Source organism: Dermacentor silvarum, chromosome 6 (genome assembly GCF_013339745.2).
Source record: "Dermacentor silvarum isolate Dsil-2018 chromosome 6, BIME_Dsil_1.4, whole genome shotgun sequence".
Classification (NCBI taxonomy): domain Eukaryota; kingdom Metazoa; phylum Arthropoda; class Arachnida; order Ixodida; family Ixodidae; genus Dermacentor; species Dermacentor silvarum.
Window position 1 is genome coordinate 141,642,147 of NC_051159.1, and position 144,179 is coordinate 141,786,325.

General features: G+C 45.0%; 1 protein-coding gene across 1 annotated transcript; it reads left to right on the top strand.

Moving 5' to 3' along the window:
• The first annotated feature begins 28,994 nt into the window (after positions 1-28,994).
• LOC119456110 (uncharacterized) lies at positions 28,995-112,390 on the top strand. Its single transcript, XM_037717712.2, has 6 exons — positions 28,995-30,001; positions 91,126-91,491; positions 103,499-103,924; positions 105,975-105,992; positions 110,788-110,892; positions 111,803-112,390. The coding sequence occupies exons 1-5, from the start codon at positions 29,938-29,940 to the stop codon at positions 110,877-110,879; spliced, it is 966 nt and encodes a 321-aa protein (XP_037573640.1). The 5' UTR covers positions 28,995-29,937; the 3' UTR covers positions 110,880-110,892; positions 111,803-112,390.
• Positions 112,391-144,179: the final 31,789 nt, after the last annotated feature.

Below are 144,179 nucleotides of genomic sequence, written 5' to 3' on the forward strand. Positions count from 1 at the left end.
TCTACAACTAACGCCTCTACTGTATGTCTGTATGACCTGTATATATAAGACAAAGGATTGATTACGTCTCAGCCGAAGTCCTATATTTAATATGTATTGTGAATGCCTCTACAAAGAAGACCATGGCAACAAATTTGCCTTAACAACGGAAAAATTTAGGCGTCCCTGACAGATGATTTCTGGCGGTAACTGTCTTCCGCAAACGCCACATAGCTTCCCTCTGCACTAGCGCTAACGACAGCGCTCGCGATACCCTTTACGAGCGTGCCGATGTCAGTGAATGTTACAGTTCTGCTGCTCTGCTCCAGGAATCGCTCAACCTGTATGCTGCTTGTAACACAGCAGCAGCTGCGACAGTTGACAAATACGTAGCAGTTGATGGGTTACGTAATGAGATAATTGAAACTGACCACCAACGACGTCTTCAGCGGCCTCTAGGGCGAACAGGACTCGAATTTCGAAGAAGGAAACAGCGATGCAGAGCCTATAAACGAGCCAAAAGTTTTCATGGCAACGGAGGAGCATGCGGGATTTCACGATGCGCAGCATTATCTTGCATGAATGACTCCCGCATTGCATCGTGGAGCATGCGACGTACCTCGGTGCAATAAGATCGGTTGCAGCCCCCCATTCCGTCACATAAAGTGTACGAAAAAAAATGAGACATTTCTCTAGTGTATGTCTTAAATTCATGTGAAGTAAATGTTCTTTCTCGCTGAACGTTCACAGTCGAGCCTGCTCTATTGTGAATGGTAGGGTGCGCAGCCTTTATAACGAATTGACCTGCTTCACAAAGGATTCTGTAGTTCCGAAGCAATTCGTTACGAAGGTGTTTGGTTGTATAAGCTAACTAGTGGGTATCGAAAATGTTGCAATTTATTGCTTCAATTAGTCCCTTAGGTGTGCATGTTTAAAATGTGGGAATAAATCTCATAGTGCTTGAGGCATGAAGATTCAGTAATACTCCTGCTGCTTGAGCCAGTTTGAAGATTATCTTCATGTATTCTACGGAATTAATTGCCGTCCTGAGTAATATATTAAAAAACAACATTATATGCCAAGTTAACTTCTGTTATCTTATGCAATACCTCTTTAATCTACTTAAATAGAGTGTTCGTTTAAATGACAGTGTCAGCTTTCTCCGAGTAATTATTCGTATCTTTCCCATTCTTTAATTCGTCATTTCATGCCAGCGGAAAATAAAGTCTTTCTTTTTGAAGCTTGAAACTGTCAACAGTTTCTTATTATTCTTGCTGAAAAAAACTTACGAGATATAATCATCATTACAAATTGAAGCCATCAATTATAGCTTCCCTCCCGTGCGGTACGTAAAAATGGCGTGCAATGGTGTGCAATGTTTCAGAAAGGGGTTTCAGTTTCTGGAACGAACGCGTGGCAATGCATGAGATGCCCTCATTGGCAAAACTCAAGAAAACATTTTGATCATGGTCATGCCACCGGGTTTCGGCTAAAGCATATGCTAACAGACGAAGCATATCCGAAATGTGCGCTCTTGTTATATAAAAAAAAAATTCTGGGAACGTAACAGAAAACGCGATCTAATTTTGAGGCACGCAATAGTGGGGGACTCCGGATTAATTTTACCTACCTGCGGTTCTTTAACGTGCACCCAATGCATATTGCACGGGTGTTATTGCATTGCGCACCCATCTAAATGCATGTAGCGGGGCCGGGATTTGATCCCGGGACCTAGTACTTTTAAATTGTAGTGCAACGCCAAAGCCACTAGGCCTCCATGGCTGGTCAAATGACATAGTACACCACTGTGATGACGTAACGTACGTAGAATCATTTCCCCACGAGAACGACAACGTTTTCGTAATACCGAGCAAGGAAATTTTTTTTCGGGGGATTTGGCAAACAAAGTAAATTGGAAAGCTGTTTACCCAGGAGATACACCATCGTACATTTGTAAACGAAAACTAGATATGTTTATTTGCTTGAAGATAACTCAAAATAAAAATAAAATATGAAATTGCACCCACTTTCGACAGCACGGAACATCGGCACGGGAACTTATGCTGCAGCAAAAAGCAAGCAGGCCTGCGTGGGCAGACAAACGCTCTTATAAACAAACAATGAACGGTGTATAACCAACATCAAATGCACATGCGCGCAGATGAGGCAAGCGCTGATGTGGCACGAATACGTTCCGCGCATACGCAATTCTGTTCGGACGGGTCGCATTACACCCCTTTCTTGTCGCTTTCTCCACATCACATTGTGAACTAGAGGATTTTCGGATGAATGTGGAAATGGGCGGTCGAAGACAGACGCTGGGCAAGGCAACGCGTCATTTTCCATAGTGTCGCAATGCAATCGCCGGTGTGCTCATACAGCGTAAGTATAGAACAAAGCGATGCCGTGGGCATCACGGTAGGTAAAAAAAAAGAAATGACGAGAAAAAGAACACCAACTTTCGTTATGCGTTGCTGTGTCAGAATACACGTCTGTAGAGGAGTCACCATTCTTGCGTTACTGCTCTCTGGTAGTTACCTCTTACGCAGCTGTTTTCATCCATGTTCGCCAGTAATGCGATGCTTAGGCAAATAGACTGCGGCAGCAGTCGTGTGAAAGCACCACATCTTGCAAAGCGAAGTAAGGAAAGACAAAGCTCCGCGAGAATTGAGAAAGTAAGAACAGCAGTGCTAGCCATCTTCACCCAAAGGAAAAAAAAGTAATAAACAATCTAAGGTACACAAAAAATACAGAATCAATTAAAGAAAAGCACTCGGAGGAAGGATCTCCCACGTCACGTGCTCCTCCTGCTGCGCGATGTCGCTCAAGCTCGTGTATAAGTAAAACGTGCCTCGAAAGGACGCTGTAGGAGTAAAAGATACGACAGAGCGACGTAAGTGCATTCCTAGACTCTCGTAGAGGGGTCTTACAGACTCGGTGACATCTGCCCAGTGGACATTAGGCGCGATAGGAGGAGACATTTGATTCGCCACTTTCCCCGAGTTTTCCGTTTGGCACTTTTCTTCCTCACCGTCTATGCTGTTTCATCTTTCCAGCTTCTAAGTCTCGCGCGTCCGGTTTTGCTAAGAGGCATATGACCGGTGACAGGCCGTCTCACAGCTCGTGCGTCGAGTTACTGACGATGTCCAGTCGACGTACGTCATGGAGGCCAGTTTATTTTTTGCTAGCTCTGAGTACTTTTTCCAAATGGCCCATGCATGTTTTGCGTTGTTTTTTTTTTCCGTCGCATGGGCATCTTAGATATCTGCTACAGCGACTTCTCGGGTGTTGCGTAATCACGGTAGCGAAGAAGACCAAATAAGAAAACGGTTACGGTGTCTCGTGGCGGTGTCGCGGAGCATGCCAGCAATGATAATGCAGCGGTGTAAACGAAGACTGACGTATGCGGTTAGCCGAGCAGGGCACATCGTATGACGATCATGCATTTAGAGTGTGGCACGTAGCAAGTGATATCTGACAGAGTTCTTCGGCCTGCTCTAGCTTGAGATAAAATGTAGCGAGGAGACTTAAGCACGCAGAAAACGAGCACCGGCGCCTTAGATCTATGGTTACTCTGTGTCTGAGAGCCGCTGTCGTAAACACGTCGGTCCTGCAAATACCAAGGAGTCTGCTTTGTAAGTCTCCAGGTATACAGTCAGTGAGATTTACTTCAACTTTTAATGTTTTCTTCCGGAACGTGGAATTGCACCAAATGTCAGGCTGCGATGGTAAATAAGCGTTTAGGTAAGAAAAAGAAGCAAACATAGGCAAACATAAAACAACAGAGAGCAACGCTGTAATCCCGTCAAGTAAACAAGGTTCAATTTTTACCGAATGGGTTCAAATGAAAATGGGAAACTACGCTTCAAAGACTGCAGATCGTGAAAACAATTGGATTTGTTTGTGTTAGAAGATATATTGCAACACATAACAGGAAAACAGCCACAATGCGTCGCACTGCAATGCTATAGAGAAAACAAAGTGATGTCTAAAGGACCAGCATAGTCTGCGCCTTACTGCGATGAAAAAGATGGCAACGAATTCACAAAGTGGTTGTTACGCTAGATGGACTCGTTCGACGAGGCACCTTACATTGTGAGAATGGTTCTAACGTTGGCTGACGCAGATAGACTATAGCCTAGAGTTCTTAGAAACGAAATTGATTGTTAAGTATCCGGCTTAATGCATTGTTCTGGTATTTGCATTTAAAGCTGACCACATAACATTGTACAGGATGGCCGGAACAGGAAATGCCTTAGCTTTAAGAGCGGAGAACCTTTATTTAGACAATGAATGAATGAACTTTTCTTTCCCTTTTTAAGAAAGGGGAGGGGCCGGGGGGGGAGAGAGGGAGGCCTGTGTGCACCAGTCTTAGCACCTTGTGCTGCCAGACGTGCGCCTACCAGTCGTGGTAGGCCTCCGCTACCTCCTCAGCCCACCTCAGGACTCGGTCCTGCAGGGTGGGATCGGAGCTGCGCAGGGCAGTCTCCCACAGCTCCTCGCTACTAATTAATGGTTTGAGGTTGCGGGGGGGATATTTGATGGGGCATTTAAACATTATATGGGAGAGATCTGCTGTTTGGACAGGGCAGAAGCGACACTTGGGTGTCGGGTATGTGTCGGGAAAGAATAAGTACAAAGTGCGTGGGGTAAGAAAAGTGCGAGTTTGTAGTTGGCGCCACAATATTTCTCTCTGGCGCGTGCTCGACACAGAGAGAGGTGGATACGTTAGGCGTTGGTGTTTGTAATGTCTGCAAATTTCATGGAATGTGATGAGTGCGTCTTTATTGGTCTGTTGTTGGGAGTCATTGGCTTCTGGGGTAAGGCCCACATTTCCGTCCACTCGGTCCGTGAATCCTCGAGCAGCGGCATGAGCCATTTCGTTGCCTGGTAGTCCTTGATGCGCTGGAGTCCAGATGAGAGCGATGTAGTTTTTCGGCGGGTGAGCGACTAGTAGTGAGTGCGCGAGGTTTGTAATGTAGCCGCTACTGAAGTTCCGGATAGCAGTCTTCGAGTCACTGATGATGACATCACAATCAGGTAGCCCCGATGTGAGTGCAATGGCGGCCTCTTCTGCGTCGCCCGCTGAGGTGGTCCTGACTGATGCTGAACGAACAGTGTTGCCCTGCTTGTCTACGACCGCTAAAGCATAACGATGTTTAGTCTTATAGGCTGCGGCGTCCACGTAGTAAACTCCTTCCGCCTGTCCATAGCTGCGTTGTAGCGCCTTGGCTCGAAGTTTCCGGCGTTCGACGTGAAATTCGGGGTGCATGTTTCTGGGTAGGGGTTGGGTGTGGTATTGGCCGTGTATGTTCGGAGGAAGTTGATGTCGCTTGTTCTCGTTGAGTGGTGGGGCGTAGTGAAGTTGTCTCAGGATCTCACGCCCAGCTTCAGTGGTGGAGAGTCTGTGATATTGCGATGATAGATGTGCTTCGGTTAATTCTTCAAAGGTATTAATTGTAGCTGTGGCCATCACCCTCTGTGTGGATGCTCTAATCGGAACACCAAGAGCGACTTGTGCATCTTGCGGATCAAGCAGTTTACAGACAAAATTTGTATCAAGGTGGAGCACATACTCTTTTCAACTGACCGGAATGCAAACCGTGAAGTCATTGCATGGGCTCTGACAAATAATTACATAAACAAAGGGTTCACATCCAGGCTTAGTAATCAGTGAGGCCTTCCGTTGGGAAACTACTTGTAGCGCCATGCAAAAAATACCACGCGCAAGATTTTCTGATTTTGTTACCGATTGCCACGTACTCGCGAAAGACGTGTATCGCGATGAGCAGTAGGGCAAGAATTTTCAAGGCAGGATACTGACTTTACAAAATCTATAAGTATCAATTTGAGGATTGCTCCGAAACGCCACACAGAAACAAATACACACAAAAGTGTTTCTTGTTGCTCTTGCCAACCTTGAAACCTTTGCACTGGCATTTATATTTGCATTGCATTACGGTGAGTTTGATGTGAGGTTGAGTTTTTGATATGAGCTGCTCATAAGACACATCGGAAGGTTTGACTCTACGCATTCATTTTATTCAGGATTACCAAAAGCCGCTTGCAAATGTAGCGTTTCCTCCTACCACGCTGTGCATCACTGCTGTATTCTTTGTTTAAAAAGCTGCCGTAAAAGTAGAGAAGAAAAAAAAAACGGAAAGTATACCCAACAATAGGTGACCTTCTCATTGGTAAAAACATTTAAAGCTGCTCTTAACTTCCAGCAGTGCGCCTACTTGTAGATTTTTCTACATGCACTTGTTCGCATTTGTGCCTCCATATGCCTCCTTAGACTGTTGGCTTTTGTTGTTTTGCTGTCTGAAAAATTTCTAAGTCTACATTACCATGAAAGCGTTCACGGAACAGCACATAACACTCTGATCAAGCCAAGTGCGCAAACCGGACCAGCGGGTAGCACAAGGATGGAGAAACATGCCCTCACAGATCTTTGCGTTATGTGGAAAATAATTTAGACAGCAAAGCTATTTAACTGGAAGCGGTAGAAGAAGATTTCTGCAAGCTTGCAGTGTCTTACAAAAACTGCTGGAGTTGATTTATCAACGCTTAAATACACCAAGAACATACAAACCTCGAACACACACTAAATACGGAGACCAACAATTAATTCCTGAAATACCAACCAAGGCTCGTCTAAGTTACATCAACTTGAATATGGAACTTCATCAAGATCACATAAAAATATTTTGAAAACTTGGTTGCTGAGGAATCCGAAATTTATCATGTTATGTATAAAAATATAGTGTTTCCCTTATATTACTGTCGAACAAAAGTTTGTATAGTTGTATAGTCAGTTTGCATAGTCAAACAGTTTGCATAGTTCTGCCAATTGTTTCATGATTTACCTGATTGTACGCATTGCTAAAAATCGCTTTTCGGTTCTGGTTTCTAACTTGTATAGCAGAATGATTGGCTTGCAGTATTGTGTTTTGCATTTCTTAGTTTTTTTTTCTTTCTGGCTTCCTATTGAACTTTAGATGGCACGGTCAAGTCAAGCATTACTTCAGTTTTTCGCCATGTTTTCGAATTACATTTTGCACTGACCTTGAATAAACAAGAAGTAGTTAGGTTAATTGCGATTAGTGGCGCAAGAGCGACTAAGGCTATGCTAAACAAAAAGTAAAAAAGCCAAAGAAAAAAAGAAAGAATGGAAAAAAAGAAAGAAAGAAAGAGAAAGAAAGAAAGAGAAAGAAAGATACAAAAGGAAATAAAAAATTAAAGAATGAAAGAAAGAATAAGATACATTAAGAAGAGGATTAGAAGAAGCGCCAGGAGCTAAACGCAGTTAGGGAGGTCATGCGAAGATTTATTTATTTATTTATTCATTTATTTATTTATACGTACTGCAGCCCTATGGGGCTATTGCAGGAGTGGGTGTGAAAAGCAGAGCAATGATAAATAATAAATAATAAAGGCAATATGAACAATACAAACCAAAAGTATTCAATGGCTGATAAGATTAAGTTTAAAGGAAGAGACCGAGTAGGACCAGGGAAACAATTACAGTATTCAATTACACAGGGAAATAAACTGTATTTAAAAGTGTCCGTACGGGCAAAATACCGCGCGATGTTTAGGTGAACGCAAGTTGTAGCATTGGAGGGTTTTGTAGTAGTTAGGTAATTATCTGAAGATATACGGCAAGAGGAGTTAATAATGCAGTGCAAAAACTTCAGTGATTCCGTGCGTCGGCGATCTGAGAGGGGTTGTAAGCCTAGGGATGAACGCGCTGCAGAAGGTCAAAAATCCCTACAGCATATATGAAGCGCATCGCTTTCTTTTGGATGGCCTCAATTTTATTAATGTCGCATTGTTTGTGCAAATTCCAGACAGGAGAGGCATACTCTAGTACAGGCCGGATTAGCGATTTATACATCAGTAGTTTAGTATTCCTTGGGGCTGTGGTCAATGTTTGGCGCAGATAGCCTAACTTTTTCAATGCCTTTGAGGATATTAAATGCATGTGCTTCGACCAAGACATACTTGGTGTGAAAACAAGACCAAGGTATTTATATTCACTAACGCTCTGAATTGGAGTATTATTAACTTTGTAGGTGAAAACGGAAGGCGTTGTTTTAATAGGGAAAGTCATAACAACGGTTTTACGGATGTTAATTGTCATTTGCCAGGTAGTTCACCAAGAGCTAAAATTAGAAAATGATTTTTGAAGCTGTAAACGGTCCTGAAAGCAGGAAATTTTATCGTACAATACACAGTCATCACCATACAAACGTATATTTGAGGTTATGTGATGAGGCGAATCATTTATAAAGATCAAGAAAAGCAACATACCCAGCACGGAACCTTGTGGCACTCCTGAGGGCACCTCTGTCACCCTGGAATTAGCTTTGTTAAAGGACACAAGTTTAGATTGATCGGAAAGAAAACTAGAAATCCAGCTGAGAAGGCAGGGATTATTAAGGATGGCGTCAAGATTATACATCAATTTCGAATGAATCACTGAATCAAATGCCCTTGAAAAATCAATAAAGATTGCGTCAATTTTGGTGCCCGTGTCGAGGTTAATACAAATGTCATATGTAAATTCACTTAGCTGTTGCAATGTGCTGAACCCGCGTCTGAAGCCGTGCTGGACATTAGTTAGTAATTTATGTGACTCAAGGTATTCCATAACTGCGTTTGTAAATAATGTGCTCTAATACTTAACACCAATTAGAGGTTATAGAAATTGGTCTATAATTAGATAAAACGTGTTTGTCACCGGTCTTGAATACAGGAAGAACTTGAGCCATTTTCCAGGATGAGGGTACTCTAGAAGATGCCAGAGACTTGCGAAATATGACAGTGAGGTAGCGACAGGTCCATAATGAGTACCGTACCAAAAAAAAGTTAGGAATGCCATCTGGCCCAGCAGACTTCTTAATATCGAGTTTCAATATTAAGTTCAACCCACCTTCCTCGGTAATGTTAATATCATTGATGGATACGTCACGACGAGCAATGGTGTCTGCTTGGATGACGTAGTTGACACGAGTGAAAACTGACTGGAAATACCCATTAACTGCGTTTGATATATGAAATGGATCATTGGTAGAAACATTGTTAATCACCTTAGAAGTAGCCATCGTATCACGTGGCAAGACAGACGACCAAAATTTACGCGGGTTAGTTTTTAATAGGTCCTGCAGCTGCACACGGAAGAAGAAATCCTTAGCGCAGTTAATTTTCAGTCTAAGGTCCTCTTTTGCTTTAATGAACTACATCATGGCTGCCTGATTGTTTGAGTGCCTCTTACACCATAGTTTATTTACATGACGTGTCAGATGTAATATATCTCGCGTCATCCAGGGAATTTTCACATTTTTCTTCTTTGTTTTGAAAGGGATAAAACACTGAATACTTTTTTTAACCAAGTATTCGAAATAAGTTACCATTGCGTTAACATCAGAAGTAAAACTTAGTGCATCAAATTCTTCAAAACCATCAGGTTTATCTATTATTGAAACATCAGTGCGATTAAAATCTGGAAATGTAGAGAAAACAAAATTCCGCTTAGTAACCGAGCAATTTAAGGAGACAAGAACGGCCTGGTGATCAGAAACTCCCTGAATGACATCTTTCCTGTAGCCCTTTGCAACAATGTTAGAACTAACGAAAACCAAATCGAGCAGAGCGCCGCTTCGTGCAAGTTTATCGGTAATCTGGACAAGGTCGAATAAAAAGGGAAAAGGCAACTTGTTTTTTATTTATGGAAGTCTCTTTCACAAGTGTTAAAGTAGGCCAATGAATGCCGTGGGCGTTAAAATCACCCATGCAAATGAGGTTACCCGTATTTAGCTGCTGCTCGTTAATACAGCAACTAAGAGTTAGAACGTGGTCTACACAGGAACTTGGTGGACGGTAAACGGCGCCTATCACGACATGTCCTTTGTCTAGATAAAGTGTACACCAGACTGATTCTATGTCACCTGGTGGTGACAATCGTGAAAACTTGAGATCCAATCGAAAAAGCAACGCAACGCCGCCACCTTTAGAATGACGCCGATCTGCGCGACCCGCAACGTAGCCAGGAGGAGTGAACTAAGAGTCTAGTATATCATCATGCAGCCAAGTCTCTGTGATACCAACCACATGAGGCGAGTGCGCAGAAGGTAAAGACAAAAAGTACCTGAACTTGTTAGTTTTGCTCCTGGCATTGAGGTTTAAAATTGAAAGGCTACAATTGGAATCACGAGGCAGCCATTCAGAAGAAGTGGAACGTAGTAACTCGGAAGGTTTAGCTGCAGGGGACCGAGATGTTCTGTTATTAAATGATTTCGGGTCTCTGATAAGGGCATTGGACACACCATCCCAACTGTAGCGCACTTTGTCGATAAAAACGTGATCGTAGTGTAGCTTGACAACAGAGCCTTGTCTTCGAAAAGGTGCTGAGGCGTCCCAAATTTTTTTCCGGACTGCACGAACGCTGGCTGAAAAATATTCAATGATGTAATATTGTGATTCTTTAAGCTTTAATCACCGCAGACTTTTCCCGAAAATCCAGCAGCTTAAGAATAACTCGACGTGGACGCTCTCCGCGCTTTCCGCCGATCCTGTGGCAACGCTCAATATGTGGGGGCGTAATTTGCAGTATACCAGAAAATATCTGTCCAACTCCATTTAGCAAAGTCTTCGCATTTTCATCCGGTTTTTCGTCCAAGTGGTGCATAATAATGTTTTTGCGACGGGATCGATTATCAAGGTCGTCATTCTTGGCAACCAACTGAGCCACAGTTCCAGTTAGTGTTTTAACCTCGGAGCGGAGAAGATCGGAAACATTGTCATCGACCTTCTGGCCTTTTGTAGGTGATTCAAGTACTGCTACACGGGTTTCTAGCGCATCAAAACGCGAGTTTACAGAAGATTGGAATGACTTAATTTTGGCAAGGTCCTCAGCCATCCGTTTTTGTCGTTCAAGAACCTCAGTAAGCACAGTGACAATGTCAGCATTTTCGGTCGAACATGCCGCAGTAGGCGAATGTTTAGTGGTCATTGTGGAGCGTGTAGGGCGTTCAGAAGAACTGTTACTACTATAATCATTACTTTTCGATGAATTGCCGAGCTTTTTAACACGAAAGTGTTTTATGCCGGGGTCCACCAAGACTTCACTGACGTATTTCCGTCACGGAAATACGTCAGCTTACAATGTACACGAACATAATACAAAGAAAGAAACCAGAAGAAAAAGTTCCACAAACATGGAAAATTTGGAAATCGAACCCACGACCTCTCGGTCCGCGACGATAGATCGCCGAGCGTTTAACCCATTGCGCCACAAACGCATTTGCAGAGAGCTACACAGACGCGCCTTATATATCTAACACTCCTCCGTGTACCCGCGCTCTTGCTCGGGGCGGTGCCGCCGCCTACGAGCAGAAAAGAGAAGTACTGCATTATGACACTAACGCGCACCGACAGTGAACGCTTCGGTGGTCTCAGCACTGAAGTTGATCGCGGAGGCTGCAATTACGACGCGCTGTACGCGCTGATTTGACTCGGTGACGATTCAGTTACGTGCTTTGTCTTGCGCGTTGTATTAGTGTGTCAGTTACGTGCTTCGTCTTTCGCGTTGTGCTAGCGTGTGCAGCGTAGTGCAGCTTCCATATGCACGAAGGTTGCTCATGGTCATCGACGTTGGTAGTCGTGATGGAGGAGACGTGCCACCAGGCGTCAGCGTGGGTGCATCAACGCCTAAGGGCGCTTTAGCCACAAAACACCAATAGACATTATATATCAATGTGCAATAAACATTACACTACTTCTGTGAAGACACGTTTCACTTTCGTGTTCTATACCGATTCCTATATAAGAGGGATCAACCACATTTTTTTGAGGGATCAACTTTTGGGGGGACCAGGATTCAGCTCCACGTCTCCACTCAACAAAAGGCAACAGATACAGTACAAGGCATTCAAGCATAAATCAGCCGCGTCTTGTGGGCAAAGAAAGAGCAGCAATGATCGATTGTCGGATTTCCAGCATCGAGAATTTTCGAAATAACATACCTGCACAATGAAGAAAGAGCGTTTTGACATCGTGTCGCCGCCGCTGTCACTTTGCCCACTGACGAGCGAAGCCTTGAGCGCAGCTTTTAAACCCTTGAATGGTGACGTCGAGGTATCGCTCCAGACATCGATGGTGTGCGCACAAGTACCAAAGTTCCATGAAACACGCAGGCAGGCCGTTGATTTACCGAGCATGCCAGAACTATCACACACAGGGGCGATAGGGCAGTCGGGTGATGCAATGATGAAGGTTTTCTCGTGTAACTCGTAGAATGATGAATTAACCGGGAAGCATGCGAAGATGATGTCACATGACGTACACTCCGTTAAAACAGGCTCGACGACGCATCCGAGGATCTGTACATTGAAGAAACAGCGTTTCAACATCGTGTCGCCGCCGCTGTCACTTTGCCCTTAGATAATTAGTAGATAATCTCTTAGAGTTACAGAATGACCATCAAAGGGGGAAAATTTTGGCTGTAGAGTGCAGAAAAATATACACGGTGACAAGATTAGTAAATCGGCTCGTGTATAGTGCCTTCCGTTCACGCAGCAAAGCTCTCGCTGGAATCGTTGAAACAGGCCTTCCCTGCCCAGTGAGCTTTATTATGCTGCTGATGATGACGACGACAAAATAATGAAATGTGTGGGACAAATAGAGTTCGAACATCTTTCTCTGATAACAGCGATAATTTTTTAACGTCTTAAGTGGCACATATACCACGAACACCCAATGGACATCGTGCACAAGATTGTTTCTGGGATCTAGAAGGTGTGCAAAACTTCCACTTCGAAGCATAAGGAAACCTTGCGATCGCTCATCGTCCAGGACGTCAAGAAAGCGCTGATGGAAGAGCGGTTTCAGCTCATGGCGCGGGGCTGGTTGTGATCAGATGGTATCTCATTTCTCTCGCTACATCACTTTTTATTCGCCTATTTTTGGTTTATCATGCTCGAAGCAGACACGTGCGTAATAACATCATGTATAAAGAGCTGCCAAATACTCGATTACGAAAGAAACACGCTTTGCGTTCAGATCTAACGCTCGATCACAATGACAGCCTATGGCTAATCGTGCTCATCGATCCTTAGGCGCGAAATCTTGCCATTGATAGCATAGCGAAGGCCCCTGAGCAAAGTTTTGGCTAACTGCATTGCCTCGAATTTTCTTACAGGGCTAACAAAAGGGCGATGTAAAGAAAAAGTTCCCGAGAAATTCGTGCTCAGAGTCACGAGTGCGTGTACTTCGAAATTAGAACACTCGAGTCACACTGAAGCAGTTTCCTTGTCCCAACGCTGCCGAGAACTGTTGCGCTTGCACCGCCTCTCGACAAAATGATCTTTATTGGCAGGGATAGTTATGTAAATTCCGACGCCATTGCACCCTCGAAACCAGCAAAGCTTCGAACTTTAGGTGGCAAGTGAACGCAAGTGTTGGAGAATCCTCAACGAACGCATTTAAAAAAATGGCGACAGGTTGTCCTTCCGCCTTGTAGCCAGAAATTTTATTCAGAAGAGATTTGGTTTATTAATGGAATAGTTTGGAGAAAAAAAAACACCGTAAGAACACAAGAAAGCTGAGGAGGACAACAGGTGCAAGTGTTGTGCGATATATAAAAGGAAATAAAAGTTGAAAAGAAGTGTAGACCACCCAGTGACATGTAAAAATTGTATCACGTTTGTTACGTTTCACATCTACGGCGCAATGAAGCTGCCCTAAAGAGTGAGACGGATATGTGCCGCTTTCAATCGAACGGTTAAGTGAAAAGCACACTAGCACATACTTAGCTACACTTTAGTTTCGCAGTAAATGTAAACCATGCGCCACTTGTGGCTTTGCCAGAAACGCTTACCAAAACAACATTATATATACAGTGGTAGGCTGTGCCTGAGCATGGAAAATGCGACCCAAGACAGGGCGCAGAAAAACAGCGAGTTTTGGCTCCATGATACCGAGCTGGAGTGTTAACATGAACGTGTGTGCGAGAATTCACGGAAACATGGATGGGATGATTCAAATCGGTCCTCGGCATTATTTACTTATTTATTTATGTGACACTGCTTATCCATTTTCGGAGTAATTACATGGAGAGCAATGTTTCTGAAACAAAGCCGATACATGTTGCCCCATGATTCACACAAATTCACCGACATACAATAGGCATTTAACAAAGAGAGATGCTAATAGCAGAACTCAGAATATACCATTATCAAAGTAAAATACGTATCCAAGGCTCGTCTTCCCTTGTGTTACCAGAGGTAGTTATTTACCAGATGCATTGTGTTCCCAGTTTTATTGTCATGGACTTCAGACCCTACTGGATTTGTTAAGCTGCGCTCAGGTGCAGCACTTGTCCGCCGCTTTTGCAAGGCTAGGTTCACCTGCAGCAAGAAACAATCCTTCCCTTTACCCGCTGGGCCCGCAAGAACTCGAAAAAACTTGAAGTGCCGCTTTGCAGGCGAGCATAAACTGTTCTCATGAGACCTGAAGGCAACGCACAGAGTAATTATGTATGACAATACTTTCAAGCAACATACTAACGAGGAAGACATAAAATGAATGAACGGATGAATTTGATGCACCATTTAATTATGAGGCACGCCGTAGTGGGGGGGGGGGGGGGGGATTAATTTTGACCACCAGGGGTTTTTAACGTGCCTTCAATGCACATAAAATGAATCGACACAAACCAAACTAAAAGCGCAGGGCTTCTACAGGGAGCTATAAGAAGAGATCAGTAACGTGAAGCTAACTGAGAATAATTGTATTTATTTCACACCTATGTATATATGTGTGACAGAAGCAAAACAAATTAAGCTTAAAAGGAAGCTTTATATCCGGCGCAACTCCAATGCCGCCTATTCAAATACGTGTAAAGGCAGGAATGCTTTTCCACGGCCACTGGCTTTTTTTTTTATCCAGCGGCCGTGGCTTTTCTAAGATAACCGCTTGACCGATTTTAATGAATTTTTTACAGCGAAGTTGTTAAGGCCTCATCTTTCAATCGTCGCGTCCGGCAAGAGAAAAAAAAACTCACATTGGCAGTATGCTGTATGTGCGAGTGAAAGGGAGCGAGGGCGAGGGACGCGCGCTTTCGCTGGGAGCGAACGCACGGCGGAGAGAGAGCATTTTCCACCAATAACTTTTTTGAAATAATTGTAATTGTAATCGGTTAACTTTTTTTCACGGTTTGTAACGTGTATTTTTCACGGTTTGTAACGTGGTTTGTAACGTGTATAGTCTGTCGCACTTTAATGGCGTAATTGAGAGCCACGTGCAATAAATCAGCTTCGTCCGCTTTAGATGCACTATTAGATGGAAGTTACAGAATTCTGATATCAGTTTTCTTTGCTGAAAAACAGTTCCAAACTTTGTAGTTTATTTTTCTGAAAATTTGCAATTTGGCAACAGTTATTACAAAATCCGCGACCTAAATAATAAAACTCTGTTTACATTCAGTAGCTTTTGACGCTTTTCTAAATGCAACAAACGTTATAAAACTTGGTGCAGTGGTTGCCGAGAAGAATGATTATTCCTTTCCAATAAGAGCAGATAAGAGCCACGAGCTAAAGCTTCCTCTTGAGCAAGAGCTCCATGCACAGGTTTAATACATAATAGAAGGCAGTTTTTGTGAAGGTGATTAAGTGAGTCGAATTTTCGTTTCACACATTTACCAGAGAGAAAACCGCTCAAGTTCCGCTATCGAGAGGAGAATGTTACAAATCCCGCTGTCAACATGGTATAAGACAAATAGATTAGTTCGAAGATGGTTCTACGAGATATATTAACTGACGTTCAAGCAAATTTGAGCGAAAAAGCCGAAAGCCATGCAGATTCTTTTTCCAACCCAGTCGAACTTTATATGAAACATTCGATGGCGGAGAGCATTTGAAACGTGATTGAAGAGAATAATTGATTCGTTACGAAAGAGGTGTTTTAAATGTCATACTTGACAAAAGACAGAGTAATGAACATTATGCAACGCTTGGAGAACACTTGATAAGTAGAAATTGACTTTCCGGGAGACCTGATCAGAGGGATTTGATGCATTACGTAAGGAGATGGTATCGACTTTCTTTGATTGCTTAGAGATAGAACGCTCCTTTTCTTTCAATAAGTTCATGAGTACCACAACCTGTCGCCGCTTCTTTCGTAAGCCGCTATCAGGCGAAGGTATTTCTTGCAGTTTTTTGCAACGAAGGCTTTCAACTTAGTTGTGCAGCAGAGCGTCTCAACATTAATTTTAGCTTATGCAAGAACTTGGGCGAAGCTTACGAGGGTTCATTTATTTTCAATGCTGTTTTTTTTTTCCTTCTGGAGACGTGAACTTCAGAAGAAGCATGTCCTCGGTGGTGCACGACATCCTACGTGTCTTTCAACCACATAATGAGTTAAGTGTGTTTTTGATGTTAGTCCGTGGTCGGACACAGTAATCAAACGACGTCACCTTCTTCGGTTGGTACTTTTACCGCGGTGTCTTGGGTCCTCACTGTTGAGCTTCGCGGGAGAAGCTTCCGTAGTCATGAGCCGCTCTTACCTTCTTTACCTTTCCCTAGTTCCACAAGTAGGCTTAGGAAAATCAATAAAAATGATATTATTTCTGTGTCGTTCAGCTGCGTCTGAAATCACTACTGTTGCTTTCTTGATTTCGCTTACGAAACTCACATAACGATAGCCAACAACTCATTGTACGTATATTGCGTACTTTGTACAGTCTTGTATACCGAAGCTCTCATCTTGTACGGGCTCTCACAACTAAGGCATTGCGACTAGGAGTTTCCTTCATGAACGCCTATTCACTCCTAATTTGAATGGCGGACAGTGCCAATTGTAACACATGCGGTTTAGATGAAATCATAAAACAAGCTCCTGCACGACTCGCCCAACATACGAAGACGGGAAAGTTGCCCTTTGGACAGCGTCAGAGGAATTAGACGACAGACCTTTCACAGAAGATATCTTGTGATTGTAGCTTCATGGTGTCTGCGATATGCAAAATAAGAAAAGCGCTCTTGCGATTCGTGAGATGCACCTTGTATGCACCTTGAGAGCTTGTAGGACCACTTGTGATGTATTGAACGATGAATGCTTGATTGTGCGTGTACCCGTGCAAAGTGTGAACGTCTCTCTACTTTCCCATCTTTCAGTCCACTTTCTTCCCTCAATGCAAGGCCCAGCCGCCCCCAGACACCATCATGGACACAATAAAGTCTTATCTCTCTCTACCGGGCTAAGCTTAGTTAACCTCCCGGCTTTTTTCTCAATACATCTCTCTCTCTTTCTCTCTGCCAACTATGGTGTGTAAAACACACAGAAAATACCGTGCGCGCCATGCAACATTGGAATTGATGAACTTTAGCTGGAATGCTGCTGTAGTTAGTGCAGTCTTGTGTCTAAATTTGTCGAATCGACATTGGCAGTATGATGCGTAGTGATAGCACTGTTGCCGGGAAATTAATGCTTCTTGTTGACACGTGAGAGGAAATGGTTTTCCTGCTAAGCCACGGGATCAAGTGATGTTATGCGTGAGAGGATAGAACATACTTTGTAACGTATTTCACGCAGTTACGCACATACCCCACTCCAATGCTATAAAGCATTATAATGTCCAGTTATTTGTCTTTACGTCTTCGTAGAAAAACTCCATTTTGCTTTTGTGTTGCTGAAGTTACAAGCGTTGGCTAATATATTAAGGCATCTCTTCGCAGTTATTCGAGGTAATCTTCAAACCCTGACGACTCTTCTTTAGACGTTTCACCATGACGTAGTGATTGACGCACACTCCCGGCTTTGTGCCAGATAAAAAAGATAAAAAAGCAATGAGATGACATGCCGATATGATAGACAACATGATCAATCGCGTAGTAGCTGGGGAGCTAAATGTTGGAAGTGCATGATCATTAACTAAGAACAAGACACCAGTGTGCATAAGAACACCACCACATCAACGGGTGAAAAGATAACGGTTAGATTTGATGGCTATACAAAGGTGAGCTGAGTTGTAGGCCCCTTATATAGTGCTGTCCTTTAACGTAATGTTAACGTTGAAGAATACAGTTATTTTCTTGCCTCAATAAGGAGAAGTTCTTACAATATAATACGCCAGCCCAGTGGCCTAGCAGCATGGCTTTCAGTAAACAGATAAGTTACAGTGTTCACACAGTCAAATTCAGTGTGCGTGCCTTCATTGCGGAAATGTTACGTCGTTTTTCCTTGTCGGAAAAATACCGGTTTGCTATCGTGGATAATCTTTCCCATCCTACCTTGCTGCGATGCGTTGTCAAATTATACATGTCTATGTGATAAATATAAAAATTATCTTAGCCTTGCACAATGGGATCAGGTTAGAGCCGGCTACGTTCGAAATTGTTTATTAAGACCTCTAGAGAGAGTAGTCATGCTGATTTGTAGATTACTGCTGTCCACTTTCGGTAAATGAGCACCAATTAGCATTAGTTATTGTACGTACTCAGTAATCGTCCCAGAGCGCTTAATCAATCGGTACCTCTGACTTGCTCTAATGGACAGCTTGGAGTAGTGTTAGGGTGCTCGCAATGCCCCCCATTGGCGTATAAATTGAATGGAAGAAGGCGGTAACCAGGCCAGTCTAATGCACCCGAAACCATTGTATTTAAACTACAGGATTATCACGTACCATTGGAAGTATGCATAAAAGTCTTTTGTCATAATGTTTTCGTTGTTGAGATTATCAAGAAACCAAGATACCAACCAATGCATTTGGTGCTTCCTAAGCTATGCGGTAATGAGCCATTGTGCACACGTACTTGAAGACAGTGCATGAAATAGTAGTTCTCCTTTGATACGAAGAAAATAGAAAACCACTAATCTAACATAAGAAAGAAAAAAAAGAGAGAAAAAAGAACACACTGATTCTTAAGACACTCCCTCTGAAAAAGATACACCAGATAAAAAAAAATGTACAAGGACCTTACTTTACGACGTCGATTCACACTTTTTTTTCTGTTCCGTTTCGTTCCTTATTCATAAATCCAAGTGCTTTGTACAACGAAAACAAATGTAAAAAGAAAACAAAAAATGCTCGCGAACAGGCCAGCCATTTCCGGCGCGCACGTGCGCAGTTGCATAAGAAATTCGAACATCTTCAAATCCGTTTTGCGCAAATGGCAAATTCCGCCGAAGTGAGAGCGACAGCCGGAAACATAGTGACGACGAAGAGATCGTGTTCTCGCAGCTCAGCAGCTTGGGCGGCGGCGGCGGCGGCGACGACGACGACGCTGCGACTCGCGCCAAAATTGTTCTCCCGCGCTAGCGACACGCCGAGAGAACAGTGCTCTCAGAAACGGCCTTGTCACCTCTGTCTTCTGGGATAATGCCGTAAGAAACGCTTTTCGTGTTTCGCCCGGCGAGACAGTACCGTCGTAAGGCGTTTTCTTCACCCTTACGAAACCGACTTCGTAAGAAGAAATGCAAGTGCAGAAGGGTGCTACCCTTTATAAAAAAAAAAGTAAAATAAAACATAAAGCAAGAAAGAAAGGGAGAAAGAGAGAAAGTAAGAAAGAACAAAAAAGACGTGCTAACGGAGAAATGAAGAAAGGTTAGAAAGAAGCGAAATAACTGCGGCACTGAGTTTCTCACGATGCGCATGCGAGGGGTGTACATTTTTTTTGAAGCAGAAGCGCCACCGAAAAAAAAAATGCTATTCGCGCTTCTATCGCAGCCTTAACGCGAAACTAAAAAGGCTGCTACAACCCCTCTTAACATCATATTTTTTTCTGGCTCCCCTTTCTTCCCTCGCTACTTTGTGCCCCTCTTCCGGCGTGTCGTATTGCGCTGCACCTAGAGTTGCATGGCAACGGAGGACGCCGAAAAATGACGTTCATAGCGCGACAAATAATCAGAACAAGAGACTGAAGCGAAAATACCCTCGCGCTTACGTCGAAGATAAAGAGGGTCCCAAAAACGCCGTGTTACATGCAGTCTTGATGGAAAGTCTCACCAGCGCTCTGCAAGCACGACTTGCGTTGCGCGTGCAACCAGTTTCCCATTACGAACGCTCCTCTGCTTCCTCCGTGTGAGGCGTCTCAGGTTTCGCAGCTCCCCACCTTCAGCCAAGCCGAGTGCAGTGCGCAAATTATAATAATATAATAAGGGAACGCAGTAATGGCGTCAAGGAAACTGGGAGTGCGAATGTATGTTGCTCTACTTCACAGTAACAGGAGAACGGATAAGGATGTACGTAGGTAAATAAAAAAGGAGGAGGGATGGGGTAGGAAGAGCTGGGGGAAGTAGGTTAGGGAGAAAGGGTAACGTGTAAGTAGACCAGGTGGTGTTGGGTAGACCCACTATAGTGAGAGAGCAGAGCGATGCAGCTTGTTATATATATAGATTAGCATCTCTTAAGATTGATTTGTGAAGTCTGTGCAGTGCATGAAAACTAGTCATAGAATGCTTTGCCTGCCCATATACTTGTCCTATATAGCGGAAGGGCGCGCTGTTGAGTGAAGAGAGAGTTGTGCAGGTTATTGCGTATTCACGTGTACACTCAAATTATAAACTAGGCATATGTAATCTGTAAGCTACAGAAAACCATCTCACAGACTGTTTTGCCTTTCATTGGTATCTCTCCCTTTGTAAGCCATCTGTATAGGTACGTTTTGTTATGTTACCGACAATATAGCCGCCAACAAGCACTTTCGTCTACCTCACACCTTTGTGTAGCATGTCCAAAGACAACAAGTGTAAGGCTGCAGGTCCATAGTCTGCAGACCTCATAGAAAGATGGCTACAAATTCTCTACGTTGCCACCAAAGAACCTTTTGCAACATGCAAACGTACAAATACACGAACAATGTCCGGCAAATTTGTGAGGGTATAGTGGAGAGTCGTACGATTTTTTGTCAAGACAGGAAACACGAGAACGCTTCATAATAAGCTGAAAAAAAAGAGAGAATACAACATGGGCGCTTTGAGGACACTTGGAACACTCGCAAACACGAAGGAACCAGCTAGAAGGAAGCGCGCAGCTCCCCGCTATACTTGTATCCTTACTGTATACGGTCTGCCATTGCGTCCGTCCTTTAAACAGCTACGACTTTTCCGTATCCTCGGCTGTGTATTCGTCGTCGTCCGTCGCAGCCTCCGAAGGCTTTCATTTTCCGTTTCAGAAGGCGTCCCTGGTGTACTGTTGTCCGTGTCCATCTTTTTTTCTTTTCTTTCTTGGTTGTCCGTGTGGCCGTTGCCACGCTGAAAAATTTTCCCTGTCGCGTGTTCGGCAGCGGGGGAGGATTTATCGATTCCAAAACGTACCACGAAAAAAAAAAGGAATAATGAAAGCAAGACGACAAAAGCAGCGCGAAAGAAAGGGATGAGGCTGGCGAAATGGCGAGCTGAGTCCTACGGGGAAGAGTTACGACTGCTGTGTGCCGGAAGAAATAAGCGTAAGACGAAGAAAGAGACCGTGTACGTGCAAGCGACACGAAGAAAATAAATTGGAAACGGGGGGACCAAAGTAGAGAGAAAGGAAAGTGGTCGGAAAGACGCGACGCATAACAGCAACCCTTCGCGGACGGCGACTGTCTGTGCGGCAAAGCCGAAATACGAGCACGGGTATAATAGACGGGACAAGGGCAGCTGGAGAAAAGAAAGCGTGAGCCCTACAGTTCTCGATCAATAAAAAAAAGTGAAAAATTCTGGCGTGTAATGACGTATAATGACGTATAGCATGATAGTTCGTGATTTTGAACTGAAACTTACCAATACGACCGCTGCATTGAGTGGTTGGTTCGCGAGAGCGCCGTAAACAGTCAACTACGCACGTGGCTGACTAATGACGTCGGCGGAGTAAAGCTATCGGGAAGAGAACCGTATAGGTCCGTGTTTCAGGGCTTTGAGAGTGAGAGAGAGAGGGAGAAAGGCAAATGAAAGACAGGGAGGTTAACCAGAGATTATCACCGGTTGGCTACCCTGTACCGGGGGACGGGTAACGGGATGTGATAGGTGAAAAGTAATAAAAGAAGTTATTCAGCTGCATTATGCAATGTTTGAATCTATATAGGCAAAACGTTCGTCAAGTCATAACTGCGATGAATTGCCGCCTTGATTGTCGCTATGATTGTACTTCGAGTATCTTATAAATTTCATTACACTGCAAGTCTATTGTGTTATGGTTGTCGCCATGATTGTATTTCTGAGTGTCTTACGAATGTCGTTACACTGTCTCTCTACTCTGTTATGGTTGCCGCTGTAAATCTCATCAAGAAAGCAAAGAAGCGGTAAAGGAAGCTTTGTTTTTAGTAGTCAGCGGTTGGTTGTATTAATCTCGATTGCAGTGAAGAGGAGAAGAATAGAAAAATTTCCCGAAAGAGATAAGAATGATCATACATGCACTCATGAATTATCACTGGAGTTACGCAACGAAAAACGAATGCTACCTAAATTGTTCCCAGCAACAAATATATGTCATCAAGGGCATCCTTCTTTCACTAAAGCGAAGTCTTGAAGGGTTCGGCTCTTTGCTTCCATTGACGATCGTCGTCGATGGTTTATGCACAATAGTTTCCCACATGGATTGGCAAAGGTGAGCGCGTGGTCACATGGAACTACGTTATTTCCTCGCAAACTATTCTGCAAGGAAAGAAATGTGAGTTCACTGCTGCTTCATGTGGGCGGAGCGTCCAAATTCAGATAATAAAATGAAATAAGCTGACATCATTCCTCAAGCAGAGGCATGTGTAATTTAATGTGTCTGTTGTGGCAACGCTTATTTAGAGAATTCCAATGCTGCAAACGTAAAGTGTTGGACATCCCTGGGCTGCTATAATGGAGCAGCACTACAGCTTCCGGTTGTCCTTCTTGCCTTATGAATAGAGACCGGATTTTAGGCAAGTGCCTTCTTTGTTCCTTGCACTCATTTCACCCCACTTTGATATATGAGCATGAATTAGAGGTTAATAGGAGGGCCTTTATAGTGTTCTTACAGTGCCTATAAATGCCTATTTTGGCGTTTGTGCCTAAATGCCTATAAACGCCTATAAATGCCTATTTTAAATAATGGCGCCTATATGAACACGATTTAGCCTCAAGTTTCGCTTTCGAGTGCAGTTAGAGATCGTTATTCATGTTATCGGGCAACATTCTTCGGAACTCTATGTGGTTCAACCTAGTCCTCTAGTTCAACCAACTCCCGGAAAACAACAGCCAGCAGCAGTGAAATGGGACGCGCCGGCCAGTATACGCCGCCGCGCTGACATGGCGCGAGTGGTTGGCGAATGCGATACCCTCGGAGGACCGTTAGGGGAAAGGAGAGTAAAGAGCAAACGAAGAAAGAAAAATTTCATGTGCACGCGGCTTTTGTTTCGTTTGTAATTCACTCTTTTAAGGTGTTCACCGCCATTTAACGTTCCTTCTCCGCGTACAAGATGCCAAGTGACAAGAGGCACAATTTTGAATTAAAGATCTGGAGATGGTGGTAGTTTGCCATTGTTTCCACAATCTTCACAGTGATTCTTAGACTACGTTCCGCGTGCTCTCCAAACAGATTTCTTCAAACATGTGCACTTCAATTGGGCGCAAGTGTATTTGGCAGTGTTGGGACGTGTTGTGTGTACAATTCGGATAATGTCATTGTATATGAGAAAATTGCCAGAGTTGTACCTAAGAGTCCTACGGTAAGAACATGTTAATTTCGTAATAAATCGTAGTCTCTCTTCCATTTATAATTTCTCTGTTTTTGGTGTATCTTAATTTAATTGCGTAAGGCAGATATAAAGTAGCGCTTTTTTAAGTCAGTATTTCCGGTTTTCAAGTATTCTTTTTCATACCTGTTTCGCCATATGCGACGCTCGAGTACAGCGGCCGTTGAGCATGAATATGAGCATATGAGCAGTTGAATTGAGTCAATTGATCGTTATTAGTCCAGCAGATTTATGGAACAATTACACGGATATATGTTCAACTGTTGGCGACTTTGTGCCATCGTAAACAACAACATTTCTTGTTTTCCTGGCGTAGATACAGGTCGCGCACGTCTTCGCTTGAAATTATTTGCATCTATGTAAAAATTTATTGTACCTATATTTACGACGTTGGAGGCCTAAAACGTTGTTTTGCCTGCCTAAGACGCGCTTTTTTACTGCCTAAAGGTCCAGCCTCTACTTATGAACCACTGCCACTCGACTGGCTTTTTTAAGCGAAGCTTTATAGCTCACAAGTGGCGGCGGTGGTGGTGGTGTGGCGGCGGTGTCACGTTGAATAGTGGGCCGATCCTGGCGATAGTGCAGAAAAGGTCCAAGCTCAATGGCAGATACCAGGTACAAACAAGAAAGATAGAAAGAGAAAGAGAGAGAAAAAGAAAGAAATAGAGAAAGGGAGAGAGAAAGAGTGAGGTAAGGAGAGAAAGGGAGAGAGAAATAGAGAAAGAAAGTCACCACGAAGGTCAGAGAAAGAAAGAGAGTGAGAATGGAAAAAAGAGAGAAAGAAAGACAGAAAGAAAGAGAAATAGAGAGGGAGAGAAAGAAAGAAAGAGAGAAAAAGAAGTAAGGAGAGAGAAAGAAAGATAGATTGAGACAGAGAAAGAAAGTCATCATTAAGGTCAGATACACAAACGACTAGCTTCGCTCACCCCCATTTTCTCGACAGGCGAAGGGCTGGTGATTTTTTCCCCTAAATTCCCAGCGCAAATTAACTAGTCTTCCACACTATATGCGGTTTGGTTACAGTCAAATAGATCTCAAAAGATATAATTTTAGAGCCTTTTTGGTTACATGACTCGAACGAGAATGAATTATTATGATTATTATTATTATTATTATTATTATTATTATTATTATTATTATTATTATTATTATTATTATTATTATTATTATTATTATTATTATTAAACATGTGAATATATTTACAAACTCTACGAAGCGAAAAGAAAGAAGAATTACATGTTTCAGCCTATATGCTCACAGAAATAGAGTGCGACTTCTTTATCGCACAGTATAATGTTGCGATAGCAATTATACTGCCGTCGCCTCAGTCGTCGTCCTGTCCTGCTATCGACGGTGCCTTCGCGACCTACGTGGGTAGGGTTAGAAAGTCTCCAGAGACGCTCAGTGTGCTTGGCTGCAAAAGCGACGAAGCCAAATAGTTGGCTTCATTACACTACACTACACTACACTACTCTGAGGCAGGGCAGTGTTCTTGCTCCCGCTGCTGGCATGAGCTTTGTGCGCACATACATCACCGTCTCTGCTGAGGAGCCGTGTGCATACCTCACCGTGGTGCATACGCTGGTCTGAGCAGAACGAACAGTCAGCATCTACCAAAAATCTATCTAATCCTGTCATTGCGCGTTGATAAACGCCGACGGCTTTCGGTCGTGCACCATCGACGTGCAACGCTTGTAATGCCACTGCCGGCGTTCCTCATCACGTTAGCGTTATGACACCCTCGGTTCCTGCTACGACGCTGTTCATATACTGCGCAGCAGTATAGTAGTCTCGCGTGTTCAATTGGGTCATGTCGCTTTCGCTTATTGTTAGAGCACCGTGTGAGGACCTCAAGCGCAGTGGTAAACCTTGTTATCGCTTTCAAAGCTTCGCCTTAGGGCGAAACTGCTAAATGTTTTGCCTTCCGAACCAGAGAAAAAAATAAGCTAAAACTTAAAATGTTGGCAATCGTACCCACTGGTGACCTCGTACGCCGTAGCAGACGGCCCCTCAGAGTGACGCAAACGAAGCTCAAAGACAATGCTTTTGTGTACTGCTGCAGCCGGGAGCGATTGCAGACGCCGGAAACACGCCATGGTCGCCATGATTTGAGAACCACCTATGGTAAATCTACAACTTCAGAGGAGAGAACACAATATGTCCTTAGCTTCGATCATGCTCCTTTAATCTTGTTTGGTTATGTTTTGACGTCAGAACTTGATAGGCCGCCCAGATGTATAAGAGAGAATGAGCCGAACGATATACAGCCGCACTCCTTTATAACAAAGTGCTTAAGACCTGCAAAATCCTCCGTTGTACAGCTGACTTCACTGTAAAGATCGCGCCCCGTACCACTCACAATAGACGAGGCTAAGAGCGTTAAGCAATCTGAAACCTTTATTTACCATAAATTCGAGAGAACTTGTGAAATGAGTGAATTTTTTTTTCGTGCACGCTTCGTCTGCTGAACATGCGACTACAGCCAAGTTTAATGCACCGAGATTCACGGCATGCGCAACAGCAAACCGTGGGAGCGACGCAAGGAAAAGCTGGATATTGTCGAATGCCGCTGTCGCCTTCCTTGCTGTCAAAATTCTTGGTTCGTTTACGGGCTCTTCATCACCGTTGCATTCGCTTACATTGGTGTCCATTTTGTGCTAGGTCGCTTTGAAGGCGTTGTCAGTTACAATTACATCGCCACGTCGGCATCAGCAGCGACGTATTCGTCAGCCGTCACACCCACTTGAGTGTTACAACTACCAGCGCATGAGTTGAGCGATTCCTGGAGCATCGCAACAATACTAGCACTCGCTGGCTTCAGCCCGCTCGTGAAGTGCGTCGCTAATGCTGCCGTTAGCGCTCGCGCAGAGTGCAGCGAAGTGGCGGCTGCAGAGGGCAATGACGGCGCTGCTACGTCGCGTTCGTTGTAAAGCAACAAAAATAACAGTCGGGGGACACCTAAATTCCTTCGTTGTGCAGACACATTCGTTGTAGTGGCCTTCGTTGTAGAGGTGCTCACAATGCATATAAAACATAGGAATGCGGCCGGGAAATAATCAATACTTCGTTCTACAGGTCAGTTTGGTGGAGGCGTTCGACAGTATCTTATGGAGTCTGGCATTCTGTGTTTTCAGTAAAGTAAAATGTAATGACTCAATTTCACACCGTAAATTCGTTGCGATGAAAAAAAAAATGTAGATATCGCGGAAAAACTTTCGGAGTGAAGTAACACGAGAGAGAGAGAGAGAGAAAGAAAGAGAAAAGAAAAAAAATGTGGTTGATCCCTCTTATATAGGAATCGGTATAGAACACGAAAGTGAAACGTGTCTTCACAGAAGTAGTGTAATGTTTATTGCACATTGATATATAATGTCTATTGGTGTTTTGTGGCTAAAGCGCCCTTAGGCGTTGATGCACCCACGCTGACGCCTGGTGGCACGTCTCCTCCATCACGACTACCAACGTCGATGACCATGAGCAACCGTCGTGCATATGGAAGCTGCACTACGCTGCACACGCTAGCACAACGCGAAAGACGAAGCACGTAACTGACACACTAATACAACGCGCAAGACAAAGCACGTAACTGAATCGTCACCGAGTCAAATCAGCGCGTACAGCGCGTCGTAATTGCAGCCTCCGCGATCAACTTCAGAAACATTTTCAGAGCTAATTGCGGAGGCCACGCTCCGCTGTGCTGAGTACGGTGAACGCCACCTCGGTGGCGTTGGTAGTGCTTCTTGATGCCAGCGTCCCTTCGAATGCTGGCATCGAGGCGTCGTAGTGCTGAGACCACCGAAGCGTTCACTGTCGGTGCGCGTTAGTGTCATAATGCAGTACTTCTCTTTTCTGCTCGTAGGCGGCGGCACCGCCCCGAGCAAGAGCGCGGGTACACGGAGGAGTGTTAGATATATAAGGCGCGTCTGTGTAGCTCTCTGCAAATGCGTTTGTGGCGCAATGGGTTAAACGCTCGGCGATCTATCGTCGCGGACCGAGAGGTCGTGGGTTCGATTTCCAAATTTTGTATGTTTGTGGAACTTTTTCTTCTGGTTTCTTTCTTTGTATTATGTTCGTGTCATTGTAAGCTGACGTATTTCCGTGACGGAAATACGTCAGTGAAGTCTTGGTGGACCCCGGCATAAAACACTTTCGTGTTAAAAAAAGATCCATAGAAAGGAAGGGAGGTTAACCAGTAGTTACGCGTACACTTTAGATCAGTAGCGGGCGGCGTTCTTGAAGTCTATCATGTGGGCCCGTAAACCACAGGAGCTTTAATAGCGCGAGTAAAGCCTTCTACGCGATTGGCCCAGCACTCTTCACATCATTTCCCTCTCGGCACTATACCGCAACAAGGCATAGATAATGTGTGTGAGCGTCTTCTCGCAGTTGCAAGTGCCGCACATGGGGCGGTTGGTCATTCCAATAAGGAAGGAATAAGAATTTGTAAGTATGACTCCTAGCCACAATAATACAGCATGGTTGGTCCACGTCGGGGTAACCCAGGTGGTAGATGTATCTGCATATCCGGAGACAACGAACGTAAACGCCACATGGTGAAAACGCTCGAGTCCCACAGGGGCAACGTATACATTCACAGTACATCAATCGCATCCTAGCCGCAGCGTCTATTTGTAATCCAAGCATATTGACCGCTTTCACGCGTTGAACGGGTGGCTTCATCGGCACGGTCATTCTCTTTGATGCTGCAGTGTCCTGGAAGTCGTTGAAAGATTGCCATGTTCCTTGACATGGCTGCCATGATAACTCTATCGAATTACTGAGACCAGTTGTTCATTGGGTCATATGACGGGATAGTTCAAGTATTTGGCGGTATGAGCCCACGCCCTGCCGTTTAAAGAGGCATTCGGCACTTGATTACCAGGCCTACGCAGAGGTCTTGTTAACTCCGTACTGCGCTTTGACCGCGAACTTTTCGAGCTTATAGCAGTTTATGAAATTCAAGAACTTCTGTGTGCAGGCTAACCTTCGTCGTATTACTTCTGTTCGTGCAATATTTCTTATTTATGCCTACTTTTCACAGCAAATGATATCGACTTACAATTGTACCAACTCCCATTACCATGGCTTGGTCTATTTCCCATTCATCACGCGCACTCAATAGTACTTTTTCCACCAGTGCGCAGCGGAACAGGGTCCTGGCTTCGCGAACTGCATTGGGCCTCCGGCAGATGGCGGCAGAAGCGCCGACCCAAACTCCGAGCTCGTGGTGACGTCAGTGCACTCCTCTCCCCAGACCCCACCCCTAACCACCCGCGTGGTGGCTAGCGGCGTCAACGGCCGTGTGTAGCGGATTCCGCTCGCGGCTTGCGTAGCGCGCTCCTCGGGTCGCAGCCAGTGGAGCGATAGCTTCACCCCCGGCACAAGCGCGCTGCTCGCAGCTCCCGAAAGTTATCGGCGGCGCGATGCCTTCTCGCTCCCCGGACGACGACGCCGAAGCCGCTGCCTACTGGGCCAGTCACTGTCGTCGGCTCTCCTTCGAAGCCTGAAGTTCGCCGCGGCGGCGTGGTCTCGAGAACTTCTTCCGCGAACACCCGTAGACAGCACACCCAACGCCTGGAATTGATCTTTCGTTCACTTCGCGCTCGTCCCGCCAGCATTTGCCCTCCGCTGCAGTGGGAGTGTAAAAATAAGTTGGGACAGATTACTGACAGAAGATTCTATTGTTGCCGGCATTCCTTTCGCGACGTCCGGCCTGCCGCGGTTCGCTACGCTTTGCCGGTTGCAAACTTGCACGGAAGAATCGCCCAGTGCTGCTTTTAGAGTCAAAGAAAACAACTCAACTCTCAGTGTAGTATCGTCGTATTTTGTGGCACCTTCGCGAAGACCTTCCTTGAAGTCCGGACACCAGAGCCGAAGCTTCGCCTATCGCTGCCGGACAGCTGTGTTATTGAACTGACCAACGCCCTATTTCTTCACACTTTTCCTTGTCGTCGGCGGGCGCGTGTGCGCGCGCGTTTTCTTTTCTGGTCATCGATACGGGGAAAAAATACAGACAGTTGATGTTGGCGTCGTGAAACGCCTGGTCGATTAGGACGCACGCCTACTTCTCACGGCGTTGTTGTATTCGCGCCGGCTGGCCGGGCGTGAACTGTCCTCTGAAGTGCGGCCACGCCGCTGTGCGCGGAGTTTCCGAAAGTGTCTGCTGTCACTGCGGGGTGATTGCACTTGCTGACCATAGAACAGCCGTGCTCCGTTGTGTGCGTTCGTGAAAGGCCTCTCCTGTGCACAACGGATTATGTCCGTCTCAAAAGCATTCTGGTGGCTACTGTGCTGGACTATAAGCTGCCTGTCGCTTCAAGGTAAGCGCGTTCTGGCTCTACTAAATGTAGAGGCTATGTGCTTCTAGAATACGTTGTTGACGCTTTGGGTGATGTTGAGGTGAGAAAGTATGCTACTGACCGCAGGGATACTTCAACACAATCAATATAAAACCCTCATCCTGCGAACAAAAGAAATAATAGAAAACGGGAAACGAAGAAGTGAAAAACTAAATTCTGTAAGGACGCACACTTTAGTATCTAGGCAAGAGAAATAAACCAGAATTAAATACAGGGTTACTTTTCTCTCGTGCAAGTCAAAAACTTGAGCGCCACTGCACACGAAGGACCACAGTAAATGAAAGAATTGAGTATTGATGGAACGTAAATAAAATCAATAAAAGCCAGCAGAAGATATGTAAAACGTCAACGGTAAACAGAAGCAGATCACAGACCCGTCGACTCTGAAGACCAGAACACGTAAGACGTAGTGGGCGCATGTGCAAAACACCATGAATCTTCACAGCAATGGAACTAGATCATACACGCTACATTGGCACCATTCATATATAGTAAATGAGTTAATAGGCTACATATAGAATACTTTTGATGTTTGAGAAGGTAGGTATCATTTTAAGGACTGTGATAAATGTTGGTTGAAATAGGTTTTTTTTATTTAGGTTGTAAGAAGAAAATAAGCACGATCACAAGGCTTGAACTTAGGGCATCGCAGTCAGCGACAACTTGTGGCCTATGTGTGTGTGTGTGCTTTCATGGGAGTTGTCCTGTCCACGTGGAAGAAAATAATCTTTTTCGCCGACGTCTATCATGGAGATGTACAATGAAGTAAAAGCTATTGATCAATACCGCTTTAAAGCTACCTCGTCTTGTTGTCGCATGGCAGCTATAATGGGAAATATTTTGCAAATATTTTCCGCTTATTGCTGTAACCTAACTGAAACGAGACTAAGAATGTAGTGATCAAGATATACAGCTCTGTTCCCATTTTGTTTCCTGTCGCAAAGAAAGCAAACCGGTATAATTTTTTTATGGTGGAGAAGGGTGTAGGCGAGGAGAATGAGGTCAATTTTACTTTCCAACAAGATTGCTCTAGACAAAAAAAAAAAAAAATGTTCCTTTTTATGGAGTGGCAGTGCACTTAAACGTTGTTAGCACTTTGAATGTAAAAGATAAAAGGAATCCCCAATGCCTGTCTCCCCCCTTTAACGGCGGGAACTAAATTACAAGATGGCATAGACCGTCTAGGCCCGTGTGATTCTGCAAAAAATGTTCTTTTTGCACCAAGTTCTTTTCGTGTGGATGACAATTAAAAATACATTTTGCGATGAAAATAAATGCAGCATTAGGAAAGCATCGCTTTTTATACATGTCAAAACGTAAAGAATCCTACATTCAATATAAATTTTATAAAGCCTCACGGTAAGGATATTTATCATCCAAATGGATGTACTAGGTCTTGATGAATTGGACAGCGTGTGGAAAGTCCATCTTATTTTGAGAAGTAAAGAAGCACTGTGCCTAAACGTAATTTAATTTTCATAGAAAACGTTCTGTCACCACTTTCAGAAGCCAGCTGTCAATGTTTGTAGAAGAAAACGGTCGTACGCTTCCTGGAAGTCGGGATTTGACAAAGCACAGGCCACAAACGTAAGCGCGGACGGAAGACTTCGAATTTGATTATGAGCTTAGGTAAACGAGTTTTTTTTTTCCTTCTTTCATTTTTCGTTTGCGCTGCTCGAAAAGGGCTGAGAGCCGAACAAACGTCAGCTCTAACGACAATGTAGTAAATTTTACTTCTTTGTGTTTCTTGTTAACCATCGAGCCGCTTCTGACATTGGTAATGGCCGACCCATATTTTCAATTTCCAAGGAGGGAACAAAGCCACTGGTGAGCAAGGACATGGAAGATTAAAGATTGTATGAAAACTTCTCCAGAGAATGATCAAATGAATAACTAAGTTGCGTTTAAATGCAAGCGAAGCGGAAGAGAGCGTGAGACAAGATTGAATTTGTGAACAGAATAACTTGCTGAGGCGCTATTCTGTGAACAGAATAAGCTATTCCTTGAACCGAATTCTGTGAACGAGTTGTTCGGTGAATAGAATAACTTCTCCTATGGGGGCGCTAAATTGATTTTAGCACTGCTGAAAACACATCATGTTGCGTTTCTAACAGTGATGCGGGTTGTCACCAGACAGAAAACGAAAGGAGAAAGAGGGTAAAAAGTAGAGGCGGGGAGGATAACCAGGTTGCGCTTGGTTTCCTACTCTATATATGTGGGAGGAGAGCTAAGTGTCAAGAAAAGCAAATAAACGAAAGGGATAACGCGACTTTGAATTCACTGTTAAGGGGGAAATCCTCAGAAGAGAGGTAAGAAAGAAAGGAGGATACGGTTTGCTAAAAATACGGTTTGCTACCCCACACTGCAGGATGGGGGAGGGGCAGCTAGAAGTATACGAAGGAAATAGAGAGAGACACAGAGAGCGGAGACACGTGCATGATATTAGCCGGTCACGAACAAGGCACGCAATCATAGCACGGGATAACGCGCAGTACAATGAAAACCGCTATAGGCTAAGGCCGTTTGTGCAGGATCTTGAAGACATCACACAAGGATATCCTCAGAAATACTAAACATACTGGCACGCAAAGACGCTTCGACCTATCTGCCTCCTAAACTTATGACCGTAAGATATGTTTTAGGGCGCCGATTTCATCAATGTTTTAGAAATTTCGCTCTAAGTTAATGAATAAAATTGGGTGCATATTCACTGCACTGTTCTTAGCACTTCGGTTTTGATTTTTTCTTTCTAGCAGTCCAATTACATGCGCCTTTGTTAAACGTGCAGAAAAACTGAATATCAAGAGCACAATTGTTTTGGAATCAATGCGTCACTTCTCAGTTGTCAACAAGTTTTCTAATAAAGATCTGCGCTGCTGGGTGTAAAGTTAGACTTGCGAAAGCTCTCTTCCACATTACTTAATGCCTAGAAGGTTGGATGCTACAAAGTGAATACTTCAGAAATGTGGGATAAACTACACTGTTATCTCCAGAGCAGTGGAGGTATAGATGGGGAAATGTATACAAAAATATGTTGTTAGATATTAGCCAGAGATTCAGAATAGAGAGGTTGCAAGCACGGGCTTTCTGCTAATCTATTTCGCTTGTTTCTGGGCTAGGGCGCTATGAGTGACGAAATTTACTCGAAAAAAAATTACTGAAGAATATTAAAGAGAAACAAATGTTGAACGATATGACATCGCACTGAAAATCGAGGTTGAAAAAAATGAGCAAAGGTAAAGTTCAAGCGCTTGTGTAATTAGCCAAAAGTATGAAATAAATAAATAAATAAACTAAATAAATAAATAAATAAATAAATAAATAAATAAATAAATAAATAAATAAATAAATAAAGTTAAGGCACATACAGACGCAGTACTTTGGATGTACTTTGGACAAAAAAAAAAAAAAAAAACGCTCAACACATAGTACAGCTTTCCTTGCAATGTCTAGAGAAGGTCACGGTCCAACAATAGTAAGTACCTAAAGAGAACAGATGAGCTTTTGTTGCTCTATGGTATGGTATTATAAAATTTTATTGTTTTTGTTGCTCAAACAGTTTTTCTCTCTTTTTTTAACCGACGTCTCAATTTATGCTTTAATCTTCAGTTTCAAAGGCTCTTTGAATTAACGTTCATTTTCTAGTCGTCTTTGACCTCCCCAAGAAAAGGACCCACCACGGTGGGTTACCGGCTATCGTGTTTCGCTGATAAGCACGAGGCCGAGGGATCGAATCCCGGCCGCGGCGGCCACATTTCGATGGGGGCGAAATGCGAAAACGTCCGTGTCCCGTTCACTACGGGCACGTTAAAGATCCCCCTTGTGGTCAAAATTAATCCGGAATCCGCTACTACGGCGTACCTCATAATCAAATCGTAGATTTTGCAATTAAGACCCTACCATTTTATTCAATTCAATTAAACTCATGCCAAGAAAAGGTTGCTAAGTACAGTTTGTAAAAATCTAATCTGCAGGATTAGGCAGGTAGCGACCTACTAAAGGACATCAAAAATTTTACTCCAGAACTATGTACTAGCACAAAAAAGAAAAAGAAAACACGTTTAACTTAATCTCACGCTGCGGGCTGATACCATCCACGTTGCCATTTTCTCTTATTGAACATGATAAATAATTATAAAAAATTTTGATTTCTTGTTATAAAGGTGACTGATGCCGTGTTCACTATTTCTCAAGGAGTCATGCTTCTAGTAGAGGCTGCGGGGGGAAGAACTAACCATTGCAGACTCTAAATGTTTCCTTCGGTAAAATAAAAGTTATTGGTGCATTTAGGCAGTGAACAAGAACTCACGGACTTCTGACATTCGCACGAGTGCTCCAACCTCTATGTTTCACGGGCGTCTGTCCACACTGGAAGGTCGAAAAAGCAGCGAGGCCACGGTCAGCGACGGAACTAGAATACATCCACCATCCCGTGTCACCACGTCCCCATGCTACAAGTTTGGGCGCTCGACGTGATGATTATTCAACAAGCGTTACGACCTCGGGCATTCATTATAATTCAAGCAAAACGAAAAAGAAAGCACTAAATTGGCGTGTATGCTTGGGGATGAAAGTTAATACTGTAGGACTGGAATGCTAGATGTCTTGCACAAGACTGTGATAGACAATTTACAATGCCATTGTAGGACGAATTCCGCAGTGACAACTTGCTATGAGGGTGAATAGCCAAGTCAGCAATGGAACCTGTTCTTCAGAGCGAGCTTAAACCACTGTCGTTGATTTGTCTCTTCATGTTTAGTTCTGGCCGAGTCATGTGAGCCGCTGTGTTCACATAGTGCGTCCCGTTCGCTGCCATACCATCCAAACCCCCCGGATGTAAGTTTAAGATATGAATTATGCCAACTCGTCCACATTAAAGCGCTTTTGAGTCGTCGGACTGATGGTGTATTGCCTTGGTTGGCTACTTTTTGTCTATATCATGTGACTTCTCGTGCTCATTTGCTTCACCTAGAATATACTGACTCTTGCGGGTTAGTTTTTCGAATCCACTGTTCACTAATGTTTTTTTGAGTATCTGCTACTTGTAGGCGTGATTAACATTATCATTTAACTCGGGACCACACAACCTTTATGTTTCGCTTAGCTTGCACGAAAGAAGAGGCTAACAGTGCGCACCATCCAATGCGAAAATGTTTACTGCTTTGGGGGAACAAGAACTTTTACGATTTCTTTTACTCTGATAAGCCTGCATATTACCAGCTTTGTGTCCAGGCTCTCTGCACTTTTGCGAATTCTGTAGAAATTCGAGGAAATATCAAACATATCAAAACATATTCTTGCGGTGATACAACGCCTGTCTCTTAGAAAGAAGTTGGTATAGCATAACGTGGTTACACATGTGGCTTAACCAAAATTAAATCAAGTTAATAAACCTGTATATACCCGATGTTAGGACACTGACAACAGAGAGACCGCTTACTTCGTCCGTCCATTGGGCGCAAAACTTTCAACAGTACTCGACTGCGTTTTATTGCGCTGGACGTCTTAGAACAGACACTAAGGGTCCATTTTCTCATTTACGTGCCACTGATTTCAACAGACGAATGCTTCATTTGGTGAAACGAACCATCATCTCTGAATGCCTTTTTTCATACCTAACGGCGCTTATTTTGCTGCTTATTTTCCCGCTTTTCGTTCTGCCTCAGTACTTGTTAAGCAAAATATTTATCATCCTTTCCTTAACGAGCCGTGGAAAGGCTAGAATAATAAGGAACTTCCCTCTCGGCCTGCCATTGTGCTAGTGGGTCGGAAAAACCGTCAAAAGAGGAAGCTACAGCGAGCGCGGTCTATTTAGAAAGTTTGCGTCAGCTTGCGTCAGCGCCGAGATACGGCCAGCGAAAACCCAGCTGCAAAATATGAAGCGGCCACGAACCAGATGAGTCGAGTACAGCGTGCCTATTATTTGCGCCTCATGACTTCCTCTTGGTTGCTTGAAAAGAACGGAAGTGCTACAGAACAGTAGCAACAGGAGCAACAGAAAAAAAAAAGATAACGTTGAGCAAGAAATTGCGAAGAAAGGTACGAAAAGAAATTCGATTCTTCAAAGCTAAAGTTTGCTTACTTTTCTAAAACAATATGAAAAATAAACCTGACAAAACACACACACACACACACACACACACACACACACACACACACACAAAAAAAAAAAACAAAAAAAAAGAACAGCTGGGCTGTGCTGCGAGTTCCGCTATAGCTATAACGCAGGCTGCGCAGGCAACGAAGCAAGATCTTGGAACAGGCGCGGCAGCTCTTTTGAGGCGACCGAGATGCCTTTCGCAAAAAAAAAAAAATTCCTGTGTGGCTTCCGCGCCTTCCGCCCTCATAGATACGCCAGCTCACGCTGCCAGAAGAAGCGCAAACTTCACTCGTCGTCTTGGTCGTCATGAGCGAAAATTTAAGTGATTACATTCATGCGAGGCACTCCTCCGCGCCATTACGTTCTATTCCTTTTCGTCAGCCGCCTTTGCCGGCAGAATCGCTACACCCTCTGCAACCTTTCCGAAAAGCTAAAGGGTTTCTCGCTTAAACGCCGGGCAACTTCTCCCTTCGTGCTCCTTCTTATGGTTCTCTTGGAAGCATCCACTTCTTCAGGAAGCTTCATGCTCTTCTCTCCATTCAATTGTTTCCATTATTTAAGCAAAACCTATTAAAGACTGGGACCGCGCGCTTACCTCGGTTCGCTGAAGCCAAGCGGCGCATTCAGGTAGCGCCGTTCAAGTGGAACGACCTGCTCGCGGCACGCTCGATATTGTCTTTACGCTTCCTTTTTCCCGTCCCATTTTCTTTTTTTCATGAGGATTACCTTTCAACAGCTTTTATCTTGCAGCATAATAAGGCGCTTTGAACTTATACAGCGCTGAAATATTCGGTATACACGCTCTGCTTTTGCTTATATGAGGACAAATTTAGTGATAATAAGTTTACTGTGCAAGTTCTTGGTATGCGACGTATTAAAGTGACAATTAACTACTGAAGAGACGGTCGCCGGATTGCATCGCGTCTATAAAAAAAGGTCATTGTCGTCATGTCATTGCGGAAGAATGTGGAGGCCACAGGAGTAATTGAGTGCGTTTAGGATTGTTGCGGGAGTTTCGCAATGGTATCCGGTACGCCCGAGGTGTCGCTCATAAGAGGACGAGCGTTGTACTGTCATCGTCACTATCACAATAGCTTTTAAGGAGAAAAACCCAAGAAAAATCGGCGTAGCTTGCACTAGTGGCGCAAGGCTAAAGACACAGCGGAGATGATCGGTTCCTAGCTGGTCCTCGCTATACGAAGTCATGTAAGCTATACGAAGTGTACGCCTCGTATAGGCGTTTCCTCGTGCTCCGTGGCATCGGGGAATGCCTCGCGAAGCACTTGCAGTCCGAGCACGCGTAGGGAAAGTGGGGCGAAAGCTATGCACAGTATTGACCCTTTTCGCGGCGATCCCGTGGGCGCTGTCATGTTTGATCACGTGGTGACGCGTCCATTGCTTGCCTCAACTGCCTCCGTTGCCTCCTTGTTTACAATGGAAGTGTATGACGCCGGCGCGGCTTAGAAAACCTCTGTTTTCGAAGATATCGTAGACGGTGACTAGGTGGACGACACGAAGCTTTGATCACAGCTTCAGAGAACCTGCAAAAGCGCTTTCGGAGCTGATTAAGCTATGTCCAACAGACGCAAGCAGCGTATATGGTGCTTGTTCTAAAAGCGGGGCTAAATATGTATTCCAAGCTATCCCAGCTTTCCGATTATGAATTCAGTCAGGATTGGTGTGTTTTGCTCTTTGTTCTTTATTCGGCAAATATTTTAAGCAGTGGCTTGTCCGTTTCTGACTCAGTGAAGTTCCTCGGTGCAGCCACTATCTGATTATTTTCTGCCTAATCGCTCGCGGGTGTGCTCAGTTCCAATAGATGTGTTCTTGCTGCGCACAATGCTTGAAACGTAGCTGTTTTGTACGTTGTAATACCTTGTAGCGAATATATATTACAGCTAGTAACTCGCTTACTCTTGTGGACCGTCACGAAACATTCAGCTTCGACCATTCGTGCGCCATAGGTGTAGTCCATCATTTATTGTGCGTATACAGTACGCATATATTCAAGTCTGCGCCCATTCACTTATTCTTGATACGTCGGCGATAGAGTGGGCGTAAGTGTTCCTGCCATTTGGGATAGATGTGTATAGATAGCGTGTGCGAAACTTACTATGGCAGGAAGCGGCGCTACTCCCTTTGTCATTGTTTAGCGAGTGGTACTCATTCTTGCCGACGTTCTGGGGATGAAGCCCTTTCTTTGAAGGTTAGCGATACAAGACTGGCGTATGAGCAAATATCTGTATCCTCGAGGAAAGCCGTACATCACGAAGTGCCGGTAACACGTTCGGACAGTTGCAGCAGCGGTCCGCGAACTTGGCCACACAGAATCATTCTCTTCCTTAACATGCCAGTCACTATTTTTGCATCCAACTATTGCACACGTCTTCAATTCATATGATTCAATCTAGCATGATTGAAGCACAGTGTGTTAGCGAAAACTCAGTTGCATTTCTGACAGCTGATCGCAGAGAAGCAATGTAGAAGCCGTAATAGTTTCGTGTTCGTGCGCGGTCGCTGAGGAGAGGTATGGCGCGCCGCCGTGAGCGCCATCTCGTTTCTCTAAAACAAACTGCTCCGCGAAAAGGGTCAATACGGGCGGCGCGCAGCAGACGACACGCCGGAATGACGTCACAGCGCATGCGCAGTAGCGCGCAGTTGGTGGGAGTTCAGCCGAGCCACCGCCAGAGGCGCCTGCTGCAGTCACGTACACCGCGAGCGTTCGGCGGTTATGCGGGGAAACGGAGAAGAGCGGATGGCGTCGGCAGCACGTCTGCGCGTTGCCTTATTGGTGCTGCTACAATTTGTTTCTCTCTCTCTCGCTCTCTCATTTTCTCTTTCTCTCTCCCTAGAACAGCGCGGGACGCTGCGCTAGGTGGTTGCTAGGCAACGCAGTGACAACCGGCACACATTACGGCCGGCTAGAACAGCTCGGCTGTTCAAAATATTTTATCATTGTCGATTGTGATGATCCCCGTCTTCGCTGGAAGGCGTGATAAAAGTCATGCAGTTTATTGAATTCCGAGAGTGAACTGGGGAGATTGTTAACGGCGACAATTTTTCATTTCTTGTCTAATTTTATTTCGCTTCCTAGCCACCCAGTGCTATATTACATGGATGACATTGCATCTATATAAGAATACTTAAAATGAAGTATGGTGGCATGATCAACGCCTCCTAGATACCATGCATGTGTCTGTGCACTCTGCTTTATGACGTCATACTGCCTGGACCGAAATTGTTATTGCCAATGCCGGCGTGATGAAAGAGCGGACGTCAAAATCACCGCCTCTTACTCGAGAGCATTCTCATTAGATTCTATGGCAGTCGGACAAGGTAGCATGACGTCATGAGTCGAAGTACACCGGCCTTGTGCTATTTAAGGGGCGTTGGCGTGATGCGCTCCGTGTTCCCGCTCGACGAGTGTTGTGCGCGCAAGCATGGAAGGGAGGAGGGGGCAATTGACAGCGTGTCTCCTGTACTAGCCCGGCCGTAGCTGTGCATGGCGCGGCTGAGTACGGCCCGGCGTGCCCTGTCTTGTAGGTAATCTGCAGCGGGTGCAAAATCTTGGCGAGCCGAGTTGGCTGGTGGCTTTGTGTATACGCCCAGTTCTCGCGCGCCTAGTGTTGGAGGTCACGCAATCTCCAATTTCCGAGACGCGTTGAAGCGAGAACGAAGCATTCGCTCGCCGCTGCTGCCGCTCTTCACCCCGCCAGCGTTGTGACTGCAAGTGTGCGCGGTCATCAAGTCAGATCTGCTCAAGTTCGCCTGTGCCTGCGTGACACAGTTCTTGCTAATTTAATTAATAAGCGAATGTGTACTGCAATATACACGGCCGATAAAACTACGACCCTTACTTCGTGCAGTTGCCTAATAATTTGCTAACGCATCACTGGTTGGCCTTTCAGGCGGAACTATGACTTTTTTTCTAAGCATTTAATTTCGCGATGTATTTGAAAGTCAGAAATGGCGCACGCACCTAAAGAACATTACTTATCATAGGTACCAACTAGGTCAGCTGTTGCGCTCAGATTACAGGATCTCTACTATTTCTTGCATATTACTGCAGTAGCAATTACGCGTGTATAGACACACCAGGCATATTTTCTTCGTTGCCATGATCTTCAGCATCAAGTCCAAGTGCGTTAAGATAGCGCTTCGCGCACCGATGCCGTGGTTGTGAGAGAGAGTTTGCAAGGGTGAGCCGAAAAGAATGGCGGCTTGCTGAGCATCGTGTTCCCGCATGCCCAAGGAGTGGAGAGCGTGCGTGCCCTCCTTGAGCCCGGCCGTACCCGCGTAGGCTCTCCACGCGGCTGAGTCCATGTACGCGGCCCTCGGGCCGTTTCTTGCAGATAATATGCGGTGGGTGCAAAGGCGAGCCGAGATGGCTTCATGTGCGCTGTTATCCGCCATGAGCCTCGTGTTGAAGGTCCCGTAATCTCAAGTTTCGGAGACACGGCGTAGCGCGAGGTAGCACGAAGCGATCATTACCCTATGCCGGCGCTCGTCATCACGTTAGCGTTATGACAGCGAGTGCTTGTAGTAAACGAGGGAGATGTGTTCATGTCTACCTATGCGTGCGTGACACAACGATTGTTAATTTAATCAGTAAAGAAATGCAGTCTATACGGCCAATAAAACTATGAACCTTATTACTTAGTGTGGTTGTTTAATACTTTGCTATTGCTATCAATGGTTCGCCTGTCAAGAGAAAGTTTGACTTTTTTAGACTTTCGCATCAATGATTTAAACACCGTAATGTATAGCTTCAAACTAACCTATTTTCTTACAAAGCAGACTGGACTCGGAATTGACAACGGTATAAATGAGGCACCTGCTTCATCTCATGAATTCTTATCACCTTATGAGCCCTTAAAGGCATAATTCGAAGCCTCCATTAGCATTTAGTTGTTTCTAAAAACACAGACGATTTAGGGCCACCGCTCTCATAGGAATACGCTGGAAGGAAGATTACAGGTGTCCATTTAATGGTAAAGAAAATAATGCTGACGACTAAATTGGTATAGCCTACATTTTAGATAGACGAGTGTGCAATCAATGATACGTTTAAAGCTCGTAGTCCGCAATGTGTGTAAATTGTTTGAGGAAAGAACTGTTGTGAATGTTCAATTGTAATTTATTAACGTATAGTGGAACCAGGGGAGCATTCCTTGCTCTAGTGTGGACTCGGAACATAGTTTTGAGAAAACGTTAGCGCGCGGAAAAAGCCTCACCATGCGATAGAAGACGGAAATTATTGCTAGTACTGCGCGTAGCTCGACACATAATCCAAAGTTTAAATGTAAGACAAGATTGACTAGAAGTCACGTAGGAATTCCCGTTACGTCTTTGTATACTAGCCAACGGATGAAACATTTTCTTTATGTTCAACTCGGCTAAGCTCGCAACGATGTTTGAGCGTGAAAGTCCACAAAACTTCAAATGTGTGACAAGGCAGCCTGATCGCGTCTATAATAAATGGTAAATAGCCCCTCAGCCACTACGACCTCTAAATTTCTTATATAGTGGCAGCTGTCATCAGGCATGGGACCCTGCCGGCGACATAGCGTGCGATGAAAGAACTGGAAAAGCCTGGAGAGGAGGACGGGATTGTTCTCTGAATTTGTGGCTTATCGTGGGCGCATAGGGCTGCCGTTTTTGGCAAAGATGATTGTCACGGCATTTTGTACACGATATGTATTTTGATTTATTATGCGTTGACAATGTCATAGATGGTTGAGGGGCCCTTTATATGAGTGCCCCTTTTGTCGATTTGTATGCCTGCGCACTTATAGGAACAGTCAACCGCGGAAAGCCACTCAGCAAAAACAATGCCGATCATTGTGTGGCATTGCAACCGCCAAACAAATTAAGAGAACTGCTCAAAATGCCTATGCATAAATAAAAACAGTGCCGGTAAAATCAATTTTATCCCTGCCTTTTACTGCTCACGGTTCCAGGCGGCGGTACCAAATGCTTGGGGCCATGCCAGCGGACAACAGAAAAACGGCAACCTGAAGCCATTTTGAGTGCCTTATAGTCTTTGAAAACGGTTAAGCTTGCATGCCTTTCTTTATTCATCTCTTGTGCAAGCAGTTAGAGAGTCACCAACCCTTCGCGGTCACCTCTTCTATAGCTTGCGTGCTACAATGACATTAAAGTTATCCGCCCTCCGAATACGGAATATTTTCACAGCTTACTTTATCTTTCAATGCGTGAAAAGAAGTTTGCTTTGTGCTGTCTGATAAAGACGTTGAGGGAAGCTGTTTCAAACACATTAGGACAAAAAATGAAATAAAATAAACAAAAAAGAAAAGAAAGGAAGAAAAAACAAAAACAAAAGTTGACCATGCTTATCGAAGAATGGCGTTAATGAAAGAGTTGCAAAAGACTAATTTTTTTCTGTTGCTTATTTTGCAGCTAGATTTAAAACGGCCATGTGCTACGTACCTCGCGTCCGCAAGGAAAGCGCCCAGTGTCGACAGGAAATAAGAACAAAGGGACGTAGCCTCGTGTAAGTCCGTTCTCTTCCTCGGGCGAGGCTTTAAGGGTGCGTGGGTCGAGACGCGGGACGGGGCACGCATCTGCGTGTCTCGGTTGTCACCGAAAGCTGGGGGTTACGAAGCAAGAGAAGCAAGGAAGATGGAGAGAAGACAGCCTTTACCCCCGAGCCAATATCGCAGCGCGCTCCGCCTCACCCCAGCGGTCTCGGACCCAGCGTCGCCAGTCCGGGGGTCCCGGAGAAACAAGATTAAACAGAGTCGATAGCCTCGCGGACGCGTCTTGAGGGAGGAAAGGGGAGGGAGAGCGCTAGAAGGGGCGGCACAATGCCAGCAGTAGAATGAGGGACGCGCCACTGCGGCGTTATATAGCCGGACACGGCTGGCAAGAAAGCAGTCGTGGAAGACGACAGCGGAGGGGGATTCTCGTAGTACCGTACTCCTTCCAGCATCCGCTGCACCGCGCCGGAGACAGGCGTGGTTTACTGGCGAGCGCTGTCGCGAACAGCGCAGTGGTGGAAATGGGACATAAAATGGCGCTAATTTAGAGCCCGGGGGAGAGTTAATGCGGCATAAACTTTACGGTGCCGCCGACATTTGCCCAGGACGCGACGGTGCAGTCGGACGTCGTAGCTGTAGTGAACGCAGCATTGCTTGCGGCTACGCCTTGGTCACCACTCTTTGGTTTTCTTATCGAAGTGCTGGTCAAGGAGGTCTTGTGCTGGTATGGCTGTATAAGGGAGATGTGATAATTTATGTGGAAGAATGATAGAAAAATAAGGTAATCTGATGTTGAAGGCAATGTAGTTACCATCTCGATCGCATCCAAAACTCAATGAACTGTATGATGTTATGGCAAGTAACCGTTAACCTAAGAGTTCTATAGGAAATTTGTCCTCGTAGATTTTTTGAAGTTCTGTTCGGACGCGACCTCAATGAATAGAAATGGCATGTGTTTTACTAAAGCGTTCCTTTTTTTCTTTTGGCGTAGAGCGGTACCAGTACATGGACGCCGAGAGATCTTAAGAATATTGAGGCTTCAGTGCCTCTGGATTGTATACGCATCGAGCAATGGCACGAGAAAGAGTTGCTCGTTGTTATAGGTTAGAATGAAGCGACACCTTTTTACATCTTGTAATATATTGGTCATGTTTAGTCAGCCTTTGCCTGTCGCACTTTCCCAATGTGCGCAGTATAGTAGCGTTTGTAATACCCGAACATTTCTCAAGTGCGATATATTTAAATCGCGGAACACACTATGACTCACCGACGTTGCACCATAGAAGAAACAACTCACCACCTAGACCAAACTGCGTAGACACAAAAGGGGAGGTTGTGTTGGACTTCATAAATGTCTTAGTGCGCTTTATATCCATTTCAGAATGTCTTGTTTCGTGCATGAAGGACCAGCTACTACTTTTCTGACCGCCTCAGTAAAAAAAAAAAAGAAAAAAAAACTGCGTTAGACCTCGCATAGAAGAAAAAAAAAATAAACAAGTGCATAATGATTAAGCGAAAAATTTATTTCGTGTGTTTGAAATATGGTAACTTTTTATTTTTCGCGTTCCCCCCCCCCCCCCCCCCCCTAGAACGTAACCTAATGGAGTAATCAAACTACGTACTCTGTGCCTCAATGTCTCCACATCCAAAAATGTATAATAAAACAAAACCCCAGAATTAGGCGAATTTTCTCACCGAATTTCTCTCTCTTTATCTGCCCTGAAATCTTCAAACATTTGCTGGGTAGTTTGCGCAATGCCTCTAAACAACCTAAAGCTTAACTCATGGTTATGCTATACCTAATACGACAATCAGGAGAGATACGCAAGCTATAATAGAGAATCGACTTCGATTCTACTCATGATCGTGTGGCCAACACACGAGTCTTATTTCATACACAAATAGGAGCAGTTTTATTCGCCTATTCCCTGCTAGGTAATTATGATTACACGTTTTAACTTCAGAACTACATATACACAGGCTTTCTTTTTCATGCATTTCTTCTGCTTGTCCCTATCGTTAAAATAGAACAACGATTCGCCGTAATTTAGTTTTCGGCAAATTCAAACTTTCCGCGTGTAGAGAACATCATAACGTCATAGAAATTACGCAGAATTCCACACCGTGAAATTGCGCCGGTCGTTCTCGGTGTTTTGCAATATGGTGCCGTCTTTCTTTTCTATTTTATCACAAGAATCGCCAGTGCTGCTTTCCAAGAGAAAGGTTCCTTCAGAAGTACAACAACAAGCTCGTGCGTTTGGACAATGCAAACAAATTTTCCTAATAAACGACTAATTTCTCTGCTTCCGTTTGATCGTTCGACGTGAACTGTCATACCGTGCCGTATACTGCATCGGTAAACTTAAGTATCAGTTTAGAACAGAGTTCGCCTCAAAGGTGAGTTGAAATCGCACTTCTAAGTGCACATTTTGTTACATGCTCAAAGTAGTAACCTTACAGCTGAACCCAAGGCTGTCCTTAGCCCACATCTCCTCCCCACGTCCTGAACACTTTCCCTGTGTCAAACGGGGCTTCTCACCCCTATACATTTTTTTTTACCGTGCTGCTCACAACGGGTCGTCTGCGCCGAGGTTGTTGCCCCCACCTCGCCGCTACATCGGTGGTATATCTGCCGGCGGCTATTCTGGCCGTCATGGCGTGCCCGATCCTAGCTTAAAAAATGGGAAGCCACCTATAGGGTCTTTAGGGGGGGGGGGGGGGGGGGCAGAGTCATGTAACCTCGCTGCGTGAATGAGCTGCATTGCTGCCGGGAGCGGACGGGCAAGTGGAGATAAGGATTTGCGGTAGAAATAGACAAAGGACAAAACCAGAGGCAAGACTGAAGGGCGTGCATAGGCATTAAAAAAGGAAGAGTGCGCACAATCTACATTCTCCGCTCCCCTTTTCGGTAAACGCAGGACAGCGATCAATTGCTGTAGCCAGAATGAACTCTTCCACTATCCTCTTCTCTCCCGCGAATATGTGTTTGTTTTTTTTGTATTTGGTCTTTTCTTTCTTTCGCGTCGTTTTGCGGCTTCGCGTACGCGACTACGAAGCAATAGTATTCTTTCCTCGCGGCCCCGGCACTTCGATTTAAGGGCTGAAATAAACGAGGGGGAAGATAAGGCCAAGAGGAAACACACGATTGCAGGAAATAGAATCCTGAGAGTAAGGAGCGCGGGGCAGGTGTCTGCAGTTTGGTAAGCGTACAACACACCGTCGCGGTGTTTGGGCAGCCCAACATGGAGCAGCGCTCTAGCCAACACGCTGCCTAATGGCTGGGGCGGGGCGCCGATCTCTACTGTTTCTTCTTTATCTTTTTTTTTTTTTTGTTCCGTGATTTGCGACTTTCCTCATTGGCTCATTGTTCGTTCCGCGTGTACTCGGGAAGCATGGTGGGAACTAGGGAGAAGTGGGATGTAAAAAAATGAGAAAACAAGATAGAAGAAAGAAAACAACTAGAAAGAAACTAAGAAATGTGGCGGATGTGCGCGTGCTCAACAGAGCGCGTGCTCAACCACCTTGTTCTAGGGGATTCTTTGCCCTGCGCGGGTTAAGTGAGAAAGTCTCGGGGAAGACTTTTATTCTTTTTTTTTTTTACTCTCCTCTGTAGTCTCTCAATCCCATTCCCCATACACGTACAGAGTACCATACCAGCGGTTGTATACACGCCGGCAAAAATCAGTTTTTTTTTTTTTTTATAAAGAGCCTCTATCTCTCTCCCTCTCTCTCTCTCTCTCGGGAAGACGAATGATTCTGCGTTCAATGGCTAATAAAACGCCAGCTACGCACCGTAGACATAATCCCTGCTTTTAGCTTCTCTCATTTTATGCTTCCCTTTCCCCCTCTCACAAACGTCCGTCAAATGACTGCTTTAACGCTTTTTGGATTCTTTAGCGCTATGATTTCCACAAAGAAAGGACGGGGAGAAAGGAAAACGAAGTGAGAACTTCAATATTTTTGGCTATATGAACCATGCAGCCTGCGAATTCATTGGATACAACCCTCTTTTCGCGTAATTTTATTTTTTCTTTAGGCTGCTTCGAGGTGCGTGGCATGCGTGAGGACGCAACCATGTGGAGTCAACCAGACAGACGAGAGAGAGAGAGAGAGAGAGAGAGAGAGAAGTGAGTGATTGTGAAGAGAAAGTGAAGTGGCCCCACTGCCTCTCCACAATCACTCTCTTGCTCTCGTCTGTCTGGTCGACTCCACATGGTTGCGTCCTCACGCATGCAACGCACCTCGAAGCAGCCTAAAATAAATAAATAAAAAAAAGAAACTCACTTACATTGAGGCGATAACCGCACACGCGCGAGCCGGCAAGCATCTGTCAAAAAAAGAAAAGCATGAAAAAGAAGACAACAATAAAAAAAAATGACAACGGGTAAGGCCGAATTATGTTGGCGGTGTGCTTTGAAAATGCGGACGTTAGCTTCGTATGTTTCCCGTGGCGTCTCACTTTTCTCCTTGCACCCCCCTCCCTCTGTAATGTTACTGCATGGAATTCAAATCTATTTGCAGCTGCAGATACTGAAAATCGCCTATGAGTTAGCCATTTACTGTCGGGCCAAAATCTGGCGCGACGGCTTGAGACAATATACACCTTTAAAGAGAAAATGAGACATCCACCCAAATGTAGCAATTGCTACATTTGGGTGGATGTCTCATTTTCCCTTAATTACTTCTCTCTACCTAGCGGGTTTCCGCTGAACTATTACGTCAATATACACCTTTACATATAATTCATATAAAAGATATAAACTAAACTGTACGGTGGAAAATATATATATATATATATATATATATCTTCCACTTTACAGTTTACAGTATAGTGCCATTTTAATTCTCGGATTCTCGGATTGTGAACTGCGAACGATTGTGAACGTCGAAACTCGTGTGTCCGGGGAAACGAGGGGAATGCTGGACGGAACGATATATATATATATAGCTTACACTACGGCGTACCTGTGATTGTGAATGCATAGCTCAAAATGGACGTGAGTTAATAGCGAGCACACAGGGGTCGCATGGTGGCCGCTGTAATAGAGGAAGCTAAGCCCGGGCACATAAAAGTTACATGCTAAGCAATTTATAAACTACAAGCGTTATCTGTTCCTATCATACAGTTTTGTCATCATTATATTGCGATTATGTTGACAGTCCACATGCGCCTACGCATATTGTTTTTCCCCCGATACAGCAGACATTTTCCTTCGAGGTAAGGCAAAGTTCAGAGTCTGGAAATCTCGCAGTAATGTTCTCAGTGCACATAATTACGAAGCTTGTCCCGCAAAAGGAGTTACGTCGCCGATGTTCGGCCCCCTTTCTACGTGTGCGTCTCTTTTAGCACTAATTGTTCTCAAGAGTTACGCAAGAACAACTAAAAGTCCAACAGTTCATGCTTCTTGCTCAGGCAATGTTCGGCCGGTTCATTCGATTGCCGACAGCGTACTCAACGGTATTGCCTATTGCTTTGCCCTAGGAGAACTGCCAAGAGCTGCCGCAAAGCGAAGACGCGATGTTGAAATGAAGTGCGCGAACACCGTGCTGTGCTGCACAAGACGGCACTTTGCGTGCAGCTAGAGCACGACGTTGCACTCTGCACTATTCGCTGATTACGACGCAACAGCGGTCCCTTAACGCTGACGCCGTACGCAACTCCAAGAAAGGAATGATAATGAAGTCAGCCTCCGTCAGCCGAAGATACGCCGAGAATTCTTCCCTCCTAGTTGTACAAGAAACAGTCTGAGTGGCAAAGAGAGCTTGGCCTGAGCTCATGCCCATTCCGTATTGCAAGCGTCGGATGCTGAGCAATCGCTTCTGCTGCCAACCCATGCCGATTGAATAGAGGCCAGGCTCTGTCGGGCAATGACTCTGCGAGAAAGTGTGAGTGAGGGTGATGTGTTGAGCCTATAGCAATGGACATTGCTGGATAATGCCGATGCGTGTTTAGCAGACTGCCGCATTGTTTACGCATTTATAGAAGTATAGCCGCGTATACTGCCATTTTAATTGACGGATTATAAACTTCGAATATCGAAACGCGTGGTGTCGGGGGAAACGAGGGGAATGCTGGACGGAACGATAGTGTTACGATGGGATTGCAAGCGCCCCTGGAGTACAATAGCAATTATGAACCCGTATGTGCAGTTTGAATACCAGTTACGCTGAGAACTAGCAGCTTCTCATTAATTAATTTGGAAACGATGGAAGCCCCGCCGAATGCTTGTTTACGGAAAGCTAGTAGCAGATGCGCGGATTTTCGGAAAGCCAAGCACGGCGGTAGAGTAGTATGTGAAGAGGCGCACTTCATTTCGAACGTTATTAACTTCTAGCTAGTCATCACAATTCCACGAATACATTACAACAAAATCGGGTCGGCTTTCATGTAGCATACGAGGGTTTATTGGCGAGCGGCCTGTTCCTATAGTTTGCGCACTACGTGGAACCTGTTGTAAAATGACGCAACCCATCCAATGCGACGGCCATAAGTGGCGCTGGCTAATCCTCACAGGGCCACATCTAGTACATATACATGAATACCCAAGAAAGTTGGCGGGAGGATAGCTGACTTGCTAGAGCATCACATGCGCTATGCGGAAGATGTGTGTTCGACTCCCGCCGGCTGCAAGTTGTCTTTTTGTATAACTTCATTTCCGTTTTGCTTACTATTTCTACATTTCAATTAAAACCACAGTTGATTTTCCCTATGCTTTCATTGGTTTCATTCTCGGTTGGCTTGAAATGGTTCTGACTGCTTAAGGAGTTAACGAGGAGGCTGAACACTCCACAAAATACGCAAAACGTTTCTCTAATTACTGAAGCATCAGCTGTATTACAGGCGGCCATAAGATAGCATATTGTCCGGCTTTAAAGTCGAAGGATATGAAGTTAGAAATCGTGCAGATAATGCATTTTGCACAAGGCACTCGTTTCAGTTTTTCCGGTAAAGCATACAGATCGTGCCTTCAAGTATCCGATTGGCGCGAAACTAATTTTGGATGATCTGCCTTCATATACGAATACTTATTTGGCAATTGAATTAATTCACTTGAGGCATAAAAAAAATCAGACAATTGGAGTAAATTAATTCTGCGCGTCATGCCGTTACGGCGGAAAATAATAAAAAAAGAAAACTTGGAGGATGCTTAAGCTTCGCCTTAAATGTGGAACACGATAGCATTCAAAGATCCCTGACCGCTTCTCAAGCTTCCCGGCAACTGCAGCTTATGTAATCGTAATGTTTACCGGGAAACGCTGGTGGCGAATGCTATGCACGAAGGTGAGCTTTCTGGGTCTTTTTTTGTCTGTCTGAGGCGAGCGCCGTGGGAATAGTGCTGCAAGGAACCAAGGGTGGCACGCCGCTCTGTGATTGGTAGAAACGCGGTTTCTTGCGTAGGTTGATCCCTGAGGTAGTGCACTGTGGCACCAAAAACACTAAGACACGCCTCAAACGGCAGCTGGAAAAGAGTTATGTGTTTGAGCTTCCACGTAACGGAATTATGTTTTCTCAGTATATTAAAAACTTTATTTTCGTATATTCAAACTACAATCCGACGCTATCGCGTTTGCAGGTTGTGTGTAAGCCGTACTTTGCGAATGTTCTAACGCATTTTACTTTGATAAACTCAATTAGATCAGTAACGCCTCTGCGCCACGCTGAGGGCCTGCATGGGGGATGCGTGGTTCGGCATGATGTTTTTGATACTGACAACGCCGCCGACGCCAGATTTTCTGCGACACTGTGCCCTTAACGCGGTGGCGTTAATACTTACGGTAATTCCATAGCCGAAATAGTTGGGTCCACCTATATGTCGCACGACCAGAGCAGCACTTATCTTTGACGTCAGTGCACGTTAGAGTCCTTGCAGGACAAAATCAAGATTTTTCATGGATATAAACAGCGCCCACGTGAAGCCTATTGGGCGAGGCACATGCTGGCCTCACATGGAGAATAAACCCAACAAAATGGCGCGAACGATGTTCAAGCGGGTGACTGAACAACGTGGCTGAATTATAATGCCACATTATAACAATATTTATGGAGTCTGCCTGCACCATTCTGTGCTATATGTCAGCCATAAGTGATGATCACACCTCCGTTAGTGCGAAAGATCACACCTCTAGACGCCGTGAGCGCGAAAGAAAAGAAAAAGTCTGATTGTGCAGTGCTGCTCTGATGAACTCTCGAAGCATTACTTTCAATGAAAACAGTAGAGGCTCGATTTTGCGAGAAAAGGGCTGATTACTTGTCCACTATGTGTGCTTTCAAGAAAGACCAAACAGAGTTATCTGTTTCCTCTGATGCTTTTAAAAATCGTAAGGCCACAGCCACAAGTACGCCTCTCCCCCCCCCCCCCCCAAAAAAAAAAAAAAAAAAAATTCGTGAGCGTAGTTTTAGTATCGAAATGGGCTCGGCACATATCTCGCACAAGTAAGTTCTGGAGTAGTTGTGAAATGCTTGAAACGATTCCGGCAGAACCCATCTGACGATGACTTTAGCATTCAAGCAATGTGCATGCCCCTATATAATGCAAATCAGCAATACACACAGGATGACATCTTTATTTACAGTCTGTAGTGAGAGAAGTAGACTAAGGATGCTAACCGCAATATATTACACTCACGTGTCACAGCGTCTGCACCTTCGGACGTCACAAAGAAAGCTGCTCTAAACGAGGCCTCCCAACCGCCACCAGTCTTGTCTCGATGGCACTTACTTTAGGGGACCTGTGGCGCGATTGCATAGGAGGCGTCTTTTTGAAGCGTAAAACTTTATTTTCGCTGTGAGCTAAAAGAGCGAGCGTTCTCACTTTCATCAGTCGGACATGCAATTTCCTTTTTTTTTTTGTGCCACTAGCGAGAGCGACGTTTGAGGGTCTAGATAGCAGAGAGCAGCAGCCGGCCAAAGGCGGTGAAGTAGGCTACGAATGCTAATAAATAGTAATAATAATAAAGCAGAAGCCGCACCACGCTTCCAGAGTTTCATCATTCGAGATATTTATCAAAGTGGCCTGATCCTGAAAACGCTACCTCAGTTTGTAGGTGGTAGTCGTACTTCCAGCATATACATTGATATTACGATTTTAAAAAAAAAACCCTTCTATTTGTTATGGGGACAAAGAGGTGAAGCGTGCAGAGTGGCAATTCTTCATCATGTGCCATGACGTCAATCCCAGTAACTTGTCTTATGCTTCTACATGTTCACAAGGTCGGCTCTGCCCACAAGCACATGTGCGGGTGGACGGGGGCATAGATAGATCGACATGGACACTTGTGCTCGACGTTGGTACACTGTACACCAAGCTGCCGTTATTCCCGAGAGATCGATAATGGTTCGCTTGCCTTGGGAAGAACTTACGTCAATTTTAATCAATATACTCGGCACGTGGCTTTTTATGATGGATGATTATACACTTTGCGTATGATTTCCTAACTTATCCAGAAGTTTGGAGGTCGTTATGCCTACTGCACTTGACGTGCACTTTTCTTTCCGGGAGTTCTACGTGAGATAAACTACAGCTCTGCATTTGTACCTCTGCAAGGAACTCGTAACTTGGCCGCAGCTTTGAGCACTTAATTTCGCATAGGCTAGTTTAAAACCGAGATTTGTACGGCATACATGTCAATCAGTACCACATATAGCATGAATTTGTTAGGTCCAAAGAGGAAGGGCCAGTGGTCTTACATATGTTCATCATTTTGTCGGAGACAAACGCAACGCCTGTCTTTTCTTTCGCAGTATAACTGTGGGCTCCAGGGGCAGCGTGATCTGTTGTGCATTCTATACATGACGGCGCTCATTCGACAAAAAAATCACCTATTTTCCATCTGTTCTACAAACCATATCAGCGACACTAGCAGAGGCACGAGAACTCTCCATTTAATGCCATTATATACAACGTGATTAATCCATTTATTAAGCAAGTAAAACGGAGCAGCCGCCGCCAGCGAAACGCGAGAGCTACTCCATTTATTTTCACCTCTATAAAAATTGTCTAGAAACGTCACTTGCAGGAGATGCCTAATATCCAGTGGAAAGGAACACGTCCTTCTGTTGGAAACTAGTATGAAGCACGAAATTGCATTTTTCAGCTCGATGGGTAGCCAAGTGTGAGTTCACCTGGAAGAATAAATAATATTCTAAAAACACCGTTGTAAAATATTTGGTGGCAACTGCAGTTGTAACGATGTACCTAGGCTCTAAGCGCGTGTGAATGAGCAAGAATTAATGTGTTCTCTCGCTCAGTTTCTTTCAAACCCCCCCTCCCCCTCCCCACGCGTAGGGTTGCAAACTGGACAAAGTCTTGCTAATCTTCCTGCCTTCCTCCCTTCCTTGTCTCTCTACTTCCCCAAAACAGCTTTGCGTCCATAAATGAGTACCTTTAGGCGTAAAGTACGAAGTTTGTAGATATGAATGGGTCAATAACGAGCATAACTGGGCGCTTTCTACCGTAACATTTCTAATTCATAAAGGCTGAGCACTCAATCTTAAGATGTAAGGAGACAAGTGTGCCTGGCATCATATTATGGGTGGCCATACCTGTTCCGCTTGTTAAAAAAAAAAAAAAAAGGCGGTGTCATAGTGTTCAACGGCTGCTGTGACAGTATACTAGCAGAAATATCCCCTGCCCTTTCTTGCACGTATTTTATCAATTTAGCTTTCACGCGGCCGCGCATTCATACCACGTAGAGCACAGACATTCTAGCTAACGCTGTGCAAAGATGTTCACTGGGGCGGAACCATATTAAGACCTCTTTGGGTGGAACGTGACACCATCTCTTACATTCGAAAAGCCCTGATCACTCCACGCACAATGACAGCAGTATGGTTCATGGGTGGAATTGCTGCCATAATCAGCGTCGCGTGACCTCTCAGCCGAGAAATTAAGTTCACAATCGCTTCTCGAAACGCAAGCAACAGTGCTTCGCAATACGTTACCTGGCCTTCAATTAACAACACCGAAAAAACTGTGGAATGACTTCTAAAGACTATATAGAGAATAAAAAAAAGAATAGAATAAGTTTTCAGAGCTTATGATATTAGTGTTTAAAACCATTATTCGCAACAAGTCCTAAGGGACAAGAAACAATGAATTGAAACGTCAGAAACAGAATTTTAATTTTGGAAGGAGGGCGCAATAATCAAAAGAGCCAGCTTTCGTTCTGCCACGAAAATCGATTTGCCGAAAAGTGCAAGCAACAACGAACAGCCTTTCAAAGGTCGTGAGAGGTAGCATCTGCTGATTCAGTTGTTGCTGAGTTTGCGAGCCTTGCAAGCGCTCCAACATGCGATAGCTTTCGCAGCGACTTTTCCCAATTTCTTTACGCTTATCGAACTTCTGTGCTGACTAAGCGAATAAGCGAAAACGACAAAGATAAGCGTCATCTGTTTGCCGCATACGGTAGTGGCGGATTGTCAAATTATTGTTACCCTTGGATACCGAGTACGATGTCATACTATCGCCTCACGCATTGCGAGACGTATGTGGAAAGCAAATCTGGCCAAAACAGCCGATGATGATGATAATTAGGGTTCATTGGCATCCTCTTTGAATCGAGGCTGTGACAAATAGTCACCTAGCCTTCTTAAGTTAATCAGGAACGCTATACATGCTTTTCATTCTAGCAGTTTTGTATACATCTCCTTAAACTTTTTGTTTTCTTCTAAACTTCTTTATCTTACTCGTACAACTACCTATAGCTATGCCTGTAACGGATCCGAACGTATCAATCTCTTCCATACTTTTTTTTCCCAGCAATACTATAAGCAACTCTTGCTTTGCTCGACTGCTGACCGTTTTATGCTTCCGTCCACTTTAAATTCTAACGCTTCTGGAAGGTGTACGTTTCCTACGTACGCGTCTTACTGCGTGAATGAACAGTGAATAAACAACTAACCTGTGAGTTGAACGCCACCTTGCAGCTCCCCCTTCGCTGGTCTCCAATTTTTCTTCCCGCCAGTTGCCCATTTATGCAACAGTTTATAGTTTGTATGTGTTAGCTTGACATCGAAATGGTTGTTGTCGCTAATATTCACGACGTTAGTGACCAGTTCTCCTCGCAAAGCTGAGCCAAAGCTTCTGAAAAACCAAAACGGAAACCTTCGGCAGACAATTAATGCGATCAATTCGCGGATATACAAATATTTAAATACTTGAAAATATTAAGCTCTGGATTATTCTACTGAGCATGAGACTCACGGTAGCAGTACAGAAACAGTTATGACAAGAACCGGAGATTCGACACAACACCCAGATCGAGAAAAACGTTCGCAGCGGAATGCGTAGTGGCTATGCGGAGAAACCCACAGAGCCTTCCGATGGGGGAATAGAAACCGCATCGTATAGGAGAAGAAAATATTTAAAAAAATTGAAACAATCCGAATGAAGCAGCCAATGACTGAACTCAGGGAGATGAAGATAAATATGGAAACATCACAAACAAGAGAGAGCACAACAACGCCAGAATAAAAGTGGTTAAAGGAGAATGGCAGAAGCTGCGCAGAGGCGAGACGATCCGCCGCAAGGCCGGACCAATCCTCCGGGCACGGTTTATCCAAAGCCACCCTGCATAAATTTCTTTCCATTCTTTCCGCCAGCGGAGCGCATTGCTCCTCGACTTGTGCCTTTGCATTAGCTTCTCTTCTTTCTTCGGCAATCCAGCGCCTCGCCTTTCCATCCTTTCTCGGCAAGCAAACATGCATAGCGCCACCAATCCGGGAGAGATCCTTGCTTCGTCGCTGATAGCGAGTGCGCATCGAGCCGTCTTCTCTGAGTGAGGTTCGTACTTGATACGCCACATAAAGGAAAGCCGCTGGAGGACGGGAGGTTGGCAGCGAGCCCTTTTTTTCTTCTTTGCTTTCTTCCGTATGAAGGCAAGAAACAGATATCAAATAGCGCGGTACGGAAATGGAAGCAAGCTCTTCCCGAAGACACGGCCTGGATTCGACTACCGGCCTATGTAGAAGACAAGATTGGAATGCGCTTCTCCCATCGATGCAATGGAGAATTGTGTTTGGCTGCTTGCTTGAGGGTGGACTTACGTGCGCCGTTGTGTCCATCTTAGACCCTGCGCTTCCCCTCTTCGGGCGCGCCCGGTTTATGTATTCCCACAGAAGCCAACAAAAAGGTCCTCTTTCTCTGATCCCAAGCATGCATACATAGTTCTTAAAACGCTAAAGTGACGTGTTATAAGATGCAATATTAAGATAAACCCCAGATGCATTGATTAATTTTCATTTCGAAATGTTATGGTCACTCCGACATAAACACAAATGAACCATGAAAAATTGGGAAAGAGAAAACAAAGTTTGCGTCTCCTTCCCTGTCTGGCTTTCCATCACCGTTCATATAACGCCGCACTTTGCGTGTCACAAAGCCAATGCTAGGTAACCGCTGAAGAGCGGGATAATTATTGTACACGATGAATTAGCATAGCAGTTTCCTAATCCGCACGAACAACCCTGCATATGTAACATGCCTGTCAAAGCGCACTAACAGAAGTTCTTCATGTCTTAGATCTCATGCCAAAACGGAAATAAACGGGACAGAACGTACGTGTTGGTTTTGTGAGCTAGTTTATACACCCTGACCTGATGTTTGCCAAAAAGTCAGTAATGCTGAACGATTTATTTCAGCTGGGTCCCCATGAAAAATACTGACACTTATAGCTCATAACTAACGCAAATCTGTGTATGCAACAGCAATCTTTGAGACGTTGCTTTTAGCCGAGTACTAAACTAATTTTACATTTTATTTTGGTTTACGCTCGAAAAGAGATATACGTGACTGCGAGAAAATGAAGAGTAAAAAAAAAAAAACTCCAGCAAGATGAAAAAAAAGCTACGTTAGCCAAAAAGATCGTTTGGCAAATGGTAGAACACTAACAAGAAGTTATTGTTTGCGTAATCAATGATACTCCCACCACCCATGCCTCTTCCCACCCAAACCTTGGTCTCGGATCAGACCATTGGCTTGCTCTAGAACTCGGTTTCCTCGCTTGTGTTACATCGTTATTTTTTAGATAGCCTGGCGGCGCTTGCGCTTCTTCACGGGGTCAAATTACGTGTACTGCGTTTGCTATGAGTGAATTTACTGGGAACACAGTAAATTATATTCTGGTCACTGTGATGATCAGCAACTCCCAAATTGCGCAACGCATCCCGCGTATCCTGAAGATACCGATAGATTGCGTAAGACGGTCATGGCACGCCCTGAATTTCCATTAGTTGCAAAACACTGCGCGTAGTTTCTGCTAGAAGAGATCAAAAGAATGTCAGAAGTGAAACTAGTGCTGCTTTTGTGTCAGTGACTATAAGAAAGAATGCCATGCCTACTACATGGCAATATATTGGGTTATTGTACTGAGCATGAGACTCACGGTAGCAGTGCAGAAACAGTTATGAGAAGAACCGGGGCAACGTCCAGCAGCTTATACCAGCTGCTGGACGTTGCCCTTGCACCAAACGTACTTCACGAAAAATTTGCGCGTGGGGGAAATGCGAACGCCGATGCATTACAGCTAGCAATATGGAGACGAGAACGCATATGCCATGAACGCACATTACTTGGTGATATAGACTGCACTGTAACATTTGATGCCAACATAACCAGGCATGTCGCTAGGTTAACCTCTGTCCAAATATCGCCAAACTTTTCATACTGATGACAGCACCTCTTTCTTACACGAAGTCACCCCTGTATATATCAGTTGGCTCAATCTTCAAGCATATTATTTTCGTCTCATGAACGACACGCTAAAGGTGGTCATCCATTCACTAACATCTGTGGTATAATACAGACTATGAAACAGGGAGTCTAGTTGGGTGGGAAATTCAAGTAAGAGAATACAAGAACTGAAGAAAAAAGAACACAACCTGATCGAAAGAACAAGCGAGTCCTAACTTTGCCTAGGAGAAGACTAAGCCGCCTTTAGAACGAGGAGCTTTGGAATTTCTAAGAAGAGCTTACATCTGCAGCTTATGTAACCGTAATGTTTACCGGGAAACGCTGGTGGCGAATGCCATGCACGAAGGTGAGCTTTCTGGGTCTTTTTTGTCTGTCTGAGGCGAGCGCCATGGGAATAGTGCTGCAAGGAGCCAAGGGTGGCACGCCGCTCTGTGATTGGTAGAAACGCGGCGTCTTGCGTAGGCTGATCCCGGAGGTAGTGCACTGTGGCACCAAAAACACTAAGACAAGCCTCAAACGGCAGCTGGAAAAGAGTTATGTGATTGAGCTTCCGCGTAACGGAATTCAGTTTTCTCGTATATTAAAATTTTTATTTTCGTATATTGAAACTACAATATAAGGCTATCGTGTTTGCAGGTTGTGTGTAAGTCGTACTTTACGAATGTTCTAACGCATTTTATTTTGATAAATTCGATTAGATCAGTAACGCCTCTGCGCCACGCTGAGGGCCTGCATGGGGGATGCGTGGTTCGGCATGATGTTTTTGATACGGACAACGCCGCTGACGCCAGATTTTCTGCGACACTGGGCCCTTAACGCGGTGGCGTTAATATTTACGATAATTCCTTAACCGAAACGCTTGGGTCCCACCTATATGCCGCACGACCAGAGCAGCACTTATTTTTGACTTCAGTGCATGTTAGAGTTCATGCAGGACAAAATCAAGATTTTTCATGGATATAAACAGCGCCCACATGAAGCCTCTTGGGCGAGGCACATGCTGGCCTCATATGGAGAATAAACCCAACAAAAAGGCGCGAACGTGTTCAAGCGGGTGACTGAACAACGTGGCTGAATTAGAATGCCACATTATCACAATATTTATGGAGTCTGCCTGCACCATTCTGTGCTATATGTCAGCTATAAATGATGATCACACCGCCGTTAGTGCGAAAGATCACACCTCCAGACGCCGTGAGCGCGAAAGAAAAGAAAATGTCTGATTGTGCTTACTAAAAAAGTAAAATGGGGCAGCCTTCGCGAAGACAAAAAAAAAAAAAGGGTCAGACAACCTCAAGTTTTCAGTAACGCGCAACCAACGTATTTTCGGTATACTGATGCGTTGGTGTGGCGAAATTTGCCGGGTGGTAGTCGAGGCGCCACCCACCTGGCAGGTGGCGAAGATGGGAGTCCGGGTAAAAGCCAACCTAGCGGTTCTCACGCAGCCGCTTTGAACCCATGCCTGGCGGTTTCATGAGACAAAGGAGCTCGGTACGCCTCGGGAAACCATCTCTCGATCCTCCGGATCAGGGCAACACCGGATCACAGGTCACCATGGACCTCGCTCGAACGCAGCAGTTATCGATTTACCTATTTGGTCGCCTGCTCTAAAAAGTCGAGGAACTACAGAAAACTCAGGAACCTCACTCACAGCAGCGGGTTAGCTACCGTGAGCAGCGATATCAGTTAGTCTCCGATGCTGCAATCGAGTCACAATCAAATTTCCTTTCCATATAATCAAGCCTTCCGAACAAAATGACGACATCTGAGACGATCTGACTGCAGTTGGACAGACAGACAGACAGAGAGAGAGAAATGGGGAAGTAAACGCCGAACGGCCAGCGAGAGGCACGTCCGGTTCGCAAGCCTACGTGTGGGGGAGGAGGTCAAATGTGGAAAAATAGGAAATAATAAATTGAGTGTACTGAGGGCGGGCATTCGGGGCTGATAAATCTAAGACTCAGTTAAACTGTAAGCACGGACAGGCGATTTGGCGTTTATATCATGTAAATGGCCTGGCTACTGATAGTTTTCAGCCGGAAAAGTGCCTTGAAGATGCACTAAAATGATTTTATCTTTCGCCTATCCGAAACAGCGCTTTGAGCACACAACCCGAATCTTGTAACTTTTTTTCGCATGTGTGCTCTTCTTGCGTTAATACTCGGGTAACTTTTACGTCCTGGCGCCAAACTAAATGTCTGGAAGTATTCGCTCTGGCAGCAGCAATAAAGCTTATAATCCGCTAAACATTCAGTCGCCTTTCCTGCCCTTTCCTCATCTTACACTCTACACCAGCAACTGCTCTCCTTTGCTTCTATTCCTTAAGCCAACGGGGATCTTTTCTTTACCTGTGTATCACTTTTTGTGTGAATATAGTATGTATATACTATGCGCCAGAGAAGCAAAACCTATTTCTGGTCACGACTGGGCACTTCTGCATACGAATCCGCTCAGCATGGCGTTCATTGTCGGAAAACGCAATTCGCGCCGACAGCGACACTCGGCAATTCCGACATCGCGTCCTCGCAGGCGGCGGCGGCGGCTTTCCTATGACTGCTTGCTGGCTGGCTTGCATGCGCACAAAAACCCACGTTTGCCAGCCCTGACTTCCCTTCAATAATCTTTCAGCTGTTATTTTGCACGTGTTGTGCTCATGGTTGGGGCCATTTGATTTTTTTTCTCTTTGTGCGATGTGGCCTGCTCTGATTTCCTTCTCGGGGCTAAGCTTATACGAACTTTTGAGCTTGTTTTGAAAATGTATGGAGGATGCGCGTGCATGCTCGCTTGCGTCGATTTCGCCGTGTGCATGCTTGTATGGCTGTGTGCTTGTTTGTGTGTGTACGTGCATGGTGGCTTGCGTATTGGTTTGTTTGTGTGCGTGCGTGCGTACAAGCGTGTGTTTGTGTGGGTGGTGTGAATACGTGCATGTGCGTGCGCCGGTATTTGTGTTTGCGTGAGCCTATGAAAATATTCGGAGAAGTTGTGAGCAAAGCCAGGCTTGTGCTTTTGATGCATCGTTCCAGACAAAGACCTTGCTACTCGATTCTCCACACAGGCTTCAAAAAGCTTGGTTAAGCACGTGCAGAGCTCGATTGGCTTGACCATATAGCTCTAGCATTTTTTTATTATTCGTTGCCAGTGTTTTATTTAAAAATTAGGTTATCAGGTGTTACGTGCCAAAAGCACGACTTGATTATGAGGCACGCCATGTATTGGGTGACTTCGGATTAGTTTTTTAACGGGCTCCCAATGCACAGTACACAGGTGCTTTTGCATTTGACCCTATCGAATCGTGGCCGGCGCGGCAACGTTTTATTGATTTCCTGCATTTCGCGAGGGCTTGTACAGCATTTCACTGCAAAACTGTCTGTATAATTATTAATTTGTATGACCTGACTGATTTGGAGAGGCTCTGAAGATGTGTTCGATCTGCTCGCTCAACGTGAAAATATATATGTATATATAGATACATATATGCATATATTGGCGTGTATCAGCGACAGCCAGGAGGGGATATAATCGGTAGAGTCGTTAACAATACTGATAAGTGTCGCTTTTGAAGAGTGGCGTAAACACTTTGAATGTTGAACATTACGGGCGAGTAAGGAAGTTGCGAACTACTGCCGAGCGCACTCATCACCTTCCCATATGTTTTTTTTTAATGTGTGGTGTGCGCATTAGTTCAGCAGCAACCAACTGGCCCATTATCGCCCGGAAGCGCGAGAAGTTATGTACAATTTTCCTGGTTACATGCTCAAATGAAAGTGGAAAGCCAGAGCAATACATTCTTCGATTACGAAGTAAGAAATGTACATCATTTTTTTTGCTGATGGAACCGCGATTATTGGGCACGGAACTATGAGCACGGGCACTCGTGCCTGTCGCTATGTGTTCAAAAAAATTTTGGTGGCACATATTAAGCTTTAGAAACGCTAATTTTTGCGTAATCTTCAAGATTTCATCTCAGTTTTAAGTATATGCTCGTCAATTTTTTAATACGAGTCACATCAGGTACACGAGGCCAGTGATATGGCACTCCATATCTCGTTTGACGGTATCGAATTTAAAACACATGACCTTATAATGATTTTCTGACACAACGATGTGGCAGGTGCAAGTATAATGGCCCCTCTGTACTTTCACAGGAAGTGCCGTACTACGTAAACGTGGCTGCCAGTGCAACTGCTGCCACAAAATTAATCTCGCCGACACCTCATTCCACGCACATGCAAGTGCGCACACAAGTCTAGACAAGTGCACACAGAGAGGAAGAAATTCATTCGTCCTGTTGTGTCCTGTAGATTTCCTCCTGGCACATTTCTTTTGCCCGTCGTCGGTACTGCTCTGTGTTTTTTCGATCAATATTTGCCTGCCTCAAATCATAATGAATGGTGTGCAATACATGTGTGCCGTAAGGTCGGTATTGTGTATGAATGCAAACAGTGTTATATGGCATCTGTGATCATGTGCCCAGTGATCATAGTTGGTTGTGGCACTGTAGCGTAGGCCAGCTTGCAGTAGGAGACGGGAGCGCTCCACTTGGAAGCCGGGATAAGTCCGTGCTAAATGGTAGGCATCTGCTTCCATTACTGGAAAGGGACAGTATGGACAGGTCGTACCGAGTGGAAAGTGCAGCGAGTTCAATGTAAATGTGACAGCCGGTGTAAGGGACACCCCGGCCCGAAGTCTCCTAAGAGCAACTTCCACCGTCATAGTAAGGTAGGGTTGCTGTGGAGAGGCTGAGGTTGAGTGCCTCGACTACCCCATTTTTTATGCCATGCATTGTTAACACTAAAGTTATTGCTTTAAGTATTTAACTGACTAGCCGAAGAAAAAGCTCAGCTGAACACACAAAGAGTTGCCTTACCAGAGTCAATGCATCACGCTCATAAAAAACAAATGAAATGTGTGTATCCCTCTTACTACTTTCAATGACGCTTCCTCCAGGAAGATTGACGGCACGGATACTGTTTTTCAATTAATGCCTCAGCCGACTTTGTCTTTTTGTTTTTGGCTATCTGATGACAGGTTACAATTCTGTTCCTACCCACTGTAAGCTTAAGCATGCATTTGCTGTTGATAGACAGGGTTTTGCAACTTTGTCCATTGCGCCCATGTTTCTTCACATGGCACATAATCCACGTGATGCACTAATCTCGCGGAATTCTCGTATGAAAAATCTGTTTTCCATTGAGGAGTTGCAAGTGGCGCTGGCAGCGTCCAGGCGTTCCTCATCGTCATGGCCTAACGGGATTAGATACGCGGCTCTTGGCATCCAAGCTCAAAAATCTCGACGTGCTCTGTCTTGACGTTTATAACGATCTATTATTAGTCGCTGCTGCATGGAAGTCTAACTGCCTGGTCCCGCTTTTGATGGTGTCCACTGTATGGCAATGCCACTGTCGAGCACAGATGCAGCCAGAAAGCTTCGCTCACTTGCACGTTAGCTTGCATTGGCTCAGTAGAACTCAAATTTTCCATCGCACGTCTCGTGGCATCGTGGGAGCGGCCTGCAGCTCTGCCCTAGGGCAGGGCTTCTCAGGACCTATTTAATAAAGTTCTTTGTCTGTCTGTCATCGCACGTCTCCACTGCTTAGATCTCCGTCTGCCACTCCGTTTTTCACCAGAGATACCACGAGCTGAAGAAACACTTCTCTGTCTCCTGTGGCTCGGCATGGCTTTAACTAATGCCTATTCCTTCCGTATTCTAATGACCGACAATATTACTTGCGACAACTGCGGCTGCGAGGAGGCGATGAAGCACCGTCTCTGTGACTGTCCCCGTGACAGCGTGGCAAAAAAAGCGCTTTCGACCATGCTTGACAAACTGGACGATCGTCCCTTGACGAGAGAGAGAGAGAGTCCTAAGACACTGGTGGGGAGCGGGTGTCTTTTATATCTATTTTGTATCCCTCGTCTCCTATTACCTTTGATTCCCTTTACCCCTTTCCACAGCACAGGGTAGTCTGCAGGTAATTGTACTGGCTAACTTACCTGCCTTTCCCTGTTTTTTCCTCCTCCACCGCATTGACGACCATATCTTATGAGCGAATTATTTATTTGGGTTAATTTGAAAATGTTGGCAACTACCTTGTTGCCATCTTCTCTACAAATAATAAATTCTTCCATGGTCAGGGGAGGATAACCAGAGGCGATATGAAAACGGCCTCCACAATAAAGCTCATTTCGTAAGTGTGCTGAACCGTCAGTATAGAAAAAAAAATACAGCAATAAAACGGCACATTGGTTACTTCCTCCAACTACACAAAAGTAAATCAATCAAGTCAATCGACTATTGCAAAATAAATGAATTAACACATATAAACATGCTATGGTATAGAAGTTATATAAACAGAGATAAAGGGCCTCAGAAACGCCAGCCCTTTCGAGGCACTTTATCTCTTGTTATGTAATTTTTATACCACAGTGTGCTATTCGATTTGTCGGCTCCCCTCTTAATTAAGGACGTACTAAGTATTACATAGATATCATGTCCCTTTCAGTTAAGAAGGATTCGTCGTCTCATGTTGAAAGGGCCGTATACAGGTAGCCTTTTGTATCGTGTACGTCGTTTAATTATTGCTGGTTGCACGTGCGGCCATTCATGGGAAAACGAAGAACACCTCCTTACAAGCTGCTTTTAGTTTGAACAGCAAAATGCGCTTTGAGAACGAAAATGAAGACCATTGATGATCGTCCTTTCGGTATAGAAAAGTTGCTTGGGCCATGTAGTAACGTGTAACTGCCGGGATCAGTTCTTAAGGCTTTAATAACCTCATTTACTAAAAGTAATATTCTATTGCTGTATCGGCAATCTTCTTCGAGAGGTAGGTGCACTTCTTAGCATCACCAGTAACCAATGAATACGACAAAACTGGCGCCAGACGTCGCTTATTCATGTCGCCATTGAATTCACATTTCTTTCCTGCACGCTTCGCACTCCCACACGCATTGTGGTCCATGGCCTCACTTTCAAGGAAAAAAAGAAAATAAAGCAATGAAAGCCGGGAAGAAAGAGATTTTCAGTTATTGATGGCCTGCACTTCGACTAAAAACAGAAAAAAAGAACTCACGCAGAGACCGCTTTCACAGCACATCGAATTATCAGGCAGGGACGTTAGAAGTTTGTTCAAGATTTTTCAATGGTTCTTCAATGAAAAGATGGAAAGAAAAAGAAAAAGCACAGGAGATCACTTATGGTCAACTCTAACGGTTTCTACGCAACGCCATTTTGTGCCAACGTAATATCCGTACACGTATCGTAACCTAAAAATGAATCAATAAAAATATTTTATTTCCACGTTTTTTTATTTCGTTTGTAATTTTTGCTGACCTATGCTCGACCGTGTTGTGCGGTTAAATGTATTGGTGCTTTACTAGCAGTCGTCGTAACTATATGGTAAAAGAAAGTACGACGTCAGCACCCCACCAGTTTTTTTTTTTTTTCACTATCAAAGCTTTCCGCTTTCAGCCTGCCGTTCGGCATCTGCTGTCGACGCCACTGCGGCCATACAAAGCAGGCTTCTTATTAATCCATGATGAAAAGAAATGGACAATAATTTGCTCGCCAAAGACCTTGGCCTGAAAATGCTCTTTATAACGCATTGACTTGTCGAGATGAGTAAATATCGCACTGCCCGATTTTATTACAAGATATCTTACAATAAAAAGAGAAAGCGCTTCGAAGACAGTGAGTACTTTCACATTGACAGAACTGGCGAAGTAAAATGTTCTTTTATTTCAGTTTGTTTTGTATTTCTATGCATTACCGAATATGTCAATTGTTCTGAGTTCTCTCGCAGCTAAGTCACGAATATGCAGCTAATACGCGAACAAGCGCGAGCTTTTCCCAGTTAAGAAAGAAAACAGGGGCTAGGTACATAAGAAGATATATATGAAGGTTAGCTAGGCGTATGTGCTCGATTCATTTATGTTTGCTGAGGATGGGGGGATTGGGGTGGGCCAGCTGCTGAAAATACACGACACAAGATTAACGACGGCTTCTTTGGTAACAAGTTTGTGATCTCAAATAGATGTTTATCAGAACGTGAGCAGGGTGAGCAGTAAAGTAGATACGACCTCTAACCTGACTCATACACTGATCAGATATCTTTTTTTCTTCCCTGGTCTTTGTTCTGTTCGGTGGTGGGATCGGCTCGCCTGTACCTGTGTCGAGATTTCTTTAGGTCGTGAGCCTTATATGCAGCCGAGATATGAATTTAACACGAGTTAAACGCGATTTGCGCACACAAATCATTCTGAAATTAAGAAGCAGTGGTGAAGCAGCTCCCAGGTATATCTTCAGCCTATTTAGAAGACGAGATAGTATGCAGAAAATATTCAAGGCTAACGAGGAACGGCGTCAGAAGTTAAATGCGACGACGAGCCAACACATCAGTGGGAATTGACACCGATAACCCCTGACACTCCACCTGTGCGGGGCCTTGAGTTGAGAAATATTCTCGGTAGAGTAAACTGCATTTCGGGAATTGTTTTAATTTCGATGACGAGAAAGCTCATTTTCTTCCTCAAGATTGCTGCTTTTAGTTCACAATGTATTCTTCAAGAAAACAAAAAGTTACGACCGATAAAAGCCGCTAACGTTGCAAGCCTGAGCGCCAAAGGCGATGATATGCCTGCTGTGGCTTCGGGAACCGAGTTTCCCTTGTTTCCGTTCGGCCACCTCCTTCCGACCAGAAGGAATGCTACTAGTCATCGAGGCATCGAATGCTACTACGAGGCATTGAGGCAGCCCTTCCCCTCCTCTCTTGATTTCGGGTCGATGAGGGCCAATCGACGACTAGTCCTGCCTAGCTTCCTCCAACCGCTGCACGCTCCTTTTCTCTTTCCGCATGATCTTGTTGACAAGGGTTCCTACGATTCTCCCACAAGGTACCTAATTTCAGCTATCTCTCTTTCCATCCAGAAAAACGCCTTCGAACCAGCACGCCAAGCTCTAAAACAGGCTACGAAATGCTGTCTTGAGATATCTCTATTTATCAGAACATTTCATGCTGGTATGAAAACGCGGAAAAAATTAACCTTCCAGTTTTAGTTTCCAGCAGCCAGAGCAAGTGTTCAACGCAACGCTGATCTTCTGTCCTTAGAAAAAAATTTCAAGGCAGCGCCATACTTTCATCTAGCCGCCATCTTCCTAATTACCGCGCTCATCCGCCATTGCTCGTGCGTGATTGGCTTAGTGTAGTCACGTGGCGTGCAAAATGTTGCAGTGTTTCTTTCTTCACGTTTCATAGCACACAACAATATTTGCATGAATAAAGACTTACTGCACGGAATACAGTTTCAAGATGAGTATTGATAATAAATGTAGTATAGAGCACAAATAAAAAATTTCAAGATGATCGAGTATTGATAATAAATGTAGTACAGAGCACAAATTAAGAGAAATACACGAGAACATGAAAGAGTTTTTCCTTTAGTGTTACTGACTTCACCAGTGATCGCAATGTCTTCTACAGCATGACACTCGACCACAACAGCTTTATATTGGGATATGTCGTATTGGCAGAGCTGCGCCAGAGTTTTTAACCTGTAAACTGACAAATGTCGCATCTATGTTAGAAACTTATAAAAGGCAGTAAATTTGCCCAAAAATTTACTAACGGCCATCGAACCAGCTAGAACTTTGGTGCCCCGTTTAAAAGCACCAACTGTTCCATCACCCTGATTTTGCAAATAGTTTTTTTGGCTCATTTGCATAACCCATAAGATTATGCATATTTTGAAGTCGGGTGTGGAAACTGTATCGTTTGTTAAATGTGGCGCCAAGTTTTAGCACTCCTAGTGACTTTTTACAAGATTTTTTTTTCACATAGCACCTTCAAGCAATGCATACATGCGCTATATTTATTTTACCCCTATACCTAACTAATATAACAGGAATTATTTTTACCAACTTTTCTCATCCTCTCGAAGTCGCTCTATGATACATATGAGATGCTATGAAAATTCTCTGTAAAATATCCGTCAACAGACCCTCTTTTGCGGTAAGAACAAATTTAGTAAAACAATTGCAAAAAATAATTTGTTAACGCTTTTAGCGGTTACTAAAGGCATTAGTTACGAATGTTGCACATCATTCAACCACGTTTCTGGAGCGAACCAAATAAATCTCTTCTGACCAATTTCTTTTTTTCTTTTAATGGTCATCTGACGATGATTCTACCTACTCATTACTACTTTACTACTACATTACATTTGGCCCCGGTGGGCCCCGGCATAGTGTTTCTTTGGCTCAATCCCATCTTGCTGTCAACATTTGCTACATCCACCAAATTCACCAAGAAAGCCATTACAGAAAAAAAAAAGATGCTGGAGTTTAACTCTTTCCATTGGAACACTCTGGTTAAGGTAGACATCATATAGGTTGGAGGGGGCGCTGGGGGGGGGGGGGGGGGGGCACAATAATGTAGGCCAGGTGCGGTTGATTAACATGCCCACGAAGCACGAAACACAAGAATGTTTTGTACCCATCGGAATTCGAACACCGTGGTCGTATCGAATTCCGCGACCTTGTACCACTCTGCCGGCGCCACCTACCTGGTGCTTTACAGTCCCACCGCTGTCGTTCACCCTCTCATATTGTCGACACACCTTTCCTATACCGCCGGTATCACAAATTGGAAAGCAAATGTTCTGGGTAACAGTCCGGACAGGTTTGTGACATCTTGCACATAATTTTCTGCAAAGAAAGCTAAATGCCCTCGCCAGCGCTGCTTTTCTGACATCTGCGTCTTATCTGCAGTTCGGCCTGCAACACTAAAGTCACGGATTATCACCTTCAGAGTCGGCTTGCCGTGGAGACTTACGCCGACACAAAGCTTCTCATTCAGCCGCCTCTATGCAGCCTTTGTAGAAACCTGCTCGTTCGAAAGTTTCGCAAAATCGCTAGTGTACTTTGCGTACAGTCAGCTAGGACAATATAGTTAGAGTGGTACTTGACTAGCTGGTATAAGCATGAATTACGCATAGTCGTTACATTTCTGGACAGAAAGCCAATCCTCTACTGAGAGACCCTTGCATTATAGAGTATCTCGCACTGAGAGTCCCTTGCATATTCTCTTTATGCGCGCGCTTGAAGCGGAAAGAAGTTACGACGTAGCCAGCAAATAAATGTTTTATCTAGAAATGCGTAGTTTCACACGTCTTGTGGCCTCAACGTGCACGTCTTTCTACGCAGGCGCACACAAAAGAGCGACAAATAGCCAACGCTACGGTGCTGTCGTTCTCCTCACCACTGACGCTTGTCAGAAGAAATGTGTGCGTGGCCGTGGTCGTTCATCACAGAAGAGTTACGGAGAGCATCCGAGAAAAAAAAAATGTGTGAGGGCCTTTATAGGGAAGTGCCGGGATAAACAGCTCTCCTAGAAGGAGCGTCCTCCCATTGAAGTCTTCTTCTCTAGCATTCTTCAAAAGAGGGATGACTAATTTTCCTCAGCTTCTCTTACAACGGGGCAAAGGTTCACCGTTGAACCCGTGTACACAGCGGGCGAGGTGCTTGCCCTCCTAGGTCTATAACGATGCCATTGATAGACGAAACTAACTAAAAGAAGCAAAAGGCGAGCAATAAAAAACAGCGAAAAGGAAGAGAGAAAAGAAAAAAAAATCAAACAGCAGAGTTGAGGGATTAACTGTGCCCGATGGTTGAAGCAGCAGCTATAGCAGCGGCCGCCAGGCGGTGCTGCCGGCAGTTTTGTGTGCCTGTCGCAGGACGTTGCCGGTGTTATTTTGCGCCCTCCCGTCTACGTGAGCCCACGTGCCCTTGTTCGCGTGCATGTGAGTGAGAGAGAAAGAAAGAGCAAAGGAAAGTGAGAGGGAATGAGGAAACTAGAATTGTGGCGCCGAGTCATTAATCTCCCGCGCCGTTTGACGCTGCTGGCGCGGGACGGCAGAGGGAGGACAAAGGCGGGGAAAAGGGAAATGCGTGGCCGGACAAAAAACGAAACGCGGTCGGGGAAAGTGGCAACGTAAAGGGGAGACGTACGCGTTGTAGCCCGCGGAAAAGCGTGTGAATTAACGCCGAAATTATTTCCATTTCCCTTTATCATGCGATCTTATTTTGGGTGTACAACCGTGCCAGCTCTCCTGTCATTCTGAGTTTTTTAAATTTTATTTCCTTCTGTGAGTACAGGGTAAAGATCCCTACTGTTCTCCACCTGGAGGAAAGAAAAACGCGGAGGCGGCGTTGGCAGATTATATACTATGTGATTTGGTTATATTTTCTCAGAACATCGCTTTGTGCATTTGTGGCGGTGGGCGTGGGCGGTGGCCGTGGGCGGTGTTGAAAGATGGGGAACCAGCCACGCCGCTTTATTAGTAAAACCTAATATTCAATCAGGCCTACGATCCTTTTTTGCGCAGCCAGAATTTAAATATATAAATGAATGCTTTGTGAAAACGAGCACGGCGAGAATTTAATTGAACTCGGGGTAACGTTCAAAGCGCACTCTTGTTGATATGGAGTTGTGCAACCCTGGTTTTAATTTGGCGCAATTCATAGTTTTTATATATACGAGCACAAATTTGAAAGTATTTCTGTGAAGCCTTTTGTTAACTATGTAGCTCTGGATGGTTATAAGTTCTGTTGGGGTGCAGTGGCGGGGATTTTAAAGATGAAAGATATTATCATGCTCCCGTTCTACATGGGTCTAGACAACCACATGAATGAGTCTATATCGGCCACCAGAACATATAAACCAGAACCTCGCGCCATGGCTACATATACAGCCATCAAAGCCTAAATGCTTAGCTTAGCATTTAAGTCGTATTGTAATGCATTCTTAAAAGGCTTTTCATTAACATACAATATGTTTGTTTCGTTGCCTTGCCACATGTTACGAACTTAGTTAACTTAGTCAATACATTATCCAATCTGGTATTTTCGTCCGAATATTTTGAGCGACCTTAACTGTTTTTGTGGGGTTTTATGTATTAAGTATATTTATCTGTGCAATTCCTCTTGGTTCGGTTTTCTACTGAATAGCTCTACACAGTGTCAAGAGAACAACTGTATAAAAATTTGATATCAATAATTTTCCCCCCTCCCCTTTACCGTTTGTCAGTCCGTCAGGGCATGACATACTTCAGCGAGACCGCAAGATGCCTTTATCCCTATGTACAAAAACATTTTCTTTAAATCACACAGTGAAACGCTATTAGTATTAACATGATTGCACAAGAAAAGCGTTTTTGTATCTACTATAAATCATCGCCTTTGTGATGTACTGGAAACCATAGGGCATTGCTTCATATGTTGTAAAGATGCAATATTATTACCGGATGTGCTTCAAAGGACTTTTAAGAAATACTTCATGTTTAATCAGCACACCATCGAATACTTGGTTGCATCCCACGAAAAAGACATGCCATCTGATATGTTTTTTCCTAATTGGCCTACATAGCTTCTGAACACACGCATGTTGGACCGAAACGCTGAACCCACTGTCTCGTCCAAATTTCAGTATGCTCAAATGATGGGTTACTTGAAGGACATGTATGACTTGGCAGAGTTTCAATCGGACTGGTACCATCTCTCGATAAGTTGCTTGTGGAAGCCACTTTCTTGAGTTCAAAACTACTTGTAGTTTTTGTTTAGTGCATGGTGTGCAGAGCGTGATTTATAGGTCCTTTCTATAGGCCATGAATTTGATATGTGTTGACTAGTGTTTGCACGTTTCTCGCATATAGTACATCTATGGCAAACACATGATGCAATAAATACAATTTAAGAAAAAGAAGTTAGACATTGCTGTAGTGGCACCTGCGCGTCTCAATCCGCGACGCACAGTTCGTCTTTAAATTTCGCTTCATGTAGCTCAAGCTTAGAGGGAAAAACTGCGCAAGAAAGAAACTCGGGAACACACTCAATATAACTTAACCAGAAGTATACAACATTTGTGCCACTACTTGAATTAGGTGGGACATAGCGATGGTCATATGGTGTAAAAGTTGAGGGGGAACACCGCAGCTTTAGAGAAGCGTGATGTTTAACTATTCGCACCTGTGTCATTATAGCCCGCTGACACGAAATTTTTGTCAGAAAGCATTCCTTGTGAGATGCCCTCTGTGTCAAGGCGTACGACAAAAACATGTCAGGGAGGCTTTAAAGGCGGAAACAAAAAATCTGCAACAGCCACTAAGTTCTCCCACTATATTAAAAGGTCCTTCCACTGGAAATAATTTAAGGTTACCCGGTATGGAGAATTAATTTATTTCGAGGAAACCTTTTCATATCATACTCACTCTATTGCCACCATGTAGCACCACTTAAACTGCAAAAGGCGATAGCGTATCAGACACTGATCACGAAGAACGTTCTTTCACGGTAGTTTTCAGACAAAAGCAGCACACGGATTACGTAGCCTCCTTCAATACTTCACGAACAAATCAACATAAAGCATTCATCTGTTCAACAGGATAAGTAACTGTTTTCAATGTTCCATGGAGAAGTGCACGTAGAATACCAGTTTGGTCAGCGGAATTGAGGGAAGAGAGATGTGGGAGAACGTTTTATGGTCTCTGCGGCAAAAAGAAGCACGCTAGCCCGAGCCGGAGGGGGCGACGTGCCTCCGACTAAATTTGGTAAATATGCAGGCTCAGCCCGGAGGAACTTGCGCTGCGCCGCCAAGCGATCTCCTTTAGTGGCATCTATAGTCGGAATGACATTACGACAGATATGCAATGATCAGAGTCGTTGTAGTGAAGCCGCAGTTCGGAAAAGGTCATATATAGGCCTATTTTAGAAATAACCCGACCTTCAATATAACTCCCACATCACGCAGGCACCGTTTTCTCGCACCGAAACGGCCGCTCATCGAAAGTTCGGTGTCTCGGAAAAGTTGAGGACCCGCATACTCCTTCGAGATCTTCGTAATCCGGGATTACGCCACTTCAGGATTCGACGATATTCCTTCAGCAGCGAGGGATAAGTTTACCATAGGCACATTTCAGCGGCTCTTACGATCTTACGCGGTTTCAGATCCTTCAGAAAGTTTTTTTTTTTTTTTTTCGGTGGCTGAAGATGTTGGCGGCAAACGACGTCTTACACCCGTGAGGCGCTGCCATACATGCCATGTATACTAATACCGAATATCGACATTTATGGCGCGTTAAGTACACCGTAAGGTACTTGTTTAATGAACTGGTGTCGGAACGGGGGGGGGGGGGGGGATTATTTATTTTGCTCAAAGACCACTGGTCAAAAAAGTTGGAGCGTCCACATTTGGGCATGTGGGCTGCCAGTATATCGTTATGTTCTTGATCCTGGCGTTCTTCTTTTCAGTTATGAATTACCTCGGGGAAATATCGCAATATGTAAGAACAATCAATGTAATAAGAATAGTCAACTGATTTGATTTGATTTAAATATATTTTCATATATTATAATCTTTCAAGTACACTGCACGTGAAATGGCTCATTGCGTTACTTCGCTGGAACTATTTTTATAAGCTGTACGGTGCAGAGTCGACATTTCCACAACATTCACGACTAAGGTTCATATCTACGTCTATACACTAAGGCAACACAACTCACTATAAAATTGTAGATTTAAAAGATGTTCTTCATTTGAATGTTCTAATAACGCTAAAGTTTCAAGAAATGTTTGAAAACTGAATTTTCAGCACACTAAAACATATTAGCGTTAAGTGGTTTAAATACTGTAGTGGCATTGTGGGTGGCTACCTATCGTTGGAGAATTGTATTAGAAAAGCGGTCACATTGGTGCTATTGCATATCCTGAGACATTACCACTAGCCCAAAAAAAGAAGGCCCGGGGGAAGCACACATGACGTGAAAGTCAATGTGACTTACGTGCTTTTACTTCTTCGTAGTATGGCAAATTTCACTCCTGCACTTACGCGTTAAACTTTCGTCAGATTTCCTTTTCACTATAGAAACATATTGAATAATAAGATAAACAATATTGGTCTGAACATTCCCCAAAGAAAGGCTACAATCGGCGCTTCATTTGTGGTCACTGCAAGAAACTTGAAAGTAACAGGCGCGTCTTTAATTATATAAGACACGTGTTTTTTTATAAGTTTGGAGACATATAGCAGCCTGTATTTTATTGGACTGCGGAACGAAAACATGTCAATTACTGCCAGCCTCTGTTCTCGCTTTGACAGCCAGAAACTAGTTTTAAATACAGCATTGGACCGACTGGTAGACTGCCGGATGTCTGAAGAACTGTCTTGTAATCACGAGCCCATCTATCTGTATAGCGCGATTTGCCATCGGAGAGCTACAGTTGTTACAGTTATAGATGAGACTTCACTGAACCCACAGATTCGTGATCAGAGGTTAATGATTTGCGCACTGCGTATACATCGCGTGTTATCCCCATTTTCTCTTTTCGTAACTTATTTCAGTTCTCTTTGGAGTTGAACTATGAGAAACAGCTGCTTGCATTATTCTTCCTGCACATCGATGACTGGCTACTTGTCACCCTGCTTTCCCAACCTTACGTCATGGTTTGTTATTTAAATTATTATACTTATGTGCACACCTTGCAATCAATCAATGAATCAATAAATAAATAAATCAATAAGCGAAAGAAAATTTTTGTACGTGATTACAGAAAATTGATGCAGACATTTGCACCAATAGCCTAAATGGCTAGTGAAGGGATAGTGCAATTATTGTGATGCGCGTCTCGTTTTTAACAGTTGGGCCTTTCAAAGTACTGTGGGAACGACGCGGTCCGGCAGTCCACACCAGCAGGCCCCAGTCCTGGCCAGCCAGGCCGAAGAGCGCCCCGCCAACCCTCGCGTCACCGCTTGCGCGTCCGTCGTTTTCTTCCTTCACAGATGGCTCCGATGATGCACATCATGCAGGCGCTCCCATACTGCCATTCCCTCTGCGAAGGTGATGACGGCACTGGCGCACGGTGGCTTGCAGCGATGACACGGCGCCCCCACCGGCGGCGAACCACCCAATGAAGATCGGTGGAGCAGGCAACGTCCGAGTCGCCAAGGTCTTCAAAGAACCCGAAAGCCCTAAACCTGGCTGGCTTCGCGGATGTACACCTCGTGAAGATGCGGCAGACCAGGTGGTGCAGCTATCGAGTACTCGAGGTCTTGCAGGAACCCGAAGGCATTAAGCCAGTCCCGGAGGCACGCCTCCCCTGGTATTCCTCCCCGACCTCCTCCTGACAAGTGGACGCAGCAGGTCGCTGGAATGTCCCGCCGCCCGCTCACTGCCTTGCCACCACACAGAGACCACATTGCACTACACTACGCGGGGAACAGGAGGGGAAGATCGTACATGATGACCATCGTCGCTCGAAGGGTGCCACCGCAGCTACCTTTGGCAACTGGTATCGAGCTCCCGCAATCTTATCGGAACGCCGGAAAACGCTCACGACGTCCTCCAGATCCGACTGTGTGGAAGTCCGCACCATGTACCACCGAGGGACACAGCCGCTCCCAGTGGTGGTGTCGATGCCATCTCATTGATGATGTCCCCCGTGCCGGCAGTACCCTCCTCCAACGGTGGTGTCGGGAGCTGCAACAGCGCATAGGCGACCACGCCGCACCGGGGTCCCACGCCAGGCCCAATGACTGCGACAGAAGAGGAGCGACCGAGGATGAGCTCCTCATCGAACACGAGAGGTGCAGCTCACACCGTGGAGGTCGCGGTGCACCAGGCCGGAGCAGGAGACGCTACTGGCTGGGGAAAGGGCACCGCGCGTGTTCCCAACGACGATGGTCCGTCTCAGAAAGCAGCCGGGGCCTAACGTTGGGCGCCAATGTGGGAACAGTGTCGTCCTGCAGTCCACACCAGCACGCCCCAGTCCTGGCCAGCCGGGCCCAAGAGCGTCCCACCGCGCCTCGCGCCCCCGCTCGCGCGTCCGTCGTCGTCTTTCTCCACAGCTGGCTTTGATGCCGCCTATCATGCCGGCACTATACTGCGAAGTTACACATTCGCACAACAGGAGTAGTGTGCTGAATAAATAAACAGATGACAAGGCAACCTCCCCTTTTGCCTGCCCAAGGTCGAGGCGGAAATGGTCAAGCAGAAGCAGCCAGCAAGGAGCCAGCGTGCACCCAAGGAAACTTCGCGGGCTTGCGCATCAAAGTATCGTTCGTGGTTCTGCACAGTTTTCTTACACCATTCCAGTCATTAGCGGAAGAGATACAAATGATTTTCGTTGCGGTGCTTGGATAAAAGAGGATCAAAAGGGCCGGTGGAGTTCCGACTCTGTGGAAAGAAAAAGTGGCGATCTGGAAACAAGGGCGAGAAGTAATCAGCAGCGTGGTCGAGTTCTGTATGCGTGTGCGGAAAGCAAGGACACCCTGTGGAACTCAAAGAACGACAAGAATAAGGAAATACAAAAGAAGAGAAAAAGGCGAAAGGCAACAATAAGGACCTCAGACTCCGGAATAAAGCCCGGGAAAAACGGACTCGACGCGAGGAAATGAATTGCAGAGCAAAGTAGGAACCAAAAGGCTGGTAGAGTCGGGAGTGTTTGGGAGACGAGGTTGCGGGGTGCGGAACAGCCGAAAACAAAAAAAGAAATACATATATAAAAGAAGTAGGTGATGCTTAGATTTAGTTGCGTACGCGGCCATGAGAAGATATAGAAGGCCGATTTGAGGCCCCTTCTCTATACGCGTTTTATTTCTTCGCAATATTTCTCGCTCTTTCTCTACTCAAGACTCGCTGCTCCCGCGTTTTCACTTTTCGCTTCGGTAATTAAAGCAGACGCTCGCGCCACCACCCTGCCATCTCGTTTCCCTGCGAGGCTCGTGAAAGCCATCGGAGCCCGGGAAATGTGGACGCTTTTGTTGGTTCGCTTTTTGTTATAGCTTGTTCCTCTCGCTCTTAATAGTACGCGCTTGGATAGGGTGTGGGGATCAAGAGCAACGGCTATCAAGCTGATGGGCAAGGAGGGGGTGGGTTGATGGTAGGGGGAAGGCTGCCTTTCGCTTAACGACTCGACCAGGTTTTCCTTCCTTTTTTCCTCTGGCCTCGTGCACCCTTCGTTGCCGCCTGAACTCGGGGCCCGCGTCTCGCGGACGGCGAGGCGCTATTAGCAAAACGCTTTGCGCGCCTGCGTGCGTTGCCCTTTAGGTCAGTGGCTTGATTTATGTGCGCTACATAATGTACGCGGCTCGCGATCGAGACTGCGGGAAAAGTAGCTGGCTTGGATCGCTCTCCCACTCCCCCTAAACAACCATCAGCAGCCGTGGCGGCTGAGGCAACGCCAGAGTTTACACAGTGTATACACGAATGTGACCTTATATAGCGTGCACGTACTGAGCGGGGTACTGCGTTTTTGGATACTCAGAAACTGGTAACCGATGGCCGTTTTACGTGGTTAGAACTACAGAATAGGCACATATAAAGGGAAGTTGTGATTGCTCGTGTACCCATATCAGTAAGCGTCTCCGATGCCGTCCTGACAGAACGGGAAATCATGCACACGTCCTTATCACGTCAAAGAGTGCAAGTACGAGCATTTGTGCATTTGTGGCCGCAGCTACGCAGGCTTCAATATTTTGGTTTGTTTTGTGCATGTGAGGTTAACATTTGTAAGGAATGAACTTAGAGCTCCAACTTAAAGGTTGGAGCTCTAAGTTGGTTATTTTATTGTCGAAATTAACACTTTGCTTCAAGTTCGCCTTTCCCCCAGAACCTACGTACACGTAAAGCAGAACTGCTGCACCATGTACTAATATAGATCCTGACCTGCCCGCTGTATGCACACATCGATTGGCCGAGCGAGTGTAGGTGGGATGGACAGCCCTATGCGTACGCATTGCTTATGCCTCCATCATTTCCTCCTAATGACGCGCAAACAGAACAGTGTAGCTTGTCGCGTTAGTTATTTGTTAAGGCCAAATCCTTATATGCCTCACCGTGCAGCCGACCTTCACTATCCTCGAGCGAAAACAGGCCGTCAGCACGTATCGTATATATATATATATATATATATATATATATATATATATATATATATAAAAGATTAGTGAGCTCTGCAGATGGTTAAAGGCAGTTAAAGTGGGCCAAAGCATGACTGGACATGAGTGGGTGACAAAGCGAATTAAGAGGTATCAAAGTGAATTAAGAGTAATGAAAGCACAGTAAGAAGAATCAAAGCGAATTACGAAGGAGGACAAAGCGATTTAAGAGAAATCAAACTGAATTAAGATGACTCAATGCGATTTAAGAGGAATAAAAGTGAATTAAGTGTAGTTAAAGTAAATTAAGAAGAATAAAAGTGAATTAGGAAGGAGGATAAAGCGATTTTAGAGGTATCAAAGTAAATTAAGAGCAATCAAAGCTAATTAAAGTGGATTACTAAGCGAATTAAGAAGATGACTAAGTGAATTAAGACGAAAGAAAGCTAATAAGGAGGGATGACAAGGCGAATTAAGTGGAATGAAAGCGGATTAAGAGGTGTGACAAAGCGTTCAAAATAGATGACTCAGTGATTAAAATAGATGACTCAGCTAATTAAGATGGATTACTCAGTGAATCAAAGTGGCTAATTAACGTGGCCCATTACATTTACTATTTAATGCATCGGCACTTCGACTTTCACATTCAAGTCGTCCTAGGGGTAAAAAAAAAACCCTGTGATTTTTTCCTAGGCGACAGCGACAGTGCAACATTGAGTAGTTGCAACATGAGTTCAGTCTGCTGCGCGGCTCATACCCAATTGTGAGTGACATCAACAAGGGGGGGCTATGGGAGATGCGAATGAGGCCCGACAAGGTGAAGGAAAGAAAACATTCAGAGCCCTTCCACTACTGTCAAGATGGAAGCCAGTGAAGCTGTGATTATGGTGGGTCTGCTATAGTGAATATTGCTATAGCGAATTTATATATTATCATGATTGACTATATTTAGCGTCTTCGACATGTTCATCAAAGAGCAAGCACACCGGTGTCTTGTTTTCGCCCGGCATGGTGGCCAAGTAGTGCGTTTGCTGCGCCAAGCCCACTCCATTGTCATAGGCTAGCGTATGAGCCACAGCGTTCATACCGCGGCACATTGCACGGCATCGTCAGGATCCTGGAAGATGTGGTTAAACGAGCGTCCGTCCCATAGCGAGTCCAAAGGGCAACTGCTAATAACAGCACTAGCGTGATCCCTACGTCATGAGGCAAAGGGGCCCAAACATGGGTGGGAGGCGTCGCCGCCGAGTACCGCGACACTTGTGAAAGAGGCATCGGCGGTGGGGAGGGGTATAACAATGGACCATCCATCATCCGTTCTGACACCCGTGCTAAGACACAACTGGCGGGAAACCGCCACGCACACGGCGCCGAATCTGAATTGATGTACGCGCCGGTCGGTCTACTACATGGACGCGATCTCCTGGAACCTAGTCCTTAACAGCTTCGCTGTAAAAATTCACCGATGGTTATAATACTCCCTAATGCGAAATTTGAGCGCAGCTCCATATTTGTTTTAATTTCGCGATATATTGGCTGGCGCGGCCAATCTGTCTCGTGCGGCACGTTGCAAACGGAGCGAAATGTGACGCGAATGCCTCGCTTATTCGGAGCCAGCGCGTGGGTGACGCTTGGGCGTGATTCACAGCAACTACCGCCGACGGACCTCCCACGTGCTACTCTGGCGCCATCTCGTAGGCATCTTCGCCGCACTACGCCTTTCTTCTCACCCTTTTGCAATACCCTCCTCCTCGATTTAGCGCCACATTGTATAAGTGTATTCGCAACAGTGTATTCGCAAATGAATAAAAAGCAGCTAAGCGGACCTAGTTTTCGTGGTTTACGTAGCGTTTTAAATAAGTTCACTGAAATTTTAAACCCCGAAAGCACCTTATCGGCACACATTTACAGACACATATATAGCGTTTGTATTTTACATCCGATCAATGCTACCTTCAGATTCAACAGAAAAAAAATATGAAAAATTGACCAGCTGTAATAGCCGGGCCTGGCTATTACCATTACTTAAGATAAGCGTGCATCTATTGACTAGAAAAGTGAAAATGTGCGCCTGTTTAAAGGCCGCCGTGATAAGAGCGCGTGTAAACACCATGAGAGGGCGAAATATGCTGTCATCAATCGCGCGTACCATCGCCTCCCTGCCTGCTTGTGTGCGTTCGAAAGAAAAGTGAAAAACACATAACGTGCAATGCAAGTATCTAACATGAACAGGGTTAGCTTTCCACGACCAAGTCAGTGCCGGCACATTTGGAGAGAAGCGAGGCCCGATAACAAATGCGTGAAAAAAAAAAAAAGTAAGCCGGTCGGCTGGACGGTGTGGCTCGATATATCCAGCTTCCTTTTTATTTGTTTTTAGCGCACGCAATGTGCTTGTACAGGAGGGCAGTCTTATTTGTGCAGTCAGCGTCAAAAGCTCACGCACCGTGGGAAATGAGAAAAAAAATATTTTGAATTACCGAGCAGTTTGCAACAGCCGCCTGTGAAAACCTATAGAGCGCTATGAAGTTCGCATATAATACTACACAAACTGAACATCCGAATATTAGGCAGCGTGATGAGGCTGCGGAAATATTCAGTTTTTTTTTCTCTCGGAAATAGTAAATCATATGCATTGAGCATGGTTCAAGCAGGAACTTGCTCAGTGGCACACTGCGATAACTTTAGAAAGTTAGGCATTCTAAGAGCAAGTGCTCAAGTGTTTTGCTGTAATATCCACAATCTGGGCAGCACATTGCTGCATTCGCAACTAAACTTGATTTGAAAGTGAACCTTTCTGTTAAGCAACACATGTGAAACCCAGGTGGCTGAAGAAACATGTAGTTGTGATTTACATGCGTGTATTAGAAGCAATCGAAAATTTAATCAACAAAAAATCTGACTGTGCCTACTGTGGCGCGATGCACGTTTAAGACAGTAAGGTCCACATATAAACAAATCGGAGCACTTCTAACAACTGACCCTGTCCCTGTCTTAAACGTGCACCCGGCCACAGTATGCAATTCCAACTTGCACAAGAAGCAGCACTCTTGACTACACCAATTGCTCAGTAGAAGTGACATTTCCTGCTATTGCGTAATAGCAAACGCACGTTGCTTGCACATGAGGCTTATGCGACGTTGATTTGCGCAATAATTATGATAGTGATATTTCTACCTGCAACTGCGTACCTTCGCGAGTGTTTTCATTCTGCAGTCTCTGTGTCTTACTACATGTGCCCACGCATGCTTTCTATATTATTCTAGATGTTTGCTGTTCTGTGACATTGGCCATGCTTTGCGGAATACGCGCAATTCTCGTCGGATTGGTTGTTCTTTGATGAAAACTGATAAAATCCTGGTTTTACTGAATAAAGGCTTGCAATTACAATTTAAACAGTGCTGTTCGACATGTGTGTACGTTACCGTTTAACGAACTCTTGAGCTCAAGAAATCTAGTTCAATGCCCACCTTGTTTGCCATGCTACCTCGGTTACGTGACTACAGAAACGAATAAATTACGGTAGTACAACACTGTACAACATGTATGTTCTGCTTTCTCTTATATTGTGTAGTGTTATCGTATTTAGTCTATCATAAAAAAAAACAAATGCGATCAGTATTTCCACTTTTCTTTCAGCTTAATCTGCACTGAAAAAAAAATTATAGCTTCTCGTATCGCATAAGCGTGTGGCATCAGGACACCGTTGCCTGTGCTTCGTCTGTTCGCGCACTATGTCTTTCACACACTTAGCTTCGGCACCTCCCCGCTCACTACATGCTCATCATAGACTGCCTCGTATAATCTTAAAATTTACCTCTGAAAGCATTGGTCAGTTTTTTCTTAGCACAATTTCTACAAAGCTTCAAGCAAGTGCGATAACCTATTCCACCTTTTACAAACATTGATGTTCTGAACTGTAATTGAGTAGGGGCTTTCCATACTTCAGAGACATATATATATGCTGGCCCTACATTCAGCATACATGTTCATATACATGTGTAAAGGCGACATTAAAAAATGCAACTGTCCTTTAACAGGTAGCAGTCAGAGGAAATCAAGCGCTTTACCACATCCTTCTGAATGTTTAAGCCCATCAACAACTGTTGGTATATGGCAAGAGCTATTCCCAAAAGCTAAAAACCAAGAACTCGTCAACATAACTAAATGACCGCAGGGCCAAGCCACTGGGGTTACGTTAAAATACCGCAATGATACACGCGTATATCTAAGTGAGAAAAAGTAACAGATTAGAGCATATGCCGATTGGATATTTCTGCTTATCAAGCAGATAAAATATCAAACCCAAATAACAGAACAAAAATAATCCCTCAGGCTATCAATATCACTCAGGCACCAATCTTAGATTTCATGCAGATGGCTGCCTACACCAATCAAAATACACTGTTTATTCTAGCATAAACACACCGATAGTGCAATGAACTTAAATCCACTTTCCAAACCTTTAACAGTTACACCAGAAAAAAATAAAAGAAAGAAAATAGAAAAAGACAGCTGGTAAGACTTGCTTTTGTGTACATTCTTTGCTGCTCGCGGACTTGAATCCTTTGCCTATGTTTATATCTTGATGAAATGAAGCAAATTACTGAACCTTCTTTCTTCCAAACCTTATTGCCGCCCTCAAGCTTATCAAAACGAATAAAAAATGCAGGTAGCTTTCACCGTTGCAACCACCATGGTGCCAACGCTTCCCCCGCTATAACCGCCACTTCGTGCTTTGCGAACCGCAGTGATGCCTTGTGGAATGGAAATCCAACCTTCTCCATTCAGAGAAGTAAACAATGTGGTAAGCCGTAGCGGTGGGCCGTGCCATACCGTCTTATATTGAGCCATCTCGCTGCCTCAGGACCCCGAGGCTATCTAGCGCAGGCGGTGCTAATCCGAACGAAGGGGCGTAAGCTCGGATTCGCGAACGACGGGGAAGACATCGCACTGTGCTCGTGAGTAATGATCACGTGGAACGAAATCAGATTCAGGGCTCTGAAACACACTCTCCGAGAGAAAGGAGCGGCGGGGTCGTCGAGAAACGCCCGCGGGGATTTCCTTCGGAAAAGGTCAGGAAGTCAAAAAAGAACCGGGGCGTAAAGGGCTCTCAAAACTCGTTTTGCTATCTTTTCACTCGGCCCCTTCCCTCCATTTCCTTTGTGCGACATAGCAATGCTTACGCACCTCAGTTCAAACTTTGCGTTCCTATATAAAAGGTGTCGAGCCGCGAGCGTTAACTTTGCAAGAGGGTTCCCGAGCTTGAAACAGGGAAGGAAAAAAGAGAAAATAATAAGAATAATTGCATGAAGTTGTGAGGCATAAAAAGAAGAAAAATTGTTTCTTTCAGCAACTGTACTTCATTTTTGGCGCGTGAGAAAATACCTCAGGGACGAAAGAGGGAGCTGAACCATGTCGCCTTTGCCGATGGCATGCTCCACCAGATGTTTGAGATAAAAAAAAAAAGACCATTTATGCCGAAGCACACAATATTTCATTGAATGTGATAACTTCCCTCCATCGGTGACTTTTCAGGTGCTTTGCTGTAAACTGAATGACTTCAGCATGAGTATTCATGCTCTTCGAAGGTCATGCAGATACTCTTAAATACGCATGATTTATAGTACATTTGTGATATATGTATTTTTACGTAGGTGGTATCCGAACCCTATATCCACGGTACCACACGCGTGGTGCTTGGATCCCCCCTGCGGCAGGTTGCCTTTTCGTCTGCTTTCATTTCTGTTCGCCTTATTTTTCTACATTTCGGTTAAACCTAACACTTTCCTTGTGTTCTCGATGGCTTCGTTCTCTGCCTCTTCGTTAGGCACAATAAAGCTCAAGAGGTCGCTGTGTAGATTTTACCTCAAAATAAAAGAGTAACGCGAGATAGAATGAAACGCTGATTAGTATCATGGCGTGCGGAACTTGCTGCCGTGTTGGTGTTTGATGGCGCCACTGACATGTTTTACGGCAGACATCATCAGATGGCCGACAAGTGTACAACATAAGCACCACCTTAAAAGACTGTACGAAGAGTTCCGTTTCGATTTACAAATAAACGGAAAGTATCTTCCATTTTAGAGCTACAATAACAGGATGAAGAAAGAGAAACCAATGGACGCGGAAGACACTGAAAAAGAGCGCTGAATAATGTGACGTCTTTTATTGAGCGAACATAGATGACTCAGAGAGGAGTTCTCGCTGCGGCCACAGCAAATCGGGAAGAAAATTGGGCATTTTGATGGGCTTTTGCTATTTTGCTCTACAACGGGCGTTTGAGCCCATCTAAATGTTTCCCCCCTTTTTCCTTTTTCATTTTTTTTTCCTGACTTCTACTTTCTGGTTTCACCGCAACGCTTTCCTTAGTTCTTGTTTTGTGTTGCACACTACTCTACCACGCTTTATTTGCGAGGAAATCTCGTTCCAAGAAGGATCGCGAGATCAGTTTGGTTGACGCGCGAAAGCCTCTCGAAACGGCCGCGTAACGAGCTCGTGAAGTCAGGACGGAAGGAGTTGCGTGATCAACAACACGGCGCTTTCGCCGGAATCTCATTTCACGAGCCGAGGAAGCCGCCATGCAGTTTACCCTAAACGAGTTTACGACTACAGAACGTTTGCCTATTGTTTCTGCCTCTGCTTTCACTGTCGTTTTCGCCCCCCCCCCCCTTTTTTTTTTTTGCCGGCCCATTGCGTTTTCAGATAGGCTGCTTGTTTTCCAGGTCAGTTTGTGTGACGATATACCACTCCGACTCTTAGACATTGCTCGTGACCGTAACTGTGGGGAGGTCTGTTGGGCCTGTGCGCAGAAGATAAATATAAAAGAAACATACCGCATTTAATTGGGCAGTGATACGTTTCTTGCCTTTACAAATCTTGGCTGATTATTCACGTGAACTTTTAAAGTAATGCGATAACTTAAATGGAGCACGGAGAACGAAGTAAGCCTAGGGGAATGTTTCTGTGTAATATGCTGTTTTTTTATTAGTTGCTGTTTTCACCCGTTTTACATTAGCACTGCTATACGAGAAAGGGAAGAAAAAGCTATTTAAGTCTATGCCATAAAGTTTATGATTAGTAAAGGCCTTCCAATGAGAAATGTTCAATTGCAGAGGTATGTTCTTTCTAGCGCAACGAAAAAGAACACTAAACCACATGTGATTAAAATCTAATGTCGTTTATGATGCCTTTCACTAAGCCAGCAGGAACTAACGGCAGCGCTATGGCTTGACTTTCTCAATATGTAGCATTTGCTGTGTCTGCTTAAAAGGATCACACTTTTCGTGCGTATTCAGAAGTGAAATGAAGCAGCGGAGACCAAGCGTTTCCACCCCCTCTACCTCACATCTCAGTATAATCTACCTATACGACGTCTCGGAAAAGAGAAAACGAGATACTCTCGTTAGGACACGTTTATTTAGAACGTTGGCCATGTGAAATTAATGTATCACCCAACCACTGACATGAGTGATCATGACGCAAGTATAATATGCGTGTTGAATACAATAACGAGAGTGATTAACCCCCGTATTCAGGAATGAATCTTAAGTTGAAGCCTATACGACTTGATCTAAGTGACACCTTGCGTGAACATGCCCAGGATGCTGATTGCGTTCCCTCCGGCGCGTTCATGACAGGCGTAAGTGAAATCAAGTCAAGCATGGGATTCAACTTCAGAGGCATTTCTGAATACCAGCATAAGTTTGCCAGAGACTTTCATGAACACATAAGGTACCAACGCGCATCCCAGGTTCCTAGCCTTTAATTAAAGTCTTAGCATGCAGTCACGCCAGCACTGAATAGACACGTGAAAATTACCTCAATAAAAAATTAGATAGATAGATAGATAGATAGATAGATAGATAGATAGATAGATAGATAGATAGATAGATAGATAGATAGATAGATAGATAGATAGATAGATAGATAGATAGATAGATAGATAGATAGATAGATAGATAGATAGATAGATAGATAGATAGATAGATAGATAGATAGATAGATAGATAGATAGATAGATAGATAGATAGATAGATAGAAAGCGTGTGGGCGAAGAAGTATGCCACGGACTCACACCGTAGGGAGGGAGAAGAGGCGAGGTGGATGATATCGATCGCCATTGGTCTCGCTTTTAGCTTCCGCTACTCGTCGGCTTTCAATAACGGTGCTGGTGTTGCTCTGGAATGGCTACCCGTGTCGGGGAGCACTGTCAACACGTCTTTTTTCACACGCTTTTGAAACCGAGTCAGAATGGCGTCGGCTCCTAGCCTTCATTTCACTTTTTTTGTTTGTTTGTTTGTTTGTTTGTTAACACCTAGAAGGAAATTGAGCTTTTTTGGATTCGTCACTTCTTTCTTAAAAATATTTTTCATGGGTTCTCCATCAAGTATGTGTTAATAGGGCTTTGCGCTTTTGTCTTGTTTGAAGTGCCTTTTGCGCTTTTGATTGAATTTTTATTCCATGCCCCAGCGTTTTAACTTTGTCAAAATGTGTGTCCTTGGCGCTGTCCTTTGAGTTCATTCCATGGAGTCCAAAACGATTTTCTAAAACTACACAACTTGCCATGCGTTACGATTGATGAATAGTATTCACAAGTTGTCTATAGGCAACCGAAGTGCCAACCGGGGGTGCTACAGCACCAGTGGTGGACCCCTAAGTAACGTGCACTTTCCAGAAGCGCTTCGATTTAAAGTGGACGGAAGCATCAACGTGTATCAACCTGTTAGCAGTCGAGATAAGGAAAAGACGTTTAGAGTATTGGAGGAAAAAAAGCAGAGAAGAGATTCATACGACCGGCTCCGTTACAGGCATAGGTAGCGGTACAAGGTACATAAAGAAGTTTTGAGGAAGAGAAGAAAGGATAAAGAGATGTATACAAAAATGCTAGAACCAAAAGCATACCTGAGTAACTCAAGCAGGCTATACGTGACGATTTGTCGCCGCCTTGTTTGAAAGGGGATGCCAATAAATCATCATCATTAGCATCATCGTCCTCATTCGGACGCCACCTACAGCAAGAAATTTAAAGCTGCCGGGGTACAGCGCACGGTCCTCCACCATTTCGCTGCTTTGTAGAACCACGACTTTCGCTTGCGCCCGGACTGAGCGCGTGAACTGTACGGCGACGGTTTCCCACGTGTGTTTTGTGTCGAAAGACATGTACACCCTTCGATCTGCATCAAGCTCGAACAAGAATTTTTGACCATTCAAATATCGCGAAAGCACAGCCAGCCCAACATCGTTACGTCTACAGAGAAAAAGAAAGGGGAAAAATAAAAACGTTCTTATGCGAAGGAAATGACCATCATTTGAGCTTGTTCACCTTTCTTTTTTTTTTTTTGGCCGCATTATCTCAGCACATTTTCTGATACAGTCATTGTCCACCTAAACAATCCTTAGCATCAAGTCAGTCTTTTATTTCATTTTTTTCTCAGGTAAGGAAGTAATTGCAATTGTTGCGGAAATGAAGGCGAGCATGAACACTGTGGTAATTTAATGCTTCGAAATAAGATTCTTTGGGTCAGCAGAAGGTTATGTTCAGGAGCCTGCACCCAAAACGCGTTACACAAGCGTCCTTGCATTATATCTCCATCGGAATTCTACTGCCCTAACTGGGAATATATACCGTGGCCTTGTGCAAGCAGCGCAGTTTAAGTAGACCAAATGTGAAATGAAAGCGATGAGTTCGTATTCAGGGTTACTACGCACGATGCCCCGAGTTTCTCACTCACCTGACTTTTCTCGACGGCAGTCAGTGAACAAAGATAGCGCGGAATGCGCGAAATCAGCATACAATAAAATGTCGAGATAAAGCAACGAATGTCAACATGGGTGCAGTCGGCACAAGCCGCTTCCTTATTTCTAAACACGCAATTGGAAGGCAATGCGGTAATGAGCGCTTGTGGCGTTTGGTTCTTTGTTGGCTGTCCCTGTGAGTCATTGCGCTGCCTACCCCCCAAGAATCCTTTTTTCAAACACAGAGGAGCAGGCAATGTTATGCGCCAGAGCACCTTGTTCTTATCAAAGGAATATCACAATACCGTGGGTGTCCCACTATTTATCTACACATTCGGCGCAAGCTGCTTGCCACACCTTGCTTGGGCGCGTCACGGGCCTGCCTCTTCTTTCGGGCATTATCTGTTCATCCACTGTCGAACGCGAAGAGTGTATCCATGGCGCATTTTCACGCCAAGTCTTCCCTTCCCTAGAAATAAGTTAAAAGATAATTTTTTTCTAAAAATTACTTGCACAAGTCACTGTGGGGAACTCTATAAACAAATGAGAGGAGGGACCAACGGTTTGACCACGTGACTCCATTTTCGGCCGCCTATGAGGTAACCCTCAGGTGTTGACAACCCAAGAGGGAATATACACAAGCCAATGAAGCTGGAGGCGTCACCAGGGTTGAATTTTATGTCTTGATACTATTAGCTCATTCATCTAAGGGCGTCGCCAGAGCTCGCGGAGATACCGAACTTTGCCAAACGCGGGCCTTCCTGCATAGCACCCCAGGTATATTGATACCGCTAACTTTCTGTTAACTTATTTCTATAATTTTATATTGCTCATTTTACAAACTGTCAAAACAGTATATCTCTTCTTTCTATTTTCACAAGAATGCGGATGAATTTATACGTGACAGTGACTCTCGATATATATAGAGTAAGAAAGACGACGCGATGAAGCAGCTGATTGTTTTACTCTCAAGGGGAGCCCAGGTCTCACAAATCTGCTACACAAATAAAGTTTATTCCTCCTCCTCCTCAAGGGGACGCCTTAATAGTGTCAGAGCGCAACTAACTAAATACAACCCGTTGCTTATCAAAAATAAAGCATCGCTTACTATGGGGAATCATTTCAGAAAAAGTGCATGAACTGAAACGCAGCAAGCTTATGTGTGTCATGCAAACATTTCTGGCACAAAACCTAAAATACAACAACGAACAGGTCATTTTAGTTTATTACTATCACTATCTTTTTCTTTTCCAAACGTACCACAGCTTGCACCCTGTTCTTGTTAAGGCAGAGCCCATTTAAACGGGCGAACGGTTTAAAGCCTTCCAAACATGACTGTAGCCACTGGGAAGCACGCAGATAAACCCCGGCTAAGGTCTCTAAAATCCTTCCAATTAAGGCAGCCGAGCGATGTAACTATTCGGGGAGCTTGCAAGCAAATTTCAAGCACGAGCCAGGAATGCGTAAGGCCAGCTAGGGACTATAGATTCGCTTCACGCTAAAACCTTTGCTACTCGGTAAGCCCGCTAACAATGAGCATCGCGCCGTGCGCATTTAAACGGACTCGCTAGAGAGCTTACTCGATGCGGAAAATCTACCCTGTGTCATCCTTGTGAACTTAACACTTCTTTATGACTGAGCTACAATCTGGCGCTCCAGTGTTAGCCTTCACTGCTACGCTATGCGGCTTACACTGAAACTATCTGATTTATCTTAAGGGCAGACCATTAAACCTTCGCGTAGGTAGTACATATATGAATGGTGAACTGTCAATGCTTAGTTGCAGAAGAACACAGCGTTAAAGTTGTGCGCGTACACGGATGATACGAAGAAGAAAGGGCCGATTGCGTATAGCTTTGTACCGCTTCGATTTTAATCTACCAGGTTAGCAACGCGTCTTTTATTGAATGGAATAAAGGAAAACGTAAACTTCAAACACGACGGATAGAAAGAGAGAGGACAAGCGCTAACACGCAATTGAATTTTATTGGGAACAGTTTGCCTACATATTAGCCTATACTAGTTCTTTAGCATGTTCAACGTGTACAGGAAGCTCACACAATGCATTTTCATATGCTACACATACAGTATTTCAATCATTATGAAAGTTTATTTTTCTTGAGGTAGTAAAAGCTATACAGGTTAGTGTGTGTTCTCATGAAAGGCTGTCACAGAAAAATTGGCTGTGTAGCGCTCGTCCCGTGTTCTTCCTCGTCCTTGTGTCGTTTTAGCGCTATGAATCCCAGTTAAGATTACAACGGCGAAGAGGCGAAAGCCTGGCGTAATGTAGCTATCGCTACAAAAAAATTTACAGAATAACCATATTTGTTTCTGTCGTAGAGTTCCGAAGCTGTAGGCGCAAGACTTACTTTTTTTTTATTTGGTGATTTTCGGTAATCAAATTGTTAAGGGCCTAAATATTCCTCTGTGAGCAGTCCCCATCGATAAATATTGCTCTTAAATTTGCAATATAGGATGTGCTCCGTGAAAACAAAGTGGTGGCATTTCTGCTTTTCAATCGTGTTTCATTAGTGCGTGCTGGAACTAAAACTGCGCGCAATGAAGCATATATGCCGCTCCAGTCCCTATGTTATATGGATGACACTTTTACAACGCTCACGCAACCAAAGTAGCCATCTTCCGCCAAGCCATTAATTGCCACACTGGTTGCCTCAGCTTTAGAAACGCTCGATGAAGTGCAGCTGACGGAACAGATAGATCTTAGATATCCGCTGCCTGAACTTGGCGCCTAACCGGGGTGCGCAACGGTTAGTCACTGGGCCCTCCTGAACAAGATAAATTCGCCAAAGACATGTCCCTGTGCTGCAATAAAACTTTCAGCTTCATTATAGTTAAACACTATGATGTCGACGTGCGTTAACGAAAGCAATATGTGATGTTTACACCTCTGAAGAAAGAAACCAAGTACTCTCGTGTGAGAAAGTAGCAGACTCCTCCTCCTGCCCCACCCCCCCTCCTCTCTTGTTAGTCATAACGTAGATTTTTGCATAAGCAGCGATGTCGTTGCTCTTTTGACTTGACGATGTTATTCAGGCAAGTGATGCCCAGTAAATGTTTCAAGATTGCTCTCGGGTAGGGGTGGGGTCACATACATTTGTACTACCTTGCAATGACTGCACAGCTCGTTTTTACATACTGATGTATGACTATATAGAATATAGAATAACATTGTTGTTTGGAGAAAAAGTCGAGGGTACGAATAAGCCTGTAGGGAAGTGGCGCGCCTTCCCATCTAGCAAGATGAGCCCTCACCGTCACGCAGGCCGCCTTTGTAGCTCCCTCTCTATGGCACCAAGCACGCCTTAATTACCGGATGGCCTTGTACCCGGAAGCTGTAGTGCGACTACCTTCCGGAAACCCGGAAGTACGTAGAAACTCTCTCTACCATTCTTCTTTTTTTTTTTTGCCTTCATTTCACCCATGGCCCAATCAATCTTCACAAGGGCAGGGATCGCAGGATATCCATCCGAAGGCTGATTCTAGCACGAGACCATGTGCGTACGGTGTAATGCGCGCACGATGCTTGGATAGAAAATGGAAAGCAGCTTAATGTGGTTGGTCCTCGAAACGCAGACAACGCGCCCCGCGAAAGAAACTGGCGCAGAGCTCTGTGCTACGTGCGTGGTTCAACTATATATGTTTACACGACTCTGCTTGACTGTTTTGATTCAGATACCCGTCACGTTGCAAAGGAAAATTATCATCATCAGGAATGGCTCCTACCTCCGCAAGCAAGCAATGATGCACTAGCTGAATATTAAAGAAGAAACGAAAGAAAGAAACAAACAAACAAACAACCACGTAAAGAAAGAGAGAACGAAAGAAAGAACGAAAAAAAAAATTAGGTAGGGCATTAGGTGGTCGCATGTGTCGTTAAGGTGGTCGACCTACAACGCCATGCGTTTACTTCACACTGCGGCTTCTTACGTCTTGCAAGAAGTCTGACCATATAACTTAATGCAATACCACGCGTGCAGCAGGCGTTCGCTTTCACGTGTTACAGGAGTGTAACATGCTGCCGATTTTTGTTTTGTTGTCCCTGTGCAGCATTAAATTTCTTTTGCTAAAATACACCGACGATATGATTTTCTTTTTTCTTTTTTACGATTGCAGGCGTTCGTTGCGTGGCAATCTGGAAGTTATCGGTGCCTCGCTGGGTCCAGAACGGCACCGAGGAGCCCGTGTTGCTGGACTGCGAGTACGTGTACAATGAGCATGATGTTCGTCTCGTGGTCAAGTGGTTCTTCAATGACCTCTTGGAGCCCGTGTACCAATGGATACCTGAGCTGAACTCGCGGCAAACAAGCGGGATTCTCACAGGCCGCCTCGACGACTCGTTCACTGTGGGCGGTCCCCGGGACTCACAGTACCGGGCGCTGCGGATCATCAGGCCCACTACCGAGATGAGTGGTCTGTACACATGTGTCGTCTCGTCCCTGGCAGGCATTGACTCGAGGCAGCAGTCTATGATGGTCTATGGTGAGTGTATATCGGAATATGTGCCTCTTGAACACTTGTAGGTGTTTCGAAGAGTAGTTGCACAATGTTGCGCGTCACAGCAGACCAGATGTATAGACGTTGCTGTTGAATAAAGAAATTATTAACAGCGGAGCTGTTTAAGCCGGGCGTAATGTGTCTGCTGAATCTAAAAATGTGGGCCGATCCTGGTGGCAGTGCAGAAAGGGTCCAAGCGCAATGGCACATATCCCTGTGAACTCGAGAAGCTGAGCCGGCCTAAATCTAGCTAAGCATGGTTGGGACTACTTAAGCTTAGTCAGTCATAGATAGGCAGTTTATATCCAATCAATAGCTTATCTATAATCAATGAATAATCACTAAATTTTGAAAAATGCTGGCGATGACGTGTTAGTGCGTATCCTAGACCAAATACGTGGCCAATACCTTCCGATAGCCTAGGATAGCCAATAAATAGCTAATCAATAATCGATTAATAAGCAATAAATTCCGGAAAATGCTGGGGAAGACTTGGTAGTGCTTAGCGCAGTCCAAATACGTATATGACACCTTGCGGTAGCCAATCGATAGCCAATCGATAGCTATTCGATAATCGATCAATAAGCAGCAAATTCCGTAAAATGTTGGGGATGACTTGGTAGTGCGCAGCATAGCCGAAATACGTGGCCAATATACCTTGCGATAACCATTCGATAGGCAATCAATAGCTAATAAATAATCGATCAATAATCAGTAAATTCCGGGAAATGCTGGGGATGATTTGGTAGTGCTTAATGACTTGGTAGCCCAAAAACCAGGACTAGCTAGCTGCCCATCAGCTCCGCTGTCTCTTTAGCATTGTGGCCCCAGTGCAAGCTACGCAATTTTTTTTCCGTATTAATATCTTACTGAAAGCCGCTTGTCTCAGCTAGTCGCATCTAGCTGTAACGCAGGTGCCGCAACGGAGCTGTAGTGAAGGCGACACCGCCTGCTTCGCATTGCTCGGGGGATGTCAAAAATGACTTGCTTGGGTGTTTCAGAAAGATTAATTTGTAAGTGATAAAAGTCGAAGGGGGTATCAACAATGTAGCTGGCATTCATTTAGACTGCACTATTGCCTGACTAGTTACGAGAATTTAGTAGCTTTCACTCTATGAGCCAGAAAGCCAGTGTTCTGATCCACATTAATCATCCTCAGATGAATACCTGGCATGAATCATTTTATAACATGTGGTTAACATTCAGGAGGGTGTCAGTTTCTATCAAGCTGAATTTTGAGCTGAAATTATATCACGTAGTTTGTTTATATAAATGCATGAACGCAACAAAGGTGTCAAAATTAAATTATGGGCTTTTACGTGCCAAAACCACGATCTGATTATGAGGCATGCCGTAGTGAGGGACTCCGGAAATTTGAACCACCTGGGGTTTTTGAACGTGCACTTAAATCTAAGTACGCGGGTGTTTTCGCAATTCGCCCTCATCGAAATGCGGCCGCCATGGCCGTGATTCGATTCCGCAACCTCGTGCTCAGAAGCCCAACACCATACCCACTGAGCAACCACGTCGGGTGCAACAAAGGTGTGAGACAGGCCAAAAACTACACTCGCATGTTTTAGCCGACTTCCAAACGAAACGACGGCTGACCAATTTTTTTCTTGAACCTAGCTGTAGATCTATCTAAGCTGGCGCACGCCCTCCTCACTTCCACCTCGCCTAGTCCGTGACGTCACCCGCGCGCGCGCCAACAAATCAGGTGGCTGGCTCTGCTTCTTCTCCGCCCCTGCACCTTCTATCTCCACTTTTCACTCCCCTCCCGGTTTTTACTGTGTGAAATAGGCCGACGTCCATACAAAGCGGGCGAAGTAGCTGAATAAAGCTATGACTTTAAAAGCGATCGCTTTAATATATTCAGGCAACATAGCCCTTATGTCACTTGGGCGAGTCCATTCTCGGGGATTGACCAAAAATGAGCACATACCAACATCACATGCACAGTGCCGAAGTTCTCTGTTCCGGCACGTGCTCAGTGGCACATACCCAGTTACTCAAGTTATCTACTCGTCAAGGCAGCAGCCACAGCCCATGCCTAGCACCCCATGTTGACTCTCCTCTCGCTTTTTTAATAAAAAAGTCGTCGCAGTTTCACCTGAAAGGCGAAGCATCAATTGCGATAGCAAATTTATGACGTAATAGCTCAGCGGAAATCCGCTAGGTGGAGATAAGTAATTAAAGGGAAACTGAGACATCCACCCAAATGTAGCAATTTGCTACAATGGAAACCCAACCGGTTCCTCGAAAGAAAGCCTCGCAGTCCCAGAAAAGGAGGAATTTTTCTTCAACTGCGAGGCTTTCTTTCGAGGAACCCGGTTGGGTTTCCATTGTAGCAAACTGCTACATTTGGGTGGATGTATCAGTTTCCCTTTAATTGATAGCAAATTTGTAGGAGTAATGATAGTAGCTGTATCAGCTGTATAAACTTGGACATGCAGCAGCACCGGCAACACGCAGAACTGTTGTTGACGCCGTCGGCGTTTTGCCCGCGTTCGCACAAAATGCGTGCGGCGTTGGTGACTGTTGCCGGAGCCTCGGATATAAATAGGCACTTGGTGCCGCAGCTAAACGTCGCCTCCCTTCCCTCCCCCTCCCCCCTCCCCCCACGGTCTTTAGCGCGTCGGAAGAAGGCGCGTTTGCTCTACATATATGGTGATTGTAAAGGAGGAAAGAGACGCCTACTTCTACAGCCCTTAAGGGAGCACGGCGCAGAACGCGCGCTTATTCTCCGCCGTGGGTTCACTCCCCGTGAAAGCGCGCGTCCCTCGCGCCCTTTCACTCGCACATACAGCGTTCGGCGGCGCCCGGCGACGATTTCATCTCCATTGACGTCATACGGAACCTCACAGCGACGGCAACGACGACGGCGACGCCAACGGCAGAAATCTGCTTTGGAGTGTCCATATAATTGCTATCGCAATAAAACTGGAGGACGCATAAGCTTCGTCTTTAAGAGTGCAACGCGATATCGTTATCGCGCTCCGTTCGCATCACATTTTTCTTTATGAGTAGGCTTCTCAGCAATACGCAACGTGGGAAAGCCAGCTTACAAAGACCAAGCTTACACTGATCCCCTTAAAGTCGGATTCACTTTTAAACACAAACGCATTGCTGGGAAGTCATTTTTGAGGGAGCAATTTAAGCCGTCTTATATCTAAATGGAAAGGCCCGAAGACCTATTTTATTATTTTATTAATTGGCTGCTGTTGCCCCGAGGCGCGCGCGGGTCCAGAATTTAGAAAGGCTCGGTTTTCAACATTCCCCTCATGTTGCCTAGAGCCAAAGTACAGCCAAACACCATCAGAATTGGAGGACGCTTAAGCTTCGCCTTTAAGAGTGGAACGCCAAAGCATTCAAATATCCCTGGCTGCTTATCAGACTTTTTTTTCTCGTATATTCAAATTGCACTCCGACGCTATCACGCCTGTACATTGTGGTCAACTCGTAGTTTACGGTTTTTCTGACGGATTTTACTTCGATAAATAAATTTTTTGTTCACTAATGCCCTGCGCGACGCGGAGGGCCTGTGTGGTCGGGGTGGTTCGGGATGATGTAGTTCGGCATGATTATTTTCGCCAGACGCCGATGGCTTAACGCCGCCGTCGCCACCACCGGATTTTCTGCGACACGGGGCCCTTAACGCTGTCGCGTTAAAACCTCCTTTGCCTATTCGCCGGGGTTAAGCGTTCGTCGTCGTTTTCCCACCGGATATACTTGTGGATATATATGAACGAATTTGGCCACTGAATATGTGCTGGCTCCTGCCGTGTCGAGGGGACAATTGCGACCTCTGGTATACGTGCCCTAATAGACAACTTGCTACGGCCTGCTGTTTGTCTAGTAGACAACTTGGGTCATCGTGTGCCATTCTTGGCCTATCCTTTAGAATGAATGTAAGGTGTGTGAAACCTTAAATGCTAGATATGTGCCGCGAGTTTTTGTTGAAGCACCTCGTATCAAACGACAAGGCTGTGCTTCTGTCCTCAGCTACAGCTGCTACTTCGCTAACTGAAGCAAGCTTCCCGTCATTTAGATTTCAAGTTCGCATTGGATCTGCGTGTTTCTTATTGTGCGAGATTGGCCGACTTCATCAAAAGTGAGCGTAGTAGCTAAAAAAAGCGGTCACTTTAAAATGCTGAAATGAATAATTAATTAGTAACTGCACCCTGCTGTTGCGCAGTGAATCGTGACGTTCACGTCCCTAATGTTTAACCATAAAACTGAAGAGCAGGAAAAAAAATGCATTTCTTGCCTCAGTACGTGGGCTGGACCTCGTAAAGCTTGAACTGCAGAGCAGCTTGTGGCACTTTACAATTAACAAATGCGGTGCCGTATATGCTCGAAAACATCCCTGTTTGTTAACGCTCAATACACTAAAAGCACGCGTGAAACAGCCGGATAAATTTATGTTCAGGATAAAACATCACTTGATTTGTCCAATTTCTCGCTACGAATCTACCGTCTAGTGATATGTTTTCTGTCGTACAGGTAACCAGACCCCTTAATTTCACTGAAAGCGGGTAGCTTAACTCTTTCCCGCATATTTTACTTGTCCGTCTTCTGAAAAGCCACTGGTAACGGGAAAATATGACGGGATGTATACGCGCTTTTCCCTACGTGCACTCGCAGAGCCATCCGAAAACAGCAGTGAAATCTCATTGTGTGATGAGGTTTAATCACAAGGAAGTGCTCCCGAACTTTACAATTTTTGTGCTACTTATGTGCTCTCCAATTGATGATCCTCTCTGTCACGTAGTGTCCCGCTGTCGGAATTGACCGAGTGTTGCTAACTTCACTATTTTTCGCGTAATCTTACATATGTATCCCCTCAAAAGACGCCGTATACGATATACATTGCTGGTGAAGGTCAGTTTAGAAAAATCATGCTAACGCTCGCGCGTTCTCTTTGGAGTAAAAGTGCGTGGCAGCGTGTTTGGCTTCCGTCTTTATATATATATATATATATATATATATATATATATATATATATATATATATATATAACCTCGATCGCGTGCTTAATACTACGTCTTGGCACGGATCCCATTTCCTGCAGCTCAATTCAGAAATTAAAGTACAAAATATGAGCTTGTAAAGAAAAAATTATTGCAAAATAAGGTGCCCTTGCCCTGGAAAAGGAAAGAAAAACAAGCAGAACTATTGGAGGGTAGTGTTTCAGCCCATACGTAGAATCCAATCCGTCCCCGTCGTCATCGGTGCTTGCTTCAGCCGTTTGAACAGACAGTGGCGAAAGGCATGAGAAAAGAGTAAGAACGAAGCACGCTATCTCTACAAGTTGGCTGAGGTGAATCGGCATGTGACCCTTCTGCAGGAATCAAGCAATAAATGCAGGAAAGTACGGGCCAGCCGAGTTAGGAAAGCAGCAAGTGAAATCGAACCTAGTATAGTACCACAGAGATGAGGGAATGTAACCGGGAAAGGCAAGAAAAAAATAAAGATGTAAACTTGGTGCGAAAATAAAAAGGGCCGACAGGAAGCAAACAATGCCGAGCAATGCAAAAGGAGCGAGCAACGTGTGAGAGCCCCCCGAAAGACGAGAAATTTTGTTACTGAAATAATGAAAATCAGCTTTAACAAAAACGTAAGAAAGAAGGAGACACAGAAAAGCGTGGCTTGTTATACAAGACGCTCGTAAGCACGAAGCAGTAAAAATGAAAAAAAAAAAAAGAATGAGAGAGAGATAAAGCTGGGGGAGGAAGTGCGGGAACGAGACAAGATGCTGCGCTGAAGCGTTGTTTGTGGGCGCAGTCTTCGTGCGGTAATAAAAGCCAGGCGTTCAACGCGAGAAAAAAGCTATAGCTTTCCAATGTATACATGAAAGCCGGCGAGCTGCCGTTATAGAGGCGCGGCGGTGCAATTCAAATACGTGGACGCTACAACGTCGCCGTTGCAAAAGAGGAGCCGACCAATTGTTGAAACAGCTGCTCCGTCCATTCTATCGCCAGGGCTTTCGCAAAGAGCGCATTCTTTACTTTTCGGGAACATTCTGCCGGCGTCGTGGGTTTCCTTTGGCCATCAATAATTCCTTGGCCTGACTTTAACCTAAGCGGCCGCGAGCTTTCGACAGCTGGCAACTCTCACACTGATATTGAATTCTGTTCGGCTGTTTTGTTATCGTTTTGTGTTCTGTCTCAATCTACGCAGCGAGGAGCTCGGTTGGGACCCGCCTATGACAGAACTGAGCAAACACGCGAGGGGGCACTCTGTCATGGTTCAGATAAACGCGGACAGCTCGACCGAAATTAAATTTTTTTCTTTCGCATTCGGTACCACATGGGGCATATCCTACGCTGGTGAACTTGAATCTTGTTGCGATTGGCAGTGTCCCTCTAAGAACAAGTTGGGTCTTTCGTTGGGTTCTTGTCTATCGCAATTAATTTTCTTTTCTCCGTTGTGGGCTCTTTGAATGCCCCAATTTTTCTGTGCAGAGATCAGTCTTACACTGCCTCACGCGAATTCCTTCTCCACCTTTATTCAAAATGTTAAAGAGAGTCCCTTGCAGCATTTGTAGCCAAAGCTATAAAGGCGTCGTTCTTCTTTCCCGTGACTATATACCGGTCGCGGTAGCTCACTTGCTATAGCGTTCGGCTGATGAGCGCGAGGTCGCCAATTTAGTTCTTAGCCGCTGCTTCCGCATTCCGCTAAAAGTGCGATGGAAAAGAAAAGGTTCCTCTGAGTATAGGGGACGTTAACGTTAGGTGCGCGTTAACGAGCATCACAAGATCTAACATTATCTGGGATCATCCAGTACGGCATTCACGAAGCTCCTGCGTTGTCTTGGGAAGATAAAACCCAACGAGTCAATCGATGTTTGCGTGGCCATAGTAGGACGTGCTGACGTGGATTTTCAATCGTTATCCAAGTTTTATTGCGCCAGTCTCTAGACGCTTCGTATATATAGAACCAAGGAAACACAGAGCAGCGTTTTAGTAAATGTAGGAGCTGGCCAATCATAAGGGCCTAAAGAATAATAGCGATGATAGCCCTCAATTACAACCAAATAATATAAAAATACATATTTCCTTAATGCGGGCCCCAAGCTCTTGTGTAGTTTTTTTTATTCCAAACATGCTTGCGCAAATGCTAAATGCATCACTGTGGTTGACTGTATTGACGTCACAGCTGGTGAAACCCTTCAAATTAACAAATTCTCTCTAACCATGTTCTTTGTATCTTAAGACATCCATTGTTCGACCACTGTCGATCACTTCAATTCTCCAGATTCCAGGGAATATCTTTTCTCTGTGTATATTTGAAGGTGAGGGCGATGTCAGACCATGGCTATGCAGATGACGCATTCAAAATTGTGCACGAAATATCTGTGATGGTAAACAAATGACAGTTGTTTCCGTTCTCTTCTTCCTGTTCACGAAACCGCTAGTTTGAAGCGAAAAATTGTTTTCACCACGTCAAAGGGCTCCCTATTTTTTTGGGTATTATACTTTATTTCACTCTGTCTTCTCCCGCACACGTTACGCATGATACTCATCCTGGACGCACTTATTAACCTTATCGACCCGTCATAAGCCCCTTTCATAGCTCATTACCAGTCACTCCTTGGCTCGACGAAACCGCATAATCCCCTCGTATAAGCTCCACGATGCCGCGAATGGCTGCGCCCGAGGCGTCAGCATGTCACGAGCAAAGCAAAAAGGAATACACGCTGTAAGAGGCTCTCGACCTGAGCACAGAGAGAAGCGAACTACGTGAATTATAGATGGGCAGAGGCGAGGGAGATCTTAAGAAAAAAGCGCGGGAAAGAGGTTGCACTGCCGCTGTTTGGGCTCAGACTATGACACACGCGTCCTGGATGGACGGTCTAAGTGGACCGCACTGGCTCGCATTTGCCTCACGAAAAAAGGATTAGCGAGCTTTGGATGAAGAAGCCGAAGGTGCAAGATAATGTACTGACGTTCGACGCACGCATTTAATATGAACGGGGTATTTTTTACTTATAAAAGTGAGATTGAGTAAAACTAGAACTTTAGAATTTCTGGTGCGCGATGAAGGGTGTTAGGTGGTATGGAGGCGCCAAAAATAGAAGCTGCTCGGCTGTAGAATTAAGCTTCTTGTAAACAGACCTGCATACTGACTCTTCCAGGATGCATGTGGGTAACATGAGTACGCCGCGGTACACAGAATAAAGTTTTTGTTTTGTGCTGCGGTTTGCATCAGTCCTGAGAGGGAGATCGGAGAACTTACGACAGATCCAGATAAGGCAGGCAAAGACGCATCAGTAAAGTGGTGCGCAAGGCACGTATGAGTTGAAGCAAAGCAAGGTGCACTGAGTGGCTGAGAAACTACGTTTTCTTGCATCGTCTGCCTTCGTTTTCTACTTGCGGGGAAAAGTGGGGCTGAAGGGTCAACAAAGCGCTTATTTGTTGAGAGAACATTAAAACGAAGATTATGTAGTGCTGCAAGATCTATACTAAGTACACCTAAAGTGCTTCTTAAACAACAACTTTAATTAGGACAGAGCTCAACAAAATTATCCGAGATAAGTGTACTTTTCGTAAATCTAATTATAGGAAGGCTGCTTTGTGCACACATGGGAGGACGTTCGAGAGCACGCTGCGGGGACGTAAGAGGAGACCGTCGCAATGAGGGGACTGTGAAGCCAAAGCATGGGATAGAGTGCCTTTATTCATGCGGGAGACGCGCCAGTGTGGTGGCGGCTGTTCGCCGTTCAAGTATGGCCAGCTGCTAGAGTTCTCGAAACCACTGCTATGAAGTCATAACGTCCTTGTACCGCAATCGCGCCGCTATTTCAAGCTTGTCACATATTTTCTTTCATTTCACACCGCTTTGCTCGTGGCACCCGCTGTATGTGATTCTTCACTGTATCTTCCGAACGGTCTTTTAGGGGCGAAGCTCCTTATAGCGGCACCCGTTCGTCCCCGTCGTCGTCGTCGTAGTAGTAGTGTGTAACCAGTCTGAGAAAAATGAGAAAAAAATTCCGAAGTTGTGTCCGTAGCGCGGAATCGAACCAGGGACCCCTCGCTTCCGAGCGCGCGGCGTTAGCCCACTACGCCACGAAGCGGAGATCGACACACGCACCACGATGGCAATAAATACCCGACATTAACGAAAGGCCGCGTTTCTAGCGCGTTTCTAACGCGTTTGTGCTAGCGCGTTACGGCCCGTGTAAGAAGCTGGTGTAAGACGCTGTGGCCTCTCCGCCTTACCTTCAACGCGTTTCGAACGCACTGCCCAAAGCGGTGGCAAGTCAAGTTCAAGTCGAGGAGCGTTTATGAATACGGTGGGTATACTCTCTCGGCAGTCATGTGATGGCGTCGGCAAACGCGGTGCACGTTCCGGCATGTGTAAATGGCTGCGTAAGACGCTGTGGCCCCTTACTAGAGAGTACTGCACGTTTCTAACGCGTTTGTGCTAGCGTCCCCTTAAGCGGGAGATCCCATGATTCCCTCCGGAGCTTCGCCCACTCATCATCATTCACCCCGTGGATATGCTGTGATTTTTTTTTTCACCGTCTCCCACTTTGACCAATAGTTAAATTTGCGTGCGCCATCACGCAAACAAGATCGGAAATTATTGTGAGCGCTTGGAGGCCAAACAGCATCAGGGTCAATCGGTGCTGTTTCATGCACACCCATGCATCAGCTTCTCGGCGTGAAATAACGACTGCGGACGCGTGGAAGGGGCCCACGTCGGTTGGCGGACTTCTCGAGCCATACCCACGAATGGGAGCCGCTTCTGCCCAGTCCTTCAAGCCTTTTCCTGTTTCATTACAAATCTCTATTCTGGTGTCTTCAAATGGAAAACAGTGCTGTTAGGTCCATGAAATTTGGGTATTTTATTGCACAGTCAGAAATACGAAATACGTACCGTACTTCATAGAGCATTGGCGCAATTGAATATTCAAATAATGTACACTGGTTGCGATGAAATGCGGCCTTCCAACGATGACTGCATCTGTTTCCAACCACTCTGGTGGTTTCATATAAGGTCCCCTCCTTTTCATTCGGAAGCAGAGCTTTGACAGAAAGGGCTGCGTAGAATATATCACTAAAGAAGTCTGCGTAGGGCGGTCTCGTAGGGGATACTCGGCCCCGTAATAAAGTTGTCTGCGGAGAGACCAGGATGGTACCTACGCCCAATGCATAAAGCATGACGCTACTGCGCCTTGCTAACAGTTTCAGGACCAGTGCGCATACACTGCTCAAGATGAGACATGAGTACGAGAAAGCCATCTGCGCGTAACGACATTCGCCACACTTCCCGAGAACGTCGGTATGTTTGCAAGTCGCTGTCACCTTCTCATTTATTATTTCTACGCCTCTCGAAAGAGCCAGCTACTCGTCGCTCATCCGCACCTGCTAGTTTTCTTGTGCGCTGTTATATTTGTTTCAGCCGCTCCAGCCTCCTTCCTCTCCTCCTCCTCCTCCCCCCCCCCTCCTCCAGTTCCGGCGTCCCTTCTGAGGCACACAGACATACTGTTGGTTCTCAGGCATACGGGAACGCACTTTCTGTTTGCAGCCTCGAGTGGCAATACCCATAGGAAAAAAGAATCCTAATGTCAGATAGTATCATCATCGGGGTCGAAACGGACGAAAGACAGGAATAAAATATACAAGTAATCACGCACATATATAGTGTATTGCTCAAAGATGTCGTCTTCGTTCGTCTGCAAGGAATAATTACACGTCCTGCTTTTATACACATCATAACCTTGCCACAGCACGTCGTGGTCCTCGGATCCTCACGCCTCGTTCAAGCATCAAGCAAGTAAAAAAAGCAAAGAAGGCTGGAAGTCTCCAGACGAGGTGCGGGAAGTCATTCAGGCGCTCCCCGCTTGAGGGGTCCTAAGTATGAAAGCAGGAATATAAAACGAATGTGAAATGCCGCGCGGTAGCGCTGACACGTTCTACACTGATACAGGCATCGTCCCTGCCTATGGGCGTGTTCACTGTCAACCAGCATGCGTGAGCGTACGTGCCGACGGGAGGCTTGGAACGGCGCATATCCGTTTTCCCCGCGTCGTTTGTAGAAGAGAACTTCTTTTTGCTCAGTTTCATTGCTAAGGCTGCCCCCGGGAGCTTCATGCATGGGGACCCCGACACGGGAGCTCGTGGGTCGAATGGAACGGGGACCCGGCGCATCGTCCATCGCCAGACGTCCCTGTTTGGACAGAGTTCGTGCGCATGGCAAAGTCGCCATCATGTAACACTTTGTCTTGTCTCCCTTACTGAGTAATTTTAGTGTATAGCGTCGGTGAAAGCACATTTACGGAAACTGCATTTCATGCTGTGGCATGTATGTAATAATTCAGCGTAATAGGCGTGCCTGGACGTTGGGTACCGGGGCCCCAGACAGATTTTCCCTGTTCTGAAAGGAATCTATGTAGCCATTCGTATTTATTACAGAGCACGTGCTTCCTTTCCGTTAGCACTCTTTCATAAGAAACCTGGCATGTTCGAAGTGCGTACAAATTAAAAATTCACTCTTCCGAAGCTGCGAACAAGATGTGAAAGTTAACATAATAAGGTTTGTGACTACACTGCTCTGTTACCTTTAGCTGGAAAAGCTGCTGGGGGTGACATACTGGCTCAGTGCTTCACCACATTGAAAAAATATAAATGATTGCAGCCTCACCAGAAGAACAAACTATATAGAACATCACTACCATTTTGTACAAAGCACCTGCTCAAACTTTGTAAACCACGACGTACAGTCCTTACTAGATTCCGTTGAATCACGTAAATGAATTTGGGGGAGTGCGCATTTTTACTGTAGACAAGGCGGCGCTATGATTCACGCATTTCGTTAAAGTGAAAGCTCCTCAAACTTTTAGCATGATTAGAGCATCTGTACTGGGTAATATAGAGCTGGAGGGTTAGCTTCTGGCCCTATCAAAGACACAAGATAGCTAAGAAATTTATTCGCATTACGCTTACTCTTTCAACGTGTGCATGCACCATTTTGTGCCATCTCGCAGTACCAGCAAAAAACTTCACTCTGACCTACGTGACCACACCAGCGCCCGCTGCGCCACCCGCTGCCGCCCCATACCTTGGAACCGCCGCACACGCCCGCGTCGGAGTTCCCGCTGACACCAGTTCTACGGGACCTAGTTCCAGCACGGGCAGCTTCAGTGGCACCGGTACAATGGTGGAGGTGCACTGCGGCGCCCTGGGGCTGCACCCGCGACCCACGCTGCGGCTGTTCAGCATCACACCGGACATGCGCCGCACCGAGGTGCAGCGCGGAAGGCCTCGGACACGGAAGACTAACGGCACTTACGACATCGAGCTGTCACGCTCGTTCAGCGCCGAGCAGCTGCCGCCCGCGGTGACCTTCGAGTGCGTGCTCGAGATACCGGGCACCGACTACGAGGTGCGCCGGCGAACTGTCTACAACCCCGGTGAGTGCTTTTAAAGCGAAGCTTTCTATGTCTGTCTCACTGGTTCGTCTGTGAGGGCCGAAAACACACTGCAGGAAAGCCAACTTCGAAAATGAAACTATCTGCACATATGCGCACACAATAGAACAATCTGCGCATCTGCGCGCACAGTCGTAAAACACTATAGTTTACATTCGCAGTTGTACCTATAAGTACAATGGGAGGTGCAACACCACGCTACCCAGGCGAACTGAATATATCTGCATTGCATTACGCGCGTCACGCAATGCATTCCCGGCCGTCAGCATGGGTAGGCAGCGGGTGCAGCGCACGGCAGAAGAAGAGGCTGCCGTACGCGAACGTAAGCGCGAGCGCGATCGTGCCCATATAAGGCCGATCCGTGTATCGGCAGCGGCATGCAGTCCATGAAAGTGTGAGTGTGTGCGTGTAATCAACGGCTACATGATCTAAAATAAAGGCTACGAAACTAACGAAATGTGTCTTCCATTCAACTTCAACATTTAAAAAAATACAATCCTAAACAAGAAATCAAATCGCATATGCATCGCATCGGGTCGCTCAGCTTTTCTTGGGTTCGTTGCGTGGTCGTTGGCTTTGGACTTTGACTTTAATTTCAGTTTGCATAGGCCAAAGCTTTGCGTTCAACCATCTTTCTTTTAAAAAAGGGGCTTTGATTTTATTTACCTTGAAAGTCAAGAGTTCGATCATAAGTTTAAAGGAAATACTGAACTATATGGTGGCCCAACTAAGCGATATTCTAATCGTTTTCGAGCGCATGTATGTAGTGGCACGTTAACATAAGCTTGCTGGTTCGGTTTCAGGACCGAAAAACAGCGCGAAAATTGAATCGGAAGAAGAAAGAGGTGACAGGAAACAGCACTGCGTTTCGTCCGTTTCGTTTTTATTTTCTCCTAATTTTTTTTTTTGCGATTTCATCCACCATGAATTCGAACATGTGTGTGCCCGAACACTCAACAAAAGTGTGTGTGTGTCCGCACGCATGTACAACGTAGTCGTTATGAAAAGTTACAAAGTCACACCGCAAGTGATGGGATCTGGTGTCGGAACTGGTGACAGGCGCCTTGTAAGACGTCTGACACTCTGAAACTTGAGGGAAGAAAGAGCGAGTTTGCTCCTTTTTTACGAATCGTACAAGCATGTATATATGGACAGCCAACGTGGGACGCGAGAACAGTGCTGGTCACTTAAAAAAAAAGACATCTGTGTTTTTTGTTGATTGTTGGATATATTCAGTACTTAGTTAAAGATGCGGTGTAACCCCAGAAGAGGACTTGCAATACGGTAACCTAAAATGTCATCACCCAAATTCACGGCCTGTCAATACAATTAGTGTCCGATAAAAAAAAAACGTAAAAAAAAGAAGTTATTGTGACGGAGAACACGGAAGCTTCAGTCATGCTTATATGAGGAAAAAAACAGTAAGTGAGCGTGAGAGTGACGCGCTGGTAATGGAAGTGTCAACGCATTAGTTTTTCTGTGTAACGACGTTATATGGCTTGAAGTGCAATCTAAGAGTATGACACCGCGAGATTCATTAATGTCACTTACTTGCTCGACTAAAAAGGCAGGGCGGCGCTAAAACGCTAATTTCATGCTTCACCAACTCGCAGCGCTTTGTAGTTTTGGATATTTTTGAACGTCAGCGAAGATGAAACGTGGTTGGCAACGCAGTTTTCTGCAAGAGTGAGAAATTTGCCCTCAATGTGACTTTCAGGGCAAATTACGCATAAAGCGATGAGAAAGACTGTTCTATCAAAAGCAGAACTGCCATAAATGTATAATAAAGCAATGCTAATGTATGTTTTTATAAGAAAGACTTGTTAAAAAATGAGTCTAATAAGTGAATATAGAAGTTTATGGGTTTTTGGAGCGGGCACTGTGTTAGAATATCGCCAACTCCACCGCTTACATATTGAATTTGGAAGGCATGGCTCATTTTTTATGTAGACCATTTGAGTGTCTTGTACTTGCCATTGTCAAGCACACCTCTTGACCTATCTTTAATCATGCCGCTTTCTTTTCTTTCCAGGGTACCTTTACTTAACGGGTACGTACATTAATTTCATTCTACTCCTCACTAGTATACAATATTTGCCTACGTAATAAAAGGGGTCCAAACACATTCATTATTCAAGAGTTCTGAGAAACGTGGTCAGATGTAGAGAAAAACATGAAACAATTGCAATTAGGGTATTCAGTTATGATTATGAGTACTGAAGCAGGAACATGAGTAGAGCATGAGTATCTTCGCTGAAGGATGAAAAGTTCATTGAAAAGCACTTTCTTCAGAGCCAGAACCAAAGGCGCGATTGTATCAGGGGTCATCATTACCCAATGTATTTGAACGCTTCAGTGCAGCCAGAGGAAGACCAGCAAGGGGACTTGATATGAAGTTATAAATGATGGTTTTACCTTAAACTGGAGCCCCTTTTTAGTTTTGGGAAGCATTTGCAATGCAATGCTAGACCGGTAACAACCTGGTAAAGCCAATTTTGTGTTAGCTATTAGACACAGCATTCTCCGGGCGTCTGTTGTAACGCAAGCGTCTGCGGTAGCGTAGGACATCAAACAAATTACCAGTAATAGTCAAGTCACAAGTGGCTGGTGCAGAGATAAAACATGTAACTATAGACAAAAACAAGTTTTCTTATGATAAAGGTTACTGCATATATTGTCTTACGGAGAACTGCAGCTGCAAGCATGACTTTTCCTCGTATTGCAGTAGTTGCCAGGTAGGCTAATTCAATGCAGGCGAGTCGTAACATGTAAATGATATGCATGCGCATACCCGACCCAACAGCGCGAAAGCAGACAAGGGCAAACTAACATACAAAACACGAGCACTAACTCAAAGCTACAAGTTGCTTAGTAAATACGTACACGTATATAGAGCAGCTGGAGAAAAATGCTGTCAACATAAAACATTCGTACATGAGCAGCACGGCCCTCGTGTAAATGAAGCCAAACAAAAGATTTGCTTCCTATTTCCTTCCGGAGAAGGAAATAAGAAGGACGTGCTCTTGCGGAAGGAGCAATTTTGTCTTGTTAAATGCGACTGCTGCTTGCCTAATACTTCTGTTTCTTTCTCTTTATTTTTTTCTTTATGAATGAGCAAGGCCTTCTTGGTTCCTTCTCAAGATGTATCTTTAGGTGTCATGCCATTGTGTTCACGTGTTGGTGTCGCGAACATGTAAATGACGTGGGTTCAGTTGTTCTTTTCTTGTGTGCTGGGGGCTCTATCGCCTAAGTACGGTTTTTAAACGAACCTTTCTTTGGTTACCTTCCCACGTTTGACTTGATTGCCGCTGCTGCTAAGTCGGTTGGTCGATAAGTAAAAGATAGGATAAGATAACTACAAGGATCACTGGTCAATGCGTTTATAAAAAATAAAATTACACATGAAACCGTGTAATGTCGGTTCACAGGCATCTCTCTTAAGCACATGGACCGGTTAATGAAAGGTGCATTATAATCAGCTGATTCTTTCATTCAGTAGATATCCTTGGATTTGTCATTAATTGCGGGCCACTGGGAGCTAGTCCATTTTTTTCGAGTCGCTCAAACTGGGTATGTCCTACTGCGACATAACAGAATCCTTAAATGTTGCTCGATTTGTGTCGTAATTCTCTGCTGGAAAACGACCGTGTACTGTGCATCGGGTGCAGGTTAAAGAACTCCAGGTGGTCAAAATTAATCTGGAGTCCCTGACTACGGCGTGCCTCATGATGAGATCGTGGTTTTGGCACGTTATACCCTAGAATTTAATAAATTATTTCTCGGTGCATATGCTTGTCACTGCCACTCTTTTTTCGTCAAGCATCACACATGGCCTTCATACCTCTTGCCATCACTGCGTAGACGTCTCACATCTGTGCATCAACTTGATTCGTTGTTTGTATTTAGGCGTAGGCTTGTGAGTGGTATAGTTCATGAACCTAAACATTACATGAGGTTATAGCTGTGAGTTTTTCGATAGATAAACCTAAATATTTTTTTCGAGATTACACGCTGCATAGGATAAAAGTATTGTAATGAAGAAGAAGAACAGGAAGCAAGCAGTAGAGGGGCGTTATCATCGATGTAGAACGCGAACTCAGATCACGAGCTGTTGGCGCCGAGACCGTTGTTCCCTTGGAGCTGCGGTGGTTTTTCGCCTGTCGCTTTCTGTTAATAAATCCCCTTATCAAAGTGGTGGAGGAGCGGGTTACCCTCCTCAGACCTGGAGCTCCGAAGCCGCACGTTGCCCAACGCCGCTCCGACAATGCCTGATGACGCCACCCAGCAAGGCACGGCCCAATCTCCGTCGGTCATCGTGTCAAGCGTGCTGCGCCAACGCGATCCTGCTTTCTTTAGCGGCACCGATGAACATGAGGTAGAAGATTGGCTGTCGTTGTTTGAAAGAGTGAGCGCGCACAACAAGTGGGACGACGCTACGAAACTTCGCAACGTCCTGTTCTACCTAACAGATGTCGCGAACCTCTGGTTTCGCAACCATGAGTCGGACTTCGCCACTTGGACTACTTTCAAGACGAGCTTCGCGGAAGTGTTCGGTCGCTCCGCAGTGCGCAAGCTTCGCGCTGAACATCGTCTACGTGGGCGGGCGCAGCAGCAGGGCGAAAACTTCATGAGCGATATCGAAGATGTCATTGACATGTGCAAGCGCGTGAATCCTTCCATGACTGAGCAAGACAGGATCAAGCACATCATGAAAGGCAAAGACGAGGCCTTTCAGATGTTGCTGGCTAAGGACCCGCGCACCGTGTCTGAACTCGTTAGCCTGTGCCAGAGCTTGGACGAACTACGTAAGCAACGCGTCTTAGCTCGGTGGCAGACGTCAACAGACGATTCCCTCGCCGCGTTGACTATCAGCGGTGACCACACGGTGCTCCTGGTCCAGATCAAGGAGCTTGTGCGCGAAGTTGCTCGACAGCTTTCGTTCTTCCCGGCCACGCCAGCGCCTACGCACTACCTGACTCCTACCATTCGACAGGTGATACAGGAGCAGATCACCGAGGCTTTGCCGTCTGCCTACCAGCCAAATCCCTAGGCGCGCTGCAGACAATCGACCGATCTGCTACGCTTGCGGAATTCCGGGTCATGTTGCCCACTTCTGTCGCCGGCGTTTCGCGGCGACCCCGAGTGCACCGAGATATTCGGCTTACTCCTTCCGACCTCCTCAACGCACGCAGCCAGGACGAGAACCTGAAGCACACGCCCGCGATCGTCAGCCGGCTTCCGATGTCCAACCTTTCGTTTCTCGTCGGTCACCCTCACCGCGACGCCGTTCTCTTCCGCCTATGCGTCGCCGGTCAAGTGCTCTTGAGGCGGAGAACTGACTGCCGCAGCTTCTGAGGCACGAGCTGCGCCGTCGTCCACCTGTCTAAGTCCTCGCTTGTCCCCGGCCAACGTTGTTGACGTGTTTGTTGATGGTGTACGAACTTTCGCGCTTGTCGACACTGGTGCCGCTATTTCCGTAATGAGCCATACGTTTTGCCGCTCCATCCGTAAAGTGACGACGCCACCTTCAGCGTTTTCTCTCCGTACTGCGAGCGCACAACATATTCAACCCGTTGCAGCATGTACGGCCAGGGTGCGCATGCAAGAGGCAATCTTGTGCTGGATTCGTGTTCTTATGATCTGATCCGTGGGTGGGATTTTTTGTCGCGTAATCACCCCGTTATCGACTGCGCTCGTGCTCAGGTAGAGCTCTCTGTATTTTGCCAGACGCCTTCCGCCCATGTGCCCGCTCTTCGTGATAGCAAGCTTGTCGTCACCGCCGATACTGACCTGCCATCTCACAGTGCCGTCATTGTTCCCGTTTCCTGTGCCGCCCTTCCTGATGCCACCGTTCTGTTCACGCCATCTGACATATTTCGTCGCGGCCACAATACGTCACTGCCCATTTGCCATCCTCGCGCTTCCACAGGATAATCCCGGACTACTTGTCTGCAACCCCAACTCAGGCCCTCTGACTTTGTGCCGTAATGAAACGCTTGGCCACGTCCAGCCTGTTGACGCGGATGTTATCGTGCCCCTCGATCCCTCCGAGCCTGAGACAAACCGTCAGCCGAACGCCCTCACACCTCACCTTGCGTCTGACGCCGTGCCCTCAGATACTCTTCGCCGTTCCATCGACAGCGACCTCGCTCCGGCTGAATGGACGCAGCTTCTTGCCCTCTGCACGAGTTCCGCACTTCGTTTGATTTACCGCAAGCGTCACTAGGCCGAACTAATGCAGTGGTTCACACGATTGACATTGGGACTCACGCTCCTTTGCGACAGCGCCCCTACCGTGTGTCACCTGCGGATTGTCGTGTCATTACAGAACAAGTGGACGACTTGATTCAGCACGGAGTCATCCCGCCTTCTTGTAGCCCCTGGTCCTCTCCTGTTGTACTTGTCAAAAAGAAAGATGTCTCTATCAGATTCTGTGTGGACTACCGGCGCCTCAACAAGTTTACTCGCAAAGACGTTTATCCTCTCCCTCAATTACAATTACAATTTTTCATTCACAGTTAGTTCTACAGCAATTAATAAACGCTTCACTATAAAGCTTCAATTCACATAGATTCCAACTTGTGGGCCGTATCTGCATAATTTTTTTATCATCAGCGATTATATTTGTCAATATGTTCTACAGTCATGTGCGCGTATTAAATTGGCCTTGTACAGCACTCGTGTTGCGTATTCTACTGCATATGTTTGCCATCGCTCTTTTTGTTTAACATGAACGTTCCACGACCAGCGAAAATTTCTGTGCTGCTGATATGTATGCCAGAATTTGTATTTTTTTACGTATTTACAACTAAATATTTTGTCTTCAAAATTACTCTTATTTTCAGGTGCTTCTCCAGAGATCACCACAAGAAAGAGCTTACTGGTCCTGATGTTCACCCTCACGCTTTTAAAGGCCAGCTACACTTCTACGAGTTGAAGACTAGTCCCACGTGAGTGCTAGAGACTTTGGGACGAAAGTCTGTCGTTCAATCTGCGTCGACAGATTATTGCTCCACCTAATAAACCTGCATTAGCGAGAGTGTCATTAAGATGAATTTTGCCACAATGGCCAAAAGAAAACACAAAGCGGCCTTTGCAGCCCCATATGTTCTCACTTTCAGTAGAGCTGAGCAATACAGTCAAAATGTTACCGCAGTTTTAGGTAAAACGCAGTTGTCGCCTTTTTTTTTGCATGACCAAGTATCACTGAAACAAAATTTTGCCCACCATAAGGCAAGACAGTTTTGTTCTCTATTCTCGAATGCTTTCTTTTTCTCAACGTCATTAGTCGTGTTGTTCCAAAAATTAGAGGTACAGTCCTGGCAAGGAGCTTACTGCTCGTGTCACTTAAGCAACGCATATGAGAGCCCAACTTACTATCATGCAACAAATTACAGTGTCTCGCTAGGCCGCCTCTCATCTAAGTACACAGAAACATCTGCTTAGACATTCCTCCAAATTCAATAGTTCAGGTACTGTGGTAACATAAGCAGAATTTTTTAATAACGAATAAGACGTCCTCCCCAAGTTATATTATGGCCATATATTAGTTTTGCGACCACACGTGCATTCTTCGTGAAAAGACTTAAGCCCCTGCACGCTTGACGAGCCCTGCTAGGGAACTGTGCGTCGAGCTCTTGTAAGCCTTCATTCACTCCAAAGTTCCAGAAGTTGAGAGGAGTGATGGTGGCGGTCACATATGTGATCTTCGGCATACTTGGCATAGTACAGTATCCCAGCCCAAGAGATAATGACAGATCTTGTTAGCAATCACTGGCTTGGTCATTGCTGACACCGTTGTCACAGTGCGCTACGTCGAAATTTTGTTGCTTTCTAACTTGGTTCGTAAATCTGTTGCAGGTTTGTTGAAGAAGCTGTGCCACAAGCTTGAAGGACGCCTAGTCGGACGTTCAAAGTTTTTGTAATTAAGATGTATATACGCACATATATTTGTATTTATCCGGTATCCTCTCTTGGAGAACAATGACATAAGACAGAAAGGCGGCACATGGTTACAGCTTTCTTTGTTTCGCCCGCATTCCTTTAAGAGGAAACCCCCACAATAATTGTGGCTTTCCTTCGTTGTTATCGTCCATTTACTGTGATGAACTATGTTTTTTGTTGAAGCCCACTACATGTTTACCAGCCCCGCCTTGTGTAGTCGACGTTCGCTTAAATACCAAAGACAAAATAACTACTTCCTTTTTATGGCTGCTTAGCTGTATGGACTACTCTATGCTAACCCGAAGCAGAGACCAAGAGCGTATACCAAAGAAGAATGCAACGGTTGTTTCTACATGCACGTATCTGTTGGAGCACATCGGTCGACTGTTGTGACGTATGGACATGTCATGGACAAAGCATGCAGTGCCGATTTTGAAGGCCGGGGTGGCTTGCGGTACTACCGCAATCGCGACAAACAAATAAAGAATATTTTTATGAAACCAACACGATTGGCAGTATGGCGTCGATTCCTGTTTCGTTGTGGTTCTACATCGTAAACCGATCTTTCTTACAGTATGGCGACTATATCAATAAACTCCTCCCCACTTTCTTGCTGAAAAAGCCATGTCTGGCTGAATCACTCATCAGAGGTGTTTTTCTAATCAAAATGATGTATGTTGGTGCTTGTATTGCTTCCCTTGAGGTACACAGAAATATTTCTTGTGGTGGCGTCAGCGTAGTAGGTAACTACTGTTCTTTCTTCTTTCTGGGGTTTTACGTGCCAAAACCAGTTCTGAATATGAGGCACGCCGTAATGGAGGGCTCCGGATTAATTTTGACCACCTGGGGTTCTTTAACATGCACTACAACGCAAGCACACGGGCGTTTTTTTGCATTTCGCCTACATCGAAATGCGGCCGCCGCGGCCGGGATTCGATCCCGCGACCTCATGCTCCGCAGCGCAACGCCTTAGCTGCATGAGTTAACTGTAACCATGAGTTTCATTTATCAGCGAACTCATCTCCGGTATTGTTTCTTTTTGTGATGTAGCAAATAGTCAAAATTGTTGCAGACGTATAGGTAACAGCCGTACTAAGTCTACCAGGTGCTAACTTCTTGCAATCAACACACTGGTTACACGTAGAAAAGACATTTAAAATTGTTATTTTGTTGCAGAAAATCACTCTCAACATAGAAAGCAGACAGTGCGAAGTGGAGAACTACGGTTGGTTCAGGCAGAAAATCTATGCTTGAAGGGAAGAAAACGAACGGTGCGATTGCAGCTCGGTACTACTCTCAACATGTCGCGATCATTGAGCAAAAACAAAGTTAAAAGTGGCGATTGACTGCGCGACTACTGGAAAAGCTAGATTGACTGGACACTTGAGGCTCTTGCTTAGAGACGGTGCTTTGCAAAGGGGGTACTGAGAGAATGAGCATGTTTGTCTGCGAAATTGAATTCCTGTTTCCTTGATCTGCTTCTGAGCATGCTGTTCGGTTACGTAGTGTACTGAATGTTTACTGAATGTCCCATCGAGACTGGAGGCATAGAGGTTCAGTGTACCTTGTTCTTTTTAGTGGAACGACGTTTTCAGCATCCACTATACAATGTTGTAGTGAGCACAGTGTTGAGAAATGAGGACTGAAACACATACACCAGAGCTGACACACACCACATTAGCGATGTCTCAGTCCTAGTTTCTCAGTGCTGTAACCGCTACAACTTGTGATACGGACGAGCCCAGTGTAGCATTCTATTGCAGCGCACGATTTCGGATCCAACAGAATAGCATGTAAGTACTGCCTATGCACCAAAGTGTGTCCTGCGTTCCTTCAATGACACGAAGATGAGAATATTCCACGTGTACTGCGACATCGAAGACATCTACATTGAAATCCTTGGTACGTAGAGTGGGCACCAAGCCTACAACTACTTTTTGCACTGAACTTGACCGCATATTAGGGGCTGATTTCCGTTTGTGAGTGTATCTGTTTTTTTTTTTTTTTTTTTTTTTGGAGGCTACACCGGTGAAACGCAGTACAGGCTCTGTTCATGTGAAAAAAAAATAGTCATGAAACCAGAAAGCAACTTGCGCTGATTACACTGAAGCTTTCTTTAATTTCTTTAATTTTGGCGCTCACAGTATATAAAACTGCTGCATAGTAGCAAACACACGAGATTTCATGATACGAAAAGGCATGAATCGCTATCTACTTGCTCAGCTTGGTTTCATTTGCAGGATATTTGTATTTTGCCATACATTGAAAGCCATGAAGCGTAAATTAAATAGTGTCCATCACTGAGTCAGCAAGCAGTAAATTTTAAACTTGAATATTCATATCGTAATAGCTCTACTGACCGCCTATTTAGTGTAAGGGAGCCAGTGTTGCCAACCGTACGAAAAGTTTCCTAGATATAGTGATGTTAGGCCTTCTTTAGGGAAAAAAGTAAATTTGTCGAACGCTAGGAAAACTTGCCGCTAAGATATAAAGGAAAGAAAACCTTGAAGACGTGGCAAACCACAGCTGCGACGCCACGATGACCAATGCGGGGAACTGCTGATGTCACGGCGTGTTTTTATTTCAGTGACTGCAAATTGCCTTCGCATCAGCATGAGTAGCGGGACTTCTGATCGTATAGCTGCGCAGTGAACGCATCTCGCCAAATAATTACGAGAAGGTGCGAATCTTCTGGGCTTGTTATCGGAGCATCGATACTGCGCTATTGTCATTGGTACCTCTAACTGCGCTATCTATTTATGTGCCCTTTGAATGAAATGTTTATGTTCAACCGGAAAAACATATGTATGCTGGAACATCAAACCAAACTGAGCATAATACTGTGGTCGTATCGTTGAGGAGTTGGCTTGAGCCGACCATATCCTGAGCAACCTTCGACAGGGTTCCATTGTAGACTCCCAGTGTTCACGTGTTTGGGTGAGTTTTGACATGGAGGAAAGAAACAAATTGGCCGTGTACCTGCCTACTTCACTGGCAATGACAGAAAGGTTCAGAAAGTTTGAGGGTGGTAATTTTTTCGCAAGTAAAACAAATCAGACAAGAAACGCATTAGGCAAAATAAGAAAAAGAGCTCGGTGGCGCAATCCACCACCCCGTTTCAAGTGGTACCCTCATAGCATCTATCCATTCATCAGACGCGTGAACGCGCATCTGCATAAGCGGAGCGGTGCCACCTCAGTACGTCCCGACAGGCAAGAAAAAATTTATTCCACATAATTTACAATTCTGCCGTGAAGTGGCGCACAGCTTTACCACAGCTAAAACCTTTAAAGGGGGTCCGGCACCCATATTTCTTACAATTTATTATATAAGGTTCCCTGTCAATCTTGGCAATTTGACGTTGTCCGATATTGGTAAGCGTGCAGAGCAGTGTATAAACGTACCGACATCTTCTGGGAATATGGCTTCACGCCGTAGGCTGTGTTGTCAGGACAACTTGCAGTGCGACATCAATTTAGCTTGAGTGCATCGACTATAACTTGGAGTCTATTTGCATAACAAAACATTATCTTTATAGAAACTTCCCATATGGACAAACTGAAAAACCGCATCTTCCAAAATCTAGGGTAATCTACGGTATTTATTTATAGGAGTTAGGGGAAACTAGCTTCGGGTGCTGACAGCACTCAACGGAAGACAAGGTGGGGAAATACAGTCTAAGCAACATTGTCAGGCTTACTTCCTTACACGCTCCTCGTGAAAATATGAAACACCAATATTGTTTCGAGACGATCACAAGTGGCGTCATCACTATCAACCGTGGGCTAATTTGGGCAGCTCGGTGCCTACTAGGGCGAAGAAACTGCGCTTTTGAAGGGGATAAGAGCAGACGACATACACGAGCGCGTGCGCAAGTCCTCTCTGCTTATCCTACTCGAAAGCGGTGTTTCTTTGCTTAAGTGTCACCTTCAGACTACCTTTTGCAGGTAGGTAGGTGGGTAGTAAACTTTACTGAGGTACTGAAGTATTCATCCCCCCCCGTTATCATGGAGGGAGGACCGCGGGCCGCTCCCACGTCGGGACGGGAAGGCCAAGCCTCACCGCCGCATCGTGGGCCTTCTGGACTGCATTGAGTTGATGAAACCAGTCATGACTCTTGATCAGTGAATAAAATGTGTCTTGCGAGATCCCTTGACACGTTTGGTGCTGTAAAGAGGGGCACTCCCAGAGCGTATATGGTTAAAATCGCTATATCCGCCACAGTCGGGACACGAAGGGCAGACCTCCGCGAAACGACTATAGATCGAGAGGCTGGGACACGAGTGCCTTTCTAATAACCTAAGCGTAACCGATTGACGCCGAGATAGGTTTCGGTGGGGCAACGGAAATGCCCTGCGAGCAAGTTGATAATGCTTCGTGACTTCGTTAAAGGTGGAGAATATGTCCCTAAAGCGGAAAGGTTTCGTCTCCTCCACCACCGGACCAGACCCGTCGCGGGCCCCGCCCGGTGCACCGGCCCCGGATAGCCAAGCGCGGCAAGCGAGACCTCGCGCCCGAGCATGGACCAATTCGTTGGCGTTGACAAGCCCGCCTACTTTCGACCCTACACGGGCCGGGAACCAGGTGATGGGGTGATGAACAAGTACTTTTCCTTCGAGTATCTTGGCTTCTTCCTTACAGACGGCCCCAGATGCGAATGCTCTGGCTGCCGTTCTCGAGTCTGTGTAGACTTCAATTTTGCTTGGATCTAACAGCGCTAATGCTAGGGCTAGCTGCTCTGCCTTACCGGGCGACGAGGTAATGATTGATGCGGCCGAAAGTACCCGGCCCTTGGTGTCAACGGTGACGACCGCAAAGCGGGAGGTGCTGCGAGCGGAACGCTCGTATTGACCGGCATCGACGAAACACGCGTCGGACGCGTGTGTGCGTGTGTCAGGAGTGCAGAGGCCGTAGCCAACCTTCTGCCTGTATTGTGTTGTGGGTGTACATTCCTCGGTAGTGGAAAAACCTTAATGTAAGATCTCGTGTGATTTGGCAGCTGCGTGTTGCGTTCCATGACAAAAATGGGATTTATGTTAACGCCTTCAAGGATTTTTTGCCCCGCGATGGTGGACGAAAGTCTAGGAAGCTGCGCCATCTGCTGCGCTTCGATGACTTCCTCTAGGGTGCTGTGAATAGCTAGGCTCATGAGGCTCTCGGTGTTAGTACGCATCGGGAGACCAACAACCCTCTTTATAGTCTTGCGAATGAGCATGTTTAGTTTGGTTCTCTCGTGAACTTGCCATTTGTGCATAGGTGCAACGTAGTTTACATGACTCATTAGGAACGCGTGGTAAATCCTGAGAAGGTTGTCTTCTTTGAGCCCTCCTCTAGTGTTGGATACCCTGAAGATTAGTCTAATTACTCCCTCCACGTGTGAGGTGAGTCTATTGATTGTGCATCCGTTGTGCCTGTTGGCCTCGATTATCATGCCTAAAACCCGGATAGAGTCAACCCTTGGGATCGTTTGCCCAGTTGCCGTGCGTAGTCTGATATTCATCTCTTCTAAGGGCTTCCAATTTTTCGGTTTGGGACCCCTTTTAGTTGGGCGATAGAGGAGGAGTTCAGATTTGGACCTCGAGGGTTTGAGTCCCATTTTCTGTATGTGACTAACAACGCAGTCGACTGACTCCTGTAGAGATCGTTCGACTTGTCCATCCGAATCGCCAGTGCACCAGACGGTGATGTCGTCAGCGTAAATGACGCTTCCGATACCGCCTAGATGTTCTAGCTCGGTCGCGAGTTCGCACATGGCAATATTGAAAAGAAGCGGTGAAACAACCGACTCCTGTGGCGTGCCAACGGGACCAAGCTCGTAAAGCTCTGATTTCAGTTCACCGAGTTTGATGGTGGCATTCCAATCTTTAAGGAAGGAGCTAACAAAACTGTGAAACTTCTCTCCGAGGTTGAGGCATGAGAAGGAGTCCAGAATGTGATGGTGGGCTACGTTATCAAAGGCCTCTTCGAGGTCAAGTCCCAGAACGACCCTGATGTCTCTAGTGTCCCGTTCTTATACGGTGTGCTTAAGGAGCATCATGACATCCTGCGTAGATATATGACGAACATCTACTGGGGAACAACCTCTCGTCCTCTATGTGTTTCGAGATTCTGTCATTGATCACATGCTCAACTACGTTCCCTAGACAGGATGTGAGGGATATGGGCCGTAAGTTTTCTATCCCTGGGCTGTGGCCTGGTTTCGGGATGAAAATTACTGAGGCTATCTTCCATTTGTCACGGAAGACCCCAGGCTCCCAGATGCGGTTCAGCTCCTCAGTGATAATCTTTATCCAATTATCATCGAGATTGCGAAGCATTTTGTTCGTTATTCCGTTGGGTCCCGGAGTTGACCTTCTGTTTAGGTTGAACAGCGCATTGCGTACTTCTGCTTCTTGAAGGGGTTTTTCAGCTCGGCTGCCGGTATTCCCCTCATAGTTTGAATAATATCTGGCAGGAGTAACGGGCTCCCCGGTGCCAAGGGCAAATACCTCCTGGCCAAGGACACCGCAATCGCCGTCGCGGAAACTTTATTCATTTCTGCATGAAAAATCTTATCCACCGCTCGACACTGATGGGACTTGGACTTGTCCTCATGGAGTAAATGCCTGAGGAGGTTCCATTTCCCTCCAATTCGTCATCTGTCCGTCGACCATGTTGCAAACCTCGTCCCAATGCTGTTTCTCTAGCGTTTGGCAGTATTCGGCAATCTCTCGGTTCAATTCCGCGATGCGTTTGCGAAGCCTCCGATTAAGTTTCTGGGTATTCCACCTGGAAAGTAGAGCTTCTTTGGCCTCTATGAGATGAGCTAACTTGCTATCCATTTTGTCTACCGCAAGGTTTTGTAGATATAATAAATTAAATTGTATTCTGGGGTTTTACGTGCCAAAAGCACGATTGTTTATAAGGCGCCTTAGCGGGGGACTCCGGGTTAATTCTGACCACCTGAGGTTCCTTAACGGGCACCCAAATGCACGGTACACAAGCGTTATCATTTCACCTTCATCGAATGCGAGCGCCATGGCCGGGATTCAGAGATATTCAGTGAAGCCCTGCCATGTTGCAACAGAACATACCTTACGGTTGCAACTTTTGTACATCTTATGACAAAATTCTACCTTCTGTCACTTTCGAATCAGTGTCCCTGTCCTCGGAATCAATTTTTTTTGTTTTAGGTGGGGGAGTTTAAGGGGGAGGGGACGCTCATGCACTGTGGGGGTGTGGCACGCGGGCGCCGCTCCGTAGAGGATTCCTAGAGGAGAGAAAGGAGGAGAGGGTAGGAGAGAAGAGAGAGGGGGAGGGGACGCGCATGCGCTGTGGGGGTGTGGGACACGGGAGGGATGGACAGAGCCGCCGGCAAGAAATGCATTTAAAACCTTTTCAAGTAGGAAGTGCTATTCGCTTTACAATCAAACAAAAGTGACCACCTATAAATGAGGAGAGTGTTTGATTGGGCGAGTCGAACAACGCTGCGGGTTCCCGCCCAATACTTACGTCGGTGGCTTCGTAAGTTTGACGCTGGAAAATTGGAATAAAGACAGATTGGAATAGTGTTACATTATAGGGCGGTTGCTTAAAACCGGTGACATTACAGGAGGCAAAACAGCAGCTTGAATCTGTTCGCGTATAAGTAAATATACAAAATCAAAGGTGCTGAAATGAACAAGGAAATGTACCCAGAAGGAGCATTGATGCCCGTGTTCTTTCACTGTACAGTAGACTCCGCTTAAACAGAATTCGAAGGGATAGAAAAAAAAGTCCTTTTGTTTACTCGAAGTTTCTTTTAGGCGGAGGGCACAAAAATCAACAGCTATAGTTTTATTCGAAAAACATCTGAATGTTTATTTAATATTGTGATTTTATTGCACTCTCCTTTAATATTGTACCTTCTTTTGCGCGACGTTGCGTTGACGTCTGATCCGAAAGAGTCACGTGCACTGGAACATGAATATATATTTATGTCTTCGTCACCAGCACCATGGCCTCCGCCACGAACTTCACCGTTAATATCGTCAACCGTCTCAGAGCAGGCAACAAGGGCAGTATCTGAGGTCTCTCAATCATGACTGTGTGAACGAAGTAGTTCTCGCAACCTGACTGCAAGGTCCTACCGACTCCCTAGTGCTCTCATCCTCCTCAGGAATCACTACTTGCCTTGCGAATTCCTCATGATGGAAACACCGTTGCAACTTCGACATTCTTTATTTGCGTTAACTTCCCCGCAACCGCATAATGAATTGGAGTTTCCTCGCTATTTATAGCAGAGACGTTTTGACATGTTTGTTGGACATTTCCTGTTTTATAAGCCAATGGGGTAAGTGGTATAGTTTCCGTTAAAGTTCCATTTAACCTAAATTCACAACATGATGCGTTCCGTTTAAGCCAAGTTTGTTAGTATTGCGCAGATGGGTGGCCGACCGAAATGGATACCAACTTTCCGTCTACTCGGCATTTCCGTTTAGGGAGTTTTATTTACCCGATGTCTACTGCATTAATTTTTTTACTATTCTTACCCTTTTAAAACAGAGGTGTTCTTTAATTAAGGGGGTGATTTGAAAACTACTTGAACAATAGGCGACAATGTGCCGCCGTCTAGAGTAGCTTATATTCACACATTAACTTTTTTTTTCGTGGATAGCGGTCTCTTCAATGAAAGCGTTATTGTTTACTAAAACAGCTAAAAAATTGTGGCTGTCTCTTCTCGGCGAGACTATATATTGTTACTATGCTATTTAAAGCTGCCTTTTCATGGTAGAGCTAGCCAAAGGGTGCGTGAATTGATATTCTTCCGCTAGCGTTCATTCAAATAAAAGCTAAGATGACTCTTAGACGTCGATGTTGCATCATGAAAGGAGGAACGGTCATCGTAGACAGCTTAGGTGCCCAGGTCCTTAGGGGTAATCATCGACCGTGACCTCTTTTGGGATCACGAATGGGACCTATCTAAAAAAGCGCGTAGCAGCCATATATCATCTTCTCAAGTTTCTTGGAGGAAAAGCCTGAGGTACTTCCGTACACGTGATGATGCAACTGTACAGGACGCTGTTTCTCGGGTATCTGAGGAACAGCCTGGCAATGCTGACACTCGCATTGCTGCAGAACTACAACACACCTGCAGAACTAACATCCGTGCAATTGAAAGGGCTCAGGCCCCGGCGCTTAAGGTTTGTCTAGGGTTTCCACAATGTACATCAACATCAGGAACCATTGTGATTGCGCGTGACTACCCAGCCAAGATTCACAGTGTTATGGAAGCACGTCGGGAACTTTGCTCGCGCCCCTTTCCGTTATCTCGTATCACTGCCAGAAGACCGACCACACACCCCTTTTTGTCAGATTACACAGCTGCAGCGAGGGTTCTATTCCCCCTTCGATGCTTGGTTCAGCCACAAATTCGAATGACACTACCAGGAATTCGAACGAAGGCACAGCTCTCATCACAAGCTCTCAAGCAACTTTCGCTGCTCATGCTGCACGAAAAAAACAATGATCATACCCATCTGTACACTGATAGTTCGACCGCCGTGGACTGGTCTGCACGATCAGTGATTTTTCCTGCGAAAGACAGCAGCGTGAAGCTTAAGGCATCTCATCAGACAACGTCGACAGCCGCGGAGCTTGCTGCTCTTCGTAGCTCACTTCGCATAATTCATGAGGCACCACCTCAAAAATGGTGTGTTTTCAGTGACTCCAAGGCAGCTCTACATTACGTGCTTTCCGCCTTACACCGTGGACCCTACCAACAATTAGGGCTAGAAATCCGAGAGCTCCTTCATCGCCTCGTCGAGCAAGAACATGACGTCACATTTCAGTGGCTCCCTATCCGCTGTTGAGTAGTTAGCAACGAACATGCCGATGAAGCTGCTCGATCTGCTCATTAAGACGGCGTGCAGGAACCAATCCCGTTATCAAGAACAGATGCAGCAACGAAACGTGCCACGCAATCGTTGGGGAGCACACTTAGTTTCCAGCACACACGTCTGCATCGACTGGAACCCTGTATGCGACTTTTTCCTCTACCTGTTCTATCCCGACCCGAGACAACAGCACTTTACTGACTGTAGCTTGGCGTCGCTTTTACAAAATCTGTTGCTTTCCGCATCCAAAGAGAAGATAATGCTGTGTGTGACCACTGCGGCAGCGAGGAAACTATTGAACATGTTCTTTGCCGTTGTCTCCGATAACGCGCGCATAGGCAGGCACACGTGACCTGCCACGGTGGCTTAGCGGCTATGGTGTTGCGCTGCTAAGCACGAGGTCGCGGGATCATCTTCCCGGCGGCGGCGGCGGCGGCCGCATTTCGATGGGGGCAAAATGCAAAAACGCCTGTGTCCCATGCTTTGGGGACACGTTAAAGATCCCCTGGTATTCAAAATAAATACGGAGTACTGCACTACGGCGTGCCTCATAACAAAATCGTGGGTTTGGCTCGTATAGCCCCAAAATTCAATTCAATTCAGATGCGACCGCACTGGCCCATCTTGACGACCGGCGCTTTCGGAGCAGACAGTCATGGAATAACGGCCTATGCAATCGCCACAGCAAACGTCGGTCAAGGCAGTCTTGAAATGTTTGCGTTCGAGTGGCCTATTACAGAGACTATAGTTCTCACGGATGTTCCCAACCTCCTGTATTTTTTTCCGTGGTTTTGGTTTTTCTCTCCGCTATTCTTTCCGTCTTTAATTTCCTCCTTACCCTTTCCCAGTGCAGGGTAGCAAACCAGAATCTTTTCCGGTTAACCTTCCTGCCTTTCCCACCCCGTTGCGCACCCCGTATCCCACCCCGTCTCTAGTTTATTTTCAGAAAATTTATTAGGAAACAGCAGCAAACCAGGTGCATTTCCGTGAAGGACTAGTATATAATAAAGCATAACGCATCGCTACCAAATACCGGTCCTGATCTTGCTCTAAAGGAGGCATAAAGTAATTACCCGAGCAAGTTTGGTGAGAAAAAAAGTCAGCATAACTGTTTTTATCAAGCAGAAACGGCTATGCCTTGAACGCAAAGTTCTTAAAGGGAAAACGAAGTACATTTTTTTTAAACTCAAAGGTGTCCTACGAACAGGCTATCTTATTTTCTTGTCCTTCATTTTGATCACGGTAGGTGCAGGAGGCAGAGAATTAATTAGGGTGCCATGTTCAGACCAGATTAGGCAATCTGCGTAATTAATTCTTCCCTCGACAAATATCGGTTAACGCCGCGGGACGAATAAACGCATAATATGAAATGACAGCTCAAAGTTCCGGTCAGCCGTGGAAAGCAAGAGGCATACGCATGAGAGGGAAGGAGATTTGGCTTAACCCAAAACACACGGAAAAGCTAATTAGCGGGGACAGCAGGCGCTGTCCCGGGCAGAAACGGGAGGAAAACGTTCGTCAGCAGCTACTAGGAAATTCGATTCTGCGTGATATGTAATCCCGTGTTTTAAGTTTTCAGAAATGTAATCGAACGATTTTAAAGGTTTTTATTCGCAAGGCTTTAGTGAAGCTATACGCACCTGATGATTTTTCTTTCATCGACGTTGCCGAGTGAAACTGTGCGCGTCAGCAACTGGAAGTACAGTAAAGACTCACTAAAGTTTAGGAGGGGCCCCACTATCAAGATGACCGCTGCATCAGAAAAAAAAAGAAAAGAAAGAAGGTGTGGTCTTTGAAGCCACATAAATGTTGCACTCGAACACAGTCAAAGTATCGTGCCTAGCATAATCTTGCTCCTTTTTCGCGTTATTTACTTCTTTTTTTTTTTGCTCGCTACTTTGTGTAATACCAACCGACTTTGCTCTGCGGTTACGGTGCCCGATGATGAACACAATGTCACTGTAGCACATTCCGGTGGCATTGGCGAAGTTTTCGTTTATACGTTAGTTTGCTCTTCAGCATCAAAAATTTGGGCAAGTGTGATTGCGAAGCCCTGTCTCCGAGATACGATTGAAAAAAAAAGAACGAAAAAGCAGAAGAATGTGGTTCTCGAGTCCAGTTGAGCAAGTTTGCTGACAAGGTTGGGATGTAGACTCGCACGACGCAAGTGTCGTCGAGGGACACTCTGCAGCCCTGGGGAATGTACACGAAAAGTGGGGTGAAGGTCTACATCCCGCATTGGCACAGGACAGAACCAGCAACACAAAGAAGTGTCAGAATTTGCCCACTGTGCGCGCATGCGCTTATACAGTATGGGGGCTAATTCTACATGTGTGGTAAAAGAGAATCCTGGTCATAGGCAAAATTAATTTAGTGTCCTTTACCATGGCATATACTATACCTCACAACCCCAGCTACGTACGTTAGAACAAACCTACATTTAACAAAGATCTCGCGCAGAAACCTAAAGAACATCTCCTTGGGGACGCCGCCACACTAAAAAAGAAGACATTGGCACACGAAGCCCAACAGTAGAGTAGGGTCATGAAAAGCACATTCGATTACCAGCTCTCAGCCCCAGCATCGAAACCTCTAGAATAATTAGCCCGCTAAATGTGTCCCTTCCCAATTGACATGATGCGGTGGCTTGAAAACTCCACGAGACAGGCGTCGTTACGAACTACATAACAGTTAGCGATTCCGCTAATGTATCTGTTGTCTCCGATGGCTCGGAAAACAATCATTTCAATTCAAGTGCCTAAGTGACACACGATAACTTATGTCCTTGCAAACAGACAATGTCCCAGCGATCCGCATGACCAATTCACCAGAGGAAGAGGAAGATGAACCAGCTACGGCCACTAATTGATCTTAACCTTCTTCTGGCCGGACAAGAGAACCAGAATTCGTGATTGGCTGTCGGCCTCTAGATAATGTGCAAGAGTACGTTTATCTACGCCAGTTACTCACAAGGGATCTCGATTATCAGAAGTAACAAAAATGAGTTGGAGCGCAAGCGTTAGGCAACACGAAGTTAAGACTGGGAGCTTACTACTATCCTTGAAAATAAAAGTGCTAAATAAGGAAGCTCGAGCTGAAGCTATGGACTGCACAACGAGAAATGGAACGAAAATTTACAGCTAGGAAGAGTCAGGGACGGGAAGACAGCTGTGCGGATTACACAGCAAATAGGGCTTGCCAACATTCTATAGTTGACATTAAGTGCAAGAAAGGTAGTTTGGCATGACGAGTAGTGAGCAGGGCGGATAACCGGTGGCCTGTTAGTGTCACAGAAGGGATACTAAGAGAAGAGAGGCACAGCCGAGGATGGCAGAGAATTATGTGACCGTGTTCAAATTACGAAATTCCCAGGAAGAGGATGGGATCAGCTAGCGCAAGACAGAGGTTAATGGAGATCGTTGAGAGAGCACTCAGTGGACACTGATGAGGATGATGATCCTTCGTCGCACGCAAACTGCACCCCTGAACTTAGCTACAATGCGAAGTACCATAACACGCAGGAGTGTCAAGACAGATATAGTTTCTCAAAGGCACCAACGCTAAAGAAGGGTACTGTTTAATGTGTTGTTAAAACAGTGTTTTTAATAGATGCCGTGAACCGCTGAGCGCGATTTGAGAGAAAGTTTGAAAGAACAGAGCACTAGGGCGTAAGTCGACAAAGTAATGGGACTTCCGAGAACACATCCGCAGGGTAGCGCGCAGCACGCTTTAAAAGTTGCACACGTGAGAGTGAGAATTCCACCGGGCGCATTGTGTAAGAATGGCGCCGCTTGTGCTCTCGAAGCGAGTTTCCGGGCTGTCAGAAAGGTGCACCACTGCGCTGCCTCATGTCCAGTGGAAGCTGGCGAAGGAGCCCAGGAGAATTAGGCCGAATTAGGCGCCGCTCCATTAGGAACAGGTGGAATCAATGCGGTGGACTCCGGGAGCAGCCTGCAGCGTCAGCGGTGGGAGTTCTCGGTGAGGAGAAGTGGCCGCGTTCAGACGCACTCCCACTCCCGTAGTGAACGCAAGTGGAACCACCGTTCACTGTGGCAGCATTATTCAGTTAATGTTCCCGTGCTGCTTTTGCTCTAGTTAAGGAGAAATGCGCACTGCCTGTTCTTTTAACGAGGCTTGGGCGGTATACAAGCCCGATCCGAATTCCCAAAAGAGCCACTTAGCAAAAAGGTCGAAAATGTGACTATATTCTTGCTTTTATTTTCATTTTAAAAGAAGCAGCTTGAAAGTGTCCCTACAATACCAATGACAATAGAGTGACAGTGCTCTAGCACTATATTTTGCGCGTAAAAATTAAAAAAAAAACAAATAACGCGACTGAGGGTCACTTATGGCAGTATGGTATTGCACAATGACGTAATACAACGGAATAATGCAGTACGAAAAATGTACAATACATTTACAGTGGTACATGTATAAAACTTGCGTAAGATAAGACCATGCAAAAGTGTATGTAGGAAACGAAAGGCAACTCTACCTTACGATGTTACCTGTCGCGAGTTTATCGAGTCAGAAGGCAAGGAATGCAAGCGTAAGCCCTTGACTTAAAGCTGTCCTCACAGGTGTTGCAGATGTGTTCCTAAGTATCCTCGCATAGTTCAGTATGCGATGCTTAAGTCTCTAATGGCGTTGCGCCGCTTCACCGAAGCAATGTCGTGCGCGTAACTTTGTGCGTTTAAACACGACTTCATTTGGATTCGAATATAAAGTTATTTCGTCGCATTCGGCATCAGTAGATGTAAAATGATATTGCCTAAAACGTTGGCCAAGCGCAGCGCTGACTGCTTGGCGTTCTAAGGAAACGAATCACAAAAACAAGAAATAAGAAAAAGAAAAATATTATAGAAGCGAAGTATTTCGGTAGTTACATTGTCCAAAGAATATATGTATTCGCTGCGTTAGAACCATTAATTTTACGACCTATTACATTATTCACCTCTCCGGTGCCACCCGTAGCGATAATATTTTCGGAAACTGCCATATAAAAGAACCAACGGAAGCCACGGGAACGACTCAAGCTTATTAGATATCAAGAAATGGCGTCCCTTGTGAACATAAACGCTTTAACTCCGCTGTGTCGCATAAGAAAACCCTAATTAAATCGCCTGGGTTTAAGACGAAGATCCCACCATAAGTTGGTTTAGTGCGCCTGAAACTTTTACGGCTTATAAAACACAGCCCAACACTGAAATATCGAATAAAAGGATTCCAAGTCATGTATCATAAAGGAAATTGAAAGATTAAATAGAATGTCCTGTGCAATTTTACGAGAAAAGGAGTCTGTTAAAATGCACTGTAAGCCATTAATATCACCGGAGAAGAAGCCGAGACGACAATCACCTTATATGATTCGAAATTTTATGTTCTCCTCTCATAATGTCACTGCCAGCAGTACTTCAGAATATGGGTAAAAATGCCGCTGGTCATTTGCTTATAGTTAGCATAAGAAGTTACAAGAGAGCCCTATGGAGACATTTCAAGCTGAGTTTGGAATAAGTCGCACGCAGTAGGTGCGAGTGAACTGATGAAATAAAATACGAAAATAGAATATTGACCTTTGGCTATTATATCCAACGCGGCAAAATTATATATAAACATAGATGGATGAACGATACTGAAAATTGTGTCTCAGGGGCATAACGTAAGGGCTCAGCTTACCAAAACCAAGAAAAGATAATGTACATACCATCACAGCAATATTCATACACGGATATTCCATTGGGGCCTCACATGCATAGCTGTGAACACCCATAAAAATTCAAACTGTACAAAGCTGAGACAGAGCAGCTGCCCATGTACGCGTGTACGGACCGTTGTCCCGTGTGATCACTTTACATTGTATGAGCCTTTTCTTGGCCAAAGCCTTTTTTTATAGCAGTTTTTGTTTCAGCATAGATATCCTCCCACCGGAGGTATTCGTGTTTTCCTTTCCTTTTAACTTTCTCTGTATTTTGTTTCCAACAAGTCCAGATAAGCTCTGCAGAAGGCGCGGCAAAATGAATATATTTTTATATTGGATATAACTTTGTATTGGTTGGGCTGGTTCCGTTCAAATAAGTAAGGGAAAGAAATGGCTAAAATCTCTGTATATCCCAGCCAGCGCTAGAGGTATTGCAAGATCTTGATAAAGCAGTAGAACACAATAGAAATGACCACACTGTCGAAATTATATCTTGTTCACCATTTCAAAATACCATATGAATATAAAGATAACGATGTGAAATTTAGATTAGGATTTCTACTTGTTTTTTTCACTTTTACACTGAACACAGTGATAGTGAGTAGTAGACAAACAAACTACAGAAAAAAAAAATCAAAAACAACATATAGACCATCACTGGGCCGTCCGGCAAGCCGAAGATGCCGCCCGAGTCCAAGGACTTCGAGCCGACACCTGAGGTCACTAAAAGCAAAATGCCGGCACTTTAAATAAAGTTTATCTCTTCTTCAATATCGTAAAGAAGAAATGCGTAATAACACTGCTCGCCTAAACGACGGAACGCGAACTTTAATCTAACAAATTAGTTCTTTATTTACCAGTAATTTCTTGCTACTGGAGGAACTGAATGCAGATTTGTCGGCTTGTGCCTTTAAAAGGGCAGTAAAGACAATTTTTCTGGGCAGCCTCCGACTTTCTCTATACACGCAAGCACCATGTGAACAACTTCAATTATTTATCTCTTATTTTGTGCGCAGAACAGCGCACTTTTCCTAAGGGCTGGTGTTATTTGTAATTGCTGTATTTTTTATTGGATAGACACTCCAGCCTTGCTATTATTGCCTGTGTTTGTAGTTGTTTTTATACACGCTTTTGTATTTTGTATTTACTACATACTTTCCAACCTTCGTCGGAAACAGTGTGAAATGGATGTGGGTGATGCAGCCCACTCAGGTAAACTGATGTCTTTAGCCGCATTTCCTGAGACTGCTGTATGTATTTATACTGTGTGTCTCAAGACGTCTCAAATAAATAAGAACACATAAAAGATTGTAGAGAGTGAAGAACAAAATAAAGAGAGTGGTTAACAAGGGTTTATCGTCCTTAAGTAAAGCCAGGGCTAGAAAAGACAGAGCAACGACGAACTCTGGATCTCTAAAGCGAATCTGTCTTCGCGAACCCTCCGGAACTTTCCTGACCGTGGCTGCTGCATGCTGCTGGTGTCTTGCCGAATAGCTCATACTTAAAACAAATTGAATTACGTGGCCGATGGTGGAATCGAACCTCAGTGCCCCAGCACAGCAGTCCAATGTTCTATCCATTAAGCCAAAATCTCACTTTTTTTCTTACTTGGTACATTTATTACAAATACACAACGTACATGCGTAAGGTATTTACATATCGGCCACAATTGTCATAGCCATGTCTAATTATATCATTTCAACGCCAACAAGCTCTTTGAGATGATCGCCGCGCGTGTCACATTGCGTAGAACACGTGCGCGAGAGCACACGCATGCGCGCCACATATTTTTTTATTTTTTTTTACGCCAGAGACGCAGGAATGAAAGACGCAAATTTATAGCACTTCGATTAACCGCTGCATGAAAGCTCCGCTTCGCATAGATTTCAAAATGTGTATTGACACTGCATATTTTCTTTCTGAGCACATAAGTTCAATAATCTTCACCCATATTTAAGCGCGAAAAAAAGATATACTAAGTAAATACTGCAAGACAGAGCAATGAGTCTCGAATAAAAGGTCATCATTGCTGGTCAGTACACACAAGAATGACCCTGCGGAAGAACTATCTGACGGCACAAACGTAAGTAAGGCTTTTACTTAGACAAATTTTCGCGTCGGTAGAAGGCAGCCCGCGGTCCTGTTCAGTCCTGGCTTGAAGTTCTCACCGAGAGAGAGAGAAATATAGATACAATAGAGGAAGAGAAAAGGCAAGGGAGGTTGACCGGACGTGCGTCGGGTTAACCTACTTCACTTAACTCCTTGTCCGGCTTACTATCTTGCACTTGGGGAACCGAATATAACTACTTCTTCTTTCTGGGGGTTTACGTGCCAAAACCAGTCCTGATTATGAGGCATACCGTAGTGGTGGGCTCCGGATTAAGTTCGACCACCTGGGATTCTTTAACGTGCACTACAACGCAAGCACATGGACGCTTTTGCATTTCACCTCCATCTAAATGGGGCCGCCGCGGGCGGGATTCAAGCCCGCGACCTCAAGCTCAGCAGCGCAACGCCTTGAATATAGGAACAAAAAGACAGAAAGCAGCAAGAGAAAAAAAAAGCGCAAGTTGCGCACCCACGCGAAGATGCACAGTAAGTCTACACACGGTGGCAGAGACCTGTCTACTTAACGTATTTAAGCAATTCTTTCGTTGCTCACTGTGCCAGCGATGATCGCAGCCCCTGTACAAGGACATTGGTTGGAGAAAATGGTCTAGAGACCAGTCGCTTTAATGCTAACCGGAGAAGTTCGCGCTCAACGTCTTACCGGGTACAAAGACACAAATTGTGTTCAATAGTTTCAGTTCTACCACAAGAGTCACGCGTGCGTGTCAGCCTATTGATATGAGGAACGAGTAAGCCCTTGTGGGTGTCACCCAGAGGCAGAAATGGCACAATAATGTCGCAAAGGAGCGCAAAACTTTTGATGGCACTTGTAGCTTTAAGCAAGGATGCAGTGTATGAATACAGCAGTTCAAAAGGTTAGAAGTTCAAAAAGTGAAAAAGTCGGGAAATAAAATATTTTTTTTGGGAGCATCCGTTCAGGATGTACAGAAGGGCCGGAAGGTTAAGCATACGTAATTTTAGGTTGACTGCACACAACGAAGGAGGAGGCAAATATATAAAAGGAGAAAGAAAGAGGCTCACGAATTAACTAAAGGGCGTACCACTCGAGGAATCTAGCGCACAAACTGACGTACTAAATACCAATGTTTATGTATCCGGACATATAGAGCTTTGTTTCTATTTCTTGTGTAGATTGTTGTTTCTTTTTGAAAGTTGAATGCTCACATTTGTTGCATACATTTTATTTTTTACTTATATTTTTAACTGTCACCAATGAAACGCCCGCCTGCAAATTGCAAATTGGGTGTGGCGACGGGTTATTATTGTCCACAAACGAGGACCTAGACCAGCTAAACGAAAAACGAAACCAGAACTCGCGTCGTAATACTCAACACAAAGGCAAATAACGGTGGTAACAAAGAAGATGATAATGTAAAAAAAGAAGATAACAAAAATATAAACGACGAGCATTGTGATGCCGTAGTTGGAGCAAGAGCACACGGGCTGCAATCAAGTTTTCACCACCAAAAGTCATTATTTTTTCAGTTGATGTAAGTTTACAAAGCCCTCTTCAAGAGCCTGAAATGCTGCCTTGAGATATCGTATGTAGTGATTCATCATTCAGTATTCATAGGCGCAATCAGTATGGCGCGGCAAAAAAAAAAATAAATAAAACGCCGAGCCAAAAACGTGTTATCACTGCGCCGGGCTCAACTGCTGCCACGGAATGCAAAACTTGAAGAAGAAAGCAATGATAAAGATAAGAAAAGAACTTCACTAATAGGCGAAGGGGAGAGCATGGCGAGTCCCATGAAAATTGGCGCCCGAAGTCGGCCAAGTTTTCTCGGCGTAGCATGACAGCCGCTGTCTTGTAGACGGACGCGGCTTTCGCTGGTATAATAGCTTCGAGAAAATGCGCTGTTTTGTGTTGCCGCCTTATACAGTAAACAACGATATACAACTACAAATGCGCTATTCGAGGCACTGTTCTCCGCGCATCTCATACTGCGCTCGTTTTACGCCACGCGCACTTGCAATAAAGCCTTGTATTACTGCTCGGCCGCCTGCTCGGAGTTTCTGCGCTGTTTCCCCGAAAGAGTTTCTCAGAAACACAGCAAGCTGAATATCACCCGCACTTCTAATGACCCCGCCTTAAAATCTAGGTCACGAATACAAAGCGTGAAACGTAACAAAAAAAACAAGAAATAGAAGTTGTAAAATCTTAATGCAGATATGTAGATAAACCGCATCCTATATCCTAGTCATATTATGGGCGTCTTTGAATTTATATATGCATCAGCTGCTTTTTTGTGGGTGATCACGTCCTGTGGGCCTGTCTGCCAATTGAGGGAGTGCTGCCTAACGTGGTATCATTTCCACACAACAAGAGAGAGCCTCCAAGAGAGAGCCAACAAGAGACAGCATTTGATTCTTTTTCAGCAAGGATAAGTGAAATTATCAGTCAGTGTTCTTCTGAATATACAGTCAAGAATTGGTTTCGTACACCTAGGAATCCTTGGATCACTAAGGCACTAATGCGTTCGATAATTAAACAAGAAAATCTTCGTAGGAAGCTCAAGGCACAACCATTGAATGATTCTCTAAGATGTCGGCTAAAAACTTATTCTAACGTAGTGGGAACTGTCCTGAAACACGCTAAACGCGAGTACTATCAAAATAAAATTAAGAACAACAGTAACAATACCAAACATAAATGGCAAATAATTAAAGAATTTCTTAACACCAATGAACCTCAATCACACCCAACCAACATAATTTTCAATAAAAATAGATACACGGATCCTAATGACATAGCTAACGCTTTCAGCTCTCATTTCAGCACCCCTGTAGATACAGATAACACTCAGCCAGAACTTTCACTGCCCAGTCTTCAGCGCAGTCCTCGTTCTTTTTTTCTGTACCCCACAGTACCAGAAGAGTTAACAGTATTATATCATCACTAAAGACTACCGGTCCAGGGCTTGATGAAATATACCCTTCCCAAATTAAACTTGTATCGAAAGAACTCTCGCCAATCTTAGCTGATTTAGTTAACAAACTTTTTTTAGCTGCTGTACTTCCGCAAAGCCTGAAAGCAGGAAAAATAATCCCCATATTTAAGAAAGGTGATCGCGAATGCATTAGCAACTATCGCCCAATTTGCATTTTACCATTCTTTAGTAAAATAATTGAAAAACTAATCTGCAACCGTTTAACGAAATGCTTATCCAAATTTAACTTATTATCTGATGATCAATTTGGTTTCCGACAAGGCCTCTCTGCTGAAGTCGCACTAATCGCTTTCACAGACAGCGTTAAGCTAGCAATAAATCAGGGCCTACTCTTTGGAGCTGTGTTTATTGATTTCACGAAGGCATTTGATACAATTAATCACCACATCCTCACTCATAAACTTGACTGTTACGGCATATGTGGGCCACCTTTGCAACTGATTTCAAAGTTATCTTACTAACCGGACGCAGGTTGTTCAGGTAAATGATTGTCTCTCAACACCAAAAATCACTAACATAGGTGTTACCCAGGGGTCAATTTTGAGGTCCCTTTTGTTCCTGCTATTCATTAACGATTTACCACTCAGATAACACACTAACTCGCTCCTTTAAGCTGAGGATACCACAATTGTTTCTACACATAAGAATGCACTTACGCTGCAACATTTACTAAATGTCGACTTAAACAACGTTCACTTATAGTGCGTAACGAACGTATTGCGCATCAATACATCGAAGATAAAATTCGGGGTGTTTCGTTCCCCTCAGTTATCGCCACTGATTCCATACTTAGAGGTGACACTTAATGGTCACCTCATTCATACATCTCAGTCTACGAAATTTCTTGGAATCATTTTGGGTAAACATCTAAAATTCCGTGAGCATGCTCAGTCCCTGATTCAAAAAATTTCTTTCGGCATTCATGTGATGATCAAAACACGGTTTTACTTCGAAACAGACATCATTCTTTCCTTATATTATTCATTTATTCATAGTCATCTGTCATACTGCCTATCTTCATGGGGAAATACGTACTGGTCGCATCTTGGACAACTTGAACGTTTGCAAAAAGAAGCCTTAAGACTCATCACCTTCTACCCATTTTCGTCTCCATCAGCCCCCATTTTTCGTAACCTGAACATTTTACCTTTACGCAAACTTGTTAGTTATAAAATGCTGATCATCATGGATCGTCTTATAAATCATGAATTATGTATTCTCAGTTTTAGTGATTGTAGCCTTGTGAATACCAATAACACCAGGTCTTCCACTAACCATAATCTGCTTTTACCTAAATTACGAACCAGCTACGGCCGAATGACAGCAAGATTTTCATCTATATCACTTTGGAACATGTTACCACCTGATTTAAAAACATGTACGATGTACTCATTTTGCAGATGTCTTAAAATTTATTTATTAGATTATTCATCGGTTTGATATCCTTGTTTTCATTCATTTGAGTTCTTTGTTTTTAACAACCTGTAATTATTCTTATTCGTTGTCATAATCTTTTTGTACATATTTTATCATGTATCTTTATTTTGCTAATCCGCCATTGTCTGCTGTATAATGTATTCATCCCCTGCCTACGTTCTGTTAGGAGGTCCCCCCAAAAGTTTTCACTTTGGGACCTCCGATTGTACTTACCCTGTATAATTGTATTTTGTGAACTACGGAAATAAATTACCCCTTAATCTCGAAGCGCTGGCGCGGGCGCCCTATTACTGGACCGCCGATACATTCGGCAGCAAATCAAGTGTCATTGCTGCATGTATTCGGAGAGTACACAAGACCGTATTCTCATAATTCGAATGCAGTAATCTTATTGTTCGCAGGCGCAAGTTGGAATATGCTAGCGCAAGACAGGGGTAATTGGAGATCGCAGGGAGAGGCCTTCGTCTTGCAGTGGACATAAATAGATCATGATGATGATGATGATGATGAATCATATTGTTTTACTACAAGGAGGAGCGTTTTAACACGCACACACACGCATACACCCCCCCACCCCACACACATGTATATATATATATATATATATATATATATATATATATATATATATATATATATATAACAACCAGAAAACTTTTCTATCATAATTCTGTTATTTGTTTCGACTACGCAAACATGATCGCCTATAAAAGGCACACTTAAACGAACCTGTAGGTCTACACTTTTGTTTTGCAAAACCATTGGACTACGTAAATGGAAGCGGACGCCTAGCTGCACAACTGTAAATTCTGTATCTCAAACCCCCTTTAAGGAGAATTTTTTTTCAGGCCCCACTCACTGTGGGCATAGATGTAATGCGAAGGCTTTTGAAGGTAGCGGGATCAAGTATCGTTTGGGTTCCCGCGAAGCGTTACCAGACGGACGAGTATGTTTGTGTAAGGCGAGCAATTGTGTGTGCGACGTAAGTGTGTGTGCGATGACAGCTGCAAGGCGCGACGACGGCAGTGACCGCGGTAATATGACGATAATGGCGTGATGACTGATTTGTTGTACTCTATCAAAGAAATGTTAAGCTGTTGAGCTTCACAATACGCAGCTCTATTATTATGCGATGTTTTAGGTGCGAAGCACCTTATGCGCCCGGGCTGTCGGCATCTCCTGTCGTAATCGTCATCGTCATCGTCATAGTCATCGTCGTAGTAGGTAAGCAAGCGGCTCGTGTTCGCGCTCGGAACGCGCTCGTGCCACTGCCCCCGCGTTCGTCGTCGTCGTCTTCCACAGTTGGCTGGGTTGAAGCAAGCCGTTCGTGCTCGCGCTGGGCACGCGCTCGTTCCACTGCTCCTACGTTCGTCGTCGTCATTGTCTTCCACAGCTGGCTGCGCTCCCGCTCATCATTCCAGAGTAGAATTTCACTTCTCTTCTGTCGTCGTAATGGCGAGGCCGCGTTTACGGGGTTAGGAGCCATTGCTTTAGGCAGTAGAAGTCCATTAGCGGTGCATCACTGCATTCTTTTCTCCTCCCCAGGTTTTTTGTTTATGCAGTACACCGTCCACAAGCTCTACCAAAATGAATCCTGTTCTATCAAAGTGGCCGAAAGCCCTTCTGAAAGATTCGCAAAAAAACTGAAGGACGCTTAAGCTTCGCCTTTAAGAGTAAAACACGATGCCGTTATCGGGATCCGTTCGCATCGCATCGTTCGCATCCGGCAAGTAGGCTTCATTCACTGCAACATAGAACATGGGAAAGCCAGCTTACAAATACCAAGCTTACACCGATCCCCTTAATGCCGGCTTCACTCCTAAACAGAAATGCATTGCTGGGAAGACGTTTTTTCAGGGGCTATATATGTCGTCTTATATTAAAATGTGAAGGCCCTGGGACCTTTGTTCATTATTTTATTAATTGTGGGCTATTTGCCCGACGCGCGCGCGTGTCCAAAACGCATTAAGCAGGCCAAGTGCCACTTTGACCTGCCGAGGATGCGAGCGCCATCTGGATAATATTTTGGCAAGTAGCCCACCTGAGTGCGCGGTAGCCTACCGGGCAGGAAATTCTGGCAAAAAGGGGTTTGTGTTTGAGTTTCCTCGTAACAGATATATGTTTTCGCGTACATTCACATAACAGTCCAACGTCACCATGTCTGTAGGTTGTGCTTAAGTTGTACTTTACCATTTTTCTGACGGATTTTACTGTGAGAAATTCAATTTTGGTTCACTAACACCTTGCACCACGACAAAGGGCCTGCGCGGTCGGGGTGGTTGCGGATGATTTTCTCCGCCACGGACGCCGACATCCACGCCGACGCCGGCACTGACGCCGGATTTTCTGAGACACGGGGCCCTTAGCGCTATCGCGTTAAAAAGGACACATACCCACTGACACATAGCCAGTAGCTCAGGAATTGGAAGGCCCAAATATGAGAATTTTAGGAAAATCAAAGAAGCAGTTGAATTTCATGCGCTATATCATTAAGAGGTATTTTTTCTTTAGAGGTGCCTATGCGCCGGCATGACCAGAGGAAAAGCTGCTGGAGAAGATAGAATAGCAGTCGATGTAATCAAAGATGGCGGAGATCTCATGCTTGAAAAGCTTGCGTCCCTTTACACGCAATGTCTCACGACTTTTAACAACCTGTAATTAGTCATGTTTAACAACCTGTAAAATGTCAATGTTTCTGTCAATGTCAAGACTTCAGGGGAACCAGAGAACTGGACGAACGCCAACATTATATTTATCTAATAAGAAGGAAGACGCTAAAGAATTGAAGAATTATAGACCCATTAGCTTGGTTTCAGTATTTTATAAAATATTCACCAGGATAATTTCCAATAGAATCAGGGCAACACTTGACTTCAGCCAACCGAGAGAACAGGCTGGCTTTAGGAAGGAATATTCTACGATGGATCATATCCATGTCATAAATCAGGTAATCGAGAAACCTGCGGAGTACAATCAACCTCTCTACATGGCTTTCATAGATTATGAAAAGGCATTTGATTCAGTAGAGATACCAGCAGTCATAGAGGCATTGCGTAATCAAGGAGTACAGGAGGCATACGTGAATATCTTAGCAAACATCTACAAGGATTCCACAGCTACCTTGGTTCTCCACAAGAAAAATAGAAAGTTACCTATCACGAAAGGGGTCAGGCAAGGAGACACAATCTCTCCAATGCTGTTCACTGGATGCTTAGAAGTATTCAAGCTCTTAGACTGGGAAGGCTTAGGAGTGAGGATCAACGGCGAATAGCAACCTTCGGTTTGCAGATGACATTGTCCTAGTCAGCTACAATGGGGACGAATTACAGCAAATGATTGAGCACCTAACCAAGAAAGTGTAAGACTGGGGTTGAAGATAAATATGCAGAAGACAAAGATAATGTTCAATAGCCTGGCAAGAGAACAAGAATTCAGGATGGCCAGTCAGCCTTGTAGAGTCTGTAAAGGAGCACGTTTATCTAGGTCAATTACTCACAGGGGACCCGGATCATGAGAAAGAAATTTACAGAAAAATAAGATTGGGTTGGAGTGCATACGGCAGGCATTACCATATCTTGACTGGGAGCTTACCACTGCCGTTGAAAAGAAAAGGGTACAATCATTGCATTCTACCAGTGCTAAGATATGGGGCAGAAACTTGGAGGTTAACAAAGAAGCTCGAGAACAAGTTAAGGACCGCACAACGATAGATGGAATGAAAAAATGTTAGGCCTAACGTTCAAAGACAGGAAGAGAATGGTGTGGATCAGAGAGCCAACGGGGATAACCGATATTCTAGTTGAGACTTAAGATAAAAAAAATGGAACTGGGCAGGTCATGTAATGCGTAGGATGAATAACCGGTGGGCCATTACACTTATAGAATGGATATCAAGAGAAGGGAAGCGCAGTCGAGGACGGCTGAAAACTAGGTGGGGTGATGAAGTTAGGAAATTTGCAGGCGCAAGTTGGAATCAGCTAGCGCAAGGAACGGGTAACTGGAGATCGCCTTCGTCCTGCAGTGGCATAAATATAGGCTGATGATGATTATGATGGTGGTGATGATGATGATGATGATGATGCGCCGTCATGTGTGCCGATAAATGTCTTGATGTATTGTCTGATTACGTAGAGCAGAGAGGCGTTCGCTGTAATTAGAAAGGTGGCAAAAATTATGTACTATATTAACTTCAGCATCCAGTCGCAAATGATAGAATGGTGTAGCCTAAATATAAAAAACAAGAACAAAGGAAGGGGTTCCGCATTATACGCATTTCCATTCAGAGGTGTATGTGCCTTCGAGATGCCTGTGAGTTCGCATGATATCTGCTAGTTTCGTTTCCCGATTTATTGTTTCATTACGCATATCAGAGTTGCGCTGACTCGCACTATATAACTAGGTCGATAAAACAATGCTACCTGTGTCGCTATACAAAGAAACTCAAGGATCAAGCCCATTAAAGCGTGGCATTAAAACGTGAAGCATTCCTACGAGTGCCCCGTTGTTCAGGAACTTATGCATGACTAAAAGCAAACAATATATATTTTTTAACTCATGAAATGCTAGAAGTCAGAGACGTGCGGCTCACTATACAACTAAAGAAATGAGCAGAACTGAACTGCAGAGTTGGTTAACGAATTACTAACGTAGTGCGTTAAAGTTTGGAGTACCGTATGGGAAACCTTCCGAAGGGTTATTCTGCACGGCAGAAATTAAAATTGTTGAAATGTGAAATGCGCCATCAACAACAAGGTTTATAGAAACAACCCCGTGGAAACGAAGCTATGTGGTACGGTTAGTCAATTTCGATTATTATGTTCGTTGATGTTATTTCTTGCCGATCCAAACAACACACATGACCATGATACAGTAAACAGACCTCAATTATAAAGGGTGCACGAGGAATAAAAATGTAGAGTCACGACACGCTTTGCTATTATTATAATTAAACCCTATGGAGCTACAATAACCCTCTGGGTTATATGTAAGTTTGCCTTGCATAGGCCATTTCAACAAGTCTACTAAACGAAGGAAAAAATAAAACATCCGTGTATATATAATGTTAGTATACCGGATGAAGAAGTATAGAGGCTCAAGGGACAATAAAAATATCTTATAAGGGTTGACTTTTGCAACACAGGTATTTGTAAAAAGAGTGCGAGACCTAATTACACCACGCCTGCCCACTCGGCTACTTGATCGTTTTTTATACTACTTTGTACAAGGCGAGAGAGAGAGAGAGAGAAAAAAAGTTTCTGTTAGACTCATTATCTGAGTATTTCTCTGCGCTTTTACACAAGCCAGACTTGTATCTTTCTTGTGTTATTGAATAACTGAACTTCTGCATAACACAGATACTGCTTCACAGATAGTAACGCTAACCTAGAAAGGCCATAAACGACTCCCGTAGACTATCGAGAGCGCAGAACTGCTGCCATTATAATAATTGCAATATTCATCCTAAACGCAGCCTTCGGAACAAAAACAAAAACCGAGGAAACGAAAATAAAACCTTCCTCAGGTCCTGTCTTCAGCACAACGTTAGTCGTACAAGTCCGCATGGATTTCACCATTTTTACACGTAACAAGGCTTTTATTTTTTTAGGGGCGAAGCTCCTTATAGTGGCACCCGTTCGTCCCCGTCGTCGTAGTAGTAGTGCGTAACCAGTCTGAGAAAAATGAGAAAAAAAATTCCGAAGTTGTGTCCGTAGCGCGGAATCGAACCAGGGACCCCTCGCTTCCGAGCGCGCGGCGTTAGCCCACTACGCCACGAAGCGCACATGGACACACGCACCACGATGGCAATAAATACCCAACCATTAACGAAAGGCCGCGTTCTGCGCCGTGCTCGCTTAAGGGCTGCAGAAGTAGGCGTCTCTTTTCTCCTTTACAATCACCATATATGTAGAGCAAACGCGCCTTCTTCGGACGCGCGAGAGGCCGTGGGGGAGGGGGAGGGAAGGGAGGCGACGTTTAGCTGCGGCACCAAGTGCCTATTTATATCAGAGGCTCCAGCAACAGTCACCAACGCCGCACGCATTTTGAGCTAACGCGGGCAAAACGCCGATGGCGTCGACAACAGTTCTGCGTGTTGTTGCTACCAAAGCCGCTCACCTTACTTCGTATGACATTGCTGTGTTGCTATCGCATTCATTGCTTCGCCCTTAGGGCGAAACTGTGACATTTTTTTTTAAAGCGAAGATGCTTAAGCCAGCCGTAATGTGTGGTTCGTATGAAGAAACTGTTGCGCCGTAGCCATGGCAACCATGAGGAGGAGGAGACCGCGTGCGTGCGCACGCGGTGTCCTCCTCGCCAGTTTCCTCCCTTCCCTACCCCCGCCTCTCTTCCCTCCGCGGCGCGGTGAGCCAGGAGAAAAAAAAAAAAAAGCTGGCCGATTAACCTCGAGCGGCTAGCCTCTAACGCGTTAGGCGTCGGCGAGCAACAGTGTTTTTGGCACTGTGCCAGCCTTGGTTAGCCTGGCTGCGTTTGTGGCATGCCAGGAACGCAGTCACCCGTACGCGCCGACGCGTCCAGCGCTAGTCACGGGAAATGTCACCAACGCGTTCGGCGCGCCAAGCAACAGCGTTCTTAGCACTGTGCCAACCTTGGTTAGCCTGCCTGCGTTTGTGGCATGCTAGGAACGCTGTCACGCGTAGGCGCCGATGCGTCCAGGAGGGGGGGGGGGGGGGGTATTCTGTAAGAGTCCACCAAATGGACTGTCCACTGCGGCTGTCGCCATTGGCTCCCGCTTCACGAGTGCGAAGGTGCCAGCCAGTCTCCTTCACGCTCGTGAAGCGGCAGCCAATGGCGACAGCCGAAGTGGACAGTCCACTAGGTGGACTCTTACAGAATAGCCCCCCTGCGCTAGTCACGCGAAATGTCGCGAAAGGGAAGGTACCCCCGAAAATGATCGCTCGAGATTACCTTCCTACATGCGTAGGTAAACCAAGTTAAGACCTAGCAGCAACCAAGTTAATACCTAGCAATAGCAGCCAGTAAGACTTGAGTATCGACAGTTTCGCTGTGCCTAAGCTTTGTTTATTTGCGTTTTGGATGTATATGGCTTGGGCGTATACAACGTTTTAACAAAAGCTCCGCGCAGTTAATTGGGAGCGTATTAGGATTCAACATCAGGTGTTCTTATAAGTCAGTGAGGAGTAGACATGGCCGCACTTGTGTGGTAAACAACATTCGGAGTTTAATTGCCGCATTCGTTTGATTTAAAAGTCTAATAAAGTAATTCAAACCTCACCGGTCATGTGATTTACCAGTCTCCCTAACAGCTGGGCAAAGTGACAGTTTCAGAAAAGAAGTTCCCAGTTTCGCAGACAGGTCCAAAACATTTAGAGCGAGATCTTGCTTTTATGCTTCGTTATCCATACTGTTGTCTTAAGGATGCAGAGCCTGCATGGGAGGCCAAATAAAATTAGAGCTAACAGAAGTGGTCCCACGAGAACTCTTAAATAGAGCAGACGGCATTGAAGCCAGACAACCCTTATGTCCATCATTCTAGCCATCATTCATTTTAACTTCCTTTCCCCTCATGAAACTGACACGTGTTTCTCTCTGACACCCACCCGATAAACAAACGCCAAACAGTCAACGTTCGAACGCTACTAAAGATTACCACAAGTGCTCAGCGACACACTGGCGGAAAGCAGTAGCTGAATTCTAGCAAGCGCCAATTAAAACACATGTGCTGATCTCTGCGTGTCTGAGACCAAATTGACAAGTATCTGAGACGCTCGGTTTTGATTGAAACAACGTTTGTCAATCGCTAATAATGCATTCACTGCTATGATTAGCTGGAGTCTATCTTTACGATACGCCCTGGCGCTCGATTTTCTTTGTAAACGTGGTTTCCTTTTTCTTCTATCTGGGGTTTAACGTGCCAAAACCAGTTCTGATTATGAGGAATGCCGTAGTGGAGGGCTCCGGATTAATTTTGACCACTTCGGGTTCTTTAACTTGCACTGCAACGCAAGTAGATGGGCGTTTTTGTATTTCGCCTCCGAAATGGTTTCTCGCATTATGCGGCGCATTCGGAGCAGCTTGCGTGACAGTGGTAGCGCACTTGATACGCAACAGCCCTCTTTGAAAGAAACCTGCAGCTTCAACAAGCTTCTTTTGCGCACATGAAAAGAAAGACGACGTAAATGGCGTATTAAGGTTAGCTTCCACGCGCACATGTAAGTTGAACGACAATTTTCAGAAAAGGTTTTAATACATCCCGTATCTGGTCTGTCAGCAGCAGCTCACCCGCACTTACTCCTCTTCTTACTTGTGAAAATGCGTGTTCTTGTTTTTAAATTTTAGACCAATCTTGCGTCGTGTTAGGAAAGAAGCCGTGTTAGGAAAGAAGTCGGCGTGTTAGGAAAGAAACAGAGGTACATTCGATGGAGACATTTGCGATGGAATACGTCTACGCATACTCGTATGTACGAGCCTAACAGCTAAAGTGCAATAGCGCATGAGAATGGCAACATAGAAAATTTTGAATGTTTTCTACGCTATCCTGTGAGAAGCATATCTATATTTAGAGTCGGCCGGAGTTGCCGATTCCCCTCATTGTGACGTGCTTTGCATATTACCTAAGTTAGCCCATAAAGCACCAAGCAGAGCCTCCAGTATTTAGGAGATTGCTCATTGGTTAGCGCGGTTCGGCTGGGCGTAGTTCTGCTTATTCATCACACTAATGAACTGCTTTCTTCAAAATTAGTTGTTCGAGATGTGCATCGCAGAAATATTTCGAGGTAACTTTGCGTGGGTGTACGGTTTCACATTAAGATTGGTAGAGAAACGTGGTTGCAGTAAAAGCTAATCATCTAAAACTATTTCACTTTCGCCGAAAGGTTGAAAAGCTTCGAGCGTGTGCAGCTGGAGATGCTACGTCATGCGGATGTACTGTTAATCGTACTAATGTCATGGTTTTGAATAAATTCTCTAGCCTGTTCACTTTGATCCCAGAGCCAATAACTAGCTGCAACGCTCACTTTAAACATATGTGACAGTGCCACACTGATGCCACGTAGAAATCACAGAGCACACAGGTTAGGGGGAGGTAGCCTTGTGTTTGGGTTTGTCGTTTTCGACTGTATTTCTTAATTTGCCTGCGCAAGACTGTTTCTCGTGATACTTTACCAGTCAGGAGACGAGAAATTCTATATTGGTTCCATCGAGCTTTTCTTTCCGAACATAAATCCCTAAAGGAAAAAAATATGGCAGAACACATCTCATGATGACTGTCGACAGTAATGTGGTCAGCATTCAAGCAATCTAGCAACAGACCTCATTGCTGGTCATGTGTATTTAAAATCCATAATTGTCATTTTGAGAGAGCCATTGCTTCGGCTATATGCGACATGCACTGTCTCCAGTGTCGACCCGCCTCGCTATCGCGCTCGCTTGACAAGATGACAATGACTGTACGACGATGACGCAGTGACCCCAACGGAATGACAAAGAAGGAATGACATATATGGTACAAAAAAGGCGGTATAACGAATACGCATGATGACAACGACATGGCAATTCTGAAATGACGATAGTAAAAGGACAAACGCGTGATGGCGTGTGGACAATGGCGTGACGACGAGCGCATGAAGACGACGGTGCGACGACGACCATATGACCACGGGTGATTGACAGCTACTGTCTGACGAAGACGTAATTACGGTAATGGCGGCATTAATAACAATTAGATGACAACAGCATGATTACGATAACGTAAAGAATTAGCAATGCCGTCGTTAGAACGAAGACGGCCATGTGACGATCATGGGATGAGGTTTCTTAAGTGATGACGATGGTAAAAGGACAGCGTCAGGGTGACCGCATCACGACATTAGTATGACGACGACTGTGTGACGACAACGGCATGACAAGGGTTGGATGACGAAATTAGAATGAATGACCGATGGAAGGACCACGACGGCATTGCGACCGCGATCACATACCACCACGCTGTGGCCCGAGCGGCTAGACAACTTGGCCCACTGGGTTGGCGTAGAAGGCGTGACGGCGACGGCATCAGGAGCGTTAGATGATGAACGAAGCTAAAATGGTAGGACAACGATGGAACGACCACGATGGCATCATGGCCACGAGCATTTATCTAATGTATCAAGCTGGTAGACAACTTAGGCCACTACGTTGGGTCCTGGGCATGTTTGTCGAATTCAACGGCGGGAACAGAACGGTGGGAACCCTCCGCAAGATCATCG

Bases quoted from the DNA above. Each gene is read 5' to 3' on its own strand.
- LOC119456110 (XM_037717712.2), top strand. From the start codon at position 29,938: ATGTCCGTCTCAAAAGCATTCTGGTGGCTACTGTGCTGGACTATAAGC. The intron at 30,002-91,125 runs GTAAGCGCGTTC...TTACGATTGCAG, and splicing joins AAGCTGCCTGTCGCTTCAAG to GCGTTCGTTGCGTGGCAATC. The intron at 91,492-103,498 runs GTGAGTGTATAT...GCCATCTCGCAG, and splicing joins GCAGTCTATGATGGTCTATG to TACCAGCAAAAAACTTCACT.